Source organism: Ambystoma mexicanum, chromosome 6q, assembly GCF_040938575.1.
Source record: "Ambystoma mexicanum isolate Mex_15411 chromosome 6q, UKY_AmexF1_1, whole genome shotgun sequence".
NCBI classification, from domain to species: domain Eukaryota; kingdom Metazoa; phylum Chordata; class Amphibia; order Caudata; family Ambystomatidae; genus Ambystoma; species Ambystoma mexicanum.
This window is the reverse complement of record NC_090937.1, coordinates 680773066-680917244: the sequence shown is the minus strand read 5'-3', so window position 1 is coordinate 680917244 and position 144179 is coordinate 680773066.

The following is a 144179-nucleotide window of genomic DNA, read 5'->3' as shown; positions in this document are numbered from 1 at the left end:
CCTGTTGGATTCTTCCTAATGTCGGGAATAGATTGTCTAATGGTGTTCACTTTCTGTCTCGAGAACGAGACGTGAACTAATTGTGACACATAATGCGATAGAATATCCTGAGCTGGCGTACCTGCTACAGCATTAGCAGGAATCTCTACTTTTCAGACAAATGTCAGAGGAACCTCTCTCATAGACAACTCAGAAGTAGGCAACTCCGAACGCTTACTAAGCAAACAGAGCCAAATCGAGTGAAAAAGCAGCCGAAGAAGTGTCAAACGAAAAAGCTCTCTTGTAAATACTCAATAACTCTGCGGGACAACAAATCTTTCTTTTTACACACTCATCCTGTAGGTGTTCTACCATTACCTGTATCACTTTCCTCTGCATTTCTGGCGTATACTGACTATACGTGTCATATAATTCAACGGGAGTTATCGATGTGTCTGAGATCCATCTAATCGCGTCTTTCGTGCAAATCCGTGTTTCCTCAGTTATCGATTTACGACAAGGAAGGAACTGTTTTTGTACGAACATAGTATCCAAACTATCTCCATCTTCATCTTCATTCTGTAACCTTTCCAACTCCTTTCTATACTCAAGTACCCACTCAACATGCTCTTGCACATTCTCTGCAGTGTCTCTAAAAAATGCCAAAATATTTAGATGCCTCAATCCTTGTGGAAGATCTGTATCATTTAGTCTGTCCCACATTACACATAAATGAATCCCTAATCCCTCAATAAAAACGTTTTTCTCAGGAAAACTGTCTATATTAGAGAGTGTGGCAAAAACATAAGCTTGATCACCCTTCTCCATGCAATGCTCAGCCTAGGCAGTTAACGCACGCTTTTTCTCTAGTGACACAGTATTGCGATTGACGGCCCTCGATGGAGCAGGAGGAGGAATAACAGCAGGAAGAGGAACATACGGAGGTGGCGCAGTGGCACCAGGCCTTCGTTCATTTAACAATGTATCTGTCATGATCTCTGCTTCCAAAAGATCAGGACTTGCCCGACTCCCTTGGAAGCAGACCCATAACCCCGGTTCCGAGTGCCAGCCAGTCCCAATTGGGACCTTTTGGACCCTGTCCTGGCGCCAGTGGCACCAGGCTCATAAAGATGCCCAGTCCCAGCGCTGGAAGCGCCGGGCTCATAATGCTTGGGTGGACTTACCTGCAGCAGACCATGCTGCTTACTTACCTGCCAGTTGAACCCCTGATCCTCTTCTGTTTGGGACTACTTTTCCTGTTGGGTGGGGCAGGAGCCACTCCCTAGGTTCAGAACACTGGAACTCTTCTGGAAAGCAGGAACTCTTTTCTTACCTAGGCGTGGCTGTGGAAGGAGACACCTAAGCACTACAGGAGGCTATTTAAACCACACCCGATGGATGAATCTTGCTTTGCGCTATTCTGCATTCTCTGCAGCAGAACACTCATCGTGTCTTCTGCTTCTGATCCTGGGCCTAAGGGAACAAAGGCTTACCATCCTGGAATCCAGTCTTCAGCAGCACCTGTAAAGACAAAGAAAGAACAGCTTAGCACTACGGTCTTCAGTGTCAGCGCATCTCTTACCTGGTCCATCGGCTGTCACCAACGCCTCGCGCTGCATTCCGGCATCTGAAAGACAAAGGCTTACCTACTCTTCGCATGCTCCGGAGGTCTTTGCACTACATTCCGGCATCTGAAAGACAAAAGCTTACCAGCTCTTCGCACGCTCCGGAGGCCTTCGGCGCTGCATCCCGCATCTGAAAGACAAAAGAAGGTGCGTTTAAAGACATTGGGCAACTTTATTACTCAAGTACCATTACTCCTTCCCACGCCGAATCCAGTGGGTATTCCAGCACCCTTCAGCTTCTGTAAAGCTCCGAACTTGTACCTGCAAGATAAAAGGGACAGTTAGTGTGCATCGTGAAGCAGGCTACAAGCGCTTACTTACGTGCTTCCAGGCGCTTCTATTCCTCACGCGGGTTCGATCCTCAACTCTCATCAGCCCGCCATCCGCCATCGCCAGAACCCTGCAAAACAAGAGATATCATTACAAAAGACTTTTAAGACATTTGAAGTGCCCAGAACTTACCGTTCGTGCAGTTAACGACGGACAGCAGTCCTCTGAGGTCAAGAGGCCTGCACCCTTATCCAGTGAAGAAACTGGTTACGGCACCCTGCCCCGAGGCAGATGGAGAGCTCGGCGTTCACTTACCTAAGGTGAGGGTGTTAACCTTTGGGGTTCTACAGGAGAAGAGAAAGGGAAGAGGAGAGAGGCACCCAATAACCCAGTTCATTAATCCCATATTTTCTATCTGCAGACATCTTACTCTTCGAGTCAGACATACAGTGCACAGAGGTCCAGCCCAAAGAGCCAACCGTGTGTTACACATCACCTTTGAAGATACGGCATTCACCCAGTCAAGACCGGCGCCTCTGCGGGAATCAGGTGAGCGTTACAGAACGCAAAGCCTATCGCAAAACTCCCACCCAGGCGCTATGGAAACCTCGGATACCAACTAGCTAGCCCAGTTACTTGGGGAACTAAGAGCAGAAGTGCATGCAGCCCGTCAGGAAACGAATGCTCTAAGAAGGGAACTGATTATTTCCAAGGAGCGAACAGACGATCTCGCTAGACAATTGCTACAGTCACAAGCCGGACAAACTCCGTTACCCGCATCAGGGGCAAATCTTCCTTCAACATCCTCTACGAACCCAGTGCAGATCAACCTACCTGGGAATGTACCTCTGGCTCCGCCCGAACGATTTTCTGGTGACCCAAAGAGATTTGCAGTATTTATTAATCAGTGCCGGTTGGACTTCTTATGCCGGCCAGCAGCCTTTCCAACTGATCAAGCTAAGGTAGCTTTCGTGCTTTCGTACCTTAGTGGCAATGCGGCAGACTGGTCGATCCCTCTAGTTAATCAAGATGATCCGGTTCTCCATGATTTTCAAGCTTTTCAGCTCAGTATGGAAAAACTGTTTGCAAGACATTCACAGGGGCAGGCCTTAGACAATGAGCTCCTTTCATTGCGACAGGGTAATCAAGACCTTTTGGCTTATATTGCGTCTTTCAACAGACTGAAAGTGGAAACTCGATGGCCTGAGGACAAAAGGATTACGCTGTTTTATAGAGGTCTACGTGGAGAGCTCAAAGATGTGTTAGCCCAAGTAGTGAATCCCCCGCAAGACTGTTCGGACTATATTGACTTAGTCGTTCAAATTGACCACAGACTGCAGAACAGGAGGGCCGATCGTTCCAAGTTTGATGCTCGAGTATTTTCCAAACCACCAACTCCTACCAAAGGAGTAGACTCCGGGGAACCCATGCAAATAGGGGGCCTGAAAGGACCACTAACACAAAAGGAGCGGGAAAGGAGAAAACAGCTGCAATTATGCCTCTATCGCGGAAACTCGGGGCACTTTCTTCGAGACTGTCCGGTGAAACCAGCCAAGAAGGCAGTAGGAGCTGCAGTTACCAGGGTCACAAACTCTGTGCAGGGAAACGACCTCGCCCGACAAGAATAGATGTCCTCTTGCCGAGCGTTAAAACCAGTTCTGTGACCTTGCATTTCGTGATACCTATGGTCCTCATTAGCCCTGAACATCCGGATCGATTACATGCGATTGAAGCTTACGTCGACAGCGGTGCCATCGGCAATTATGTGGATCATGAAATGGTTTTGAGGATGAATCTGACTCTTTGTCCAAAGGCTGTAAAGGACGTCATTACTACGGTGGATGGTACGGCGATAGCCTCCGGACCAGTAACGCATACCACCCAAGAAGTGACGCTAGTAAGTCAAGATGGACACCATGAGAAGATCGTGTTCGATGTGATCAAGGCCCCTCAGTTCCAGATTATTCTAGGAATTCCTTGGTTAGAGAAGCACAATCCTCAGTTCGATTGGCGAGCAAGAACGGTTCAGTTTCCACAATGTGTCTCTACTTGTCACCCTCGACTTGGTGTTGCACTGGCAGCAATTTCCTCGGAGGCTCCTCAGTTTCCTCCTGAATACCTAGAATTCCAAGATGTTTTCCGGAAGGATCAGGCTAACTCTCTACCTCCTCATAGGTCTTATGACTGCCAGATAGACCTGATACCTGGATCTACTCCTCCTTGTAGTAGAATTTATGCCCTCACCGAGCCTGAGAATCTTCACCTCCGACAATACCTGGATCAATACCTAGCGAATGGGTTTATTCGTCCTTCCAAGTCCCCTGCTTCCTCAGCTTTGTTCTTCGTTCCAAAAAAAGAAGGGGACCTTAGAACTTGTATAGATTATCGCGCCCTGAACCAGATCACCGTTAAGAATAGATATCCGTTACCTTTGATCCCTGAACTCCTGGACCAAGTCAGAAAAGCATGCATATATACAAAGCTGGATCTTAGAGGAGCCTACCACTTGGTACGAGTAAAAGAGGGCGATGAATGGAAGACGGCCTTCTGCACCAAGTATGGGCTATTTGAATATCAGTTCATGCCCTTCGGACTTTGCAATGCCCCGGCCGCCTTTCAATATTTTATGAACGATGTCCTCAGAGAGCTCATAGATGTGTGTGTTGTTGTTTACATTGACGACATCCTCGTTTATTCTTCATCGGAAACTGAACATCGGAAACACGTGAAAATGGTCCTCGAGAGATTGCGTCAACACAAACTTTTCGCTAAGTTGGAAAAATGTGTTTTCAACGTGACTGAAGTTGAATTCTTGGGATTCATATTATCACCTAGCGGACTGCGTATGGATTTAAAGAAGGTCGATGCAATTCTCAAATGGCCATCGCCATCCTCCGTAAAAGGTTTTCAAAGCATGTTAGGCTTCGCTAACTTTTACCGCAGGTTTATCCCCGAATTCTCTCGAATAGTCCAGCCCATCACCGCCTTGTTAAAGAAAAACAAACGTTTTGAATGGTCTACCGAGGCGGAACAAGCTTTCCAGAATTTGAAGACTAGATTTATCTCTGCACCGATCTTAAAACATCCTCGCCCAGAACTCCCCTACATTGTTGAAACTGATGCTTCGAGCCTTGCCATGGGGGCAGTTCTATCACAAAAGGACCCAGTAACCAATCAGTTGCATCCTGTGGCATTTTGGTCCCGCAAATTCTCGCCTCCTGAAATCAATTACACTATTACTGATAAGGAACTTCTAGCTATCAAGTCCGCCTTTAAGGCTTGGCGGCATTATCTTCTGGGGGCCCGACACACCGTTACTGTGATTACAGATCACCGAAACCTGCAATATTTGAAAACCGCAAAAGCTCAATCCTCTAGGCAACTCCGTTGGGCACTATTCTTTGCCGAGTTTGACTTCATAATTACCTATCGGCCTGGTACAAAAAACGGTAAAGCTGATGCCCTTTCTCGGATGGGAGTGGAAGAACATTTGATCAATCCTAAACCTGTACCTATCATTCCCGAACAAAGAATTCTAGGTGTAATCGCCACACAATCCATAGAGGAAGTTAAGGATAAAGCCAGGCTACTGGTAACTCCAGCAGACATACAGAATTGGCATCTGCAGGGAAAGGACTTTACGGTGAAGGACAACCTATTATATTTCCAAGAACGGTTATACCTGCCCAGCATAGATTTACAGAAAAAGGTAATCTCTTGTTATCACGATTCTTTAATGGAAGGACATCCCGGTATGACCAAGACCTCGGAAAAGATCAAGCGCTACTTCTGGTGGCCGTCTTGGAAAAAAGATATCAGAGACTTTATAATGTCCTGTGGAGTATGCGCCCAAAACAAGAGTCAAAAGGAAAAACCAGCCGGCCTCTTACGCCCTATTGACATCCCGCCTCGCCCTTGGCATACGCTTTCTATGGACTTCATCACCGATCTACCTCCATGCTCCGGATACAATACGATCCTAGTAATCGTGGACCTATTCTCCAAGATGGCGCTTTTCATTCCACTCAAAGGCTTACCAACAGCAGCAACTCTGGCCCGAGAATTTCTCGAAAACATCGTCCGACTGCACGGTTTTCCTTCAGTTCTAATTTCGGATCGAGGTAGTTAATTTATTTCTCATTTTTGGCGAAGTTGCTGTCGGTCGGCTCAAATTGATGTGAGAATTTCGACCAGCCACCACCCTCAAACCGACGGACAAACCGAGAGGACCAATCAAACTCTGGAACAGTATTTGCGCTGCATGCTACAACAAACTGAAAAAACTTGGAAAGATATCCTTTGGATAGCCGAATATGCCTACAATAACTCTGTCCACTCGGGAACTGGGAAGACCCCGTTTTTTCTTTTATACGGTAGTCACCCTCGAACCTCGGAGTTGGATCCACTCCAAGATCTTGGAAGACCAGCAGTAGACCACCTGCATTCTACAATCACCCAAGCCTTTAAGGAAGCTGTTTCTCACCTTCAAAGGGCTAAAGAACAATACAAGAAAGGAGCAGACCAACATCGGAAGGAAGCCCCCCAATATCAAGTAGGAGATCAAGTCTGGTTATCCACCAAATATCTACCTCTAAAAGGACCACGCACATTCAACCCAAGATACCTTGGTCCCTATTCCATCACTACCATAGTAAATCCAGTAGCGGTCAAGTTGGACTTGCCCCCTCACATGAAGATACATCCGGTCTTCCACGTCTCTCTATTAAAACCCGTGCAACCTCAAACCCGACTAACTACATCTCCAAAACCTATTCTAGTTGATGGAGAACTCGAGTTTGACGTCGAAAGCATCCTGGATTCCAAGATCTCCAAATCTAAACTATTTTACCTGATTGACTGGAAAGGCTACGGTCCCCAAGAAAGATCCTGGGAACCTGCAGAATATGTCCACGCGCATCGTCTAATCAAAAGATTTCATCGAACATTTCCTAACACGCCCAAACCACCGGAGAAGCCCGGTTTGGGAGTGGCCTTGAGGGGGGGTGCTGTCATGATCTCTGCTTCCAAAAGATCAGGACTTGCCCGACTCCCTTGGAAGCAGACCCATAACCCCGGTTCCAAGTGCCAGCCAGTCCCAATTGGGACCTTTTGGACCCTGTCCTGGCGCCAGTGGCACCAGGCTCATAAAGATGCCCAGTCCCAGCGCTGGAAGCGCCGGGCTCATAATGCTTGGGTGGACTTACCTGCAGCAGACCATGCTGCTTACTTACCTGCCAGTTGAACCCCTGATCCTCTTCTGTTTGGGACTACTTTTCCTGTTGGGTGGGGCAGGAGCCACTCCCTAGGTTCAGAACACTGGAACTCTTCTGGAAAGCAGGAACTCTTTTCTTACCTAGGCGTGGCTGTGGAAGGAGACAACTAAGCACTACAGGAAACTATTTAAACCACACCCAATGGATGAATCTTGCTTTGCGTTATTCTGCATTCTCTGCAGCAGAACGCTCATCGTGTCTTCTGCTTCTGATCCTGGGCCTAAGGGAACAAAGGCTTACCATCCTGGAATCCAGTCTTCAGCAGCACCTGTAAAGACAAAGAAAGAACAGGTTAGCACTACGGTCTTCAGTGGCAGCGCATCTCTTACCTGGTCCATCGGCTGTCACCAACGCCTCGCGCTGCATTCCGGCATCTGAAAGACAAAGGCTTACCTACTCTTCGCATGCTCCGGAGGTCTTCGCACTGCATTCCGGCATCTGAAAGACAAAAGTTTACCAGCTCTTCGCACGCTCCGGAGGCCTTCGGCGCTGCATCCCGCATCTGAAAGACAAAAGAAGGTGCGTTTAAAGACATTGGGCAACTTTATTACTCACGTGCCATTACTCCTTCCCACGCCGAATCCAGTGGGTATTCCAGCACCCTTCAGCTTCTCTAAAGCTCCGAACTTGTACCTGCAAGATAAAAGGGACAGTTAGTGTGCATCGTGAAGCAGGCTACAAGCGCTTACTTACGTGCTTCCAGGCGCTTCTATTCCTCACGCGGGTTCGATCCTCAACTCTCATCAGCCCGCCATCCGCCATCGCCGGAACCCTGCAAAACAAGAGATATCATTACAAAAGACTTTTAAGACATGTGAAGTGCCCAGAACTTACCGTTCGTGCAGTTAACGACGGACAGCAGTCCTCTGAGGTCAAGAGGCCTGCACCCTTATCCAGTGAAGAAACTGGTTACGACACCCTGCCCCGAGGCAGATGGAGAGCTCGGCGTTCACTTACCTAAGGTGAGGGTGTTAACCTTTGGGGTTCTACAGGAGAAGAGAAAGGGAAGAGGAGAGAGGCACCCAATAACCCCAGTTCATTAATCCCATATTTTCTATCTGCAGACATCTTACTCTTCGAGTCAGACATACAGTGCACAGAGGTCCAGCCCAAAGAGCCAACCGTGTGTTACACATCACCTTTGAAGATACGGCATTCACCCAGTCAAGACCGGCGCCTCTGCGGGAATCAGGTGAGCGTTACAGTATCGATACATTCATCAGAAACATGAAAGTCTTTAGACGGATAGATCTTCTGGATTCCAAGTGAGAAAGCCCTATCCATATTCCTAGCTGACTCAGACTGTTTGTTTTGGTCATATAACAACGCTTTTTCGGCGTTCGTCTTATGACGGCGCGCATGTTTTTCTCTACTCTTGAGCTGCTGTAAAGCTTCTTTTTTCCAATTCTGTAATACGTCAAATACTGCATGTCTAGCCTTTTTCTTCAATAGTATAGATTCTAAGTATTCAATACGAGGGATTTCAAAACTGCCATTGATTGGCCACTGAAGTTCGGAAGCATGTCTAGTTTGTCTGTGCCAAATATCATTAAACACTATACTACCAATGCCGTGCTTACAGTAGATAGTAAATGTCGCAGACCCCTCCTGTGGCGCCGGACAGCTAAATTCCAAAGATTGTCTGTCTCTGTGGAATAACGCCCTGAAGCAGGCAGACAATTTCCCAGGCATGTCAGAATACTGGTGTTACCTGGTCAATAATTGTACTCGCGAGTGCAATATGCCAAAACAAATTATCAGGATACTTAAAAATCAGGTCACAACTCACCTGATCAAATCCTAAGGAGGTCCGATCGGATTTCAATGTTTTCTAACAAAGTTTACCTCGTGTTTGATGATTTCGGCAAATCTGCCCGCCTCGATATATGGACCCTCGTCAAGATGCCGACTCGGACCGCGTGCTCACCGTCCAGGGATCGGGCCGTGCAGCGCTACTGAGGTGTCGCTTTTCATTCAGGAAAGGGGTCCTCTTTACACCTTCCGATCCCGGTCCGATAGCCGCGTCAACCTTCAACGAGCTGGCATCAATCTTGAGGGTCCCTATTCGGGCGCCATCTGGGAAAGCAAAAAGAGTATATTGAGGCTGAGTACCCCAAAAAGAAATACACCAAACACGGGTTCAAAAGATGCACAGATCTTTAGTCTACAACTGAACAGTTTTCAAAGGACAAAGTAACAGATAGCTATCAGGCCCTCAGTACAACACAGCGAATACCAGCCGGTGTGTACAGTGAGTGGGACTGTACATCAGAATATTCTTACCTTTTATACAATTTTGTAACAAGATGTTCAGCCCCTCTATACGGTAATAATTCCCAATTTAGGGTTCGTGCCAAGTTCACCTCTGACTCGCCCAGCTATATGCATATGGATCACCTTCAGTTTACATGTTCAACAAGTCACAATAGCAACAGTATATTCTTGGATCTAACATAAGCCTTAGTACATATTTTAATACAATGTAGTTCAACAAGTGTTCACGTTTAGTATTTACACAACATTGTGCTTATTATATGTTCATGGATTAGTATAATTGACACAGGTAATCCTTTATCCATAGGTCAACGAAGGACAAGGTCTCAGTACATGACCCTAACATTTGGCCTACGGGCAGTTTAAGCATTACCATGCATACAGAGGTCAAGACGGCCATGTTCCTAACAGAAGAACACTGTCCACCATTTTAGAACACAGGGTGACTTTGGAGCGAGAATCAAAATGGCGGATTAACCTAAAATGGCAGCTAAATCGATCTAAGGTCAGAACTTTGCAATGCGGATTTCTTCGCAGAGCGACTGGGCTTAGGCCAATATATACAATAAAGGAGGCATGATATGATTTCCCGTTCAACAGGAGGGGTAGGTCCAAGTGCACCCAGTTGGTGGAAACTGGGGTAAGTCCAGAGAGAGCCACGCTCTTGTGTCATCAAGTGCAGTGATGGTGGAATGAGTGCAGGGCCCTGAGGTAAGTGCAAGAGAGGACTGGTGGGGGGCCTGGGACATGTAAGACTCTGAGGTACACCAGGCGGCCAGTCAGCCAGCTGTGAGAAGAGGAGGGTGAGAGGGGAGGAGCCGGGGGATAGCTTAGCAGGGTAGAGGGAGAGAGAAGGAAGAGGAAGATCTTGAGGAGTTGCTCGAACTTAAGATCATGCTCAAGATGGAGGCGGCAGGGAGGCTATTCCAGAAAGAGGCACCATCTGAGGATAAGGATCTGCCTCCAAATCTTTGCTTGGAGAACCGGCTCACTCGCAGAAGGTAGATGAGCAGAGGGCTCTGGACAGACAGTATTTAGGTAGGCAACATTGCAGATAGGTAGGTCCCATGCCCCTGAAAGCCTTGTGGACAATGCAGAGGGTCTTGCACTTGATCCTTGCAGCCACGTGGAACCAGTGAAGGGATTTCAGCACCCGAGAGATGCGGCCCTTGAACTTGAGGCCATGGATAAGTCTTGCGGTTCTGTTCTGGATGAGTTGCAGAGGGTGCAAGGCAGAAGCAGGGAGGTTGAGGAAGAGACTGTTGCACCCTAGCGGAAACGGTACAACCTGTTAAAATGTTACTCTTATGCGCTTAACCCTGTTATTTTATATGCATTGTATCACCCACTGTAAGTGACCACTGTTTTGCTATGTTAGCCTGTGTCAGGCATTGTAACTAAGTTTCGAGTCCTCTTGTACTGCTGCGCCCAGATGCCCACGGGCTCGGAGCGCATTACCAAATAAATAAACAAACAAACAAACAAAGCAGTAGTCCAGCCTAGCGAGAACAAGGGCTCTGGAGACAGTGAGCCGCTGGGGGAAAGTGAGAAATGGTAGATTACCTCCGAGAAGGTGTAGCTTATAGTTAGACTTTTTAGAGATGTCCGAAATGTGAGAAGTGGAGGAGAGAGTGGAGTCGAAGATGACCCCAAGGTTTTTTGCCTCGCAGGTAGGTGCAGGCCAGCCAGAGTGAGAGTGGGAATGTGGTATCGTCGCACACCAAGAAACGTCAACTCCTCACACTCTGCAGCTGCCATGACCTGGCCATGTCGTGTCCCACCACAGGCACCCTCTCCTCTGCTCGGTAAGCTGGATCTCATTCTCCTGGGGGAAAAAGTCCAGATCACCGCCGACAGTTGGTTTGTAGGTTCGCTGAGTATTCGACAGCTGGTAGTACACTCTGGTTCCATGAGCCTGTCTACGGCTCCAGATCTATTCAACAGACCAAATAGGTTGAAATCATCCACAGCCACTGGCATCCGGTTCCACTCGAGGACGTTTAAGTACTCTTCTCTCCAGATTGGAGACAGCACGTCTCGACTTCCCTGAGCTGCTGCACATCTTTGCAGCTGCTGGAATGAACTGCTCTTCCACTGTCTGCCTATGTCAAAAGGCCTCTAGTAATCGGCACCATTGTGTAAGGTGGTCATTGTGATGACAAGACTGTCTTTGAAGCACCAATCCCCAGAGGATCTCACAGGGTAACTTCCTGCTCCATTATGGAAGGTATTGATGCTCCACAGATGGATCAAACAGATGCTTCCTGGGCTGCACCAAACAGGGTTGTTTTGCGTACACCATTGTTAGATAATTAACAAACACCAGGCCCTGTCATGAATGAGTCACTGCCCAAAAAGATAACAATAATAAGTCTTCCAAAGCTTCTGGGTATCTTATTGCATAATCTCAGTAGCCACCATGTCATAAATAGACATGGCTTGGATTTAGACATTAATAACTGCCACCAGGCTACTAAGGTTCCCAATTTTAAATATTTTTAACCAGAGGTGCAGACGGTTAAAATGTCAACTCTGCCTATTGGAATTGTGCTCCTGCAGCTGTGTTCATGCATGCACATGTGGCCTTTGAAAATAGTAGGCTGCAACTGCCGGGCACCTGCTGGGGAGGTCTCGAGGTGATCACAGCAAGGCAAGGTATATATTTGCATTATATTTTTTGGCATAGCGAATTATGAAAGTGGGGTCTGATTAGCAGACAACAATTTCAGAAACCAAATTACCTCCATCATTTTCAATCTTTCTACCCATTGTTTTTTTTTTTAGATAAGAATAGAAGTGTCCCATCTCAACCCTCAAGTATGCAAACAAGGATATTGAACATGTTTTCACTTATGAATCATGTATCCATTTATTAAAATCGTGCATAAGAGGGAAAATGCCATTAACCCATTCGTTTTAATTAGAAGGTAAATTACTGTCTGTGCAGAATTTCCATGGCTTTTCCTGCGAGGTGTGTTTTGGATTTGTTTTCCTTCTGTTTTTAGAGGAGATTGGTGGAGTTATGTCAGTTGTAAAGCAGTTTTGAAAAGTAGACTATGTTCTGAATGACGTGCTAGTGGCGCCGGAAGGAGAATCCATGGATAGGGAGCGAAAATCATGGGAGGCATAAGGAGACAAACAAGGACTGTATAACAAGGAGGTCCAATTTCCTAGGGACGGGGGCACAAGGCCTGCACAGTTATATTGATTTCCAGTGACCTGACAGGTGAGAAGGAAGAAAATGGGAGAGGTAAGAAGATTCAGTTAAGAACCACCAATACCTGCACACTTACAATTATAATAGATGAAGGTAAAGTCATTGTGAGAAAACACAAGTTTGTGCTTGCAAGTTTAGTACAGTATAACTTAAATAACTGCTGTGTTCAATTAGAGCAATATATGTAGTCTACTAAAATGAGGGAGGTACACTGGAGTAGATCCAGTACTTTGTATAGCCTGATAAGATGTAATGATCTAAATGAATAAGTGCTCGCTCCCCAGGCCCAGGTGCTAGACAAAGAAACTGCCAGATCTCTTATAAAGTGGGGCTCTCTGCACACACGAGCAGTCCTAGCTACATAAGAATCGGCACGAGATATTGGATACAGTAATAGAAAAAGCCTCAAATGCGGTGTGGCAGCTGTCCAACCTGTTATAGGTGTTTTGCAATGTACTGTCTTTTTTGTTATGGTGTGTATTGTGACCAAAGAAAGCAGCATAGTGCAATGTCCATTATTTGCTCAAAAGGGGTTCTTGCTGAATCACTATAAGACATGTTTCACATTTAAAATTGCTGCCATTCCTATGTTCCCATAATGCTCTTGGCATTTATGCAAATCGGCAGGATTTGGTTTTATGAAGAAAAACGGTCTGTGTGGCCTGGCCTGGGGCAACACCCCTTGGCCCTGCCTCTCCTCCCCACTCCCCCGCTTCTCCAAGGAGGAGAGGGTACCCTTAGTACATGTGTTTTTCATTTCCAGCACAGATGGGACCACGATTGTGCAGAGGAACCTAGGAAGGAAGTGAGCCATACCAAAGTCTAGCTGCGAAGTGACCCGCGGGCAGGAAACAGAGATGCTGGATTGATGTGGCAATGATGAGAAGGGAAAAATAGAGAGATAAAGTTATCCCATCTAAGTCTTGCAAAAAGCCCCCCCCACCCCCCCACACCCATCCCCCCCCCCCCCCCCCCGACCCCCCACACCTCTCCCAGGAGCAGTGATCACACCACTGGGAGTTGTGCAGCAAGACAACTGATGTCTAGTGAATAAGGGCTGCAGATCATGTAAGGGGGGTGGGGGCAGGGATGATCAGAACCTCATAGAGTGGTGGGGGAAGAGGACATAGGCATGGGCGAGAGGAGTGCTAGCTAGGTTTGAGTATGATGATGGGCATTTAGCTAAGGTGTGAGTGTGAAAAACGAGACGAGAAGTTGAGCAAGAGCATAAAGGAAGGGTAAGGATGAGGTCAACGACGGCATTCGGGCCTTTCAACCTTTTCAAATGAAAGGTGACTCAAGCCTCAGGGAGAGGGGCAGAAACTGCCCCCATGTTGCCAGTTAGCAGTCTTGTAACATGACAATATACATATTTCTCTATTTTCGTTCTGGGGCTTCAAATATGTGCTTTGCAGCTCTCATATTACAAGTTGTGTTTCCTGGATCACTTTCGGCCGCCACTTCCCAACAGATATACAGTAGTGTTATCACCTCATTGCCTTTCAACACTGGTTCCTCCACATCAGCCACTTGCTACCAAAGAAGGATGTATATCTCTTCAGTGGGCAATTAGTGTTTGAGCTCCCTGCCAACTGGCCATCTCGAGATAATCTTTTTCACTACTGTAATGTGCACACCCCAGGGGTGCCTCAGACTATTTTCTGTCTAAGCAGTGTGGCCCTCAACCATCATCTTGATATGGGCCCTGACACATCTTCAGCCGGGCCTGGATGAAGTAGTAAAGGAACGTGAAGGGGGGAGCCAGGTATAGGAGTCCTCTGCCCATGGTTCACTACAACAGTGCAAAGATATCACCATTTCACAGGGCTACGAGAAAGGTCCTTGGAACTGATTTAAGAGATCACTGAGGGTCGCATTGTTCAAAAAGGCCTTCACACTCGTTTTCCACAGAAGCTCCCCCTACTTCTGCCCATGCCCTGCTATTTAAGCAAATGGTGTCCTGATTACCAGGGAGCTCCGCATTGACACTGTTTCTAGACATGCCCAGTCTTCTGTTGCACCTAGGATATATTTGATGGTTATTGGAGCGCCTGTTTCTTCAGCATGCACTGTACTTCATACACTTCATGCACTCCAAGCTCCCATATACCATGGCTCCTTTTTACCCTCTCACGCTATTCTCCCCGTCCCCCGGGGTCTTTGAAAGATGGGGGTTTTGAAAGATATGGGTTATTATATAGCAGGCCATAAAACAATACTATTAAAAAATACAACAATAAATACTGTGTCCCGAAGGCTTGCATGAGCACGGCGTTGTTCATGTTTCATTTACAGTGGATATTCTTTTTTGTCATCTATGTTTCTAACTGTGTTTAGTATCATTCAGTGAAATATCAGTAACTCGCATCGAATAATCCGTTCCTAAATTCAACATTTACCAGAATAAAAGCAAAAGGTGGTTTATTGTAAAGAAATGTTTTTACATGATGTCTCGATCTTTTTTATAACCACAAGATGGCAGTAGCGTCTCACAGTTCCTTGGTAAGAGTCAACGGCAGCTTTTTGTTTCTTTAAATTCATGTATTTTTAAAATCTTTTGAACTTCTCTGTTTCACTTCAGTATGGGGTGCAGATGATCATGTTTGCCACTTCACTCCCTTGTCCTTGATTTTGTAAAAAAAATAAAAATAAATGACACATGGGCCTTATTGCTGAATCAACAGAGCCGATAAACGTTTCATTCAAAAGAGATAAGCACAGTTCTGAGGGAAACCTTATAGCCAGAACATTGGGCAGCGCCAACTCACGGGAAATTGGGCATGAGTGATTGATCTGACAGGTTTTTCATCACCCTGCTTTTTTTTAGGTTTGTTAATGTGAGGTCTGCGCGCTCAAAGTGACAATAATTTATGTAGAAATACTCTGGAATTATGATAAAAGTTCAGCGTAAAGAATTGCACAGGGAAAGTGACAGAACAATGAGCAATACATACACTATAAATGAAGAAACTAAAAATAAATACAACTATTTATTGTATTTTCTGAAGGAGGGGATGGGATTCGATAAAAAATATTTGTATTGTGATTCAAAGATTTGTTTGCTAATTATTTAGTAGCTTGGGGACGGTGCCACTCAGTGCCACTCAGCGACGCTTCTTTTGCACAAGCGTGTTTCTGAACAACGCGTCCGTGCCATTACAGACATCATCACTAATCCATCCTACTCCTGATTAAAGAGATATGCTGTGTTATTTTTTCATTTGTAATGTTAATTTATCCAGTCTGTTTCTACAATATATGCTCATGCTTCGTTTTCTCTAGTTTCATTTTACTCTGTGTGTGTGCTCTTTGTGTGAACACAGTAAACCTGTTTGAATACAGCCTGCATCTTTCCTTCTGCAGTGTGGGTTTTCCCGCCCGTGAGAATGCTGTACATTTCTTCCACAGAGTGAGAGAGGGAAGAGATGCAGTTTGTGAACCGAGTGCAATTTAATTTGTTATGAACAAAATGATTTTTTTCACTCGTTAATTTTAAAACTGCTAAAAGTGGCCATTCAAAGCATTCAGTCACTAGAAATGTGGGTAATATGCGGCAGGTCTAGGGTAGATTGTCAGACTCGCTCTCTGGGTGTGGGGCAGGTACAGAGTGATGTTGCTCCCTGGGTCAGATGGAACACGTCAGGAGTGTGAGGCCCAGGGACTGAGCAGGAACTGGGCCCTCGTGGGCGAATTGAAGGATAAAAACGTCACTGCATGTTCAGTCGCATTCTGTTGCCCTTTCGCCATATTTGGTTGGCTGGGTGATGGCGTCTATTGGCAGCGGACATAGTGCTCCTCCTTCAGGTTTTGGTGGTAATTTGGTGGTAATTCTGCCGAATTACTGTCAAAATCAGTTACCGTAACCGCCACTTGCATTTACCACATAATTACAAGTGGTGCTAAGTCGGTGTTAGTGACCATTTTCAAAGTCCCTAGGACTCCATGGGGGTTTTAGTGGAATTACCGCGAGCAGTAATTCTGCTTTTATTTGCCATTAAAGTGGAGGATTGACCTCCAGCTGGAGTAAATCCTCCCTTTGAACGCCAAACTCAGCATTTGACAGAGCGGTAAAAATGGCGGTAATTTCTGTTACCGGACAAAACAATGGATGGTAACGGAATTACCACCAATGTTTTACTGCTCCGCCAAGCTCGCAATAAGTCCCAGTGTTTTGAATCTGGGCACAGAGATAGATTTGTATGCATGGTATTTAGAGAGTGCAAAACTCACTGGGGAGCAGTGGAGGGCTGAACATAGAGGACCCACCTAGGGAGTTACCGACAGCGTGCGGGACAACGGCGGCAGCTGGACTACACAGGGGGTGTATGAGCGGGAGATCAGGAAAGGAAGATGTGATGTTGAGTGTAGAGTTCAATGATTGTCGAGATGCCCTTTGAAGAGTAGGGTCTTCACATCCTTCCTGAAGGGTAGGGTGGGGGGTGGGGGGCAGTATTATGTGCAATGTTATTATATTCCAGATATGGGGTTGATAGACAGAAAAGGACTGGTTCCTGTTTTTTTTTACACTTTTAGAGTTCTTTGTTTCCAGTCTGGTTTCATCGTGGTTTACTGGTGATGGAGTGTTGCTCAGCAGATCCCTCCTCAATCACAACCCTTATATGAAAACTGGTGACGGCACTGGCAGGTGCTTTCAATTGACAACCCCACTGACCATTGATGTAAAGACACCTACTTGCCGAAACTTGGACAAGAGCTAATAATCTTGAGAAAGTAGATTGACTGTGTTGATCAACACAATGTCTGTTGGTTGAAGTCTAAAGTAGACTTGCCACATGTCATGACATTTGTATTTGTATTTATTTGCATTTATATAGCGGCTTAAACCAATGCGCTGAACGTAAGAACAAGCTCAGTACAATAAAAATGAAATTAGCATTTAAAACACAGCATATATCTGTGATTGCAGTGACCATCATTAACACGTCGAGAGGAGGTAGGTAGGATCTGAGAGAGACTCGAAAAGATAACTAGTGATTGAATGAAGAGAAAGTGGCAGAGTATTCCAGTGCAAGGGTGCGAAGAGAGCGAAGGAGCGAAAGCGAGATTGAGCACGGGGGGTGAGGGGGACGAGGAACTATGAGACGATAATGAGAGGGAGAATAGAATGCAATAAGAGAAGAAAGATAGGGAGGTGCAAGGCCATAGAAAGATTTGAAGACTAGACATAGAAAATTTAATTTTAAACATTGATGGAACGAGAACCATCCTAGATCAGTCAAAGAAGATGAGATAGAATCACGAGGAGCAAGCAAATAGAGAACACACATAGAAGCATTAAATACAGATTTCAACAGAGCTAGACGAGATAAAGGAAGTCCAAAGAGTGCCGAAGAACAGTAGAAATGCAGCAAGAAGATTAGAGCAGACACCATTAGTCGAGTAGCTTTACAAGTCATGAAAGGACGAGCTTTTAGAATATTGTACAGATGAAATCGACAGGAACGTGCAGCTAAGGAAACATGGTGACTGAAAGAAAGATCTGAATCAAGATAGAGACCAAGATTACGGGCCACGGGAGGTATAGCTAACCGTGAAGCAGGAAATTATATGAATGGAGGGGACGGAGAGGGAGAAATGGTAGTGGGAGGCAAGAAAATAACCTCAATTCTTGCAGCATTATGTACTAAAAAGTGGTCTGACATCCAAGACTGAATAGTAAGGAGACAGGCGCTAAGTTTATGGTAGATGTCAACAGTAAAGTGTGGAAAGGAAAAAAAAGAGCTGTGTGTCATCAGCGTAGAAGTGATGCAAGAAACCAAAGGAGGCAATAACCGCAGCCAACAGGGGGTGTAAAGTGAAAAATAAAAGGACCAAGGACAGAAACTTGAGGTACACCATATGTAAGTGGACACATTTTAGAAGAAGCCTCAGTCCAAGAGACTGAAAAAGTCCTCTGGGATAGATATGACTGAAACCAGGCTAAGGTAGAGCCAGAAAAGCCAAAACAGAAAAGAGCAGACAGTAAGAGTGTGTAATCAACAATGTTGAAAGCAGCAGAATCATCCAAGAAAATAAGAAAAGAAGACTGCTTAGCATGAAATGAAGAATGAAGAGTGTCCAAGACGGAGATAAGAGCAGTCTCGGTGGAATGCAGATTGAAAACAAGGAAGGATAAAATTATGAGAAACAAAAGTGGAAACCTGAGAATAGACAATACGTTCGAGAATTTTAGAAAGATAAGGTAAAAGTGAAATAGGACGGAAATTAGAGGCAGAAGATACATAAGCAGAAGGTTTTTTCAAGATTGGGATAACGGTAGAAGGCTTAAATGAGGATTTAAAAACAGAAGACGATAGATAGGAGTTAAACAGAATTGTAAGATACGGAACAGGTAGAAGATACATTTTAGGTGTAAGTGCAGATGGTATGAGATCAAGTGGGGAGGAGTTGGGGTGAGCCGAGCAAGGAGACGGAAGGTATCTTCATTAGTGATGGGAAAAAATACAGCAAAGATTTCCTTGGGAGATACCAAAGGTATGGAGGGGCTCAGAGAAGTAACCTGTGTGCAGGACAATTCAATAATAGATCAAAATGAACAGACCTTGCCAGTGAAATACAGTGCAAGATCTGTGGAAGTAAGGGTGGAGTTAGTTGAGGGATCTGGAGTAGGAGACAAAAGAAGGCGGGATAAAATTTGAAAAAGCCGTCTAGGAGGAGAGCACTGTGAGTTTAGGAGATCAGAACAGTAAGATTGTTTAGCAGAGTGAAGAGAATTATCATAGAGAGCATGGTAAAATGCATAAGAACTGTAGTTCCCTGCTGTCTTCGGTTTTAACTAGCATCTTTTTAAATGCCCAAGAACACGTTGCATCGCGCGAAATGGGGGGAAAGCCAAGGTTGAGGGGGTTTACGTGTGGGGTTAAAAGATGAAGAAGGGCAAAGTGAATCAAGGGATGTTGAAAGTAAAGAGGATAGATCAGAAGCAGCCTCATCCACTGCCATAGTGGAAAACGATGCTTGAGACACCAATTTGGAGGTTGCTGCTGGAGACAAAGAGTGTAGTATTGAATTTGCACAGATCGCAACGTAAGTAAGAGGGAGGGGTTGAGAGAGGCAAAGTGCGAGAAGAAAGATTGGGAGTAATAGAGAACAAGAGAAGATGATGGTCTGAAAGGTAGACCGGAAGAGAAGACACAGGAGATGTAGGAAGAGAGGAAGTAAGTATAAGATCTAGACATGAGATATGAGAGGGAGGTGTAGAAAGAGGACCTAGGTAATGAGGGCCAAGAATAGAAAGGAATGGGAGACCAGAGTGAGGGGTGGAGAGATGGAGATTAAAGTCACCAAGATCTATAAGTGGGGTAGAAGTGGGAAGCAAAAAATACAGCAATGCGTCGATGTTCTCTTAAGATGAGGCTACAGGACTAGGTGGCCGGTAAATCAATGAGAATGAAATTGAAGATCTCGAGGAGACAGCAGAAACATTGAAGGTGAGAATTTGAATGAGGCGAAGTGAAGTAGAGTCAAATTATGAGTAATAACAGAAAAAGACAAATGATATAAAAATCGATTGCCGCCCCCATGAGAAGAGATACGAGGGGTGTGGAAAAAAGATGTGGTAGAGGTAAACAGTAATGCAGGTGTGGTAGTATTGCAGGCAGAAATCCAAGTTTCAGTAATACAGAGGAATTGTAGGTTTAAATGTAAAAACTTGTCAAGTACAGTTGAAGATTTGTTGCATAGTGACCTAGCATTTCATAGTCCAAGATAAAGTGACGTAGCTTTATGGGCACAGAGAGGAGGGTGAGTCAGGTTGACAAGGTTACGTGTAGAAAATGCCTGAAATCTGCGCTAAAAGGTGGCATTGTGAGTGCTAGAATTGAGGCACCCAACAACATTGCTGTAATGATGTGTAGAACAGCGGACACAGATGACACACCAATTTGGCAGATCGATGGATGAACAGAGTGTGCTGGTAACATGGATTCAGGTAAAGTAGATAGTACTTGTGCTGCAGTTGATGGATTCATTTCTCAGACTGGTAGTGAATCCCGCATAGAAGCGGAAGCGCGGCCCTTCGTGGACAGCCGAAGAGAAGGGAAGTCTCGACTTTACCTGACTAAACCTAGGCTTTGCCCAGGCCGGAGATGATGTATCCTGTAGGGTTGTGTGGATTGGCTGAGACCGAATGTGGGCGGGGTCTCAAGCGTTGGCAATGAGAATGCTCGTCGATCCACTGGCGACAGCGGAGGAGCGGGTGGGTAAAGCAGCACACACAGCCACAAGGCTGCAGGTTATAATTAGCAGGCACACACCCTCACAACCAGGAGGCAACACAAAGCTGGAAACAATCCAAAGACAGACCGCCAAAGCAAGATGATGCAGGCGGACTCCGCAGACAGCAAAGTCTCGACTTGACCCGACTTCGCCTGGGCTTTGCCCAGGCTGGACACAATGTGTAGGCACACAACCTCACAACCAGGAGGGTTCACATTTTAAGAACATGCCCAAGAGTTTTCTTTGCATTCTGGGACTCTGTTTGTAATGTGAACATCAGGAGTACTGTTTGTTGCTGGACAAGCATTTCCAGCATGGGATACAGCATGTTGGCATCTACGGGACAGTAAGGTGTATGTTGTCAGTAAGCCTTGGTGAACGCCTCAAAAAATGACCCAAAGGGCCGCACAACATCTTTATGGAAATATTCCTCACTTCCACAGGAATGCAAAGGGTTTTTGGTGACAAACATGCAGCAGACCTCTGGGCCGTGTGCAGTGATTGGTCATAAAAGCATGCACAACATAGCTTTCGTTTAATGTTGGGTATATTTGTTGAGTTCGTCCAGGCAATCAGAGCCCTAGTATCTGCTAATGGAAGACTGGCACTGTATTTATGGAATATATCATTTCTTGTTCCTCTGTGGGTTTTGTTCGGCTTTTAGAGAATAATACACTGGGAAGCCTTCAAGGGTGGTTGGAGGGATTTTGAAGTTTAGAAGCAGTATTTGGATGAGTTATATCTGTGTGGTGTGGGGATTTAGTGTAGTTTATTGGAGTTCAGTGTTTTTTATGTAACAAATGAGTTGTGCCCTTTGTCTTAGTGCATATTGAGTGCATGATAGTGTGTTGTATGAGTTACCCTCTATAAATAAGAATAACTGTTTTACTTTTCCTCTTATTCCTTTCCACTTTTGGGCCCCTTCTAAAACTAAAAAAAAGTTTCCTAAACCTATCTCCCAATAATTCACAAAAATACAAAACATGTTTAGTCCCCAGTGTGCTTGTTTGTTTATTGTTTACTGTTACCAAGATATGTTCCTGTTGCCATCATTCCTACCCCCCCTTACCTCCACCCCTCTTGCCCTCCTTCCCTCTATTCTACCGTGCTCCCTGATTAGCGCTCCGTGGGTCACGAGACCCAGAGCAGCACACTTTTAAGGAGCTTCCCAGGGCAGCCAGCAAACTTCAGACGCAGTTTGCCTGGCGCCCTAAGGCCTTTCCCTGCTACCTCGTTGACAAATGAAACAATTTCTCCATCCATGTACATTTAATCTAATCTAATCATTGTGTCATCTACATGTCGAGATAGAACGAGTTGGTACCTCCATGACCACATTCTTTAACTCTGCTACCCATATATCAGCTTGCATAGCTAGACTAGCTCAATCTGTTCTGAAACACAGCTAGACATAGTCATTTTATGTATTACCTGCATATCAAGACAGATCACTGTGCCAACTGAATATCTACATAGGCCTTTTGTGTACCTACATGCCTTTGTGGGTGCTGTTTGTGCAAGCTTCATATCTAAATAGGCCTTTGTGTTACCTGCTTAGCCAGATCAACTTGTGTGTTACCTACACAGTGGGATACACACTATGGCCCTCATTACGACCCTGGCGGAATTCGGAAAACGATGGCGGAAATGCAATACCGCCATCGAATAGCGCTCGGTGCGACTATGACCCGTCACCGCAAAGTACGATGCCATTAGCGACACCGTAGTGAACGCCAACGCTAACTGCACCAAGCACGCGCGCGCGCGCCATGCCAAACCGTAAACACCACCATGGCGCAACGGTACGCCAATTCCGACCCCAGCGGACATGTACCTAACGCCATCAAGCATGGCGGAATGCACCATTCCGCCATGGTGAGAAGTACGGCATCGCGAATCAACCGTAAACGGCCCCACTGACTGCCCGTACACCGCTCCCTGCCCACAAAGTACAACTCCCCGTAGGTGCAACGAAGCCACAATGCAACCAGTGAAATGCACAAGTCACCCATGCATGCCAACGAACAAATGAACCTCAAGAGGGGCCAATGGGAGCTGCAGGGCACAGATGGCACGAATACAGAAGCCATCCCAATGGACATGACCACAGTCCCCCACCAAGAAACGCACACAAACACAGGCACCTGTGACCAGCAATATTCAGAAAATCACAACATTCCACCAGTCCACCTGGCTGACCGGCATCTGTCACACAAAACCCAATCCCCCGCCCCTGAGCATGACAACATTCAAACTGTCATATTGGCAGCCCCCATCCCTGACCTCACGGGTTTCGTAGGCAAACGCGCCCAGTACAGGACCACGCAACAAAACTCCGAAGCTGGAACCCAATGCAGATCCCCTCACAATACATCGCTCCCCAAATAGGAATATGCCACATCACTTGCAAAGAAGAACGCTACACGGCCCATATCAGAATAGAATTTTAATGCACATCAATATCACCAAGCCCATACAGCCATCAGGCCATGAACTCCAAAACACATTTCACCATTGTGGGCTGCATCCGCAAGAAATGACCAGCCACTACTTGTGTGACGCCCTGTTCCCTCATGGTACACAGAGCCACATTCACGTACGAAAAGGCAACATGGAAGCGCACAGAACCGCAGGGCCGTCCCAATGGGGAGGCACTAGTCCAGCTGAAAGGCCGAAATGTTGCTCCGAGCCACCAGTACTGCGTAAGGGCATGTGGCCCATTGGCGATCGTCCCATAAAATCGTAATGCTGCTCCACTGATTAACACGAAGCAGCAGGTGTCGGGAGTAAAACCCATCTGCAGGAGTGGCATACAGATGGCAGTGGCAAAAGGGGAGGAGATACCTGTCAACCAAAAGAAAAGAAAAAGAATAGAATGGCCATCAGAACTACATTCGAACAACTCACTTCAATGATCACACTAGATCCACAGCCATATGCATGCAAGCCCACTCCAAAGGATCATCACCACCCCAAAACCACTTGCGAATCATAACTATCTATATCGAGGTGAAAACACCATCACAAACGAGTGTACCTGTGCATGCGTCTGTGAAAACAGAATCCTTCAGATGGGATTGGTAACGTGCATGGACACAAGTGTCTGAAGGCGCGTCGAGACAGGGAGGGCTCAACAAGGCCAGATAGACGATGGTCCCACTATGGCAGCCCTGCATCACATAGCGCAGGGGGGGCGGACAGATCCCAAGAAGCCCTGTACATGGCAAACTCTGTATCAAATCACCTGCCCATGCATCCATTCATCATTCCCTCATCCTGTAATGAAAACGCCTGAATATTTACTCACATAACATTAGAAATATCCATTGAGTCTGTGCGTTATGCAGCCTGCAAAATCCACAGTGCCCCAGCACGTAATTCCAGTCTAGTGAAGTAACATGTATTTGGGAACGTCCTGCCTTATCGTCCACTACGCAATTGCGCATCCCATACTATTCATATCAATCATAGCATTCTCGCCATGGCCCCTGTCCCAAGGACATTGAACAATAGAACGTTATATTTGCAGTCAGACCTGTGGGCATCTCCTCGCCGCTAGCTGAAAACCGAAAGCGCCGCCCTTCGAATTCCTCATTTGCAACATCACGTCGAAGAGGCATCTGTGGCCGTTTGAAAACACTAATTAATCCATCGAGTGCGGCTGTGTGTGAAAATGGCAACTGCCTTCACCCACGAATGGGACGCCCCGCCCGTCGTTGCAACTCGGTACAGTGATGAATGAGGGCCCACCGTTACTCGAGTACTACGTTCCACTGACCCTTCACAACTCTGTTCGCGACTGCACAGATAGTATGTGAAACAATGGGACCACAGCAGAATGAACATATCAACCAATGTTACACGGCCATCGGGTACAAATACAAGATTGCAATAGCAAGATGCCATTCCACGAATTGCAGCGTTGTGCGCGGGACGTGCTCGGCCAAAGGGGAGAGCAGTTTGCACAGGTGGAATGAATCACCACAGGTGGAGGCCATTCAGCCTGGAAACACATAAATTGCACAGCCAGTCTCCTCCCACAACCACACCGAAATGCTACCGGCAGGACTCGCGATGTTGGCCCTGGGGGACCTGATAGCACTGCAAGTACTCCAACTCCAAGAAGAAGACGAACACCAACTACAACCGGCCGCACGGAGGAGACGCAGGAGGAGGAGGAGGCCAAGGCAGGGCCAGCAAGGGCCGCCAGCACAGCCACTACCACCACGCAGGCAGCCCGCAATCCCACGCCTCCGAGCACATCCGTTCAACCTCACTGATGAGCAGATCCACACCCTCTACCGTCTGGACCGGGACACCATAACCGCCATTGTGGACATGACACAGGCTGACCTTTTCAGCATGATAGATAGCCCAACCGCCATCCCACCCGTACTGAAGGTGGTGTCTGTACTCCACTTCCTGGCCACAGGCACCTACCAGCACACAGTCGGACAGTTGCATGGCATTTCTCAGCCACTGTTCTCACGGACACTATTGCAAGTGCTCGATGCCCTCCTGAAGCACGCAGACGACTACATCTCCCTACCACGCTCGGAGCTGGAAATTACCAACACAAAAGTGGGATTCCATGCACTTGCCGGCATACCGGGTTGCATTGGTGCCATCGACTGCACCCATGTGGAATTGGTCGTCCCACATGCCATGGAGGCCCAGTACCGCAACCGAAAACAATTTCATTCTCTGAATGTACAAATGGTGTGTGACTCCAACAGGATCATTACACATTGTTGTGCCCGATTCCCTGGATCAACCCATGATTCTATGGTCTTGAGGAACTCTACAATACCACGCTACATGGAGCGACACGCAGGGAACAGATCCTGGCTACTCGGTGAGTCTCATTTCATGCATGATGATGTGGGGTATGTGATTCGGCAATGACCTGGCAGGAAGGGGGCGGGGGGGGTGTGTGCGTACGTAGCAATGGCATTCCACATCATACGTTTATCGTCCACATACAGGTGATGCTGGATATCCACTGAAGAGATGGCTCCTCACACCAGTCCGGAACCCACGGGACCAGCATGAGGAGGACTACAACCATGCCCACTCACGTACCCGTGTAGTCATTGAACAGGCATTCGGCCTACTGAAGGGTCGTTTCCGCTGCCTCAGCAGGTCTGGCGGGGCACTCCTGTACCGCCATGTGAAGGTTGCAAAGATGGTGATGGCATGTGTCATGCTCCACAACATGTGCGTACGTAGAAATGTGCCCATGCCCCCTGACGCAGAACTGCAAGCACCTGAAGATGGTCATGATGAGGGTGGGGATGTGGCAGCACCTCAAGGAGTCTGCGAGGCACCGGAGGCCCGTGACATTCGTCAGCATCTCATTGATGTATGCTTCTAGCACTCACGCCTGGTGGCTGATACATGGACACGGGACTCGTGGCACTGTGTGTGTCTGGGACATGCACAATATGGACTGTACGCCTATGATGGCCTAGTACACAAAGATCAATGTCCACACATCTCATTGGTTGATCGTGCACTTTTTATGGCATATGTGATATCATGTTGTACACCCTATCGACCCGCCACCCAAGTGAGCCCAACACACCCCCTCTACCCTCCCACCTCCCCCCCGAACACCAGTGTCCAAAGATGCTCATCGTCAGTGGGCAGTCGCTATTGCAAGCCCCCTCTGCGGGTATCAGGGGCACCCCTGCCTGTGGAGCGCAGGTTCCTCCCAGATCTACGTTGGGGGCTGCCCTGGACGGAACTTGCAACGGATGATGTCTCTGCCTGCTCACGTCCATGCATGTCCCTAAGGGTTTACGAGAGCTCAGTGAGCACACGGCGCACTGCGGCAAGTTCGGCACATACGTCCTTGGACGTCGCATGCAGTTCCCCCCTCAGGCTCTCGGTGCTTCTCTCCATTTGGACTCTCAGGCTCTCGGTGCTACTCTCCATTTGTGCCCTTAGTGTCTCTGTACCTCTCTCCATTTCTGCCCTAAGTGTCTCAGTTGATGTTTCTATGTCTGCCTTAGTGCCCCCACATTCATCGGCATGGTCCTTGAGGAGCGTGGCCAGTTGCTGCTGTTGCACTATTAACTGGTCGAGGGACTGTTGCCTCTGCTGGGCCATGGCCATTTGCGGGGGTGTCACAGAGGGGCTGTTGTCCTCATGTTGCCCTGCCACAGGGCTTGTGGGGGATGGCCAGTCGTCGTCTTGTGGGTGCCCCTGCGTGGTATCCTCATGTAGTACGGGATGGGACAGACAGGGGGATTGGGACAGGTCATGGATGGATCTGACTTCGACATCCCCGTCTTCTGTGTCGGAGCATGCTGCCATCAATGGGGTGTCACCTATGGTGCTGCTGCCACCGGAGGCAGTGCCTTCTGTGGCATCCGTTGTGGGGACCTGTGGTGGTGGTGTTGTGGGCATGCTGGCTGCTGGGGTGCCTGTTGATGTTCCCTCCTCTGTGCTGCCACCTGATTTGTGCTGCTGCCGTGTCTTGATGCGTGCAGCTGAGGTGGAGGGTCTTTGGCCGTTGGTCTTGGCCCTCTTTGCAGGTGTGCTGGTAGGGGTGTCCTGCAGCTCGTCGTTTGGATCGGACCCTGTGGTGGAGTAAAGGAGGGCGAGGGTTATTGGTGGGTCTGTGGGAATTGGAATGGCATTGTATCACATGCATTGGGGTGGTACCTGAGGGTGATTTGGGTCGGGGCCTTGGAGGTGCTTCCATTTGTGTGTGGAGTGAGGGTGCAGTTGTTTGGCAGCCTGCAGTTAGGGTGTGCCTGCTGCACGTGTAGTGCGTGTTTTAGGGGTTTTTAATTATTTATGTATTTATTGTGGGTTTTAACGTGCGCTATCAGGACGATGTGTGTGGACGTTCTCCTGGACATGTGTTTCTGTTGCACTATGGGGACACATGGTGCTTCACATGGATGGACTTTGTGGTTTTGGCATTGTTTCATTAGGCCCACCTACCTGATTCTTCGGATGTCTGCACTCCTTTCTCCATCCCTCCGACTCCCTCTATGCTCTCCATTCCGATGGTGGAGGCACAGATTTCTTCCCAGGGGGTCAGCTTGATGGGTGATTCCGACCCTCCCCCGGTGGCTGTGGCAATGTTGCGGTTGGCAGAGAGTATGCTGCGGACGCGTATCCGCAGGTCGTCCCATCGCTTACGGCATTGCTGTGGGGTGCGGGGTGCGGTCCCCACCGCACTTACCCGCTGTGCCACCAGAGCCCATATGGCCTTCTTGTTTGCGAGTGCCGTCCTGGTCATTTGCGTGGAGAAGACGACGGCAGCATTCTCCTGGAGGGTCTCTGTTAGCACGGTGAGTTCCTCACGGGAGAAGTGGACCTGCCGCTTGCGGTCGCACGCTTTCTTCGCTACTTTTCCCATTTTTCTTGGTTTCGCTAGGGTGGATGACGGGTTGGGTTGTGTCTCAGGGTAGTGATTTTAGTGGTTGTGTGGTTTTAGTGGTTTTATAGGTGTACGGCGGGTTGTTTCCCGTTCCGGGCCCGTGTTTTAACTTCCGTTTCCGTATATTTCCGGTCACCGTACTTTACGGTAGGCGCACACTGCGGTGTCCGCTGTGATGGGTGGCGGTATTGCACCTAGGGCGCCGTACGGCGGCGGTGTGGGCCGTTTTGGGTTCATTTCCGCCATCGCGGACTTTGCACTTCCGCCATGCCGTGGTGCTCGTGCCCGATGGGTCGGAATGGGCCGCACTTTGCTCCTTCTTGCAATGGCGGAAACGCTATTTACGCTGTGGCGGTCCGGTCAGTCACTTTCCGCCAGGGTCGTAATGAGGGCCTTTGTGTTTACCTGCAAATCTAGATAGATTATTGGTTCACCGACATATTTATATATACCCACTGTGTCTCCTGCTTTTCTAGATGGCCACTTTGTATGTCCTGTATATCTAGATAGTCATTGTGTCACCTATATTTGTAGGTAGACCACTGTGTTAATTACAACTTGTGTTACCTACCTATCTAGCTAAACCCTTTTGTGTTGCATACGTACTGTGTGATAGAGACTGTTACCTGCATATCTATATAGGCCTTTGTGCTACTTGCATATCCAGATACAATGTATCATCTATATTTCTAGATCTGCCATTGTCACCTACATGTCGAGAGAGGCCCTGTTTGTGTTGCTTTCATTTCTAGACAGACAACTATGACAGCTACATAGGGAGATAGGCCTATAGTGTTTTCCATATTTCTAGATAGGCCCTTTGCGTATTATAATATCTGCATTGATTCATTGTGTCAGCTACATATCTACATAGGCCTTTGTGCTACCAGCATATCTAGAGGGGCCTTTGTGTTGCCTATATCTCGAGATATGCCATTTGTGTTTCCCAGACATCAAGGTAGACTCAGCTGGTACCTACATAGTGATATTGTTTAGTTATCTACATATCTTCCCACATAGCTAGACCAACTCTTTGTGATCCCATGCATAGCTAGACAGTCATTGTATTGCTTGCAGATCTAGGTAGACTCTCTGTGACTACATACATATCTGTATTTCCACATTGTGCTACATACATATATATATATACATTACCTCATTATATCTCCTCAATGTACATATTGCCACATTGCATCACCCTCATATTAACCACATATCCATTTTTGCCTCATAGTTTTAGCTAGATATGTACAACAAACGCTGTATATTTGCGCCTAGAAACACTTGTGTACAGGGGCATCATAAATGACTTATCATATCATACCTGCATACCTATATTGCTTCATTGCGGTACTTACAATTCTAGAAAAAATGGAAAACTAGAAAAACCTATAATTTTCTCATTTGATCGCCTGAAGTTCAGTTCACACCATCACACCCTGACCATTCACCCAGACTAACAACAAGCCTATTGGTTGGGAACATGAGCTCTTATTATCACATAGACACCTAAGCTGCACACCCTGCCTTTCCCTGGCATATTCAGACTATGTCAACACCACACTGCTCTACTTGCCAGCTATCCTCCCCTGGCAAATTTCAAATTCCCCAATATTTCCATTGAACTGATCTGTAATCAGAACAGCTTCAAAGAGTAACCACATCCCCAAGCACTGGGCTATTCCAGCTAAAACAACCCATTGCAGCCCCACCACCACTCTCAATGTTCGAAATCTCAAGGATATCAGAGTCAAAAAGGTATCGCACTCCTTCGCCACACCTTCCTTTCTATTTGATAATCCTAACCTACGTTTCACCGAGAACCAAACAATCTGCCAAGAAACTGTAAACAGAGGGAAACAACCCTAGTCACTCCATCAAACCAAACATCAAGAGACACTAAAGGAGCACCACTGCCTCACCTCAGAAGACCTCTAACAACAGTCATCTCCAAATTCCGCCTGAAGCACCCACCTGAACACAGAAAATATGATCAACCCACATGATCAAGAACAGAATCATTAAACAGAGAAACAGAAAACATTGATGTTGTTTCCGGGGAAGACACAGTTAACTATTCAGAGGCCGTGCCTCGTTACAGAGGCAGAGCCAATGAAGAGGAGATAGCACGCATGTGCAGGAAAGGGACTGCCGCTTTACACAGCAGTGCATAAGAGGACGTTAAATAAAGAAGACGTGTTTTCCCCTCAGCCCGTGTCCATGCTTTATTTGGTGTGCACTTCTCATGCTGCATGCACAATGCATACCCCTGGCCCCCAGCAAGCCAGGGAGACATGAAAACTGGTGACAAGGATGCAATGTGAAGCCTGCCTTTCCACCAAGTGCCTCCAGTGACCTTTCTTACAGGGTGAGCTCCAACCAATGCACCCAGTGACCCTCCTCATATGGTGAACTGCTGCACCGTAACCTGAATTCCTTGACAAACTCACTTAGGAGGCAGCCCGCGAATGTGATACCCCCAGAGATGAGACATCTGATGACGAAAGGCCCGGCACAGCTATATTTCGCCACCCATGTCCATTTGATATGGGGAACCAGCAAGCTCTGGGTCAAAGATGGGAACAATGGCTCAGGAGATTTAAAACTGACATGGCTGCACATGATGAGAGCGCTCCAGATAGGTTTACCAGGAAGCTGCTCCTTAACCTGGTAGGAGATGAAGAGGAGGACCTCATTCCCACTTTCCCACCTATAGAGGTAAAGATGAACAAGGGACTGAAGGAAGCGTTTAGCACATACTTTGTTCCCCAGAGAAATATCGACCATGAGAGGCACACGTTTAATACAGCCAGTCAAATGAATGGGGCGTCAAAGGCCACTTTTTCAACCAAGCTGCGCTAGCTACTAGCCTATTGCGAATTTCACAAGTTTACAAATGAAGAAGCTATCAAATTATGAATCATAGGAGGATGCCTCTCCTGCACATTCAGAAAGAAACTGCTCCGTGAACCGCTCACACGCGCCACCATCCTGCAAATTGTGTGAACAAAAGCCAGAGCAGATACCCAAGCAACACAAATATAGACTGGAAAGGGTTTGGTGAGAGAACAAGCATACCAAATCAGGCATGGTGGAAGGGTTTTGATGGGTGTAAATCCACCTTCACGAAGATATGGGACCATGGGAGGATGCTACCTGTGTGGCCTAACATTTCCGCATGATGAAAGGATAAAGTGCCCTGCATTTGGACAGAGGTGTGAACAGTGTGGGAGAAGAAATCACATGGCGATGATGTGCAACGTACCATCAAATCGCATCCAAGGAAGTAGCAGAAAGAAACCAACGAGACTATGCATCTATGATGACTGACGTGGTGAATGCCCCAGAAGGAGACATTAACGTTAAGGCAGTTCATCATCGACACTGGAGCCACATTAAATATCATGTGCATATCTGAATTCTTCAAGATGGTGCACCCTTCCACGTTGATGCCATCCATGCTCAAGGTATTTCAGTGGGCCGCAAAAGGACCTGTTTGAAATCTTGGAAAATTCACAATGGAGCTAAGCTACAAAGGGTGGCTTGCCGTGGTGGAAGTGCACATTCGTCAAGGAGAAGTACCGGGAAGCAATCTCCTGGGGAGACCAATGGCCGTAGGGAGTTGCTGCCATAACATATGCCATGAGAACTGAGGGGCCAATCCATGAGCAATTCCCAGAGCCATTTTTGAGGAATTGGTTGTTTGAGAGGGAAACCAGTGACTCTTCACATCGACCAGTCTGTTGTCCCGGTTGCCCAACATCCCAGAAGGATACCAATCCATTTGCAAACACAAGTGGAGGAGGAAATCAGGTGTCAAAATGTGTCTATGTGTCAACACGAGGCAATCAAACAAAGACACTGAGTGAGAGAGGCATCCAGGGATGCATCTGGAGGATATGATCAGTTTGCTAAATGGGGCCACAATATTCACCAAATTAGACCTACACAAAGGATATCAGCAGTTTTAGTTAAAGTGATGACATTTTGGTTTTTGGAAAGGACTGGAAGCAACATGATCAAGCTCTACACGAGGTGTGCACGGCATTGTCCCAAGCAGGGTTGATGTTAAACCCAGAGAAATGAGCATTTCGCAAAAGGAATCTCAAATTATTTGGACATGTGTTCTCATCTAGTGGAATACGCGCTGACCCAGGAAAGGTAGAGGCCATTACTAAGATCGCACCCCCACAGGACATAAGTGAGTTGCATTCATTCTTGGGCATGACCAGCTATTGCAGCCGGTACCTGAACAATTTTGCCAGCATCAGTGCCCTCCTGACAGAACTTACCAAACAGGGCAAGGAGTTTCGTTGGGATTGTCACTGTGAAGTGGTGTTCATGCACATGAAAAGAGGCATCATCAGCGGATTACATGGCCTATTTCGATCCGACGAAATGTACCGAGCTACCTGTTGATGCCACCCAAGTGGCGTTGAGCGCCATCATTGCCCATCCTACCCCAGGGTGAGACCGTCCACGAGTGATCATGGCATATGTCTCCCGGAGCCTCTCAGAAGTAGAACAAAGATAATCATAGCCAGAAAAAGAAGTATTCGGGGTAATATGGGCCTGTGAGCACTTTCAGATGCTCCTGCTGGGAAAGTCATTCACAATCATCACAGATCATCAGGCAATGACCACCATATATGGGAATCCAAATTGCAAGATGCCTCCCAGAATTGAGCGACGGGGATTACAACAGCAAGATTTCAATTTCTCAATAATCCACAAACCCAGGAGGGAATACAATCCAACGGGTTTCATGTTGAATCCCCCCTTCCGATGCACAGGGGTGAGACGTCAATTGCGGAAGAGTACATTAACTTTCTCACCCAGCAGGGACAGCCAGAGCCACTCACCATGAGTATGATATGGGAACGCACCCTCTCGGACAGAACACCACAGAAAGTGAGACAGCTCATCATATCAATGAGGTGGAGAGAATTGGACAGTGAAAGTCAAGGTGTGATCAAGTAAGACATGAAAGCTTTCAAAAATGTGAAGGAAGAACTGGCACTGACAGCTGAGGACATTATAATGAGAGATAATGGTCATACCAGCGGATCTATGGCAGCAAGTGGTGGACCTAGCAAACGAGGGTCCTCTGGGTATGGTTGCCATCTAGAGACTGATAAGGTACACCATGTGGTTTCCGGGGATCAATGCCATCATAGAGGACACAGTAAGAAAGCACCCCCTGTGTCTTTGCACAGATAAAATAAAGCCCCCAGAGCTGTTGAGGATGTCTGAAATGCTGGATGCCCCATGGACGTACCTGGCAGTTGTCTTTTCCGGACCCTTCGGATGTGGAAAACACTGGATGGTGATAATGGACGAATTTTCTTGGTTTCCTCTTGTACAAATGATCAGTTTTACCTCATCTAGCACCATCTTTTCCGAGCTGGACAACATGTTTTCTGCATGGGGTGTTCCCAAGTTTCTCAAGTCAGATAATGGACCGCCGTTCAGTAGTTTGGAATTTGCAAGGTTCATAGATAATATGAATATATCCAGCATCGGAAAATAACACCGCTCTGGCCTCAGACCAATGGAATGGTGGAGAGGTTCATGGGAAGTCTCAAGAAGGTACTACAGCAGAATGAACTGAGCAAGGTATTATTGAACCAAACAGTGTGCAGCATGCTCAGAGATTACATGCACTCACCTCATGGGACGACGGGGAAATGTCCCTCCGAGCTTGTGTTCCAGAGAAAAGAGTAGACCACACTTCCTGATCGGGAGGAGCCCTGAGAAAGTGACCTCTTGGCACTGTAGAAGGAAGACACGATCAATAAGCAGGAAATAAAAATGTATGCGGATGAAAAGGGAGAGGCCCGAGCATCCACGTTGCAGTCAGGAGACCAGGTGCTTGTGCGAGGCAGGCAAGGGAGAAAGTGCAAATCCAAGTTCGACCCAGCACAGGTTGTGTGATTATGCGAAATATGTCACAGTTCAAGTTATACTGTGAAGAAGAAGAGGAAGAGAAGGAACATGGGTGTGAAGTTGAAGAGGAGCAGGATGATCTGAGAGGAGAAGATGAAATGGGCACAAGGACAGATCCAGTACTGGAGATGCATGTAAGACCCCAGTGGTACATCAAGAGGTCAGTACAATTGATAGAAGAGATCTAAGAGGAACTGTGAGTAAAATGCATTGATTTACCACGAGGGGAAGATGTTGTGTATGAGGAGGACACAGCTAATTACTCGGAGGCCGAGTCTCATCACAGTGGTAGAGCCAACAAAGGAGGAGATAGCATGCATGCGCGGGAAAGGGACTGCTGCTTTACCTGGCAGTGCATAAGAGGAAGTTAAGTAAAGAAGACATGTTTTCCCTCTGCCCGTGTCCATGCATCATTTGGTGCACACTTCTCACACTGCATGCCCAACCCAAACCCCTGGCCCCAGCAAGCCAGGGAGACATGATAATCACCATTCTTACAGAGCCACATACACCTTCCCAAGTAACAAGCTAATCCAACAGAAGATATGAAGTGAAAGAAACTGCACTTTCTACACCATTCATATATAGAAAACCCATATCTCCCAAAATAAACCCACACAAAGGACAGAATGATAAGCCAGGCCTCAAAAAGTACTTTCTCAGCTTTTTCAAATTGGAAGGTCTTAACATGGAACACCAGAGGACTATTGAAAACAACCGACAAATCAGCCCATTTACCTTCAACCAACTGAACCTACCATGATATGGTGAGCACCAAATGCCTGACGATCAACTCATGCTCTATTCCAAAACACTCCTCTGATTTCTTTGCCTCCTCTGCGAGGATCAGATACACATACTCTTCATCACAGAAATCTAATGAACAATCTTCAGTTATCCACAAGAGTATCACCCTCGGCTTCCAGATTATATGCAGAAATCAGAGCCATGAAGAGGGGGTTGGATGGTGCTAGTAAACAGAGACTCAATCATAGTCTCCACTCCCACCTTCGACAAGATCCCAAGCTGCAAATCATTCACCTTCACCTTCTCTATCTCACATACCTCATCACTAGGCTTCCTTCACATGTGCAGACCACTTTCTTACAGCCCAAACTTCACAGCCAACTTTCCTGAAGAAGCTACAAATCTGTCACTGGATTGACAATTCATAACCATAGTCAGAGACGTCCATACTTGGCATGGGAAAAATGGACAATCCTTTCACAAAATCTCTCACAACAAACCTCATCGCACTAAACCTCAAACAAATGGTTAAGGTTCCCGCTCCCATTGCTGTGCACACCCTGGGTGCCATTTTCTGCAATGAAAATATAGTCACCATCTTTTCTCCAGTACACCTTCCGAGGGGAGGCCATCTATCCATGAAAGTCACAATATTCACAGAGGCACACCCTCTCACAGAACCACCTAACGAACCTCTGACCATAACCAGACCTTGGAAAGAAGCACAAATCAACCTTCTACAATAAAGACCAGAAGCCCACTGTCTGAACATCACTTCAGCTAAACCACCAACTGCACTGCATGAGAAACTCTACAACATCCATTACTGGATTATTTCTGCCTTGGACAGAATCAACCCAAAGAATCCTTCTGAAAAAACTTGTGAAATGGTTTACCCCTAATCTAAATTGCCTTGAAAATGTAAATTGCAAATTGGAAATCTTTAGGATCATTCAATAATTCAAACCTAAGTACAGCCCCCACTCTGCCAAAAGAAATTTGTGACCAGACTGATTCCCATTTCAATGATAAGATCCTCCAAAAGCAAGAACATCTGAACAATGAAGGACAATCACCCTCATACATTATCGATAAGGCATCCACCACACCACCAATTTCTGCCACCCTATCCTATTTCTGACTTTTCTCTATAAAACACCTCCTCACCACCATTAAAACCTGCAACTCAACAGGATCTCTGCAGGATCCATGCCTTCCCAACCTACACAAATCCACCAAAAAACATCCAGAACAGACACTTATATTCCGGTCCTTCTTCAATGAGTCCATCAGCACTGAGCAGTCCCCTCTCTACTGAAGACAGCCTGGCTCAGAACAGTGCTCGACAAATGCACTGCTCAACCTAATGGCCCTGCTAACTGCAGCCACATCTCAAACACCCCTCTCATTGAAAGACTGTTACAAAAATGCATATATTGCCAATTCCATGATTTAGTGTAAAGAAACAACCCCCGAGATGAGTCTCAGTGTGTATTTGGATATCTAGATGTACAGAATCAATGGTGTGTTCAATCTGTAAGACACTCAAAAACAATGCACACAATAACTCAGAAAGCATACTCCTACTCCTAGTCATCTCAGACGTTTTTGAAAATATTAGCCCCAAGTTCCTTCGAAAGAGACTGGAAGACATTGGAATTGAAGGAACTACTCTATGCTTGATCACCTCCTCCCTCACGGGAAGAACCAACATCATTATCATGACCCCCTTCAAATCAGAGCCTCACCCACTGATATGCAGGGTACCCTAAGGTTCCACACTATCAACTTTCCTTTTCAACGTCCACAAGTCACCCCTTCAGGACGTCATAAACCACTATGGAGTCACCTGGCACAACTACACAGAAGACACAAAAATAATTTACAAACTCCAGAACAATATGTTGTAAAAATAATACAATAGAAAAACGTGCTTCGCACAAGTGTATGCATGGTTGATAGAAACAGACTAAAACGTAACCTTTCTGAAACTGAACTGCTGCTCTGCAATCCATCTCCATCAATCACCAACTCTATCCTTCAGGCTGATGAGATGGGCCCATGATGACCAACCTCCCCCATGGTAAGAAATGTCAAAACTGCAATGGACAATGACTCACACTGGAACTGTAAGCAAGAGCCATTGTCAGAAACTTCTTTCTCAAACGCCACATTCCACTCTGCATCATACCGTTCCTTACATCCACTACAAAACCACGGCTGTGATATTGTCAGTACTCACAACACTGGACTATGGTCACAGCATCTACCTCGAATTGCTGGACTTCCTCGCAAGAACTCTACAAAAATGGGCAGCTTATAAAAAGTCTAAATCGAAAGCAGGGACCACCAATGTTACCACTAACCTGCTGATGGGTCCCCTGCAGGTGGAGGGGAGAAGGAAACAGTAAATGAGAGGCAAACTTCAGTGGCATAGCCCAAACAAAATTTGGGGGACCCCTGAGAGCCATGCTGAGGGGCAGGGCTGGACTGGGAACTAAAAGAGGCCCTGGAAATAATTACTGGGGACCAAAAGAGGCCCTGGAAATAAAGTTCAAAGTGGCCCCAAATGACACATTTTCAGCAAGCCCAATGCTTTTCCTATGAGAAAATTTGGAAATACCACAGAAAAGAGGCCCAGGGTGCAGAGGCCCACCGGGAAATCTCCAGAGTTCCGTATAGGCCAGTCCCTGCTGAGGGGGCTCCCCTGCACCCAGTGCAGAAACAAATCAGGGTGTTGCGCCATACTCTGGGCCGACCTATATTACCATGCTTGCACAATACACCCGAACATGTTGCTGCAGGGGTACGCTGCACACTGCACTAGGAGAAAGATATAAATATGTGTTTTAATGTATTATACAACACACTTTCTGAGAAAAATTAGCTAAAAAGCCAGAGCGTTTGCAATTGTTTTGTAAGATAACACCAATGCAAAATCCAATACATGGAAGTCACCAACAATGCACAAGAACATTAATGCTTTAATTAATGTTATGCTTTGCTATTAAAAATGCCATGCCACAATGAAAACATGTCCAACTGGCTGCACAATGTAGACCAGTCGAGACACGTAATAATATATTACAGTAAAGCATTCCCGGCCACTTTTAGACATAACTAGACTGGTTGCACCAAAATGCCAGGTGAAGCAATAACGCTTATCAGGGTTGTTTTATCACAGATGGCCAATACAATGCAACAGTAAGAAACAGCAAGACTGTCAGCACTCAAATGTCAGTCTAGTTGCACTTAGCAGGTCTGCTTTATTAGAGATGCCCAGTTAAAAATAAGTCAAGCCAAACAAGGAAATGACTAAACTGGCTCTGCCAAAATGCCTCTCTAGCCACTAATACTATATAACATGCCTGCTTAGCCTGGACATGGATGACCATTAGGATTTATTGCAAACTTCCCAGCCCACCCTACTCCCCCACATATCCCCTCTCCCTCCCACTGCCTACCGCAAACCTCAAAATACATCCACGTCCCTCTTCCTTGTTCCAGTGATTTCGTATGAGTCATCTGGGCTCATGGGTACATACTGGGACGAGGAAGAGAGGAACAAGTAGAAATAAGTATTACAAGTAACTAAGCCAGGTTTTACCTCCATGTTCCTCTACCTCATCCCAATACTTGTGTATGAGGCAAAGAGCAAAGTGCCTCATACACTAGTACTGGAACAAGGAAGAATAGGGATAGGAGTAATGAAGATTACCAATAGGTAATGAAGGCTAAAAACACAAGGATCATGCACACATGTTGGGCTATGTTGACTCGACCTGGCTGACCTAAATAAACTGTTGCCAGACCGAACAGGACACAGATGTTAATCGGCACCTGGGTTTCGCTGTTACAAAGGCCCGGCAATTACAAATGTAAAGCATTACACTGTTAGTGCCTGCAATCAAATGATTAATTAATTAGGCAATTGAAATTGTGATATGGGTTTAGTACTTGCATACTAGAGAAGTGATTTGAAGGGTAGAGAGGGGACAGGAGACCGCTCATTCTCACAGCAGTCCAAAAGTAGGTGGTTTCAGACTTAATGGAGAGAGTTAACTGCTTTTAACATTGAAGCTGCACTAGAATAGTTTCATTAGCATTCGTAAAGAAGTTAGATGCCCCCACATAAATACATTTGCCCCACCCCAACGCCTGTGAAGCTAGCGCCTTTCCTAACGTTTGACGGGTTAGCACGCTCCCAAAATGTAGGTGTTGTTGTGCCCCTGAACACAAGGACACACACCATTCACCATACACACACACACGCACACCCAGCCACCCATACATTTAACTATGTATCCTTTCACCATACAGGCACATCCAGGCATCCACCAAAACATTTAAGTGTCCACACTTTAAACATACAGGCACACCCAGGTAGCCACCCATACATTTAGGTGTGCACCCATTCACCATACAGGCACACAAAAGGCAGCCACCCATACATTTAATTGTGCATCCTTTCACCATACAGGCACACCCAGGCAACAACTTGTATATTTAGGTTTGCACCATTTCACCATACAGGCACAAACACACACACCCAGCCAACCATACATTTGTGTGCACCCTTTCACCATGCACTCACACAGGCACACCCGGGCAGCCACCATGCACTTACTCATTCATGCACATTGCATGATATACATATACAAACACACACTTGCATGCACGCACACACATTTAAACAATTTACAGTTTCTTACCTTTAATCCGTTGGTCCAACGAACAAGGCCTTCAGCTTGCTACGGCTTCCAGGAACACTTGTTCCCATCATCTGCAGAGTATCTTGAGGTCTTCATGTCATGGGGTAGAAGGGAGCACTATTACTCCAAAAAGAAAGTGTTTATTTTTGAAGTCACTCTGACTTTAAAAGAAATTATTTCCGTTAAAGGACTGAACCATAACGGAAATATTTTTTTTTTATGAACGCAGATTGACTTCAAAAAGAAACAATTGCTTTTTGAAGCCATAGGGCTCTTCACACCCCACGACATGCAGGCTTTCAGTCTGGAGTCTTCCATGTCATGAGTGGGGGCAGCCCTCGGAAATTCAAAAAGAAATAGTTTATTTTTGAAGTCACTCTGCCTTCAAGCTTTTGGCAGGTGTCAGTGATGCACTTCCCTTTGGTGCCATCATTTGTGAACTTTACATGCCAGTCTACTGTTCTTCCTGATGTCTGCATTCCTCCTTCAGTTTTTCAGAAAGTGTATCGTAGATTCATCCTGGACGAATCACCAGAAATGTGGATGATTGACTTTGTGTGGGAAAGTCTATCATGGCCTAGTTGTAAGTTGAAGGAAGATTGTTTTTACTGGCTCCAGTACAGTAACTATGTTAATCTCTTCATTTTAAAATCTATTATTTACCCTGTTGCCTACTCTCCAGTACACTGTGACTAGCGTATCCACATGCAACTTCTCTGCCCCTCCTCCAAAGATGTTAAACCCTTTTCTATTGGTGTCAATTGCTGCCTCAGGCGCAGGTGACCTTAAATTAACCATTTAATACACTGAATGTGCAGTTCATAAATCTTCAAGAACATTAGATAGCTGGGCCATAGGTGGACATAGTGTTAGATCACCTTCCTGGGAATCACAAGAATATGGATGACCCTCTATTAGCCAACAAGTAAGACCAACTTTGCTCCCACAGGATGATCTCCTTTTCTTTTTCTTTGAGCAACTCGGTGCAGTCTGATTTGGATATTTTGAAAATGTTTTTTTTGATGTATTCCTTTGGTAATGGCCAGCCATGTATGTGTTCCTAGTCACATGGCTAGGGTGTGCCCAGCCACTGCTCTTCAGGGGAAGCATATTATCTTTCTATGAGTCAAATGTCCAAGCCCACCAGACCTAACCTGGAACATGGAGGGAAGAATAGGCCGTGCGGCTATTTCTCATCCACCCTCGATCCTGATGCATGCGCTTTGCCGAGATGTTTGAGAGCTGTTGCTGCTGCTTCTGCGTCTGTAAAATAGAGTGAGGGGATGGTCCTGGGTCATGCGTTAACCCTAATGGTACCTCACTCTGTAGAGATTTTATTGAATAGAACTCAAACGCAACACCTCACTTCTGCACGATTGACAAGATACAAACTGATGTTGTTTGCTCCCCACATTCAAATTCAGAGGTGTTGTGTATTAAATCCGGCTGAACTTTTACCTGTCCCGCAAGATACTGTTGATGGTGACGAAACGTCACACGATTGCCTTTATGCGACAGAACAAGAGACTAAAGGTAGAAACGATCTGAAAGACACGCCTTTGAATAGCCCACAAGGAGAGCTATTTTGTGATGGCTCTTGTTTTAAACTTCCGAATGGTACATCCACAGCTGCTTATGCCGTCACTACTTTAAGCATGATTGTGGAAACCAAAAGAATTATGCATAATTCCGCGCTGGCCACAGAAATTATAGCGTTAACTCGAGCTTGTGAACTTTCTGAAGGGCTTACAGTAAATATATATGCCGATAGTCAGTATGCTTTTGGGGTGGTTCACAACTTCGGTAGACTTTGGAAAGAACGAGGTTTTTTGACGTCACATGGCACGAAAATTCAGCATGGCACTTTAATAGTGCGATTACTTTCAGCGCTCGCACTCCCTGTTCAGTTAGCTATTATAAAATGTGCAGCACATCAAAAGATTACAGATGATATAGGGAAAGGGAATGCTTTCGGTGATCAGATAGCTAAGCAAACTGCCACTGATTTTTGTTCAGAAATGTATGCTGTAAGAGAAACTGTAAATATTTGCACTTTTGGTGAAAGTATCGATTCTGTAAAAGACATTCAAGCAGATGCTACTATAGAGGAAACCAAGAAATGGGTCGAGGGTGCAGGAAGATTGGATGATGATGGGTGTTGGGTGGACACTGTTGAAGGAAAATGGTTACTCCCTCACGCCTACATTACAATGATGGTCATTATGGCTCATGGTCCGACACATGTCTGTGCGCGTAAATTGACTAAAATGCTACACAGTGTATGGGCCAATGATAAGATTTTCAAAACTGCGGAGCGCTTCGTCCAAGGATGCATGGTCTGCTTGCAGCACAATGTAGGAAAAGGTACCTCGACTCCTAGAGGAAGTTTCGCTCCACCTTCTGTTCCATTTGAGGTTATTCACTTTGATTTTATTGAAATGGAACGTTGCAATAATCTTAAATATGTGTTGGTTGTCATTTGTGCTTTTAGTAAGTGGGTTGAGGCTTTCCCTGTTAGAGATGCAACAGCCATAACTACGGCAAAAACTCAGTTGAAAGAGTTTTTTCCTAGGTTCGGGCTGCCTAGAGTCATCTGGTCGGATAATGGGCCACACTTTATCGCTGCTGTAATCCTACAAATATGCAAAGGATTACAGATTGATAACGGTTCCATTCGGCCAGACATGCCCAAAGTGCCGGATTAGTGGAAAGGCATAACGGCATTATAAAGAACAAGCTCGCTAAGACGTGTGCTGGCACCAAGTTAAAATGGCCGGATGCCTTACCAATCGTGTTGCTGTCGATGAGAACAACCCCTCAAACTAAGACTGGGCTCTCTCCCTTTGAGGTGGTAATGGGGGGACCTGCTAATATTTGGGGTATGCCAAAAAAATGCTCGTTGCGGGATATAGAGAATGTGCTTCTTTCAGATTACTGTAACCAGTTGACTAAACTTTTGTTTTCAATTTATCACCAGGTGCGAGAGGCATTACCTGTACGTTACGAGGGTCCTGGTCACAGTCTACGACTGGGGGACTGGATCCTCATGAAAGTTTTCAAGTGGTCGGCTTGCCTTGCACCTCGGTGGAGGGGTCCCTACCATGTCCTGCTAGTCACCCAGACTGCTGTGCGGGTAGCGGGTCGTAAGAACTGGATCCACGCAACGCACACCAAACGGATCCCGCAGCCCGTGCCATACGATACAGAAGACACAGAATCCCTTTCCACTGCTGTAACCAACGTGCCCGAAACAGCAACAATAGACACAAGAGTATCGGAGACCGTTCCAGAATTCGCAAGGCCAGACAAAACGGCCATCTTGTCTCCGCACTCTCCAACGGTGGTACTTCCGGATCAATCATTTTCTGATCAAATTTCTGTTCACTCGCCACCTCCAGTGGGAAGTGACGACATATTGCTATCTGATCCTTCGGCACCAGAAATTGTGAAATATAATTTACGTCCAAGGAAATAGACGTACAGCACGGTTTGACTGTGCGATTGAGGAAATCATTTGAGGACTTGCCTTTTGGCCCGACTGTATGGAAGGATTCTGTTGGCTAAGGGTTTTGGGAAAGACATTAAGAAGACGCGCGACTGGAGTCTCCTGCAAACGAACAATTGGTGTTTTTTTGATTGAAGACTACGATGCCCCCGCTACCGCTCGTACCGAACTTTTAGCTAAATATATGACTAGCAGAGACAATGATCAAGCATCTAATGGGACCCCCAAAGTGTATTGTTGCCTTTTTGTAATAATAACTAGGTTTTTAGTAACTATTGGTTTTGGGTTATGGTATCTGGAGGAAGCATATCCGCTAGAGGACTTTTTACCTGTTGAAAATGTATCTGTTTTCCCCACTCCTTCCGTGCAATTGCATACCTTATCGCCTAGAGATTCTTCGCATAGACAGAACTATCAGAATAATACTCTTTTGTTAATAATGAATGCCACTCATGCAATTTTAAATAGGACCAATTGCTGGATCTGTTCACATCTACCGCAACATGAGGATAAGGGGCTAGGTTGGTATATTCATCCTTTACCCTTGACAACTGCGTGTTATGCTTCTCTTAGAGCACTATTCTTTGGCCGATGGAATGACAACATCTCAGGGAACTTTGATGGTACAAATTTGAATAGTTTTGAAAAACATGTCTTGATGCCCCTGGGATGCTCGCTTTTTGCAAATATGAGTAAACCAAACGTTGCTTCTGTTAGGCCCTATGATAGATTGTCTCGTCCTTTTCAGTGTTTGATCTCTTTCAAAATGGCTCCTATAGGCAATAAGGATGCCACGCCTCCATCTTATTCTGTTAACCATAGCCCCGATTCAGTATCCTTCTGCATACAGAGGAATGGAACACGGTCAATGGGTAATTTTAGAAAATGCGCCAACGTTGCAAATTTGACTAGTGAGAACAGACCTCTGTACGTAGGCGGACATGTCTATATTGTTTGCGGTAATGTGGCATTTCCATGGTTGCCCAGGGATTGGCAAGGAACCTGCTATTTAGGGATTCTATTACCTGGGGTATTTATTGCCAGTACTGCAGAAATTTCGAAGACTCGTCCACGACGAGGTGTGAAAGGGAATACTCCAGCGCAAACTCTGGGAGACATCATGAAATCTTTTGTGCCATTTTTTGGGCAAATTACGAATTCAGAAGATATCAGGGGACAAGCGAGAGTATTGGAGAGAACCATCAACCGGACCACTGACATACTCTATAATATGATGTTAGAACAGAAAGCGATAAGATTAGTAGCTCTTCAGAACCGGATGGCATTAGATGTCATTCTGGCTGAGCGTGGAGGAGTATGTAAATTAGTGGGGTCCGCTTTCTGCGTTTACGTACCAGACTCCTCTCCAACGATCTTTAGGGCTATCCAAAATCTGCATGTTCTTAGTTCGGAAGTACATGTTCCTGAGGGAACCTGGGAACTTAGTACATGGTTTTGGGACCTCCTACGGTCGTGTGGATGGAAGTTGTTTTTGGCCCTGCTGATTATCTTGGGTAGTTTTCTGTTCCTTTGTTGTTGTATACAGTGTCTCCCTGGTATATGTTCAGTATTAGGGGGGTGCTGCGCACAAGCAACAAGTGTATTAGGGCATAAAATATATGCCCAAGATAAGGTTTTCAAGGAGTATGTGCTGAGAGAAACTCTAGTGTCTGATCTAATGCCAATAGATATGTCTGACAATGATCCGGGTGTATAGACGTTGAAATGTGGAGTTAGTCGCAAAGTGATCGAAGGTAGTTTAGCGCTTGGCATAGGCCAAAAAGAGGGTTTGTTAGAACTGATATAATATTGCTTCGTCCTCGTTTTATATGTTGGCCTATGCCCAGTCGCTTTGCGAGGAAATCCGTATTGCAAGGTCGTGACCTCAAGTGAATCAAGCCTCCATTTTAGGTTAAAGCTGCCATTTTAGTTTATCATACAAAGTCACCCTGTGGCCTAAAATGGCCGTCTTGTGTTCTCTTGTTCTTGCTTTAACCTCTTCAACCTCTGTAGGAGAGTTAATGTCCACCCTGCCTTCAGGCTACATGTTAGGGTCATGTAGACCTTGTCCTTTGTTGACCTCGGGATCAGGGGATTACTTGAATCGGCGATGTTAACCTACAAGTATACAAGAACAATAACGCTATCTAAACACGATATGTGAAACATTTGTTTGATCTGTATTAAAGCAATGTGTAAAGAGTGTAAAGTTAAACCTAGAGAATAATAGTGTTTGTTAGTGAATGTATTAAAAAGTAAACCGCATGCACGAGATATGTAAATTAGGAACGAACCTGGCGTGACCCTAGCCCAGTACATGATTAACTTGTAAGAGGCTGGACATTGTTATAACTAAACTGTATAAATACGCTGATGTCCAGCTTGCAAATCCTGTTCACTGCTCACATTGAACCCTGCTGGTGGTCTCTGTGATGTACTGACGGCAAAATAGCTATTTGTGTACTTTATTTGTAAACTGTACAGAATTGCAATAAAGATTCTGGGAATCTTTACAAGCCCTTGTCGGTGTATTTCTCTTTGCATGGTGTAAAATCCTTAATATTTTCTGATTTCACAAACCACCTGAACCTTCCACCCAGTGGGACATGGTTTGATATTCTACATTCCTGATCCCCTCAAGCCTCCTGACAACTTGATACCATTCATGTGGAAGAGGTGCAGAAGAGAAATGTGTGGAATAGCCAAGGCAGTCGCAAGAAAGATCATTGCCACAGTGAAGAGTTGATGCTGTGAGTGTGCTGCAATGGACTTGCATAATCACAGCCACTTTGCAGGTGCTCACTTTGCCTTCATGAAAAAAATAAAACAGAGAATACATTGGGTACTGGTGGAGGGATCGAACAAACCATGGGAATTGAACGTATTAATATGGTACTTTTTGTATAGATACTTCGTACCAGGCATGGTATGGGGATAACTTACCCTAACCAATTCAAGCAACTCAGACACTGATTGGCCAATGGAGGCAGAAGGGATGAATTACTAGAACACACATGGGAAATTGAAGAGACTATGATTGTTCTTGAAACTTTGGCAACCTTACAAAATGTTTGGGCTTAAGAATCAACCAAATTTTTCAAATTCTGTCACAAATAGTTCATAAATTACAGACTTCCAAATTCAAAATTCATTTTACACAATAATAAGATACAAAGTAGATATTAAAACCAAGTAAACAAAGAATATTCCTTATACATAATACAGATACAAGTGTATCATTTTGTAAATGTACATAGTAAAACAGAGATCCGAGGATCACTGAACATATTAATATATATTGCACGTATGGATATTTTTAAGAGGGTTCACAGAACATTTCTTACTTCTTATTCTCAAAATACTTCAGGAGGTCCAGCATGTCAAGCATTCTTATTATTACACCAAATATCTTTAGGGTCGACATATACGTTTACATTAAAAACATCCCAGATATTTATTACGGATCTCCGTCAAGTTCATGCAGTCAACCAATATATCTCTCAGCATCTGAACTGAGCCCTCAGAATTACAATAATGACAGATACCCAATTTGGGGTCCACTGTAGCGGCACAAGCTCTGAGGACTTCACCTGACGGTAGTAAATTGAGGCAAAGCCTTAAGAAATGAGTACGATATTGAGGGTTAGTAGAACATTTGAGATAGCATGGTAGGGAGCCTTGGGGTTTGTGTACCTGCAAAAAGATGGAATGTAGGTCATACTTTCTAGTTTGGTCGATAGTGTCTATCCAATTCATCTCTTTGAGAGACTTCTTTACTCTCAGAGGATTAGTATTGAAGTCCAGGATAGTACTACCACACCTAGTTAAAACAGTTTCTGTAGATTCTTTCAGGTGTATCAAGAGGTTTTGTGGTTTGCCCAGAATCGATTGCATTAGGAAACAGTTAGTTAGGCCTTGAAAAAGCCCGTACATGGGAGGAACTGTTGGCCAGGCAGTTGACAGATGATTGAAAAATGTTCATTTGTTACAGCACTTGTGCTCAATTAATTTAGTTTTTTTTGTTTGTGCAACGGATGCCTAATAGGATATTTTATTCTGGAATTGAGACAGACAATAACTTCTAGGATGTCACTCTTGTAATCAATATTCACAAGAAACATTTATGTTGTGAGTAATCTATATAAATAAATCTGCAAACTTGTGGGTTTGTGGCTTCACGTATGTTACCTATACAATTCCACCAATTTGCACCAAATTGTGCACAGTCACCCATTAGGACCCTGCGGACATTACTGGCTACATGATATCTGGACACCACACCCTTTGCCCCAGATTTCAGCATAAAAGTGAAAAGTTGTGGGTTTGTGGCTCCACATATGTTCCCTAAACAATTCCACACCATTTCCCGAATCTGCAACTAATTTTGAACAGTCACCTGTTGGGTCCCTCCGTTGGGAACCTCCGGACATTACTGGCTACATGACATCTCGACACTCCACCCCTTGTGCCGGATTTCAGCAAAACTGAAAATGTGGGTGTGGGTTTATGGGTTTGTTGCTTACGTATGTTCCCTATACAAATCCAAACTGTTTCACCAATCTGCAACAAATGAAGCACAGTTCCCTCTTAGGGCTCTCTAGAAATTACTGGCTACAAGACATTTGGCCACCCCACCCCTTTCCCTGGATTTCAACATAAGTTAAAATGTGTTTGTGGGTTCATTCTTCCTTATACAGTTACACACCATTTCACCAATCTGCACCAAATTTTGCAGTTACCTGTAGCTATGAGGCAATGAAAGCCCGGGCAATGCCAGGTATGTCGGCTAGTGAAATTATATTTGTTTAAAACATATTTTTGAGTGAACTGAGCACTGTATACATGTCTAAATAAAAAAGAAAAATGTGAATAAAAGAACAATAGCCAATTGGGAATTATTGTTTACTGGTGGAGAGGTACTTGACTTAATTGTGGCCCTATTTGCATTATACCACTTTTCTTTAAAATACAAGTATTGTGCTGTCAGATATATTCAATGTCAGGTCGCAAGTCAGATCTCCTTTTTCAATGTCCCTGTCTGGTCCACTACACTACCAATGTTTCGTTTATGAAGACTGAACAAGTTTGCATAAGTTTAAATGCAACACAGTACTTCTTTTTTTATTGTAATTTGACAAAATTGCCTTTAACAAGCAGAAATAGAATACGTATAAAAGGATTATAAAATGAATCCCACAATAATTGACAATAAAAAACAACCCATCAAACAAACAAAACTAACAGATTATTTACAAATGTATCACAATTTCATCAATACAATAAAAAAGTGTTATACTATTTATACTCTTCCGATAAAAAGAAGAAAGAACCATGAAACATCATAAGACCAGTAACTGTAACCTTTACAAAAACATGGGGTTATAAAGTGCTTAGACTAAGATCATCTCTTAGTTTCAAGGAGTTTAAAAAACGTACCACTGCAAGAACCGTTGACGTGGTTCTGCCTGCCAAACATTCATTCCACAGAATCTCTCTTGCCAAAGACTTCACCATACACCAGATATCATCTTTGAGATGGAATGTCATGCCTACACTCCAGGATAATAGATGTTGCGAGGGGCAGGGTATATCATGACAGAAAGGACACTTTAAGTGTCTTTATCATCATAAATGGTGGTGTGATATTGAGGCATGATGCTTTTACGCCTCCATATAACACTCTGTCCAATTTTCCTGCTGTTCCATGGCATATGAGGGAAGCAAAGCAGAGTTTGCATCTCCGCTTTGCTTTCCTTCTCAGTTGTGGAAGAGCCTTTGGTTTTACCCTGCATGAAACTTTCATGCAGGCGTAAAACCGAAGGAATCCAATGGAATACATCTTGCATTTGAACCTGGTAAAAAAGCAGGCAATTCCATTGGAATCCATTATAAAATCCTGCCTGCAAAGCGTCATTTGCAGGCAGCATTTTATTTCTCACAATGTGGAGAGTAAAAGTGAATAGTAAGTAAAGGCAATTTCACCTTGATTTAGCTCATCACTCTTGCACACAACTTTGTGAGTTTTGAATGTTAGATGCAGGAGACCTCACAGCTAATGTTGACATTCCCTTGTATGCAATATGCATTTTTTTAGAAAATTACCCTTATTGGGTGTGCGGGTGCCAGTTGCGTTCACATATGTTGATGACAAGATTATATATGGTTACTAGTCTACCTATCAAATGAGAATGATCCAAATACTTCAAAAAGCAACAACAAAACTGTCATCACATCAAGACAATGGGCCTCATCACGAGTTTGGCGGTAACCCTTAAATCCGACGGTCGCGCTATTACCGCCGGATTTAAGGGTCCGCCAAAGCTCTGAGCTGGGGGGAAATCCGCTGAAAATTCGCGCTATTACCGCCGGCGTTCCCGAATGGGCTCAGTGGGGAATGGGGAATTCCATTACCGCCAAACCCGTTATCCGGCGCTAATAGCACCGGGGGGGTTGGCGGTAGGGCTAATTACCATTACCACCCAACTCGTGATGAGGCCCAATATGTTTGAAATATGTAGGTGGTGCATATCTTGTGATGTACCTTTTTCAATATTTTCAGTAAGCTGTGCCAAAAAGGTGCAAGAGGAACTTAAGCCAATAAAAACATTTTCAGAAAAAAGATGTGCATTTTTCCTCTTGCATCTGTATGATGACCTTTCTATGTAGTACTATCTGCTTTTTAGTCAGCTGTGCAGCCACTAATGCAGCACATGCTTCTTCTCTGATGCCTGACTTGTCTCTCTTCTATCATTTTCAAGAAAGAATAATAGATGTGTGGTGGTTAATGTTTGCAAGGAGAATGCTGGTAGATTTCTTGCCGATCTTTCTGGCCTCTATGACACCATTGAGCATGGCAGAGCTGAAAACGTAATTGCTGTTTCTATCAGCAGCTAAAAGTCACCGAGCCTGGGAATTTTGTCTGAACTGAGCCGCTGTTGGTATGATGGTATTTGTCAATCTGTATTTCTAAGCAAACCATATTTAACATCAGCACAGCAGCAGCCCCCAAGAAAGCTTAGACAAGCAGGTCTTAGCCATAGGACCCCCTTGTGGAGATGCCACCGATGAACTGTGATCTGCTACATCTTCTATGGAGATCCACCACACTAGGCTGCTTGATATCTGTGAAGACAAAAGCATTGGAAGAGAAACTTCAATAAGAACAGTTCTGCTGGTGAGAAGCTTGAAAATCATTTTGAAGACATCAAACATACAACCCTTGTTGAGCAAGGGGCACTCCGAGAATGAATGCGTGACATGCGCTTCTGGCCTGGTAGGCAGATGTCAACACTGTGGATGGACTAAGCTTTTTTCATCAGGAACAATTTCTAGAGTAACCATCATGCTCTGGACATCTATGGTTGCTCGATGTGAGTTTGAACTTATTGACCATCTGTGTCACACTATCACTGGGGGCAGTTTCCTGCATCTGTGACTGCTGTCCTCAGGAAATGTTGGTCTTTTACCATTTGTAGAATCTTTTAGACAGGATCCTCTTTAATGGTTTTCTTTTTAGGTGGCCTAATTTTGTCTTGGAAATATTCATTATGTTGCTTAACTTTCACCTGAACGTCTTTTGGGACATCTATTCATTTTCTCACTTTTTAAGGTTTCTTTGCCCTGGTTTCTTACTATTGTATCCTGGTAACTGATTCTTCATCGTGTCATTTACTGTACCTTCGCATTAATTTTGTAACGTGCCTTGGCATAAGGCGGTATAGAGCTTAATAAAACAAGCTAAACAAATGTAGGTGAATGGTTGACCTTTTTATTTTCCGATCATTCCCATTGCATACTTATCACTTCCGGGTATGAATTTTCTGATGAAATAATGAATAGTGTGACAGAGTCATGTGAGCGCGACGGCAACGTTGGCCGTCGCGCATGCGCATTGAAATAAATGGGCAGACCCGATTGGCTCAGAGCTCGCCGGGAACCCGTACCGATCAGACCTGTGTCCCTCGTATGATTGCAGGTATGGGAGGGAAGAATCTGATCACGGGGCGGCCCGGGGGCATATGGACCATCATAACACTGGTGATGAAGACACTACTGGGCAGGGTGGGCTTATTTCTGATGCCGAGATCAGCGTCCAGAGCATCGCTCTGACACCTGCCAGAAGAGTTTCCCGGGAGACGACCTACCAACCGCCATTTTGAGTTTTAGATGGTCGCGGCCTCACACATGGGGTGCTCGTGCGCCATCAATTTCAATTTTTTGAGCCTTCCAAGGCTAAACTCCTACAAAAAGCGACTGGTGTCACCAGGAAGGCTCTGTGGAGGGCACTTGTTTCTTTATCTCTCTCCAAAAAAAAAACCTTTTGGAACACTTTGAAAATGAATGGACGTTGTGTGGGCACAACCTGACTGTGTTTTCTGCATCCTTGGTACAGGGAAATGTTGCCTTCCTCCCCTCTCTGCCACCAATGACAAGGAAGAATGACATCCTGCACTGAGCCTAACTAGAGCAGCCATTGCAAGGCCCACTGTGATCCCAGGAAGCCATCGCCTCTGCGGACTTGCGGCCTTCACGAATGTGATAGGTGCCTGTGCAGTCCGCAGTCATGAGTGACCCTGCAGCTGACACTCAATGGGCCAATGCACCACCACAGGTCAGGAGATCACCCAGACCACATGGCATGCTGGCTCCCATGCCAGAATTTGATATGTCTGGCCCACCGTTGAAATTGGGCCCGTGGATCAAGAAGCTGGAAATGTATTTCAAGGCCATGGGAGAGATGGAAGATGAGGCCAATGTAGCGACGCTGCTGTACGCTGCAGGATCTGAAGTGCACTGCATCTTCAAGTCTCTGAACACCACTGCTGACTCATATCAGGCTGTGATGGACACACTCAAGGAACAGTTCCTACCTCTTGCGAATTAGCACTTTGAACGCTTCGTAATGTGTGACGAGAAGCAGCATGAGGATGAGTCGTTAGACCAATTCTGTGGTAGACTTCGTCACCTGGCCAGTGCCTGCCATTGGAAAAATGAGGAGGGGATGATCCATAACCAGATTATTCAGGGTTGCAGCTCAGGGAAGCTGCGGCAACAGATACTCTGACAACCAGGACTCACGCTAACTCAGATCCTCAACATGGGAAACTCCTATGAATTGGCCGACAGCCACGCCACCAGGATGGACGCTGCAGTCAAGTCGGTGAAGAGTGAAGGGGTGTGTGTGATCGGACAGACAGCCACCGCCAGTCCATCACGCCCACAGTGGTCCCTGAAAAAGACTGACACACCACAGCCCTTTCCAAGACCTCCCACACTCCAAAGACTGTCCAGCGAAAGGGAGGGTGTATGGGCACTGTGGGATGGCAGGACACTTCGCCAGAATGTGCCGGGTTGCAACCCCAGCTGCTATCCCAAGAGGTCTGAGCAGAGCTAGCAACGTGGGACAGCACAAGCAAAGAAATGTATCCATGGTGGAACAGGAGTTCCAGGAAGTGGAAATTGCAGAGGAAGAGGAGGAAGATGAAGAAGTGTTCCACATATCGAACATTGACTCATTGACAAAGATTTGTGAGACCCCAACTCCTGTGCTAATTGACACAGGCGCATCAGTATGTGTGCTGGTGACAAAGCATTATGAGTCACTCCCAGGACCATCAGCGCTGGGAGAAACAAAGGCAAAGATCTACTCATTTGGAGGAGCGCAACCACTGCCCCTCAGAGGAGTATTCGTGGTGCAAGTCGCTCATCCCAACAACACTATTCAGCAAGATTCTTCGTAACAGATGTTAGCCCGCACTCTCTCCTGAGTTGTGCCGCATCTGAGGCGTTAGATATTTCATTGCACTTTCAGTGTATGAAGCGGACATCAAAGACATCATCAACAGATTTGCAGACAGTTTTCATGGAGTAGTGAAGTTAAAAGGGGAGCCTATCAAATTGCAAATTGACAAGTCGGTATGCCCCACAGCTATGTAGCACAGGCGCATACCCTTCTGCCTACGGGCACAAATGGAGAAGGAGCTACAAACACTGGTGGACTCAGACATTATTGAGAAAATTGATGGCCCAAACCCGTGGGTGTCCCCTATCGTTTTGGTGGCTAAACCCAAGCAGCCGGGTACCGTACGCATCTGAGTGGACATGAGGCTACCCAACCACTCATAAAAAGGGAACGTCACCTCACGCCAACGCTAGATGACATAGTGGATGAGCTACAGGGGGCTAAGGTTTTCTCAAAGTTTGATTTGTGTTCTGGTTATCACCAACTGGAATTGCACCCAGACTCCCGCTATATAACTACCTTTACAACACGCAACGGCCTATACTGATATAAATGCTTGAGTTTTGGGATCTCCTCAGTGGCAGAGGTTTTCCAAAACATCATCAGAGGTGCCCTCGCTGGCCTAGAAGGGGTAATCAATCTAAGTGACGATATATTGGTATACGCAGCATTTGAGACAGAACACATGACCTGGCTGCAAAAGGCTTTGGAGAAAATTCAAGACTTAGGTCTAACTCTACACCGCGAGAAATGTGAGTTTCTCAAAGAAAGCATAGAATTCTTTGGGTTTATTTTCCAATCCAACAGAATTTCTCCAGACCCAAGTAAAGTCAAGGATATCAATGACGCGAGGCCGCCGGAGAACCTCTCAGAGGTGGGAAACTTCCTATTGATGGTAACATATTGTGGGAGGTTCATCCAGAATCTGGCCTCTCTCTCAAACCTCTTCGGGCACTCACGAAAAAAGACACTGCCTGGACCTAGTCTACTCTCGAACAGACAGCCTTTGACACCATTAATGCTGCCCTGACAGGAGATGAGACTATGTTGTTCTTCAACCCTGGAAAAGAGTCAGAGCTGGTCGTAGATGCCAGCCCGGTGGGTCTGGGAGCTGTATTGCTCCAACCTGATCCACAAGGACACATGAGACCCATTGCATATGCCAGTAAGGCATTGACAGAGACTGAACAGAGATACTCTCAAATAGAAAGGGAGGCGCTGGCCATACTTTGGGCCAGCAGATATTTTCAGCAAACCAGTATCCGTCATCACTGACCATAAGCCCCTGATCCCCATCCTTACGAGGTCATCCTCCGAACCACCACCGAGGATTGAGAGGTGAATGCTTTCCCTCATAGAATGCGGGGTGAAATAGCAGTACAGACCGGGAACCCATAACCTGGCAGACTACCTATCGTGTCATCCCAGGGGTGGCAGCAGCCAAGATTCGAATTCGGTGGGGTACTGTGAAGACTATGTTCGCCAAATGATCGATGCTGATGAATGCTTCCAATTCATTCAGAATGCCGTTGACAGTGGTGACTGGAAGTCAACTCTTTCAGACATGTCCTCTAGGGATAAGGACACTCAGCGCGAGATACAGTCACTGTGACGAGCCCGACACGAGCTGTCGAGGTCGGACGGAGGCCTGCTACTTCGTGGGAGGCAAATTGTAATACCTCAAAAGCTGATTGGGTGGGTGCTGGAACTAGCCCACAGCAGCCATCAAGGCACCACAAAGACCAAAGCAAGGCGGAGATCCAAGGTGTGGTTCGCGGAACTAGAGGGAAGAGTGGATGACTATATATGCCAGTGTGTCTGGTGCGAAGCAGCCACCCCTGTGAACAAGGAGCCGTGCATTGAGTCAATGGAACATAGAGGAGGAAGCCCATGGGCCACGGTGCATGCAGACTTTGGGTCGATGGGGAGGGGGATGTACTTCTTAGTTCTCATCGACCAATGGTCACGCTATCCAGAGGTGGAGATTGTGGAGTCAATGTCAAGTGATCAAATTATACAAGTGATGGAAAAGATATACGCGACCAATGGACTCCCTTGAGTCGTGTGCTCGGACAACAGACCACCATTTCAAGGCAGACAATTTGCAGAGTCCATGAATGACTACGGCATCACACACCGGAAGGTAACCCCAGCCTGGCCAAGAGCCAACGGGGAGGTGGATCGCTTCATGTGCATGCTCAATAAGATATTTCGGATCTCACAAAGTCAAGGAGGTGAACTAAAGAGAAATTTATGTCAATTCCTCTGTGAGTATCGATTGACTCCTCATCAGTCTACAGGGGTGCCTCCAACAGAGGCCCTGCTCAACAGATTCACGCAAGGGCTGATTCCAGAGACTGACAGCCGACCACCGTGCATCATTGATGATCAAAAGACACTCGAAGGCTAACGGGTGCACAATGAGAAGGAAAACGCCTCGCACAGTTTGAAACCTGCCGACATTGAAGTAGGTGACACCGTCCTAGTTAGGAACCGACACCCGTAAGGGAAGCTACTACTAGCCTACTCCCATGGGAGTAACCCATGTCAACGGGTCCACGGTGACGGCGGCCGGCCGACCGACGGGGGACATTCACAAGAAACTCATGTTTCTTTAAAAAGTTTGCTGCAAGGGAACAACAGCAAGAGCCTGCTGTTGCAGTGTCTCTGGCTCGAGCAACGTCAAGTGGGCCGACACTCGAAGAAGATACGGGAGACCCCGAACTGGAAGGACATAGCCCCGAGCGAGAGGTATCCCCGCCAAGAGGGCCGGAGATGTCTGGCCAAGTTCAAGGACTACATTATGGACCTGAGTTAAAGCGAGCCAAAGGTATCTGCCCACGTTTGGCTGCAACACAGTTTTGTCTTAACATGCACCTGTTTATGTCACGTTGACATCAAGTTAATGGTAATATTTAGTAAATTGTTTTGTCATGAAAAAGGAGGCATGTGACAGAGTCACCGAGCGTGACTGCACCGTTGGCCGTCGTGCATGCGCATTGAAATAAATGGGCAGACCCGAAGGGCTCAGAGCTTGCCAGGAACCTGTACTGATCAGACCTGTGTCCCACGTATGATTGAAGGTACGGGAGGGAAGGGCCTGATCACGGGCAGCGCGTGGGCATATGGAACATCACAACAAATAGCACAGTTAGTACAAAATGTGCTGTTACCACACGGTTTTACTGAGCACCTGGGCTATAATTATATATAAGAGAAAATGCAAGTGGTTATTTGTGTAGCATTACTGCGTAGTGTACAAGCATCAAACTAGTTTCCTGCAAGGAGCAGACTTTCCCCACTAAATGACCATCACTCAAATGCTGGTGCATAAAGTGGTTGGATCCCATAGGGAGCTCCAGCATTTATGTCGGCATCAAAATCTATGCCGGCTCAAATGCTGGAGCATTTGTACCCAGAGAGGAAGGAAGCAGAAACACAAGTTGCGTTCCACCCCTCCTCACCGCCATACAAATTATTTGAATTGGGGCGTGATGTTAATGAAAGGCGTTAAAGCCATGTTCAAGGCTTGTACGCCTTCTATTAACGTTCCACCCATATGGAATGCAAAATCCTGTCTCTAACTTGTACAGACATCAACTGTCCTTCAGAACACGCACCTCAAAAAACCTGTCTTCTCCCCTCCGAATGAATCCATTAATGCATACATAAAACACACGAAATTAATCAATAACGTCAAAAAGGGCCTGAGGATGTCGTCTTGTGGAGACTAATTCCATTTTATGTCTGGATTCCTCACTGGGGGAAATAATACTGAGGTAGAAACGATAACTGGGGCCAAAGGTACGGTTTGGAGCATGCTCTAACCATGGCAAGCTCCCAAACAGAGCCAGCCTTAGGGGGGGCGAGCCGGGCGACCGCCCAGGGCGCCACGCCCCCCAGGGCACCATATGCCCCCATCACACCAGCTCGGGGGTGTCTTTCCAGGGCTCCCCCGAGCTGGCGTAATGGCAGAAGGCGTGGCAGGCGCCTCATTGTCATTGAATGAACCTGGGGTGGTGGGGTCATTCAATGACAATGGGGTGTTAACGCGCGCCCAATTCACACCATTACCTCCTCGCCGAGCGAGGAGATTTAAAAAAAGAAAAAAAAAAGTGGCCCCTCCTGGCCCTGCCCCCTGTTAACCAGGGGCGCCGGAGAGCGAGGGGGGGCGCCATTTCGCCCAGGGCGCTGCTGCCCTTAAGGCTGGCGTACCATTTAACACATATTTTTGGGATACTTTGAGGAAATCTTTCAATATTCTATCAAGCGTTAGAAGAGAGTGAGGGCAAACATTACTGCGCGTTTAATGGCGGTTCGCCGGGCTCTGGCTGGGGCATACTTGGGTAATATCCAGATGCAATCTGGTCTCTTTTTACATTTGGGAACCATTGGTTTCCATCAAGCAAACCCCGTGTTTCAATGTGACAAGAATAACGAAGACTAAGCACCCGCCTGGCGTTTCATGGTTTGGAAAGGGACATTTCCAACCAAGCGTGGTCGGACGCTAACTTGAACACGCTGCGGAGCTGCATGACGTCACGCTCAAATAGTAATGGCTAATGTCACGCTCCCTTGATCAGCGTCCCTTGCGTAGCGCGCTGAAATTCTGCAGCTGAATGGAGGTAATTTACAAGGTGGGTGCTAATCTGGTTCATGTTTGCTCTTTTTCTAAATGTTGACATTAAAATAATACGAATTGCGCAGCCTGCTACTATTAAGCCTTGACAGCTCATCCTATTGCGAATTAGTACAAAATCTAAAACAGGTTCGAACTTGTAAAAATGTACTTCGGTTATAGAAACTTGCAAGGCAAAATCGTTCTAATGCTTAGCTAAGTAACCTCATCTCTGGTTCGTATTAAAAATGCATTTGATCTGTGAAATTTGGTTTGTGTAATCACATATACGGTCTCAGGCAGAACATTTCTACATTCATGCCATGTTCATATGAAGTACTATGCACAAGTGGATGGAAGATTGCAGTAGCAGGTTGACATATATGTATATAACCAGGGTGACCAGATTTAAAATGTAAAAAACCTGGACAGGGCAACTAACATAAAAGTAGGACTACCGCTTGAAAGTGGCTGTCAAGGCACTACACTTCAGTAGCGTTTGGAGGAGGAGGGGGTTTAAGTTGTTCAACGAAAGACATATAATTTATAACAAACGAACACTATCTTAATTTGTAAAATGCAGCATTTCTTCTGTGCGAGGTTGTGAATTCCTGCCTGCCAGCTATGAAGACCTACTACAAAAAACCGGGACAACTGCAGTTTCCAATGGGGACATAATCTTGAGAAAGGGGGACAGAGCACCAAATACCGGGACTGTCCGGACAAAACCGGGACTTTCCTCACCCTAACATAACTCATATTATATGGGCAGCTATTGACTATGGGGATATATTTCACCTACAGATTTGATTGACATAGGTTACCAAAGCAAAGCTTGAGCTCTCTATCGTGCTGCTCAGAAACCCAAGGTGAAATGCACCCCATAGTTGAAAGTAGCTCATCTATATTTGTATGTTCTTTATGGTTGACAGAGAGCCTTTTTTTCAACCCCCTGGCCTGTCCCATATGGTCCAGCATTACAGAGGGTGTAGAGTGGAGGCGTGCAAGAAAACGGTGGTAAAGTCACGGTAATACTTACATTGACACTTTAATGCCCATGTCTTAAATGACTACATTCCAGGTTTGAGGGAAATATGGAGGAAATAATACCTCCAGCACTTTCTGCAGGTTTATCCTCCACGTTGCCTACATAAATGGAAGATAACTGCAGGGGGAATTACCGCTGGTGGTAAATCCTCAGAATTCTTAATGCAGTTCTGGAGATCCACACTGCATTCCGTCACTTGTAATAAGGTTTACCATGATTGTGAGCAGTGGAAACGGTAAAGAAATTTGGCAGTATTGTGAACAGGGAATACCGCCAAATGTGTAATGAGGCCCAAAGTCTCTACTCCACTCACCCTGAAGCACCCTGCTGAAGCCAGCCATTATATATTTCTTTATGACCTATGAACATAAATGTTCCAAGTACAGTACAAAACCAGATCCATAATACAGCAACAACAACTGCTGAAATGGTTAGGCAGAGCGGTGTGAGCTCTGATTGGTTGGCATGCACATGTTGGCCCATAAGGCTGTGCTGGTATGATGCAGGGCTCTGTCTAGGGCACAAGTACAGTCAGTTGTCAACTTTGTGGCATCAAGAAAAGTGGGCTTTACCATTTGAGAATCAGACAGTGGTGGGTCACCACCATGGGCTGAGGAAGTGCTCTCCCGTCGCCTGATTGGCTTGCAGCACAGCCCACCTGTGTCCTTTATTTGCATGGGGGACTTTGCTGTCTGTCTCGGTGAAGGGACATGTCCTCTCTCTATCCATTTAGTTGTTTTTTTGAAAGAGGCTCCCTTTGGGCTCTGCAAGAGTACTGCATCAATCATTAAAGGGCACCAGGGTGTTGGGAGTCCAGCACTGCCACATCTCATGATTGTTCTAACAGCGTAGACAGTACTCTCCTGTCAGTCAGCGTGTTCACGTGGTGAGGGTGTGTGGGCCATCCGGTCCGCCCTAGTGGCGCATGCTGAGGGTACAAGGAGGTAAGGTAAGGCTATTTTATTCATGAAATGTGTGTATGTATGCGCACATGGACGATGGTGTGTTTGTTTTATGTATGTGTGCATCCAAGGAGGATTTTGAAAGATGTACGTATGCACAGGTGAAAGTGTCGCATGAGAGTGTGTGTGTATGTGTGCATAGGAGGAGTGGGGCCACATAATTTAGGGGTAGGTGCTGCTGGGGGTATTGAATTATTTTTCGCTTCATCCTTGATGCACAGTAAACATATTTTACTGTGTATCGGGGTAAAGCAAATATGATAAGTGGAATGGTTGGCCTACACTAGTGGTTTCAGTCTGCATATATTTTGTTGGTATGGCATGACATGTTTTAATTGGCATCAAGAGTAAAACAAACATTATAAGAGTTATTAAGTGACTAGACCGGCATACCTTAAAAGTGCCATTCTGCATACAGTTTCTTAATGGGGCATGGTATTTCTTACAGGGCATCAAGGTAAAGCAAACACAATAAATGTTTTTACATGGCTAAACTAGCCTACATTAGTAGTGCCAGTCTACCTATCCTTTATTAATGGGACATGGCATTGTGTACTTGGTATCAAGGTTAAATCAATCATGATAAGCGTTATTACCTGGCTAGAATGGTTTACAGTAGCAGTGCAAGTCTACATTTTCTTTCTTAATGGGGCATGATATTATTTACTTGGCATCAAGGTTAAAGCAAACATGATGAGTGTTATTAGATGTCAATTGTATCTATTTATTTATTTTTACATTCATAGCAGTGCTCTAAACCCATAGGCATCAAGGCACTATTTACAGAAAAGTCATAACACAGGAGAATGTGTGAGCAGTAATAGGACATAAGAGAATGAATGTCTGCATGTGGTCAATGGCAAATATTTGATGGGTCCCTGTGTGAAAATCCAGATTTTCTGCTGCTTACGGAAGGTCCAATAAGAGATGGTGATAGCTTGGCAATTAGAGATGGTGGTAGCTCGTTCCAGCATTTCACTGCAATGACATGGAATCTGGTTCTCCCACCTCTGGTGCGTCTGAATCCTGGGGTGATGAGTCGGTGTGTGTATTGTGATCATGGTGGTCTCAGAGCTTGGGCTTTAGATTGCATTACTTGTCTGCATTACTAGTGTCAGTCCGCATATACTTTCTTTAAGGCCATGGCATTGTTTACTTGGCATCAATAGTAAAGCAAACATTATAAGCATTATTACGTGTCAAGACTGGCCTAAATAAGTATTCCCAGTCTGCATACACATTCTTAATGGGGCATGACATTTGTTTCTTGGCATCAAGGGTAACACAAACTTTATGAATGTTATTACATGGCTAGACTTGCCTCCGTTAGTAGTGACAGTCTGTATTTCCCTTCTTAATGGACATGGTATTTCTTGGGATCAAGGGTAAATCAAACATGATAAATATTATGACATGGCTAGACGGGCCTACATGAGTTGTGCCATCCACATTTACTTTCTTACTGTAGTGTGGCTTTTTGTACTGGGCATGAAGGGTAAAGCAAACATGTTACATCTTATTACTTGGCCAGAGTAGCCTTCATTAGTGGTGCTTAGACATTTATTTACTGTGGCATGGTGTTTTTATACTGGGCAACAAGGGGTAAAGCAAACTTGATGATTGTTATTATGTGGCTAGACCACCAACCTACGTTGGTAGCTCCAGTCTGGCCATATATTCTTACTGTGTCATGGCATTTTTGTAGTGGGCATTAAAGATAAAAGCGAACATAGTAAGTGTTATTGCATGGCTAGAATGGCCTACATTAGCAGTGACATTCTGAAATTACTTTCTTAATGGGCATGGCATTTTCTACTTGCCAATCTGCTTTATATTTTTTTGTCAACATTGTATTGCTTTTTGATTAGTATAATAAATGAACAATATGAACAGGGAAACACATACAACTACTAATCCCAAAACTACATCATTACTAACCCTACCCTCCTTTCAATCTGCCCCCCCGCCCCACCCTGATCCAATGAAAAAGTGAAGAAGAAAATAACCATGTTTTCATAAACACTGTTCTTAAGTAGCTTAGAGGAGAATGCATATGTGGTATCTAGGAGCATTGGCTCATTAGAAAGTTCAATTATACAATTTCCTCCTGCTATGTTAATGTCACAGATCTACTGATATCCAGAAGATCCAAATCTTAAGGCCAGTTCTTCTCGAGCCCTAAGAAGTACAATCCTTCACAAGAGTGTCCTCTTGCAGAACAAATAGGTTTAGTGCTGATAATAGTGGGCCCCACTTCTCAGTGAAGGAGGAGTGATCTTCAGTTAGCCCTGTGGACAGTGTTTCCATTGCCAACACGTTCCAAAGTTTATTCCACCATAAATTAATGTTCAGGGAGTCACATTCCTTTCATCTTGAATGTTCAACCAATTTAGCTGCAAGCAGAATTGTAGTAATACATCTCTCCTTATTAGGGAAAAAGAGCTAGAACATGTCTTCTGAAGCTTAGTACCCAAAAGTATCAATCCTGGATCGAATGGAAAAGATTGTTCTTTTAACCTAAAAGCTTGTTTACATCCCTGAAACTATTTTATTTCTTGATTTTTGAAAAGGTCTGAGATAAACCAGTTTTTTCCTTCTACGCTTGGAAGGTACCAGGGGAAAGTGCTTGAGTAAAATCGGGGTTGTCGTGAATCCTGGTAAGTGGTGATGGGAAAGACCTGAGCTACCATGGGGATGCCAACTTATCCCATGTTAGTAGAGCTGCCCTAGTGACTGGGTTGATATAGGGGGAGTGAGGCCTTGACTGCTTAGGGAGCAATGTAGCTCGCCATAGTCGGATGACTCATACTGCTGTTTCCATACACCACCACTGCCTATAGGAGTCAACCTGGCACCACTCTTAAAATTCAGAGTCGTGCTACTTGGTAATATGTTTGTAGGTCAGGGCATTGTAACACTCCTTTACCTGATGGAGCACAGAGGATGTGTCTCGACATCCTGCTCTTTTTACCTTTCCATATGAAATGAGTGATGTCTTTTGTAGATTCTTTAACTTGTGGCTGGGGAAATGTTTTGGAAAAGCATGAAACAGGTAAAGGGGTCGAGGTAATATATTCGTTTTAATTGTGTTCATTCTGCCAAACCGGGAAAGGTTACTTTGTTTCTACCTCTAATCTGGGCAGAAACCTCTGGTCAATTGATGCCATAGAGCTTATTGATGTTTGCTCTAAGTTTTACGCCTCAGTATTTAATATGCTTTTGTGCCTGTTGAAAGGGAAATACATTCTGCAGGGTTGTTTTCAACCCTGGGGGGTGGTCAAGTTTAAAGCCTTGGGTTTTGAGTAGTCAATACGGAAGCCGGAGCCTGTTTGATCTGAGTGGGTGAGTTGCGGCAGCACCTGTTTCAATCTCATTGCTAAGATATTTGCATACATTTTCTCATTTGAGTTTGATAAGGCAATGGGATGGTATGACACAGAGAGTTCCAGGTCTTTCCCTGTCTTAGGTATGACTTAATTGTTGCTTGACTTATCGTTTAAGTGATCGCACCTGAGGCGAGGAAGGAATTGAATAGTGTGACCATGGGTTTCAGCAGGTCCTTAATAGAATCTTTATAAAAATTGCCAGTTAGACCATCAGGGCACATAGCTTTGCTAACTCGCAAGGCTTGTATGGCTCTTATGACCTCTTCTGTTATTGGGCTATCTAGTCTGTCTCTGTGTTCTTCAATGTTTTGTGTCATTGAGGCTTCATTAATATATTGGAGGCTCTGAGTTCCCTCATGCATATCCGTAGTGTCTAGTTTCTCATAGAGTATCCGAAACATTTCCAGAAATATTTTCTTGTCATAGACATGTGACTTATGCTCCTTCATTATAGAGTTAATGTGCGCATGCATCTGTTCTAGTCTTAGTGCATGAGCCAGCATTTTATATGATTTGTTTGCCTTTTCATAGAAGGTGCACATCAGATTTATCAATTATCGTTCCGCTCTATTATTCGCTAGAATATTCAGTTGGCCTCTTATTGTCCTTAACCTCCTAAGGGTTCTAATAGCTCCAGAGCTTTTATATTGTGTCTCTAGGGCCCTAAACCTGGTCAACAGTTTCGCGTTTTGCAGTTTTCTAATGTTAGCCAACTGGGATCCCAAATCCAAAACAATAGCTCCTGATTACTGCTTTAAAAAAGTCCCAAGTGTTATTAAAGGAAGCGCCACTTGGGGTATTATTGTTGAAAAACTCCTTGATTTCCGTTGCACATTCTGCTCTAATCAAAGGGTCTGTATGAAGGTGCCTAGGGAGGGACCAGGTTTGTGGTGCCTGTGTTTGGTCATCCAAGTTTATTTTTGGACTAACTAGGCCATGATCTGAACTTTTGATACATCACAGAGATACCTCCGATATTGCATATTGCAGTGAGAGTGAGGCAAATATGTAATCTATTCTAGTGTATACCCTGTGAATGTGCGAGAAAAAGTCCTTCTCTGACATGTGAGTGGCCTCCAGGTGTCAGCCTAAGTTCGACAGTTCTTTTTTAAGCTCTTTAGACGCTCAGACCCCCTGTGATTGGGAACCCCTAAAGTGGTCAAGATCTCTGTCCATTAGTAAATTAATGTCACCCCATTAATAATGTCTCCACTTGTGAGCCGTGAGATTGAGGGTATGATTTCTAGAAGAAATTTGTTCTGTTTCCTATTTTGGGTCAATACTGATGCCAAAGTGATTGATTTGGAGACAAATTATGCCTGCTGCATTTATGTATTTGCCCATCGGGTCTACCAGTTTGTTAACTATTTCCAGTGTGAGATGTCTTCTACAAAGGATCGCCACTCCTGTTATTTTTGTCTGAGCTGTGGCTCATAGCTGCATTGGGAAGTCTCTTTTTGTCAATCTATGCAGATTTTTACTTAGTAAATGCTTCTCCTGAATCAGGGTGATGCTGGTATCCAGGAATTTTTTGGGCAAATGTAGGAATCTTTTTCTCGTGGTACCCTCTTCATTAACCCATACTAAAAACATGGCCCAACCCCCACCCCTCTTCCCCAAATGTTTCCTCTCATCTATATTACATTCCACTACTGATGAGTAGCTGAACCCTCCCCATCGGGGTGAGGTTCTGAGCCAGGACAGTAGATTCCAGGGCCATAGAGCATGGTGGCATTACATTGCAGAATGTTATTTAGAACAAATTTCTAGATGAACAACTTCCAAAAAGCATCAGGCAAAAAAGGTATATAACTTTTGACCGTATGACATTGTGACTTTTAAGATATCCCTGCATATAAGGAGACGAAGGTCGTGTCCTATTGTCTTCATGTCTTTAGAAGTGACAAATGTTCATATTAACGCAGCTGAGTTATCTTAAAAGGCACAAAGCAAAGTGGTTTGTGATCCTTATCCTCGCTCAACCAAGAGTGATGCTGGGCCAAAAAGGTGTCATGTCTCCTACGACTCTGAGAGGGTTTGTAATGGTGTTTCGTTTTATTAGATGCCATAGTCCAGAGGCTTTTATTAAGGGTTGCAGGTTTCTTGCACTGTGTTGATACCTGCTTTTGATGAAGTTCCAATTTCAGGAGCTTGCATCCTTGTTCCAGGTGACAGATCTCTTGAGCGTGGTTGTCCTATTTAAATTGCATGCTTGTGGGGAAAGGTCACTTACAGCTGATTTATCTTGGTTGAATTTGTCTGTAATTGGCCTCAATTGGAGATGCTTTGCAGAGTGACAATTGTCAGGTCTTGGAAGAGATGCATTTTACACACCCTAAAGTCAATCTAATTTCTTTCTCTTGCCGCACACAGATGTTTTTCTTTGAAAGTATAATTATGCAGCTTGAATCCTATGTCCTGTGGTTTATCTCTGCTTTGCTGAAGTCTGCTTGGGCCGCTCTATCAATTTCCGTACTATTTGTAGGTTCTGCTGGGAGCAGCATAATAACAAAGAGGTTCTACAGGGGCTCCTCTAGACTTGAGCCCTCAGTTCCCCCCTTCAAAAATCTTAGGTGGATGTTGCTGTGATGAGATCTATTTTTAAGATCATTGAGGATCTAGCTTGGTGGGGGCTGCCTGCAGGGATTCCATTCCTTCTGTCTTTGCTGAAGCTTGAGACGTTCATCCATTGACTGATTGTTCCATTTCATTGTCAGGTGTTCAGCTCTGTGTGCAACTCTGAGACATTCTTCACAATCTCAGACCTGAGGACGGCCATCTCATGCAATAAGTTGTCCTGAAAATGTTGTATACCGGACATAACGTTTTTTCTTAGTGAAGGCAATTGAGGTGCTTCTTGCAGCCAGCCAGTTGTTTTTCTGCCATGCTTTCCTGACCTCTTAGTTGTTTCCGGATGTGGACAAACTTCTTGATACTTTCCTTGTGCACCTTGCACAGAGTTATATGCGGTCTTCCAAAATAGATGGTCTAAGATTGCATAAGCTACCTAAGGGTATCACCATGTTTATGTGCGGGTGGGGAGGTGTTAGAATTCTGTTGCACTCCAATGTTTACCTTCTCAAATCTCTTCTGCAACTTTATTTGATTTGCATATTTATCTGGGATTACAGCTCATCATGTGGAAATATCCCCTGCTGTGATGTGATATGTGATATGTCATTTATAACGTGCCTATACACAAGTATTTCAAGGCTCAACAAGGGAGGGAAGACAGAGCGAAGACAAGATAAACAATCTTACTGGGCTTTGGGTCATTCGGATCATGCAAATGTGACAGCTCAAAATGCAGGGGAAGGGAGAGGGAGAAGAGCAGGGAGAGGGAGGGGTGAAGTGCAGTCACGGCAGCCTTGATATGAGTAAGTGCAACAAGGGCAGCACGGCTCTGGGAAAGTGCAATGTGGCAGGGGACTGTAGAGCTTATAGTTACAGCCCCTAAGTGCACGGTAGGCCAGGAGGAAGTGCATGAGATACTGATCATAGAGGAACCTGGTACCCTGTGAGACTCTGAGGGTGGCCAGCAACATAGCACACAGGTGGGTCAGCAGGGGAGGGAGAGAGATAGCAGAGGAGAAAAGGAAAGTCTTAAGCTGCTTCCAGAGCTTCAGGTGGCCCGGCTCAAGTTTGAGAGGGGCAGGGTGTCCATTCCAGAGGGAGGCATCTGCAGAGGAGAGAGATATACCCCCCACTCTCTGTGTGGAGAAGTGTCTGACCTTTAGAGTTAGAGGTAGCTGAGTAAAGAGCTCGGGAAGGAAGGTCATTTGGAAGGAAGGGTTGGGTGTAGTGGGGGCTCTGGCCACAGAAAGCCTTATGGACGATGCAGAGGGTCTTGAACTTGATCCTTGCAGCCTCTGGGAGCCAGTGTAGAGATTTCAGGACTGGAGAGATACAGTTCCTGGGCTTGAGGCCAAGGATAAGACTTGCAGTCCTGTTCTGAATTAGTTGAAGAGCTTGGAGAGTAGATGAAGTCAGATTGAGAAAGAGACTGTTGCAGTAGTTCAGCCTAGAGAACCAGGGCTCTGGAGACAGTGAGCTTCTGGGGGGAAGTGAGAAAGGGAAGAATACCTCTAAGAAGATGCAGTTGGCAGAAGGCCTTCTTGGCAAGGCCTGTGATGTGAGGAGAGAAGGAAAGAGTAGAGTAGAAGATGACATCAAGGTTTTCTGCCTCACAGGAAGATGAAGGAAGAGGGCCCAGGAGGGTGGCCACAGTGAGAGAGGGAAAGTAGGAGCAAGGGTCCAAATAGAAGGATCTCAGTCTTACTGACAATACAGCAGAGATCGCTGGAGGTGCACCACTCCTGAATTGCAGATAGAAAGTCAGGAAAGAGCGAGGGAGGAGAGGAGGCCAAGGGGAGCCTGAAAGAGAGCAGTGTGTCATCTGCATAACACTGAAAGTTATAGGAGAAGGTAGAGATCAGGTGTGCCAAAGGGGCCAAGTAGACATTAAAGAGCCAGGGTGAGAGGATAGAGCCCTGGGGAACACCACATGTGGAGGTGGTAAAGAGAAAGGATCCAAGTTGGACTTTGGAGGGATGGTCCAGAGGGAAGAAGGTTAATCACTCCAGGGCCTGATCCGTGATGCTCAGGTTCTCGCGGTGTCGACATTGTCAAAAGCATAGGAAAGGTCAAGGAGGATGAGTGCAGACAGAATGCTGGAGTCAAGATTAGAGAGCAGATCATCACAGGTGTTCAGGAGAGAGGTTTCCATGCCTCTGGCTGCTCTGAAGCCAGACTGATGGTCATGTAGACAACCAACAGATTTAGTGCGCAGAGTAAGCTGGGAGATGGCCAGATTTTCAAGGAGTTTGCCCAGGAAATTAGTGATACAGCTCAGGCATTATTTTGCCAGGCAGGTATGATCGTCAGAAAGCTTTTGAAGGAGTGGGTGCACAAGGGCATGCTTGAGGACAGAGAGAAAAGATCCAGTGGGGAAAGAGTATTTGCAGAAATCAGCCAATGCACTGGAGCAAGGGTGTCAATGTTGTCCCTGATGGTTCTGGAGGAGCAGGGAAGCACCTGTTTGGATGACACTTTCATAGATAGAACTTGTCTAGAAATGTTGACAGGTGTTGTCGGAGAGAAAGTGGAGAAACGAGGAGGAGTTGGTGAGGCGGCCAGAGGGGGGCCGAGAGAGGTAGAGGGAGAGGAGGAGAGCAAGGACTGGATGTCCTAAGTTTTAGTCGTGAAATGAGAAGCCAGAGCCATACAGAGGGTCTGGGAGGGGACAGGAGAGGTGGAGACTGCAGAAGGATTGTCCAGCTCCTTTCAGATTTTAAAGAGTTTTGCTGTGTTGTTAGAGGCCACAGAGATGCAGGCATGGATGTGGACTCTCTTCCTGGACAGGACAGAAAGTCAGTATTGCCTTTGGAGCAGGCGGCAGGCCAGTTAGTCAGAGGGTACGCCAGAAGCCCTCTACTTCCTTCGAGCCACCAAGGTCAGAGTCAGACCAACAGTTGCACTTGGAGGTGGGATTCAGCCGGTTTCCCATGATAGGTGCAAAGATGTCCATAGTGTTAGAGATAGCAAGATGAAGGAGAGGGCTGTGTCAGAGTGTGAGTCAGCCGGAGGAGTAGGGGGATCAGAGATAGTAGAGGCAAAGGCATCCACTGACGAACACTTCATCACTTCATGGGCCGAATGACCGAGAAGGTAGGTGGCAGTGCTGCGACTGGATTAGCCTGAGGGCCAGAGAGTTTCCAATGAGATTAGAGGAGAAAGAGGTATGTCCAAGAGAGAGGAGTGGTGAGAGGGTTAGAGAGGGGGATGTCTGAGGAGATGAAAACATACAAGGTGTGTCCGGCAGGGTGTCTCAGACCAAAGGGTCGAATGGAGAGAGAGAGAGAGAGAGAGAGAGAGAGAGAGAGAGAGGGAGTTGTAGAGGTTGGGGAAGATCCCAGAGAAGGGATTAGCACCATCCAGGTGGATGTCAAGTTCTCAGGGAAGGAGAAGATGAGAGGTAGAGGCAATGAGAGAAGAGGATAGGTTGGCCTACTCTGAGAGGAACAGGGCAAACTGGCCTGCAGATGGTGGCCTGTAGATGGTGGCCACAGTCAGAGAGAGGCCAGCAGAAGAGAACCTGCAGACCAGGCATTCAAAGGAGGAGTGGGCCTGCATAGAAGCAGGGATCTAGTCCTGAAAGATCAGGGCAACTCTACCTCTGGGTCAGTTACTTCTGGGCTCAGAGTGGATCTTGTAGCCTTCAGGGAGGAGAGTTTCAAAACTCATCACAGTGCTGGCCATGATTCACGACTTGGTGAGAGCGAAGACATCCTGGTCAAGTTCTTTGAGGAGGTGTCAGATTAGTGTTTTAAAGCAGAGCGAGAGTTGAGAGTAGCGATGTGGAGCAGGTTGCCACATTTGAAAGACTTCCTGGGTGGGGTACAGACTTGAAGTACACCTAGCAGAAGCGGTAAAGGGGCCCATGATTGGGCAGAAGTCAATGAAGGAGGTGGCATAGTAGGCAGAGAGGAGGAAGAAGGTGCCAGGGAGGCAGCGGAAGAAGGAGATGGCAGAGGAGCCAGAGAGGTGCTAGCAGGAGTAGTGGGAGAAGGAAGGAAGTTGATAAGATGCAGGGGATGTTTATCAAAGAGGAGGAGATTGGGCTGAGGACCCTGGACCAAGATGGTGCCATTTAGATAGACATTAAGGATGGTCTTTGAGGAGTGGAAGGAGGCCAAGAGGACCTCCCATCGAGTACCACCATTAATGGGAGAGGAAGAGATAGGAGAGAGAGCTGACACCATATGATGTGTCTGTAGGTTTGGAGAGGGAACGACAAAGAGGATGTTGGTGTTGTTTTAAATCTGTCTACCTCAGTCCAAAAATCCCCATAGAATATCTAGTTTCGGGATGAACAATCTTCTCTAATTGCAGGAAACAAGTAAGATTTGGTGCACTCACCCCTGTTCATTATTTTAATTAACTGATCATGCTAAGGTTGTTTTCTGTATGTAGATTGTGGCAGGTTGTAATCCTAACTATTTGGCTGTAGTGAGGTGAGTTCCTTGTGGTGTTACTGCCAGTGATAGATCTTATCCAGGCTGGAAATCAGTTTATAATGGCATTTCACTTGTTTGTGTTGTTACTCCAAAGGTTCGGTGACAGCCACCAACAGGCCTGTATGCCACCTACCCAACATTCATCTTGCTCCTCTGTCAGCTGGCAGAGCAGCTACCCACTCGCTGCAGCAATCAATTGATGGGACTTAATGCCCCAGGCCTACCAACAGCCCTGGACCACTGTCCCTTGCCAGCTTTGCATGATGCCACTACCATGGATCTGCCTGAGGGCGATACACAGGTTCGTAGCCGTGGGGCTCTTCACGCTTCTCGTCTACTGATATGGTAGGTTAATTATAATGCGCTTAATACCCATAGCTTTCTAAGCGCAGACCCGGGGATCAAACCTGTGGTGCTCTGGGTCTGCAAGCTTCGGTTTTCAGACTAGAATGCGCCAAGGGAAAAACTCACTGCGTATTTTGAATGTGCCCTTCCAGCAGTCTGCTGGTCAATCCGCATGAGGTATTCGCTGTGGCAGCACATTTGCTTCCTCTGTCTTCTTGGTGGGGAACATGATCTTCCCACCCGACCTCTGGTAGTTTAGACACTGCAGGTCATAGAACTGCTCTGTGTGCAGGGAAGGCTCTCACAAGCTGCTGCCACTCAGAGCCCTATAGAGGCGTGTATGTCCCCTTTGCCACCTTGGCTCCTCCCCCTTCCTTTATTTTCTTAATGGGCATGGAATTCTTTTTAAGGGTAAAGCAAATACGATATGTTTTATTATGTGGCTAGACTGTTCCACATTAGTTGTGCTAATCTGCATATAGTTACTTACTGTGGCATGATATTTTTACTAGGCATCAAAGATGAAGCAAAGATGATGAGTGTTGTTAAGTCGCTAGACTGGCCTACATTGGTGGCTCCAGTTTGGCGATATATTCTTAGTGTCTAATGGCATTTTTGTACTGGGCATTATAGGTAAAATCAAACATAAGTGGCATTATGTGGTACACTGCCTTCCATTGGTACCGCCATCCTGAATATACTTTCTTTCTGTGGTGTGGCATTCTTTACCGGCTGCGAGTAGATATATGGTAATACTCGCATAAGTTGGTGCAGCCTGTATGGACAAATCTGTGCACAGACAACGTTAACATGCTTTTATACTGGCATATGTTGTGGCCAAAGGCATCATGAAAATGAGATGGAAAATGCAGCTGTACACTGTTAATGACTTGCATCTATTGGGCTTTTTGATGTGCTACCATAGAAAACCAATAGAAATTCTCCCCAAAAAATGCTGTCAAATTCACCATTTAAACCCCACATTTAAAAATTGTTCTTGGGGAGAACCTCCTTGTAAAGACTGGAGGGGGGTCTGTGCTTCCGCTCTCTATATGGTAGAGAGGCACAGAGGACCCCAGCCAAGATTCTCTATTGTGGTAGCAATGGACGAGCAATCAAGGCCTAGCTTCTCAGGAGGCGATGCAGGATGGTTCTTAAGTACAGTGTAGTCCCCAAGCACCCAAAAAGGAATGTCTGCACACTGTATCGGTTAGAACACAGTCTTTATATAATTAATATTCAAGGTTATATAAACTATCACAATAACTCACTTTGTGCTCAGAAAATCAACAATGGTAAATATATACAGTTCTACAGTGGTACCAAAAATATTATCAGAACTCATTAAAGTGCATCAACTATACTGTCAAAATGTCACACAGATCAATAAAGAGGAAACCAGCAGTAGAGAGAGGAAGGAAAGCAAGACGGTTGAACAATTGGCAGAATACTGGTCGCTACCGTTAAACACAGCTCTGTATGGAGATCCCCCCCACCTGGGATGTGTCACAAGCCCAGTCCATATATTGTTCTACGATTCTTATTTCCCTCTACAATAGTTCTACATCCCCAATGTACCTGGAATTGTAGCGTTCGTCGTCGGGGAATCAATGGCCCTTTTTCGAACTTCCGATGGAGAACAGCGTGAACTGCAGCGGTGAAGGGCAGCTTCTTTCCTAGCGGTGCTCGTCGACGACGGAACGTTGGCGTCCTGCAAGGAGGAGGCGTGCAATGATACTTATGGACCGCAAAGAGATGATGAAGAACTGTGGCCCAGCAAGGGCATCGTGTCGTCGGTGTCTCTATGGACTTTAGGTGGCGGGAAACCCACCAGCGGATGCTGCTCGGCGCGTCAATGGTCGGGCCTTCTCCAGCGGGATAAAGCGGGCGGCGATGCAGACGAGAGCGTCCTTGGCTCAAATTATGTTCTTAGGCAAACGGGAGCGACGGCAGTCATCGACAGTGGCGGACAACAGTCTGGGCGCTTCTCTTTGAGATTCCGCGGCAGTCCCCGTCTCCGGTCGGCAGCCTGTCGTAGGTCTGTCTACCAGGGAGCTTTGGTAAATATCAGCTGGTGCACGTTGGTCCCTCATAGCTCGGGAAGAGGGCGCTTTACCAGGTCCTCTCTGGGTCAGTCCTTGGAGACACAGCAGCTTTCAGATTGTGAAGGAGAGCAACAGCATTTCCTCTCTTCCAGCAGGGCTTCAAGGTTAAGCTTCAGTTTCAACTCCAGTTTGTCTTCAGCTTCTGAACACGAATTCTAGCAGTGAGAGGCCCCCAGATATACTAGTTGATCTCCCATTCATTCTGCTGGGTCACACTCAGGCAACCAATCGGTCAGAAGGGCATTCATGCAGGCAGGCATCCAATCAGGTGCATAGTGCATTCAGGCCATTCACTCCTCTCCAGACACTCACAACAAGTTATGTGTATTGGGACAAGTACCCAGCCATTCAACACTCCACACTGCATTCATACCATTTTCAGGCAGGGCTGTCTCCGTCATTGTGTCAAACACCAGATACTAGACACCCACAACAGAGAATGCATACCCACAACATACAGTCATTGGGAAGGCTCCAGCCAGTCTTGTCAGCACTTCACAACAACACTATATATGGAACTTCCACCCAACAGCTGGTCAGGGGAAGGGACAGAGTCAGGGCTTCCCAGGACTTTGGAAAAACAAGGTAACAGGCAATAGAAAGCAAGAGGCCACAGAGGCCATCTTGTTTCCTATCAGGAATCAACTGATTCCAATGGCAAGGCCTGGGTATCCCAAAATGGAGGATACTCAGAGCCCCTGTCAAATTCCGCATGGAGCTGCCACCGGCCCATACCCTGCTCTGTGGGCCACACACAGGTGCCCAAAAACATACACTAGGGGCACAGGGTTGTACCCCCACCCATGGGTGTCATAAGGGTATCCCATGGGTCTGTACACCAAACCAAAAGAGAGAGCTGCACCGCCACGAGTCCCACATGAACTCCTGCACGGAAAACACGACAGAAAACATGATAAAAGGCAGTAAAGGACAGGGATACAGAGGCCCTGTCCCTCCGATGCAGTTCCAGCATCACAGTCGCCCCACCCAGACTGAGGTTAGGCTGCCTAATCTCCCACGAGATAGACACCCTCATGCAGACGGTCAACATACCTTCGGGAAAGGCCATCTGCAGTATTATGACTCTTCCCTGGTCTGTGCTCAATGGTGAAGTCTAGCCCTTGCAGGCTAATGGACCACCTGAGCAGTTTCGGGTTTTCACCCTTCATCTGCATAAGCCACTTCAGGGGCTTATGATCGGTTTGGACTTTGAAGGTAGAACTGGTAAGGTAGGGTCTAAAATGCCTAAGGCTCCAAACTATACTAAAACATTCCTTTTCAACAGTAGCCCACCTAAGTTCTCTACCCTTGAGTTGTCTACTGATGAATATGATAGGATGTTCCCTTCCTTTGTGATCTAACTGGGACAAGACAGCTCCAATTCCGGTGTCACATGCGTCAGTTTGAACGATAAAGGGCTTGCTGTATTCAGGCGCACACAACACTGGTGCCCTACAACGACTTTCTTTCAAGCCATCAAAGGCCCTCTGACAGTCACCAGTCCAATTAACCTTACTAGGCTGTTTGGGTGAAGTCAGAGCTGTCAGGGGTGCAGCTATGGTTCCATAGTGTGTCATGAAATGTACGATAGTACCCAGTGAGGCCCAAAAAGGCTCTCACCTGGGTTTGAGTAGTGGGAGTCTCCCAGTCACGTACATCCTGTACCTTACTGGGGAGACGTTGGATTTGACCCCCTCCTACCTCATGACCAAGATACGTGACTTTCCCCTGAGCTATCTGGCACTTGGTGGCCTTGATGGTGAGGTTAGCCCTTTTCAAGGCCTGGAACACCTTATCAGGTGTGTCAAATGCTCTTCCCAGGTGGAACTGTAGACAGCAATGTCGTCTAGGTAGGCCACACAAAAGGCCTCCAGCGCACTGAGCGCATGATTGACCAATCTCTGGAAGGTGGCAGGGGCATTCTATAACCCAAAAGGCATGACCCTAAACTGGTAGAGTCCATCTGGTGTTGAGAACGAGTTTTTTCCTTGGCATGGTCCGTCAGAGCTATTTGCCAATAGCCTGAAGTAAGGTCAAAGGTACTCACAAATTTGGCAGCACCTATGGTGTCCACAAGCGCATCAGCCCTGGGCAATGGGTGCGCATCAGTTTTGGTGACAGCATTGACTCCTCGATAGTCCACACAGAACCTCCAATCCTTGGTACCTGCCTGGGAACTTGCCTTGGGGACAAGGACCACTGGACTGGACCAGGGACTGGTTGAGGGTTGAATAACACCCAGATCCAACATCTTGGCGCACTCAGCCTGGATGTGGTTCTTAACGGTATCTGACATACGGTTGCACCTGCTTTTGACAGGCACACTGTCACCAGTGTCAATTTCGTGCCTACACCACGGTGTAAGGCCTGGTGTCAGTGAAAACAGAGAGGCATACTGCCGGAGCAAAGCTCTGCAGGCCTTCTGCTGCTCTGTCATCAGATCGGGAGAGAGATGTACTCCCTCCACTGAGCCATCCTGAGGGTTGCTGTGCAGCAAATCAGGAAGGGGCTCGCTCCCATCCTCTTCTTGCTCTGAAGCTAGCAAGAGACATGATACATCGGCTCGCCAGTGGAAAGGCTTGAGCCTGTTAACATGGAATACCTGAGGGGCTACCCCCGAGGCTCCCATGTCGACCAGATAATTGACCTCGCCCATCTTGGAGATTATCCTGAAGGGTCCAGTCCATTTATCTGCCAAAGCTCTAGGCTTGGTAGGCTCCATCACAAGGATTTCCTGTCTCGGAGTCCAATTCCACTAGCAAGTTTTTAAGGTCATGCCAGTACTTATTTCATTCCTGGCTGGCCTTGAGATTTGCTGTTGCTTGACCCATCATCTGTGTCATCCTCTGTCTGAGGCCTAACACATAGCCCCCCACTTGCTTGGTGGGACCTCGAGGGGTGGCCTCCAAACTTTCTCTGATTAAGGCAAGGGGCCCCCTCACATGATTTCCAAAGAGTAACTCAAAGGGGCTGAAACCAACACCCTCTTGAGGTACCTCTCTGTAAGCAAACAGCAGGCATGGCAGGAGGAGATCCCATTTCCTCCTTAGGGGCTCTTCCAAAGCGCCTAGCATGCCCTTGAGAGTTTTATTAAATCTCTCAACCAGACCATTGGTCTGGGGATGGTAAGAGGTGGAGAACTTGTAGGTTACCCAGCACTCTTTCCACATGGTTTTCATGTAACTAGACCGAAGTTGGATCCTCTGTCAGAGACAACCTCCTTAGGGAATCCAACACAGGTAAAAATGCCCAGGATAGCCCTGACAACCGCCTTGGCAGTTACAGTCTGCAGGGGTATAGCCTCGGGGTACCTGGTGGCATGATCTACCAAGAACAGGATGAACTGATGTCCACCTGAAGTGGGAGGGTCAAGGGGACCGACAATGTCGATGCCCACCCTCTCAAATGGTGTGCCAACCACTGGCAATGGTTGCAGTGGGGCAATGACACTGCCTCCAGACTTGCCAGACAACTGACAAGTTGGGCAGGTCCTGCAGTGGGACTCCACCTCTACTCCCATCCGTGGCCAGTAGAAATGGGCAGAGAGCCTCTGCTTGGTCTTCTTGGTCCCAAGATGACCAGCCAAGGGCACTTCATGCGCCAAGTGCAGCAGGAAGGGCCTGTTAACCTGGGGTACCACCAACCTCTTGAGGGCACCAGGTTCAGGCTTAGTGGGCTCACTAACAAGGAGCTCACCCTCCCAATATATTTGGAATGTCCTAGGCACTTCTCCTTGTGCCTGGGACAGGGCCTGTTTCCTCAGACCCTCGAGAGTGTGGCACTCTCTCTGTCCCTTACAGAAGTCTGCCCAGGAGGGTCCCCCTTCAGCTAACAAGCATTGAAGGTCGGGATGATCTTCCGGGTTGAGAACCTCTCCCACAGGAGAGTCTTCTGGCTCTTCTCCCACAGGAGTTGAGACAGGGTTTACCACTGGATCCAGCCCGTCCGGAGCATGGATCCCAATGGGTGCTATCGGAACAGCAGGAAGTGCAGGGGCTCCCTCCACAGAGGCGGCCTTCTTACTCTTCCATTTCCTTCGTGCCTTGGGTTTTCCCGTCCGCGGGGGTACTGGGCTTGCAGCCGGACTGTATGTGACCTGCGATCGGGTGACCGCCACAGCAGCCATGGGTAGACCATCCGTGATCATCCCCAACTCAACCAAATCGTTTCTCAACAAAATGTTTGCAGGCACGTTGTCCTGAACCAGGACCTCAAGCTTCGCTGTCTTGTCTCCAATCGTAATGTTGACTAAGGCTACAGGCGATAATTTGGGAGGCCCACCAGCTAACCTGGTGTTTCTCAGAGGAGCACCTACATAGTCCTCTTGCTTGAACAGGGTCCTGTCCACCACTGTCCTGCTTGCCCCAGTGTCTCTCAAACCCCTAGAAGGCTGGCCATTCAAGAGGACCCTTTTCAAAAACCTACGGGTGTTCTGTGGGATAGTCGCCAGTACTTCTGCGTACTGGTTCCAAACCCCAAGGGACACTAAGGAGATCTCTACTGGAGAACCAAAGGTGATTCCTGTAGAGGAGGGGAGGACAGTAGCCTCCACCTCAGACATGGGCTAAGGGTAGGTCAGGCTGACAGCCTGTACTCCAAGGCCTTACCTTTACACTTGGAGTCACCCTTCTTGTGATCCAGAGCCCCACATTCCCAATAGGTGCCAGGAATGCGGGGTAAGGTACTGGAGCCACTGGGAGCCTGCTTTGCAGCAGGTGGACCACTACTCTTATTCCCAACCACAGATGACGTATCCCCACTAGATTTTTGGGTCTTAGGAGAGGAAGGTTTTGGTTTACCCGACTGTGACTGCTTTTGGGACTCCTCAGCTTTCTGAGAGGTCCCCTTTTCTTTGTCCTTGTCCTTCCCACTGGAGTCCTTAAGGGACACCCGGTGGGAGACCCACTTGTCAGCCAACCTTGCCAGCTTAAAGGGATCCAAAATGTTCTGATCAGCAACATACTGACACAGCGCTGGTGAACAGGCTTCAGAAAAATGCTCAAAAAACAAAAGGTGAGACAATTCAACAAACGTTTTCACTTTGTAACCATCAATCCACCCCGTCATGTTCATGTTTGCAGCACTCACCCAGTCAACCCAAGACACATTCTCTCTTTTCTTAAATTCCCTGAACCTTTTAAGGTGTTGGATAGGTGTCTTGCCAAACTTGGCAATCAAAGCAGACTTCATGCACTCATACTGACCCCTTTTTTCCACACTCAGTATACAGTCATATCCAGTCTGAGGCACTCTGCTTAACAAACACTTAGCCTAATCTATCATATCAACATCATGAATTGCACAAGCCATTTCAAACGCTTCAATCCATTGGAGGATATCTGCACCCTCCACAAACACACCAACCAAATCTTTCATAAACTTGGTGGCTGGGGACCTGACACTCATAACTGGTTTGGCTGAAGTCTCCACTCGAGCTTTCTCTAACTGGATTCGCTGACATTCAGTGTCCTTGTCTTTGAGTTCAAGATCCTTATTCTTGAGTTCCACTTACTGTGGCAACTCCTCTTTCTTAAGCTCAGCATCTATTTCCAACTTGCGATATTCAAAGGCCAATTTCATCCTTAATAACTCAAGCTCCAAGGAGGTGCTGGGGTTTGGAACAGAGGCAGCAGGAATGGTGGCATTCCCAGAATCAGATTCGGCGACAACCCTCGGGGTAAAGTCCTCATTGGTTGCATCCTCCCCCTTCAAGAGTTTCACAATCAGTCTGGTAGTCCAACAGAGTAGATATCAGCTCAGCCCTAGACTTATCCACAAAGTCTAACTCCCTGGCTTCACAAGCACTCTGGAGAGCCTCTAAGCTCATCCCAGTCAATTTACCATTCGCAATAGATTCCATTGCTTGTAATGCAGTTATCTTGTACACATCTAAACCTCAATTTAACAAAGTCCAGATATCCTTTGTAAGTGGCACGGTTATGCACTGATTCTTAAAACCATAAGCATCCGACTGCTGCCACCAGTGTAAAGACTGGAGGGGGGTCTGTACTTCCGCTCTCTATATGGTAGAGGAGAGGCACAGAGGACCCCAGCCAAGATTCTCTATTGTGGTAGCAATGGACGAGCAATCAAAGCCTAGTTTCTCAGGAGGTGATGCAGGCTGGTTCTTAAGTACAGTGTAGTCCCCAAGCACCCACAAAGGAATGTCCACACACTGTATCGGTTAAAACACAGTCTTTATATAATTAATATTCAAGGTTATGTATACTATTACAATAACTCACTTTGTGCTCAGAAAATCAACAATGGTAAATATATACAGTTCTACAGTGGGACCACAAATATTATCAGATCTCATTAAAGTGCATCAACTATACAGTTAAAATGCCACACAGATCAATAAAGAGGAAACCAGCAGTAGAGAGAGGAAGGAAAGCAAGACGGTTAAACAATTGGCAGAATACTGGTCGCTACCGTTAAACACTGCTCTGTATGGAGATCCCCCCACCTGGCAACCTGTAAAGTAAAGATGTATCACAAGCCCAGTCCATATATTATTCTACGAGTCTTATTTCCCTCTACAATAGTTCTACAGCCCCAATGCACATGGAATTGTAGCGTTCGTCGTCGGGGAATCGACAGCCCTTCTTGAGTGCCCTCCCTTTAAGGCAGGAGTCACGGGTCGTCGAACGTCCGACGGAGAACAGGGTGAACTACAGCGATGAAGTGGCAGCTTCTTTCCTAGCGGTGTTCGTCGACGATGGAGCGTTGGCGTCCTGCAAGGAGGAGGCGTGCGGGGCACCTTGGTGACAATAGTTCTGGACCGCAAAGAGATGATGAAGAACTGTCGCCCAGCAAGGGTGTCGAGTCGTCAGCGTCTCTGTGGTCTTTAGGTGGCGGTAAACCCACCGGCGGATGCTCCTCGGTGCGTCGACGGTCAGGCCTTCTCCAGCGGGATAAAGCGGGTCGGTGATGCAGAGTGTCCTTGGCTCAAATTAAGTTCTTAGGCAAACGGGAGCATGGCGGCTCCAGTCGGCGACGGCGGTCGTCGACAGTGGCGGACAACAGTCCGGGTGCTTCTCTTTGGGATTCCGTGGCAGTCCCTGTCTCCGGTCGGCAGCCTGTCGTAGGTCTGCCTACCAGGGAGCTTTGGCAAAGATCAGCTGGTGGACGATGGTCCCTCATAGCTTGGCTCAGTCCTTGGAGACACAGCAGCTTTCAGATTGTGAAGGAGAGCAACAGCATTTCTTCTCTTCCAGCAGGGCTTCAAGGTTAAGCTTCAGTTTCAACTCCAGTTACTCTTCAGCTTCTGAACACGAATTGTAGCAGTGAGAGGCCCCCAGATATACAAATTGATCTCCCATTCATTCTGCTGGGTCACAGTCAGGCAACCAATCGGTCAGAAGGGCATTCATGCAGGCAGGCAACCAATCAGGTGCATAGTGCATTCAGGCCATTCACTCCTCTCCAGACACTCACAACAAGTTATGTGTATTGGGACAAGTACCCGGCCATTCAACACTCCACACTGCATTCATACCAGTTTTGGGCAGGGCTGTCTCAGTCATTATGTCAAACACCAGATACCAGACACCCACAACACAGAATGCGTACCCATAACATACAGTCATTGGGAAGGCTCCAACCAGTCTGGTCAGCACTTCACAACAACACCATATATGGAACTTCCACCCAACAGCCGGTCAGGGGGAAGGGACAAAGTCAGGCCTTCCCAGGACTTTGGGAAAACAAGGTAACAGGCAATAGAAAGCAAGAGGCAACAGGGGCCATCTTGTTTCCTATCAGGAATCAACTGATTCCAATGGCAGGGCCTAGGTATCTCAAAATGGAGGATACTAAGAGCACCTGTAAAATTCAGCATGGAGCTGCCACCAGCCCATACCCTGCTCTGTGGGCCACACACACATGCCCAAAAACATACACTAGGGGCCCAGGTTTGTACCCCCACCCATGGGTGCCATAACGGTATCCCATGGGTCTGTACACCAAACCAAAAGAGAGAGCTGCACCGCCAGGAGTCCCTCATGAACTCCTGCATGGAAAACACGACAGAACACATGATAAAAGGCAGTAAAGGACAAGGATACGGAGGCCCTGTCCCTCCGATGCATTTCCAGCATCACACTCCTGCCCTCCCTTCGGATGGTTCAGTCTCCCTTCCTGCACCCCTGTTTACTGGATTGGTGCCTCTCTGCTGAAAAGCCCTCCTGCAGAACCATTCAAGTGTGATGGATGTCTTGTCGCTAAACAGCATGTCTTTGAAGTTCTTGCCTATCTCATTCCCCTATTTTTGTACAACACTGCTTTATGTTACAGATCATGGTTTTAGATACACTAATAGGGAATAAGCTGAAAATAGGAAGGCAATGGAATCAAAGTGTCAGTTGGTTACACATGGTTGATCCTTTGAAGAAGTATTGTACTACGACTCACTTATGGTGGTTCTACTTGTGTTGTTTTAGCACTTTGTATGTGTTTTATGTACTATGATCATTTTTATGATTGCGTTTTTTATAAAAAAATATATGTGAATTGATGATTAATAAAATTTGTGATAATCTTGGAAATGTTCCATTTGATGTGAGGAGAGTGAAGAGTGACACTTGAATAACAAACAGGATTTCTTTTTGTATATAAAAGTGATATCATTTGACCCCACTCTGAACTGAAATCACAGGAACCGATGGAACATCACCGTTCTCCTCTTGACAAAACAGGAAGTGGCATCATATAGCGTTGTTCATAAGTACACTACGAAAAATATGGTTACGATAATACTGCAATGTGATACACATTTCATACAAGAATGGATCACCATATTTATTGTTAATATCAGTGTGTATAGGACCATATTACACAAATTACTGTGAATCCAAGCAGACGTCTAAGGCCAAAAGATAACGATGTGTTTTTATATGGCACTTTCGCTCAAGCACTTTATTTAGAACAACTATACATACAATATCACCCCATCTGTGCTGGTACTTATTTATCAACCTCAGAAGGATGAAAGGCTCAGAGGGCCTTGCCGGGTTTCGAACCTGCAAACTGCAGTTCACAGACACACATCGCAGCGGGGAGAGATCAACCCACTGAGCTATCTTACCAGCTAGAGCTATCTTACCGGTTATAGTAAAATTAGCAATTACATGTCTGAATGTTATCAAAGTCAGAAAGCAAATTACACTCTATAGTGGATACCTTTAAACTTGTACGTGAAATTTAACAGCAGGCCAGTCCATCGGCAGGTCTGGAGTAAAGTTGGCCACATGCATGCCTGAGTGGATCTACTTTTCAGACTTCAGAGGTTGGCAAAATACATATCATTGGGAAGGTTCATAACAGTGTAACAAAGAATTTACAGTAGCGCAGGGAAAGCAGCCCACTCGCACCTCATCCTGTACTCTGAGCACTCATTACCTCATACATGCAAACAAACATCCTGAACAGCATGTCATGGAGATAGGAAAGCTAGACACATTGCAAGAAAGCATTAATTGTGGCACAATGAAATCAAGGGCCACTTTATGTACTGTGGTCAAACATTTCTACCCTGTACACACACTTTTAGGCACAAGGATTCTGTCCAGTGACCGAGGACACCAAGATGGAATGTCTTGTGATGATAATAATAGAGATAACGGCAGAAAAAAACATGCCTTAACTGTAACTTGCGAAAAGCAAAATACATAGTCCGAAATGGCTGCTTATTCTACTCTAAATGCTTTTTGGAAGTTTGTGTCTGCATTCTGAATATGAGGTATTTAAGAACAGACTAAATCTGTGACTCGTCCCTTGAAGTGTGCCTGAAATAAACCTTTAAGAAGTCTAGCAATTATTGTATAAAATTCCAGAAGGACACATTATTTGTTATTCCTATTTTTTCTTATTTAAGGTCAATGCTCAAAGTGTTATACTTGTGGAACCCCCCCCGTTTTTTTAAGAGGCCTGAACAAGAAAGCCAGCTGCTCCAGAAACAAAGAGCCACATGGCGCTGGCCACAGCCCAGGAGCTTCCATTAAAAAAAAGAAAATGGAGTGCAAGGGTGACCACAGGGGTAGCAAGGGCTCAGAGTTTGCAGGTATGACCACTGGTGACCCCCAAATGACGTCCCTGCATCTCACACTGTTCAACCTGTGCACAGATTGTGTTTCAGGAACCTTTTGTGCGATCTCATGGCGCTTGTTCAAACTTCCATGAGGCATGAGAGCTGTGACAGGGAAATCTCATTGGTGTTTGATGGGTTCACAGAAGCGAGAGCAGGCGAAAGAAGACACCCTGAGGGAAGACACCCTGAGGGAAGACATCTTTGGGGAAACATTGGACAGTGCCATAAAACTCCATGGGGTAGAGGAAAGACTAGTAAACATGCCCAGATGACTTGAGAGTGGACAGGAACATGTATGGCGCATGAAAGAACTAGCAAACTGGTTTATATGACGGCAGCTTTTGAGTTACATCAGATCGTGGTCAGAGAACCAGGGGAGGTCTACCAGCTGAACAAAGAGAACACAGCAACGACTACTGTGAGGTGTCACAATATCAGGTAAAGACAGTGTATGGCATGTATATGGGCAAAGGATAGGGGAAACAAACCATAAAAAAATACTTCTGTAATAACTGGAGGTGGATTACAGACCTTCCGTTGCATACCATCAATTCACTTATGGTTGAAAGTGTTCTGTGTGGGCACTTCAGCCCCCCCTTTTGTTGACTATAGCCCTGTAGGACTTGGCTAGTATGGGCTAAATGCTTGTCACATAATGGACCCTAGAAATAAAGATGCAGATAGCAGCTTAATAAATCTAGTTTGTTTTATTTATTTGGTGTGTTCATATGTGTTGTGTTGGAGCATGGGGCTGGATGGAATGTTTAATAGAGAAAAGGAAGGAAAATAAAGGAATATAACTCCCCTGCCTAAGAATGAGCTGGGAAGGGGAGAAAGGAATATTGAGAAGAGTCTGAAAATAAAAGAAAGAAATGTTAGAAAAGGACAGTTGAAAAAGAGTAAAAACGGGAGAAGCAGAGAAGAGAAGGTGAGAGACTTACCTGGTGTGGCTGCCTTGAGCAGCTCCTCAGGCTTCTGGGCATGGCTGGGGCACTGGGGAGCCCTCCAGAGAGTGCACCAGAAACCAAGCTTCTTATGCCAGGGGCAGCTCCACTGCCCCGGGGCCATGGTGGATGTCAGCCCATCCAGTGGCCAGGCTGGACAGCATGCAGCATCATCGAGGGCCTGTGCAGCATGCACGGTGCTGCCCTGGATAAAAAGGAACAGCCCAGCCCGGGCCCCATGAGGGGAGTGGCCCGGACAAGGCTGCCTGGCCGTGAGTACTGTTGACATGTCTCGTTGCCAGCGAGAGAGCCACCTTTGAAAAGTCTTCCCACACTAAGTATGTCGGGCATGGCCCGGGAGATAAAGTGCTGTGAACGGCGGAGCGATGAAAAGGCCCTTGGCTGGTATCGCTGGCCAGCCCAGATGAAGAAATGAGAAATGATGAGAAAGTCCTGGGGTGCTCCTTTGCCCAGATCTGGTGTTGGAAATCCTTGGGATGCCTAGTAGGGCAGCCTGGGTGAAGGCCATCATGCCTCTGCATCTAACAACACCACGCTGAGGGTGCCGGCCAAGAAGCCCAGCAGACTTTGGGTAATGGCAGTGAACATTGACGGCCTCTCAGTTGCTATCTGCACAACTGATTTCAAGATGGCTGCCAGCATGTGGCGGTGAGTGTGTGGCAGCATCACCACTGCACAGGAGATGCTGCCTGAAGCAGTGATGATGTGGCAGGCCATGCGGGATGACATGGGGCAGCTCCCATGCTAATGGGTCTGCCCTGTAGATTTTACAGATAGCCGCAAGCATGACAGTGATTTCAGATAGGCAGCCCCAGCCAACAGTGCCACCCAGGATATTTAAATATATAGGCACACCACAAAGATCAACCGAGGCAGCTGGGCTGCGGCAGAGATGGGCAGACCTCCATGCTTGTAGAGGGTTGCTCAGGACAATTAAGGAAGCACTGGGTGCCTGATGGCCACCCTAAAGAATGCAGAGGGGCCAGGCCCCCACCTACCCTTAGGAGACAGTCCCCCATGCAACTTTATAACCATCTCCTGAACCGCCCTGAAGTGAGCCCTTCAGAGCCAACAAGGACAGACGCATGAATGTACTTTGAAGGGGATGACTGACTGCAGCAGTCACCCCATTTGGATATAGCGTTATATATTGTATGTGTATTTATATGTATACGTTTAATAATTAGATGTCAAGTAGGGAAAGGTAAAAGGAGGGTTATATTGAGGTGGAATGTTTTGTAGGATTAAAGTTAAGTAGGGGTAGGATGATAAGTATATGTAATGATATTAAGTAGGAAAAAGGGGGTGTAGAGGGGAGGTACTCTGGCGTGAGGTAGCGGGATAGGTTGGCGGCCTACCTGAGGCTGCCTAGCTTGATGGGACGACTAACAGAGGCCATCCACTGGTCTCACGCTCCATGTGGGTGGTACCTGAGAGTAGGTAACGGGTCTGTTACGTCAGGTTCACCATTGGGTCCCTGCAAGCCCTCCAAGGAAGGGTGAGCTGATGCAGCAGGCCCCCATTTAGTTGGAGATCATGCCATGGGAATCCTATGGAATAATAAAAGGAGGAAGTATTGAAGGTTAGGTGATTACATAAATAAAGAGGGGTCTCCATTGGGTTCCCTATAAAATTCACTCTGGAGTCTGTGTCAGTTAGTCTAAGAACTCAGGGTGTAGCCCAGCTCCTGTTATCAGCTATTTTATTTTGAGGCACAGCGGCCCTTCCTACCGAGTGGGCCTGGGGGTTGGGGGTGGTGGTTCCCATGGGGACTGTCCCTGGTTTTAGATAAGGGAGGTGCACAACCTTGCTTTAATCATGGCTGTGAAAAAGGGGCTACACGATCACCACAATGTTTTTTGTGGAACAGTATGAATCTGGGGTTCACTGACTTCCTGGAGTTGAGTGGGCCATTTCTCTGCTCAGTGAGGTTCACATACACATACAAGGTAGCCATATTTGCATGGACAGGGGGAATGGATGTGCGTGAGGAGAGGGCATGCATGTGAGAAGGCTAGTATGGGGGGCACCCGTTACAAATTTAGAAATCAGGAGAAGCATTGGATGTAGGAAAGCCCTTCATGCTACCGAGAGCAAAAGGGGGCCCTGATTAAAGTGCGATTAGGAGACTGGGAGGGAGTTTGCAGTGGGGCCACCCCATTAGGTAGGAGGGGACAAAGGAAGGGCAGTTCAGATGAAAATACATGAAACATCAGAAGGAAGTGAAACTGTAGTAAAAAAAAAAAACAGATACAACTCAGTATTTTCAGAGCCATTTCTAAGCTAAGTGAGGAGCTTGTGAAATGAAGTTATTAGCAGTGAAACGTGGATATCCACCCACTCATCAGTTCTTAATGGGACATTCTCTAGTAAAAGCCTTCCATTTTACAGACTCTTTCCGATGTAGCTCACACCTACTCATATCATATGCATAAACCATATATTGTGTGGTGCGCCCGTCTTCTGAGAATTGCAATTACCAATCTGTAATATGCCTGCTATTGCTATGGCGCCTGCTTTCGTTGGCGTAGTTGTTCATGGTATGCTCTTCTGCTTCTTTAAGACTTTGCATGTGCAGTGGCATTGCGTTTAATCTTCCAACTAGGTCAGTCCACTTCATCACTTTCCTCAGCAGGTGCAATTGCTGCTACGTCAGAGGCTGGAATTGTTAACAGTACAAGTACGGTTGGATCCTTATTGTCAGCGGTTCCCATGTCTTACTCCCGTCCAGCTTAATGACACACATACTCTTTTTTTTTATTGCCTGGAGACTTTTTTTGCACTATAAAAAGCACTGTCTGAAGAAAAACATCCTGCAGAGTTTAGCAGCTGCTCTCTGGGTGTGAAAGAGACACATTGAGCCTGACACCCAGGGCGCCTTTTGCAAAGAGGGTGAAACAAATGACGTCAAGGTGTTTCTGGAGAGGAAATACAGTTCCGACTGTGCATTGTTTTTAGGCACAAAAAGGACGCTTGAAGAAAAGAAAGTTGAACAAAGCTGCAACGAATTTACGCACATTGAACAACAGAAGAATAACACAAATGGTTGACTGGCTCAGACTGATGAAGGGAAACAAGTACAGTGCGTGAATAGGCCGGCTTGTGTTCAGATCACAGTATGCTGCTACAAAGAGTGTGCTTCTATAAATACAAGTGTTTTATAATAATTCAGGGTTTTCGTATTTCGTGTAAAACGAACACACCATATTCATGCTGCGTAGAGAGATTAAATATGTTTTAGGTTCTAGTCAGTACTGCAAATGGATGCACTCGCACACTTGGGGACCACACACGCATAGCAGATGGGAAGCCACGACGGCTACTTGTCCACATAAGCCCAACTTAAGACTAAACAATATGCACCACAATTGTGGTAGTGGTGACTCTGCATGTAAGCACTCTGGAGGCACCACCTTTAATGTCCAAGCCCCCCTGTTGTGGAAGCACCTTCCATGTCATATACGTATGATTGATTGAAAGCCTAGCCCTTTTAAAAAAATAAATAAAAACCCTTCTCTTCAATAGAACCCTGACTGATCTGTGCTCTTTCCGCCTTGACCTTGCTGATTCCTGATTTCTTTGTTTGTCCTTGTCCTTATTTCCATGTTGCACTCCGAGGCCTACGGGCGTGTGGTGCCTTTAAAAATTGAAATAAATAAATAAATAAGAATAATACACTGCACAAAAATGGGTAAACGGTAATGCATGGTATTTCCCAATTTGATCGATTTTAATTGATCAAATGATACATCTTGAAGAATTCGGCCAGTACCATTCGATCAATTAAAATCCAATCAATTAAAATCGATAAAATTGGGTAATCACTACCGAACATGGGGAGCGGGGTTGCAGGGATTTCCCCCACTCCCCATGTTCTTTAGTGATAGCCTTGGTGGGTACCGGGGGTGTCTTCTGCTTCCTGTGGATTGGAGTTGGGGGACGGGGAACAAAAAAAGAGAAAAGGGGACACTGCGGTGTCGGATCTGACCCGCGTAATAGGGACGGAACTGACACCGCAGGGCCAGAAGCAAGCAGACATGGAAAATATAAGTGGGGTGGGGTGGTGATGTATTGGGGCAGTAGGGAGGCATACATTTGTGGAATTTGGCTGCAGCAAAATTGGTTGCGTAGCGAAATTAACTACGGTCAATTCCACAGTGACCAATTCTGCCATGGCCAAATCACACAAATCCTAATGCTTCTGCGCCCACAAAAACAGCACTGTGAAAAAAGACACTGACGGCCCTATTCTGAGCGCGGCAAAAACTGAAGTGGAAAGACAACATTTCTTAGTGTCCAGCACCACCATTCTGAGGTGAGTGGCAGCATTGGAGGGGGACTGTTGTGCTTTGGGGCTCATTCTGAGTCTGGTGGTATCTTGGTGATCATTAATAAAGGATTTATGCTTCCAGTATTTGTTGCAGCAAGCTGGAGTACACCTTTAATATAAATAAATATTTATTTTATTCATATACAAAATACACATACTTTCCTAAAATGTTTTGTTTTTCAAAATAAACAGAAACCACAATTTTCCCCATTACACCCATGAACATCTTCACCTTTTAAAAAAAAAAAAAATGGATCACCACTTAATAGAATTTCATAGAGGAAACGTTTAAGAACCACCATAATAGCTCCTTCATATCATGGGGTCCTTGGAAATCTGGGTGGTAGCTCCCTCATTAGGTAGTGCTTATTCCAGGAGCCTTTTTTTGGTTATCTCAGTGGAAATACCACTGAGATACCACCAAACAAAAGTACCATTCCCACCATTTGGTCCAGAGGTATTGCAACCTGTGATATTACCTCTGGCGGTAATACCGCTGGATTACAAGTGGCTGTTTGGCAGTGTAAATCTCCATTTTATGGAGTCCATATGGGATTTTGGGCGGAATTACTTCTGGTATAATTACTGCTAATGCTGGAGGAAACTCCTCCACTTTACCTCCAAAAAACTGAAGAATTATCACCCGGTAATTCCGCCAATGCGTAGTTTTGGCAGTGCAGGAAAAATGGAGGAAGCGGAATTACATCCACTTTTTTCCCGTTCTGCCAAACACATTTCAAAAGGATTTCTGCAACTTTTCTTATTTGGTACAGTTACGCTGAGTCTGCGGTGGGTAAGAAAAGTGGTGTGCCATCCAGGTAAATGCATAGCTTTTAAAGGCAAAACTTGTGTGGAAATGTTAATGACACCTTACAGTTGCTGTGTTTTAACTCCTTATTTCATGTTAAAAAAAGAAGGGCTGTGCAAAGGCGAATGCCCTCACAATGTCTGCCCTGAATTAATGATGGTCACTAAGGGCCATTATCAGGCCGTAAATCAGGCACATGCAAAAGCTGAGGCTTTGATGCCTGATCGTCATATTCTTATTTTAACAGACTGGTTCTTTTTAGAAAAGTATTGCTCCTCCATGGAACAACGACTTTCTTTTATTGCATACACCTCATAATCCAGCCCTGAATCATATTGTCTGTGTCACAGACCCCCATTTACACCAAATAAGGAATGGAAAGGGGCATGTAGACATTCCATTTGTGCATCAGACCGATCGACCATTTCATTGCATCTCTCGAATGCACCTGGCACATAAGCACAAACTATATTTGGTTCCAGAACTTACGACGAACACCGACCGGCACACTGAACATCGAAATTGGGCATTTGATTGAGGACGTTTCCCGGCTTAATAGAAGAAGTGTGACACATAAGCCACAAGCCACAGGAAGAACACATGAATGTTTAACTGAGAGGGTCACATTTCCAACACAGCAATAAACGTATTGCAACAAAATGCTTTTGAAATGTCAAGTTACTTACTTTATGTGGCGAGCAATGTTCTCACTTCAGCCTTTGATTTCGTGGATCACACATTACTGTGGAAACTAGTCTACAGATGGGGCATCCCTGGGAGATTGCTCAATATATTGATTACCCTCCACAGGTATACTACAATCCAGGTACGGTCAAATATGTCAGGCAATGTAACTAGGGAGATAAATACAACACTGGGATTTAGGCAGGAGTGTGGGGTGCAATCAAAGGCCCCATATCAAAGGTCACTTTCACATGAAAAACAGGATCTTTCTACACTGACACAAAAACTTCTTTGCAAGTGTGTTTGCAAGTGAAAACTGAAGGGCCATGTGAACAATTCCTACCTTGTCGTTACCAAAGGAATAGCAACATTTTAATTCACAAAGCAAGAAAAAAATGAAAGGTCCCTTTCACATGTAAAACAGGATTTTTAAACACTGACACAGAAATGGCTGTGCATGTGTGTTTGCCATTTAAATGTGAAAAATGTACCCCTGCTAAAAAAAAAAAAAATGTCAGGGAAAAGAAAGACATGTGTCCTCATTATTAGTGTTCCAGCACCGTTGTTTCTAGCACAGAACACTACGACGCCGCAGGCGTCAGACCTGGCAGGTGGAATGGCACTGGCAGGTGGAACGGCACCCGCACGTGCAGTTTCAAGGAAGCACCGGCACTGTAATTAACGGTGCTGCTGCTTCTGTGTTCCCCATTCCCATTGAGTCCTACAGTACTCAATGGGAATGGAGAATTACAAAATTAGCGGCACCTGACTTCCCGGCCGCCGGGCTCGGAATATCCCGGTGGCAATGGGAAGTCAGGTGCCAGTAATTCATTATGGGTCTGGAAGCAACCTGCCAGTTTTACCAGCACGGTTACCACCAGTAATTTATATTATGTTTCACATAAAAAATACCAGCAGGCATTTGAAAAGAAAATCCCCTTTTGTTTCCAGGAAAAAGTTTCTGTAGGTCAGAGGCAAACCCTTTTGCTGGCTGTGGGACACATGTCACAAAGAACTCCCCTACTGGATGGTTTACATCCCCCCAGCTATTTTACAACTGCAATAAATATGGCTTGCATGGAATGTGTTGTCCCTGAAGGCTAGGCTTTGTGCAAAGACAAATAGTCCTCACTGGTGCATATCCGGAATGTAGAAGAAAGGTGTGAAGATGGGGTACAATTAAGAAGAGCAGAACTTTGAAAGAAATAAGAGAAATGGATGCCTTCTAGATTGAAATAGTGGTCCCCTCCAAATAAGAGGACAAACATTGTGATGTCACAGGGGCATTACTGGCTCATTATCTACAAAGGGGGATCTCTGTGCAGCGAATGCATCCCCTACTGATGAGCTCTAACCAACTTAAAATGACCAACTTGAAAGAGATTAATAAAACTGCATCAGAGAGACAAATGGCTAGATGAAGCTGAGCTCCCATTTGCTGAACATACAGATTCATAATTAATGTAAAGGACTATTTTAACTTAGGGCTTTTTCTCATCAATCATAAGTCAGATTGTCTTTCTTCAGGTGTCAATTGTTAAGTCATTTCCAGGCAATGTTGGTGATATAAAATGCATCCCCCTGCGACTCAGGGAACTGTCATGGCCATCTAAAATGGGTTTCTAGCTGATCTGAAAATGTTCCAAATTTCAGAGTTGGTGAATATGTGGTTGGTGAAACTAGGAATAGGGGGAATAAATTGCATTTTTCGAACGATTACGCGTTCTGTGAAAAAGGTGGAAAATTGTCCCAAGGCCATGCAAAATGATGCAGACCTGGCTGTCTTATTTAATTTCCCATGATTAGCTGAATCAGAAAATATACATTATGTCAGTTGCGAGTAAAAATATGAAGTTTTGCCACATAACTAGATTTTTGCCAACATTTGATATAAGAACAAATGGGGATTGCAAATGGAGCTGCCATCTCTACTCCAGACTCTTAAACCAATCCGTACAGATGGGCTGGATTTGGGAGGAGAGAGAAGGTTCTCCCCCAAGATTGTAAGCTTCATTGCGTCATTGCAGCTATATAAGGGGGAATGCTCTAGGAGGCCGGGGCAGAGCTTCTGAAACTTACCATCAAAGGAGAGCTGCAAAAACTCACAATCTGACAGCAACAAGGAAACAACTGAAGAGATTGCAGAAATTACATTTGGGTGGAGCTGTCTATTGGAGCTGTCTGTTGCTAAGAAGGCCAAAAAAGCTGACTGGACCATATGGTGGAGAGCTGGGGACCATCCTGGGGAGAGGAGTGACCAGATTCCTGTGCAATCCTTCCAGAGGGCCCTGACATGCAGCTTGTTTTCCTGAAATTTAAACAAAGGCTTTCTATGTAAGTAGAACTGAGACCTGTGGAACCAAATGGTGTAGGAGTCTGCTTGCCTTAAATCTTTTCCCTTTATTGTGGGTGTGGGGGGGGGTGTAAAACTGTGTAGATCCATATCCTAGTTAACTACAAATATTATTTTAATTCCCTTTGGCAGAACACTACAGGATGATTTTTGTTCAAACTTGAAATGAACAAAGCTCACTTCTCAGTGTGCGCTAAAAAAGATAGCCTACAATTTAATTGGGTAATCCTTTGTGTCACCTTGACCCCAACTTCTTTAAGGAAGAGGGGTGTCTTTATTCTTAAATCAGTTCAATCATTTTGTCCAACTTCCCCTGACACAGGCCTTTAAGTGGAGGGGGGGTCTGAAATGCAAAATTCCCAAATCATTCCAATTTTTCGGTTTGACTTCTTCAACAAACACTAAAGTAGGGGGGTCTAAAAACAAATTGCTATTCACCATGTGTTTGTTTTAAACCAAAGGTTTGGGTGGAATCATAATTGCCATATGCATTGGCCCAAATTTGCAAAACTAAACTTCTAGCCCTTAAGTGCACAGGAAAATCGAAATTGCACAGGACTAGATCTATAAATTGTGTTCACCGACCAGTGCTAATTATTCCTTGAATTGAAATTGAGATCAAGTATTGTGATTCATGTTTTTTTCTTAGCTAATTTGTATAGTTAATCTGTGTAACAAGAAGTTAATGGTGAGCCACAAAGAAGGTGGTGTGTGTAGTTTGTGTGATTATTCATTACATCTAATTGAAAAATAATATATATCTGTTATCTCAAAACCCTGGCCTGGTTCTTGGCTTAGTGTGGCACAGGGGTAGAAAGCATTGGTGATATTATATGTTCTTCAGACAGGGCTAAGCAAACTCAATATTAAAGAAATAACTGTATTTGGTGTGATTTCTTAACTGGGGGGAGAAGGTCCTTCCTATGTTAATATTGGTCCTCAATAGATATTGTTACAGGGATTTCTCCTTGTGCCACACCTGTTTAATGTATATATATATATATATATATATATATATGTATATATATATATATATATATATATATATATATATATATATATATATATATATATATATATCAGACGTGTTTGACACTTAGAAGGTGCTAGATCAATACCACCACTCCTCTGACATCATAGGGTAGGTGCCCTGGCATTTGCTGATTATATGATTTTCAACATAACTGCTATTGGTCTTTCCAGGTCCTTGGCTGCATTGGGAAAATAGAGAGAGGATGATGGATTGAGAATAAATATGCACAACTCATCAGCTATGGTTTGTAGTAAGGGGAACGGGACCTGTACGTATAAATGGTATTTGGGTGTTGTAACAATGATTATAGAAGACAATATTGTATATTTGGGTTTCCCATTTTATCCATCAAGGAAGCCGGCAAGATTATTGAGAGACTAAACGGTACATTTGTTCAATTGGCCACCCAAATGCATAAGATATATGTATTGTGCTTCTACATTGTGTCCCCTTTAAAAAAACTATTATAAGGGTAAAATTATTCCCTTATTATATGGCCTCGAAGTACTGTGAATTCCCCCCAAAAAATTCCTTTGATAGAATGGAGGGATTTATATGGAAGCGTTGTCTCTGGCTTTCCGGATCCTTATGAATAGTCTTGGTGAGAAGTGAACTTGGGCTGCAATCATTGGATTCAATTCTTACTGATACGAAACAAATGTTATTTAATAAGATACTGTACCCAATCAAGCAGTCTCCATGTGAGGACTTGTGGAATATCTGCTTAGCTGGTACATCAGGAGTGCTGAATAAAATGTATTCTGAATTCCTAGCAATTTTGGTAAAGATATTTACTACTCATGATGAATTGATATCCAACACGAACATGAAAAAAACTAAAGTTAAACTGTGGGATTGGTGTAATCAATCTGACGGAATACAAAAATATAAGGGATATGATCATTATAAATATGCAAAGAAGCAACTCACCAAATTGCCAGGATACCTATTGTTGTTCCTAGATCGCAGGATTAGAATGACATATCTTCAATTTAGGTTCAACATTTTGAGTACCCGTGATGTGATTAGACCTCGGCGTGAAGATCGAAATTGTCATCTTTGAAAAGCTAAGGACGAGTCATGGAAAAAAATGATTTTAGAGTGTCAAGGAACCAGAGTTCAAATAGACTGATGGTTGCAAAGATATGTACTAGAAACATTAGCGGATTGTGCAGAAATGCTATGGGTTTTATTGTTTTATGGTAGTAAAACACAATTATTGCTCTTGTTCATTTTATTAAGAAGGTATAGCAGCACCTTGGTGAGCATTGTATTGAAGGGTTTTAGATTTTCTATTATGCACATTTCCCACCATGCACACGACCAAATTCCAGAAGAAAGAATAATAGCTGTTAAATGGAATGTGTCTTAGGTTTTATGTAGGTATGAAGTTTCACTTGGCTTATAGATACATTTGGAATGATGATTTTAAGGCTGTGGGTGAATGAATGCATTTTTCTTTTTTTCATGTAAAATGATTAATTGTACTGTATTTAAATGCGTGTAAACAATTTAAAACATCTGAAAGAAAAGGTGCTGGAACAGGACACATGAATGTTTAAATGAGAGGGTCACGTTTCCAACACAACCACTAACCCTGCCCGGACACTAACAGATCTGTGACATCAAATACTTGTACATTCCTACCGTATCTGCAACATCCTAGGCATTGAACATTGTCACCTCATCCTGCACCACAAAACGGGCAATAGTCGCACATGAAGTGCCACAATATGCTTTTGCCATCTCGTGTGTCATTCTCACACATAGCACCAGTTATTTGATGCATATTGCCAGAGGTGATATGAATGCCAGCATTGAAAGGCTAGATCCACCCATGCAAATGGAACCCAACATGGCTATGTCAATAGACAATATTGAAATGCGATCCTGATCCCTGTTAGAACACTTACTCTGCCATTTGTCGTATTTCTCCATTTCGCAAATGCATGGAACGCAGACATCTGGAAGGACAACTGATTTGAATCAACATCAAAACAGCGGAAAACAGAATAAATATGTGCACAATAGGAACATAACTAATCTCACGAAGGCAGGTATGGCAAAACTGGGCCACCAGTGACAAGGAGCACCAGCCCCATAATGAACAGGCTGTTCAGTGCCTATCCAAACAATTCTCCTAGATAGCCTTCCCCAGAGTCTCAAAAATATGTGCATTCCTATAAGATGTGCGATAGTGCACAGATGCGGCTGCACCATATACATCTCATTGCTGCATGAATACACAGAAAAACACCCCAAAATGAACCTCTTAAAGCAATGCACAAAAAGTAACGCATATGTAGTGCAAATAATTTGGCAATTAAAGGTACATGCACATATTACAAGCGTTTGTCACATGCGCCTAGATGAAACTCAGATGCACTAACGCGAAGGACATTGCCTAAAAAAGTGAGCATTGTGTCAGAGGCATCAAAACTGTAAGCAGCGACCCTATAAAAAAAGGAAATCCAGGAAGCATCCTCCAAATATCAATCAGCGTTTGAACTGGGGAAAAAAGATCGACAAGCACCACCATGCCAAATGACTCACTCAGGAGTAGCTGGGTCACAAAGACACTGGTCCTCATTACAAGTGTGGCTGTCCGGAACTACCGGAGCTGGTCTGCCTCAATACGAATTGTGGTGCCGGAAACACTGTGACCACAAGCAAGACCTATGGTGCCACCATTGCCGGCAGCACCGTGACCACGAACAGCGATCGTAACCAGAGCCCGTGCCTGAAACACTGGCACAGTGGTTGTACAGGCACAGTCTGAGTACTCCCAACTCGGAAACACCGGCATAAAAATGTTGGTGCCACTGTGATCACTGCACCGAAAACACCGGCATCGCGGATCAGGTGGAAAGCAGTCTCATGAGTGCAACAGCAGGCCACAGGTCGCCATAATCAGCACAGCTGCACACCAGCACTGAGAATGCTCAAAAGGACCACACACCTCCCAAGCAACCATGCTGGCAGCTGCAGTAGAAATTATGGATCTGGGGGCCCTGCATGCAGGGCTCCAAAATGAGCATGATTTGGAAAAGGCAGAGTGGAAGAGGAGGGGGCGGAGGCGCAGGAGGAGAAGGAGGAGGAGGAGGATGGTGGCCATGCCCTTGAACAATGGGCAGCAGGTAGCACCCCTCCAGCAGCCATCCACACCCTGCTTAAGGGCCACACCGTGGAATCTGAATGCTGCACAGATCCACACCCTGTATTGGCTGGACAGGGAGACCATTAAACACATTGTTGATTTGATCCATGATGACATCTGCAGCCTAACACCAGGACTGCAATACTCCCCTTGCTCAAGGTAGTATCAGTGCTGCATTTCTTGGCCATTGGCACCTTTCAGTACAACGTGGTAGAGCTGCACGTGTCATCCCAACCCTGCTTCTCCAGGGTGCTACTCGAGGTCCGGGGTGCACTCCTGTGGCACGTATCAGACCACACAGCAGTCCCCAGAGCACCTGCCCAGGTGAATGCCACCAAAGTGGTTTTCCCCGCCCTGGCAGGCATGCTCAACATCATTGGTGTCTTGGACTGCACACATGCTGAGATTGTCAGGATCGGTGGGTGGAAAGTGTGGAATTACTGGCGGCATTAATGCAATTCTGGGTAGCGCTCTAGTCCTCATCCAACATGGCGGTCTGCACTATAACTTCCGGCTCCTCCCCTTCTGCCGGTGCGTTGTATCTGTTTTCCTCTTGCTACTTCGCTCGCACTCCGGTGCTACTCTTGTGCATTTTTCTTGTGATTACTCCATAGTATTCCGGCCCCCTCCTCCTGGGGGCCATCTATCTTGGTATCTGTGTTTTCAATTTCTTCTTTGCTTTTTGTACGGACTCCTGCCTGTTTAACTGCTACCCTTTTTCTGGTTGCCTTCTGTTGCTATTCTTTCATCCTCCTTGCTAGCATTCACGGCGCCTTGCCATACTAACCCTGCCGCTTTTATTTAACATGCGAACGGCAGTGTTTCTTTTCTGTACGCGAACAGCTCTCGCGACTTACATTTCATTTTCCTACTTGCTCCCGGCGACTAGCCAGTCCTACTTAACTTAGTATTCTTTCGGTATTAGGGGATTCTTTACCACAGTTTATACTTTATTTACATTTCCTGTCCGCTCCAGTACTTTTCCCCTGAATTTCGGTTCAGAATATTCTTCTGTGTAATTGAGCCATTCACATCTTGCAGTATGAGATTCATTACTAGATTTTGGTCTTTGGAAACACCTTGTACTTTCCTCTGCAGAACCAGGGTTTTTTCTGCCTTCCGGCTTTTTCCCTGGGGCGAGGCTGGCCCTCCTGGGGGCCTCCCTGGGCAGTTTCTCATCTCTGTCACGGTGGCCTCTGGAGGGGCCAGACCTTTTTTACACGAAAGAAAGGGTCGGAAACTAAGCGATAACCAACTCAAGGAGAGGAAGAAGGACAATAAGAAGCCTGAAACTGTACTTAAGGATCGTTCCTCTGAGGACTCAGGTGAGGAGAAGGGGGAGTTTGAACCTGAACCTGACAGCATACAACGCCCTACTCACACTATGGCATCATTGGAGCAATACCAAGAACTGTTTGCTGCAATGCAGAATTTAACTGTGGAGGTTCAAGCCCTGAGAACGGAGAATATTGCACTCCGACAACAGGTAGTTTTACGTCGGGATGATCATGGGGACTTGCCCACTATGCCACTCTCTTTCGGCAAGTACAACGGGGACCCTGGAGGTCTTAAGGATTTTTTAGATGCATGTAAGGTGTACTTTGCCTTCAGGACCCATGCTTATGAAACGGCCAGATCAAGGGTCGGTTTCATCATCGCAAACCTTTCCGGAAACGCATTATCCTGGGTCACACCGTTGGTTACTAATAACGACCCGTCCCTAAATGATTATGACCATTTTGTTGAACTATTCAAGGAAAGGTTTGACAGACCGGAAGTTTTCTACTCCTCCTTGGAAGCCATTCTGGATGTTTGTCAAGGCAACTCTGATCTTCAAACCTACGTTTCCCGCTTCCAGAGATTAGCAGCTAAGGCTGACTGGCCAGATTCAGCCCAACAGACCATTTTCAGACGAGGTCTTCACGACGAAATTAAGGATGAGCTTGCTAGAGTTGCCAGACCAGCATCCTTCCGAGATTTGGTAACATTGTCTCTCCAGATAGAATTTCGCCTACAGGAAAGACGACAAGAAAGAAGACGAACCAGAGGAACTCCTCAGACCATGAGTCTCCCTTCCCCTTCTCCTCAAGCAAGACCCTCAGCCTTGGCAGAAGAACCCATGCAGATAGGAGCCACTCGAGGTCCCCTGACTCCAGACGAGCGAAGAAGACGACGGGACACAGGATTGTGTATGTACTGTGGGTCTTCCAAACATTTTCTGAGAGACTGCCCGGAGGTACCCCCTCGACGGAAGGGAAACTTCAGCCCCCGCTCTGCTGCAAGGGAAGTGTCGGGGGACTTGACAAATACCCTTGCAACAACTCAAGAACCCTAGATAACACGGAAGAGAACAGTCTGATGGTATTCAAGGTGAAGCTGTGGCTGTCTAATTCTGCCCCCACAGAGGTATTAGCCATGTTGGATTGCGGAGCAGCGGGCAATTTCCTGGACCTTAGATGGGCTAAGGAACACCAGGTGGCTACCAGACTCAAGTCAACTCCCATTTCTGTAGAAGGGGTTGACGGCAGGCCTTTATCATCTGGACCCATCACCTCAGAGACTTTCCCGCTGAAGATGGAGATGGGCCACCATAAAGAGATCTTGGTGTTTGATCAGATCAGAGCCGCTCATTTTCCTGTGGTTATAGGGATCCCGTGGTTAAGAAGGCATAACCCGCACATTAACTGGACAGACAATAAGGTGAGCTTTGATTCACTGTTTTGTAAGACCAACTGTATGGACCTCCCTACTACCCTAACCACCAATACTAGATTGGAAGAAGGAAGATCTACCCACAATTCCATGATCATTTCTTCTGTCCCTCTTCAATATCAGGCGTTTTCTGAAGTATTCCTGGATACCATACCCAAGATTCTGCCTCCTCATAGGGCAGAGGATTGCTGCATCGACTTGATACCAGAAGCCATAGTTCCTTTTGGACGCATGTATCCGTTATCGCTTCTGGAACGGAATGCTCTTAGGGAATACTTGAATGCTAATCTACAGAATGGCCTTATCCGAGAATCAAAGTCTTCTTGTGGGGCTTCGTTATTCTTTATCCCTAAGAAGGATTCTGTAGAGTTACGTCCTTGTATAGACTATCGAGGCTTGAATAAGGTTACCATCCGTGATAGATATCCCATGCCACTTATAAAGGATATATTAGAAGCTGTACAAGGAGCGGTCTATTTCACTAAGCTCGACCTAAGAGGAGCCTATCACCTATTGCGGATAAGACAAGGAGACGAGTGGAAGACGGCATTCCGCACCCCATTTGGTCTATATGAATATAGGGTCATGCCATTTGGCCTTGTAAATGCTCCAGCGATATTCCAAAGATACATGGATAAGGTGTTTTCCGATATGTTGTTCATAACAGTGGTGGTTTACCTTGATGACATCTTGATATTTTCCAAGACGCTTTCAGAACACAGAAGACTTGTTGTACAGGTGTTGCAGCGCCTTAAGTTCCATCAGCTGCTTGTCAAACCGGAAAAGTGCCAATTTGAAGCTACATCAGTATCCTACTTAGGATTCATCCTATCTAAGGAGGGTATAGAGATGGACCCAATCAAGATCAAGGCTATCAAAAGCTGGAAGGAACCTACCAATATAAGGGAGCTACAGAGTTTCCTGGGTTTAGCAAACTTTTATCGGAGATTTATATCCAATTTTTCTAATACTGTGCTTCCACTTACCTCTCTGTTGAAGAAGGGTGTAAGGTTCATCTTTGATGAGCAACCCAGAAGAGCCTTTATAACACTCCAGGAATGCTTTTCTAAGGCACCTATACTTGTACAGCCAGATCCAACTAAACCATACATTTTGGAAACGGATGCTTCCATAGGTGCAGTCGGGGCTATCCTACTACAGAAGTCAGAGGACGACGTGGAACATCCTGTGGCCTATTTTTCAAAGACCCTTACGACTAGTGAGCGCAACTATTAAGTACTGGAAAGGGAACTTTTGGCAATCAAGTAAGCCTGTCAAGAGTGGCGTCATCTGTTGCAAGGGGCCGCTCGCAGCTTTGACATCAGAACTGACCATCGTAACCTTAGGGTCTTACAACAAATGGAATGCACCAATGCCCGCCATGCCAGGTGGGCCTATTTCTTCCTGCAATATGATTTTAACATCACCTACATTCCGGGTACAGAAAATTTGAAGGCGGATGCCTTGTCTCGTAGTCTAGGGGAAGGCTCTGGAACCTATAGGGGACACAAATTGGTCTTCCCAGGGCTTAGGATTGTTGCATCCACTCTATCCTTTCTTCAAGATTTGATACCTCAATATCAAACAGGCTCGGATCCTCCGTCCTCTGTCATCCAAGGCAAGGATGGGTTATATTATCATGGTGATGCCTTGTTCATTCCCACCAAGAAGCTTCAGACTCTAGTCCTGTCCTGGTGCCACGACTCCCCTTTAATAGGACACCCAGGAGTCAGGAAGACTTATAACTTGCTACGCAGGGGCTTTTGGTGGCCTACTCTGCGGAACGACGTTTGCCAATATGTTTCTACCTGTTCGGTTTGTGCCTCCCACAAACATCGAACAGGAAGACCGCTAGGCCTACTACAGCAAGACTCCTTACCTGAACGTCCCTGGGAACATATTTCCACTGATTTTATCGTGGATCTCCCTCCCTCGGATGACATGTCTGTGATCATGGTAACGGTCGATTCCTTCAGTAAGTTGGCTCACTTCTCCGCTTTCAAGCATGTTCCATCAGCCTCAGAGACAGCAGCGGTATTCCTCCGGGATATAGTCCGCTTACATGGGTTGCCTCGGACTGTGGTTTCAGATCGAGGACCTCAATTTACTTCGAAATTTTGGGCTTCTCTTTGCCAGTCACTGGGAATTCACAGGGCTCTTTCTTCGGGTTACCATCCTCAGAGTAACGGACAAACCGAGAGATTGAATGCCAATCTGGAACAGTATATAAGATGTTTTTGTAGTCCTCAGCAGGAGAATTGGTATCGCTTCCTTCCACAAGCAGAGTTCGCCTACAACAATGCCATTCATACGTCCATCCAGATGAGTCCTTTTTTTTGTACCTTTGGGTATAATCCCCAACATTTGCCCTGGCTCAGTACCCCTTCCACCAAGATTCCTGCTGTGGACGGGGTTCTGAAGGACTTACAGGAGGTACACGTACTTGCCCAAAGGGCACACCTGGTCAGTCAACAGGCTCAAAAGAAATGGGCAGACAAGAGTAGAAGCCCCAACCCTACTTGGCAGGTGGGTCAATTGGTCTGGTTGTCTACCCGTTTCCTGCCCAGGTGGGTCCATTCTGGAAAATGTTCCCCCCGATTCCTCGGACCTTTCCCCATTGTCCAACGGATTAATCCTGTTGCTTTTAAGATCAAACTCCCTGATTACCTCAAGAAGGTACATCCGGTCTTCCATGTCTCCTTACTCAAGGAATACAAGGAAGATCCTTTCCAAAGACCAGTCCACAGGGTACGTGCTCAAGTTAAACCAACACCTGAAGAATATGAAGTGGCCTATTTGGTTGATTCCCGGTACCGCCGGGGTAGGTTACAATACCTAGTGCATTGGAAGGGATATCCGTTGGATGAGAGATCCTGGGAACCAGTGAGCCATATTCATGCTCCCCGATTGGTTAAGAGATTTCACCACTTCCACCCGGGCAAACCAGGGGGACCCCCGAGGAGAAGGGGGTATACTGTCAGGATCGGTGGGTGGAAAGTGTGGAATTACTGGCGGCATTAATGCAATTCTGGGTAGCGCTCTAGTCCTCATCCAACATGGCGGTCTGCACTATAACTTCCGGCTCCTCCCCTTCTGCCGGTGCGTTGTATCTGTTTTCCTCTTGCTACTTCGCTCGCACTCCGGTGCTACTCTTGTGCATTTTTCTTGTGATTACTCCATAGTATTCCGGCCCCCTCCTCCTGGGGGCCATCTATCTTGGTATCTGTGTTTTCAATTTCTTCTTTGCTTTTTGTACGGACTCCTGCCTGTTTAACTGCTACCCTTTTTCTGGTTGCCTTCTGTTGCTATTATTTCATCCTCCTTGCTAGCATTCACGGCGCCTTGCCATACTAACCCTGCCGCTTTTATTTAACATGCGAACGGCAGTGTTTCTTTTCTGTACGCGAACAGCTCTCGCGACTTACATTTCATATTCCTACTTGCTCCCGGCGACTAGCCGGTCCTACTTAACTTAGTATTCTTTCGGTATTAGGGGATTCTTTACCACAGTTTATACTTTATTTACATTTCTGTCCGCTCCAGTACTTTTCCCCTGAATTTCGGTTCAGAATATTCTTCTGTGTAATTGAGCCATTCACATCTTGCAGTACGAGATTCATTACTAGATTTTGGTCTTTGGAAACACCTTGTTCTTTCCTCTGCAGAACCAGGGTTTTTTCTGCCTTCCGGCTTTTTCCCTGGGGCGAGGCTGGCCCTCCTGGGGGCCTCCCTGGGCAGTTTCTCATCTCTGTCACGGTGGCCTCTGGAGGGGCCAGACCTTATTTACATGAAAGAAAGGGTCGGAAACTAAGGGATAACCAACTCAAGGAGAGGAAGAAGGACAATAAGAAGCCTGAAACTGTACTTAAGGATCGTTCCTCTGAGGCCTCAGGTGAGGAGAAGGGGGAGTTTGAACCTGAACCTGACAGAGATGGTGGCCAGACATGTAAATGAGGTGGTCTACCGCAACCTCAAACTGTACCACTGCCTGAATGTGCAGGTTGTATGTGATGCAGACCTCCTCATCACTCACTGCAGCACAAGTTTCCAGGGTTTCATGCACAATTCCGTGGTGCTGCACAACTACATGCTCCCAGGGTACATGGCACAAAACAGTGGAGAGCAGACCTGGCTGTTGGGTGAGTCAAAGTACCATAGCATGTGCACTGTGGAAAGGAGGAGGGCATATCTGGTATGTAGTACATGGGAAAATGGAGCACATCCTGTCACAATTTGTGCACAGATAGACAGGCACATATTGCCTGAAGTTGTCTCAGGAAGATAGCTCAGGGGCAACACACTTGCCTTGGAAGCAAGACGACATTGGGCAACACAGGTTTGATCCCCGGGTCCGCGCTTAGAAAGCTCTGGGTATTAAGCACGTTATAAATAACCAATCGATCAATCAATCACATCATATGCATTACAGGTACCAGAATGCATTTCACCGATGCCATCCACCCCAGCATCTACACACTGTGCACATCCCCCACCAACTTCACGAAAGCCATGTAAGACTAATGTAACTTCCCCCCAATCACTGTACCCCACAGCATGTAGCCAGATCACCTGCCTGTTAAAAGGGCACATACCCATGTACATATGACATGAAGCATAACAATTTTTCCAGGAAAAAGAGCTGGAAAATGTTGGTACAGATACTGGTCTCCATAAAAAATCCACATATTGTTTGCTGATACAGGCACAAAGTGCAGGAGTTAGAGTATTTGAGAATAGAGCAATCCACAATTTAGAACAGCTAGCAAAATGGTCTGAAGACACACCTACCTTGAACAATACTAGCAACAAAGAAAAGACGGCCATGAAAAATCCCTTGGACAACCGGGCTATTGTATTTCGCAGAGCCAATAAGTGAGGAGCTATCATCATACAAGATTGAGAAGCTTACGTAAGGCAGTATGACAAACAGCTTTCAGATTTAAGCTGTTATGAATGTTTGACCAACGACCCCACTGCAAGACTACAGAAAACTATCCCCAACAAAATTGAAAGAGCCAAAAATAGGGGCTGGGTGTCTTTGAAGAAGCCAAATTTCTGTCCATGGACAAATTGAAAATACCACAATTATATACATTGCCAAAGATCCACAAATCTCTTCGGGATCCCCCTGGTTGACACATAGTATCAGGTGTAAATTCAGTTTTAGAACCACTGTCCCGTTTTTTGGATGCTTTTTTATAGCCTTTAGTATGTAAGATGTCATCATACGTACAAGACACCACATAAATCAAAGAGAGGAGGGGATGAATTTTGACTGGGTCTGCATGTAGTAACCCTGTATACAAGTATTCATCAGGGGGTGTCAATAGAGATGCTAGAAGAAAAATTACTACAAGAACAAACAGTCACTACAACACCAGTCCCTTCATCTTGTGGTGTGCCAAAATGACACTTACCGAAAGCTATTTCCACTTCAATGGAGGATTCTATCGGCAGGTACACGGGAAAGCCATGGGGGCAACTCTAGCACTTAGTGTAGCTAACCTCTACATGGAAGCATTTGAAATAAACAAGATCTACATTGAGAACAATCCATACTTAAAACACATACGAGCGTTGAGACGCTATATAGATGACATCTTGATCATATGGAAGGGAAGTGCATCAGAAGTGCAATTCTTCTGTGAACGGATTAACCAACAAGATATATATCTGAAATTCACGTCTAACACCATCAAAGACGAATTGAATGTTTGGGATATCACCATTCCAGTGGAGGAAGAAAACAAAAACGCTTTTTGTGAGGCATTTCCATAAAGCGACCAATCGTAATTCACTAGTGCACTATTACAGATTCCATCCGCACCACATGAGACACAATCTCCCATTAGGCCCATGTTTATGCTTAAGAAGAAATAGCACTAAGAAAAAAGACAAAGAAGAAGCTGGAGAATAAAGCAGAAGGACACACTATCGAGGTTACCTGACAAAACTAACATCGCAAGTGCTAAAACGAGCCAGGAAAATTAACCGAGATTCACTCATGGAGTATAAAGAACAACAAACCAAGAATAGAGAAGATAAACTGGTTTCCGTCAACACATACAGCCATCTGTCGAACCCCATTAAAAAGATAATTACCAAAAATTGGAACATCTTAGCAGAAGGCGCCAAATCACTAAGGAAACCAATAGTGGCATTTAAAAGAAGTACACATCTGAAAGATAAGCGAACATGCAACGACATAAGCTTGAAACTACTGGCACAAAAGATACTGCCAGAGAAATGGGGCATGCCTGAACTAACTGGACACTACCAATGTGGGATGTCATCCTGCTGTTAATTCACCAACAAAAGTACATACAGAGATTGATATTGGCTTACCAAAATCATGGAAACAAAGTTTACAAACTGTAATTCCACCATGGTCATATTTGGGATCTGGTGTCCCCGTAACAAACTATACATTGGGAAAACAGAGAGAAAAATCAAAACAAGGATAATTGAACATCAATTTTGCCTAATAAATTGGACTCCCAATGCTCCACTAGTTGGCCATTGGATTGAATTAATACATTAACCAGAAAAATTGAGGTGGATAGTATTATTCAAAGTCAGGACAGGGACAGATACAAACCTTGATAAAAGGACGTTTTTGAGAAAGGAACAACAACTCATTTACCTAACTAAAAGTGTAGAAAATTAATTCTAGGGAAATCATGATGACTATATGTTCGCTCGAGCTATGAATACATAACTATTAGACTTGACGCACTTTGAATCATTATCATGTTACAGGTTGATACCCTTGTCAAGGTTCTGCAGATTAAGGGGTCTATGCTACAACCTGCAACGAAATGCTGTCACCCAAAGTCCTGTGGATTCTTTGATCTCCATGACAACAACAGACACAATGACTGCTTTAACTAAAAGCCTATGATATCATATGATATGGCATTTGTAACGCGCCTATACACACGTGTTTCAAGATGCAACGAGGCAAGGGAGGGGGAATAGAGGGAAGACAGACAATGATCTTACTAGGTCAGGTGTCATTCAGATCGAGCAAGTGCAGGGGAAGGGGAAAAAGAAAAGTGCGGTTGGGAGGCTGAGGGGAAAGTGCAGTACATGGGATAATAAATAACAAGATAAATAAAGAACGGCCAGCTGGTGGCAAGTGCAGGGTGACTTCAGACATAGGTGCTGGAGGGGGGACTGTAGGGACACAGAAAAAAGTCCCCAGGTGCAGGGGTTGCCTGGGAGGCAGTGCAGGCATGCAAAGGCAGGGCTTGGCCCGAGATCAGGTGGGTGGCCAGGTAACCAGTGCAGTCTCAGTATCAGCTAGAACTTCAGCAGGAGAGAAGGGGAGAGAAAGCAGAAGCAAAGAGGAAGATTTTTAGGTGCTTCCGGAACCAAAGATGTTTCTCCCCAAGTTTAAGGGAGACAGGGAGGCTGTTCCAGAGGGAGGCCCCAGCTGAGGAAAGAGATCTACCACCAACTCGTTGCTTGGAGAAGCGACTGACCCTGAGGGAGTTGGAGGCAGCTGAGCGAAGAGCACGAGAAGGAAGATGTTTAGGGAGAGAGAGTTGAAGGTATTGAGGCCCTGTCCCTCAGAAGGCCTTGTGGACAATGCAGAGGGTTTTGAACTTACATATATCCTATAAACATATATCACATTAATGGTGATAAAAAAAAGGACTGGCACAGAATCAATTTTAGTCAGGAAGTATAACACTGATATCCATTTGAAAAACAGTAAAAGGAATAATCTTTCTAAATGAAGTCAGTCATACCAGATGGGTACCATGAATACGTTACCTCGCTGCCTGGAGCAATACTGAATACAGTCGAGATTGTTGAATTGCACGGTTAGTGGGGACTTCATCTTTTAGGATTAGCAAGCATGCACTATATGAAAAAGGCAACCCTGTAACTTTTGAAAAACATTTGTTTATAGACACAGATTTTTGTCAAGACCCGTGTGGAACACAACCGCCATGGATTGTGGGCCCCCACCAGACAACTAAAAGGGGATCTGACACGAGACATTATGGCACAAAATGGAGTCAGCGCCACAGCAGATGCCATCTCGGGTAATACACGCTTTGTCCGACATACAGATCTGTAACACAGCGGCAGTTACTTGGCATGATGTGAGCACTACAGCCATCCACATTAGGTTTTCCTTTTTGTGTTTATGTTGCTGGCTGTAGACTTAGACAGGGCACGCTGGACTGAAACAAATGCCAACCATATATTCAGATGACTGCTGTCGGTTGATGCAAATGTTAACATTTACACAAGCATTACGACGGTAGTTTGGTAAGTCTGCAATGCAGCTGTTTTGCTGCATCATTCCGTGAAGTCATGTATCCTAAGCTTAATAGGGATACTTTTTCTCAGATTCTCGATAGTTGGTTGAGTGTGTTTGTAAGACACCTGCATTAAACACTGTAAATCACCAGCTACCATCAATTTTATTTTATTTTATTTCTTTATTTTCATATTTGTAAAGTGCCACATGCCCCTAGGCCTCAGAGCGCACAAATAACATAACAAGACAAGACAACAAAGAGCAAAAGAACAGAATCTTAGCCAGAGTAAACAACAATAGAGAATGATGGGATTAGTCTGGGCTAAGGTTGAAGAGATGAGTTTTAATTGTTTTCTTGAAGGAAATGAGATTGCATGCTAGGCGCATAGAGGGAGGCAGGAAGAGAATTCCACAGAAGTGATGCCTGCACATCAAAGCTGGTCCCACCAAGGTGGGCCAATTTGAATCTAGGTTGCAAAAAAGTAGCGACCATAGAGGAACAAAGGCTCCTAGTGCTGAGATTAGGCTTAACACGATTTGACAGATAAACCGGGCATGAATGAGAGAAGAATTTAAAAGCCAGTGTTAGAATTTTTTGAGTAATCCTTTGCTTAATAGGAAGCCAATGCAGTGCTTTCCTGGAAACAGAATCATGTGCGTGATGAGAGAGACCTAAAGTCGCTCGGAACTCATTATATTGGGTAACCTGCAGAGCCCGAATGTTAAGGGCAGTAGTGCCTGCCAACAAGCTGTTGTAATAGTCAAGTCTCAAATTAACGAGAGCAGTGGATAACAAGGCACAATTTTCAGCAGTGATGAAAGACAAATGTAATGTATGCGTTTGGTGATCAGACCACATGTGGAGCTGATGTAAGACACAAGAGGCCTCAATGATAGTTCCTTGTCAAGAACTACTCCCAGAGTTTTAACTTTCTTAGAGATGGAAATAATATTGCCCGCAATTCGAAAGTTGGAATACTCAGGCACCAGCTTACTCAGATCTGCTTTAGAAGCAACATTCAAAAGTTCAGTGTTTTTACAGTTAAGTGCTAATGAGTTACAATCCATCCTGTCCTGGATGGCATTGTAGATGATATTTATGGCACAAAGATCTTGCTCATAATGCCTACTGAGCTAAAGAACAACCTGAGTGTCATCGGTGTAGTTGGTATACCGGACACCCAGGGTGTCAAACAGGTCGAGCAAGGGCCGGATGTATATATTAAATAGAAGTGGAGACAAACAGGAACCCTGAGGGACACCACATGTTTGGAAGACAAGTGAGGAGTGATTGTCCCAGCGAAACCTGGACAGTCTGAGGTCCTAATATATGTGATTTCAACCCAGCACTTCACCTAAGTCAATGCCTAGCGTGGGATGCACAATTAAAACCCTTAATTATATATTTTTTGTCTATAGGTTCTTTGATTTCTGAAAGATGTACCCTTATATCACGCCCCTCTCTTTGAATCCCCCCAGGAAGCAGGCTGTTTTGCAAAGTTAAAAGATTTATTTTATGGATTTGCACAATATATATATATATATCACACTATTTAATATTTATCCAAGGATCACTAATGGGGTGATGTTACAATCAACAATCTCTGTAATCAGAAGGAGTATGGATAAGAAAAATAATGCAGCATAGAATAATATTTTGTGTGAGTTCAGTCAAATGGAATGTCACTCTTTCCCCCTGCACACTACTCAATCCCCCCAATATGCAAGATAAAGAGATGGAATGAGAGAAAACAGGTTTCAGGAATACACACTCAACAAAACAGTCTCAATCCAAATTTCCCCCAGCAAACTCAGAGAGAAACAGGAATGATTGCAAACGGGTCAAATGCTTTTGAATGTGGCTTTGAATGAATGGTTAAAAACACTGAAAAATTGATTTAATTCACTAAATTGGATTCAAAACTAGTGGGAGCCGCTTTGTATGGTATCAGATAAACACTAGCAATGATTATTGAGTCACTAGCAGATTGAACACTTATTCTGAGGTCGGATGCAAAGAACAGCTGTTTTACACGTGATGAAATTGAGCCAAACGAAACATGTACGGCAAACTTGTCTGCGCAGCCGGAAGCGCGATTGCGGAAAAAGTATAAGAATGCGTTTTTTGATTTGTTGGAAAGCTGAGGATGTTAGCTTCAATTCGACACTTAAATCTCATTTCTAGCATACATGGTACGGAAGTTACAGAGGTTTTAGGAGAGGTCGGTTTTTCTCAGAAAGAGTCAACATTTTCAAATGAAAGATGCGCTTTTGAATCTACACACAAATGTTCTTTACGCTAGGGAGTCTATGAAGCCACAAGCTACACGACAGCACAGCCACCAGTCCAGCGACGTCTCTGGATGGTTTCTACCTGCCGAGACGCTTGTCTTTCTTAAGCAAATATATTAGCGCAAAGATGATTTTAACGCTTCCATTACCAAAGGACTATAGGGATGAGAGAAAGATTCAGGAAAGACAAAAGATTTTCCACAATGGAGTTCTGGATATAATATAAGGGTTTTGATAGGATTACTTATGGATAGATATTGGCTAGGGACAATTATATGCTATAGATACTCACTACTCCTGTTTGCAATGGACCTGTAGGGATCTGGTCAAAGATTTCTGGACTGGAATTCTGCTAGCCCACCGGACGGGATTCAGGGCACTCTGGTTCTGGACTCAGCATGGCACTCTGGACACTGCATGGCACTCTGGACTGGATCTGATGGGTAGGTTCTGGTTCACAGTTATCTGGTTACAGCTCTGCTCTACTGGTTTGGATCTCTGGATTCTAGCAACAATTCTTAGCAAGAAAGCAGAAACAGCACAGCCAGGCTGTTCTTTTTGGTGCCCCTTGGAGATCTGGGGTAAAATCTGATTTCAGGATTTTGAAAGGCCAGCTAAGAAGGGTTCAGCTTTGGAATTGTGCCTCTCTGCTTTCAAAGTTCTGGAGCCTTTGATATGGATTTTTCTTGCAAAGTGCTTCGCCAGCAATCAGTTGATGGGTGAATGTCTGTCTGTCTAGGTCCTAAGTTATCTCTATTTATGTATTTCAAAAAGGGGAGGGTAGGCTGAGTTATACTAGGCACACCCTCTAGGAATCCTATTGGTTAGGGTCTGTCCTCTCCCCTGATTTGAGAAGGAAATCTGGTGTCCTGGTGATGCTGTACTTACAATCCAGGGAGGACCTCCTCTTTGTTTCTGCACAGTAAATCTATTTTTCATATAAAGCATATTTACAATATTAACAACTTACTAGCAATAACATGTTTACATCACAGATTTAGGGGAGCAAGTATCCGTCCGAGTCCCATCTTAGTGAGAGCTTTGGTTCTGATTTGATAGTTTTTCACGCTTTTGGTTGGCTACCCAATGTCAGATTTGTCCACCTTTTTATACATATATGCGCATGACATCTGGGCATAATCATGTGAAGTTTCATATTTCTAGCATCATCACAATTGCTACAAAATCACAATTTCTGTAGTCATGTCCCTGAACATAGCACAGAGTTCTGAGTACTTTCAAAACGTGACCAGGATTTTCATGTTAACAGCACTATATTTTACAGATTTTTGCAATTTTGCACAGTTCTATGTCAGTCTTTTAAAAACATATACTTTCTTGTGGTTTAAAGATACACATATCTGTCTGTCCCGCCCCCAAAGTGTTGGTGTTCCAAGAGCAATCCAGGCCTCTCTTTCTGCTGGCGGGGTTTTTGTTGACACTTGAATGTGCATACCCTTTCAATCCAGGAAGTCTATTGTCTATCCCCAGAGAAGCAGAGCAAAATCCCCTCCCCTTTTCATTAGCATCTGACTGAGAGTACCTGAGGCAGAGAGCAAAAGGAAGGCACCTTTGTTTGGGGCACGCTGTGGAATTTGCCTTTGAAGTTCTGTGGCTGGCATCAGAGGTTACTTCAACACACTTTGTTTAAAATTGTCTTTGCTAAAATAAACTTTACATTTTCAAAAATAGACACACAGATCTCTAATTCCAGTCTTTTTACAACATAGAGGTTGAATAGTGGCAACTTTTATTTCTTTTCCACAATTTGATTTTAATGTACAAGTTTAAACTCCCAGTGTAAGTAAATGACACCTTTGATACAGGCGGCCAGCAGTATTGCGCCCATATCTGACAGATTTTCCCAGGCAAGCACCTTTTTAATGTGGATATTCTTGTGATGAAATCTGCTTCTCCTGACATTGTGTGCCTAGGTCGATTCTTTAAATATGGTGATGGTTAACACCCAGCAAGGATGTTGGATCATTTCTGATATTTGGGAACCATTATTTTGCAATTTCAACAGCCAAGGAAAAATGGATTTTAGAGCACTTCTGGGATTCCTTGTAATGAAGCACTGCCTTTTCAGTTCCATTTCTCTCTGTGGGCAGCCCAATGACAGGTATTGGCAGTGTGGTCTCCTGTTCTACCACTGACACAGGCAAAGGAGATTGGCAGCCAACTTTTCTCGTTTTACTGTGCAATTTTCAGAGGTTTCAGCACGCACCAGGCTTTTTGTGCCCATTCTGTTGGTTCTGGTGAAAACAGCACCCAGTGATGTCGCAGGGCAGAGCCTAGTGGGTCAATACATCCCACACTAAGAAGGACAATATCCAATTGGATGCAGAAGTAGAACAGTGGGTGACTGCCCTGGGCCTAGTCACTAGTAGAGCGTGGTCTACTAGATCGAAGGCTGCAGAGAGGTCCAGAAGCATCAGCAGGGCAGGATGACCTTTGTCTGCCATACCAGCCAAGGTGGACTTAAGGTCAAGCATGAAGGTTCCTGTCCTCTGCTGTGCCCTGTAGCCAGACTGTAGCAGGCCCAAGATGTTATGTTCCTCAATATGTTTTTGAAATTGAAGATATGCCAATTTATGTAAGACTTTAAGGATAAATGGCACATTATAGATGAACCTGTAGTTATCACCAACTGATGCATCTAGATTGGCCTTTTTAAGCTAAGGCGTGACCCAAGCGACCTTGAGGGAAGATGGAACTACACCCTCATCAAATGAGAGGTTGATAAGTTTTGTCAGCCAAGGTACCAAGAGTTCGAAGGAGTCTTTAATGATGTAAGTGGGACAATCATCCCCGGGGCAAGAGGTGGATTTTAGATCTTGAATGGTCTTGCACACTTGTTCTTCAGAGTAGTGGCAAAAAGAAAAGCCTGGGATGTTATTGGCATTTCCAGCAGGCTTATGCAGAATTTCTTACAAAATATCAGGTTCACAGGAATTTGAATGTTCCTGATGGTTTCTTTGCGAGAAGCCATTTTAGACATGAAACCATTATGAATCTCTTGACTCCAGGCAGAGTCTTTAACTAGGTTGCTGTTGGTGGGAGAACAGTCCTGGAATTCAGCCAACATTTTAAAGAGTTCCCCTACATTCAAATGGGCCTTTATATTTCTCTTAATATAGTATGTGGCTTTGGAAGAGATGATCAAAGGTTTACATTTCCGAACAGATTGTTTATATGGCACAAGGCTTGATTCATTGGGATTTTTCCGCCAAGCTCTCTCTAAGGCTCTTTTGACTTGCCTGGCAGCGATGATGTCCTCAGAAAACCAGGTGTTCTTATGCATTTCAGATTTGATTATTTTCACTTTCAGTGGCACTAGGTGAGAAGATAAATGTTCCACAAGAGAGGACAAGTCCGAGAAGCTAGCCAGAGAGGTAGCCAGAGGCTGTACTCATGAGGACATTAAAGCAGAAAAGTTGGCAGCAGTGATGTTTATAAAGTTGCGAGTTAGTTTGCAAATATGAGGCAAAGAACACAGTTTAGATCAAGGGGATGGTAAGGAAATGATTGCTTGAATCAGAGCATGATCAGACCATGCACATAGGACTACATTTAGGCGAGGAACTTCAAGATTTTGGTAAATTACCCAGTCTAATGTGTGCCCACTTTTTTGAGTGGGTAGTTTGGTGTAGGTTACTCTGATAAACAAGGCATATTTGTTAAAATCGGTAAAGGAATCATTAGCAGAAACCAATGGTTTGATTTGATTTTAGGTGATCCTGCATAATGTATGCACAAATCTTCTTTTGAAGTAACCTGATCTATCTTCCCAATGCCAGAGGCACCACAGCCTTTTGCCATGTGTGACAGAGCATGTCTTTGTTAGAGTTCAGCTTTTTGGACTAAAATTGTTACAAATTAAATGTAACTGCACAGATTACAGTAATTAGTCTGTGTCGAAGATATTAGTTATTTTTTTGGACATATGGTAGGCTAAAACCAATGTTCATTGTGTTTCTGGAGTGAACATGGGTCCAGTGAGAGTGTTTGTATCTTCATGCAATATTATGAGGACAAGGGAGCGTATTAAATAAGAAGCCAAAAAGAAGTTCCTTTTATGAATTTTGCACTTTGTATTGTTGTAATTTGCACAGAAAAGACAGTTACCCCTTGAAGAATTTCCTTAAATGCCATTATAACATCAGATATGGAGGAAAGAAATATGTTGGGGATTGTTTGTGTAGTGAAATAAGGATGAATGGGTGAGGATGAGTCTCTGAGGAATGATTGAGATGTGTTAACTTCTACACAGTATTGCACAGCACGTAGCACTTTCTCATTCATATGCGTGTGTTATAATTGTGACTGGCTTTTTGTAGAGTGTGGTTTTTCATAGTGTTTTATTTAAGTGAATAAAAATAAAAGATGTATTTTTCAAAATAATCAGGATTGTCATTGGCTGCTAATTTCAATCTGCACAGGATGACCATTACTTTCTGGTCAACCATTAATCACTCTAAGTAGGGACTGGTACCCTCTTGAAAAATACGTAACCCACAAGCATTTGTTGTCTAATATAAAGGTTCACAACCTAACTGAGGGTCTGCTTGTCGCAGTTGGTTTCTTCTAGCCCTTGCGCCTCCCTCTTCGTAGTTTTGCATAACAATGTTGGAATATAGATGAACGAATTGGGTGAGATGACTAATGTGTGACATGTAAACAGAACCAGAAGTGGCACACACAATTGACAAGGTATAAGCTGGTGTAGCCATAGGGTCAATGGGCAAGTTGGTTTTGAAATGACGAGGGAACTCTGTACACAAGCACCCCCCCAACCCCCTGGCCTTGATTGCATCTTGATTAAGACTTTCTGTTCATGGTATATATTAGCTGCCATTTCCGTCTGTATTCATACATATTTATTTCTGGGCCTTTCATTCTGTATTAATACATATTTCTCTGGTGTCGTATAAAAAGACAATTCACAACCAGTATTATTCTGCTTTCATCACAATTTAAAAATCCATCTATTAAAGCATGGAAGCAGACATATAGGAAAGAAATGCTAGCTTCATTCTTTCCAAAACAACAAACGATTGCTCCTGTGACTTCTGCTGTTTTAAGATATATGCTGTTAGCAATTAAATGACCTTCAATGCAATTTCCATACAACTATTACACTTTCCATGTTGCCAATCTGCAATGAAATTGGTCTGCGATGTATGAGTGAAATCATAGAAAACCAGACAGAGAGACCTGTTTTACCCTTATTTCCCATTAACATAAATAAATACAGACTGTAAGCAGGTTGATTTCCATCTGTATGAATGTTTAAAAATCATTAAAAATGGGAAACTGGAAGCCTTAAACATAATGCACCACCGGATACTAGGGTCATCTGTGCAATTCACTACGTCGTGTGCCAATCCCATGTGACACAGACCAACATACAAACCCTTGTGTCCCTCCCATGCAGGTGATGCAGTATACTCCTTGATGCCATGGCTGATGATCCCCGTCAAGCAACCGCAAAAACAGCACAAGCATGCCTAGAGCCGTTCACACATCCGAACACGGTTCACCATAGAACACACTTTTGGACTACTGAAGGCAACGTTCTGCTGCCTGAGAAAATCTGGGGGTGCACTCATGTACAGCCCTGTGAAGGTTTGCAAGATAGTCCTGGCCTGTGCCATGTTACATAACATGTGCATCAGGTGCAACATTCCCCTTCCCCCAGACATGGACATGCACCCAGCGGAGGCTGAGGATGACACTGACAGCAAGGATGAATACCATTGCCCCATCGCAGAGATGCCATGTATGGATGTGATGCATGCTATGAACTGATCACCAACTATTTTTGAGCACATCACACATGCACATGGCATAGGCCATCAACCACAATCTATACCGTACACCAAATAAATTACACACTCATGAAAAATGAATGTCCAGTCATAATTTCAATGCAACACCCATTGTATTGATATGTGTGATTAGAAATAATAGGTGGACCAACACCCCCTCCCCAATTATCCCTGCCCACACATCCTCCCCAACTATACCTCTTCACACCCCCTCCCCAACTATCTCTACCCGCACTGTGGGATGTGTTGACCCACTCTGCTATCTAGGGTGCGAGAAACAGTAAAATGGTGGCAAAACCTTTGTGCGTGCCAAAGCCTCCAAAACCACGTTTTTTTTCAACACACAAAAAGATGGATGCACAACCTGCCACCCATGGTATATGTGTGGTGGAACAGAGCACACACTGCAGAAAAAGGGCCAGTGGGCTCCATGACAAGTAAACATAGAGTGCAGAAGGAGAAGCAGCGCTTTGCAAGTGAAACTCCAAAATTTGTCTGTAAATGACATTTACTTTGCTGCTGAAACTTCAAAATGCCTGTACATAACAATTTCCAACACTCAAAATATTGCTTGGCGCTAAAATTCATTTAATCTAATGAAGCACTGTGAATTTACAAGGTCCTAAAATGTTAAGAGCAAAACACCTTCTCAGCAAAACTGGCTTTCCTGTGAATGACAACTCCTGTCAAAAAATCTTTTTGCAGCCATCTGGGCTACCTGTGAGTGACAGCCCCTGTCTAATGGGCTCTCCTGATTAAACTTTCAAGTGGTCTAAACTAAGGGTCTGCCGGATTAGCAAATATAAAAGGACTGTTGCTGAACATAACACAGATCTCAGTTGTTTTGATCCCACAAGTTTAAATCTAGAATGTCAATTATATATGTTATCTGATGCAACAAGTTTGTGTTATGCTGGATTCCAGGTCAAGAAATTAAGAATTAACCTAGGATGGCTGGGCCTGTAAGGGGTTGCCAAACAGGTTTCCATGCAAGGGGAGGGCATTGCTCTCAGCAGATGCTCACTGACACATGATAATTGTGGGGTATGTCAGACTTGTGTCTGCTGCCAGGGACTGAACAATTGCAGATTCTCCAGGCCAGGAAATGGACGTGTGAAGAGGCCATAAACTAGGCTTGCAGAAGGAAATCCCAAAGGTGGGGGCTGCTCCTTGCCTCCCGAGACAGACAAAAGTCTGACCATTTGCTGCTAAAGAATATGTAATTAACATTTTTTAGAGATTTATAACTCGCTATCAGAAGCGGTGAAAAATATAAAACAGGCAAATTTGTTAATCTAATTTTTGGCCCTATATTTGAAAATTTGGTGGAACTGTGTAGCATATTCTGAACAGGAATGGCAATATATGTCATTTTATGTGAACTTTATTTATGCTAGAATTGCTAAACTTTGCACACACATTCCAATGGTAAAGGTGCATATTTGTGGAAATTTGGAGACATTTTGGAAAATGGTTTCATGGCAAAACTGACAAAATGCTGCAGAAAGGCGCAACAAAGTCTCACAGTTGTGGGATTTTGATGAACAGATACTCCATAAAATATGTAATCCTTTTATGTGATTTTCGTGGTGCTTACACATGGGTAAATATGTATTTAGGACAACATTTGATTTTGATACTAGTGGCTAGGGGAGGTTTCTAAGTATTGTAAAAATCAAACCATAAACCTGACATCATCTGTCTTTGATCCAATCACCCGTATGCAAGGCTCTGATCCAATCCCATTTCACAGGGGCAGGTTTAGTTAAGTGGCTCATACACCCATTTGGTGATGTCACTGGACAGGATAAATAAGGATCACTGACAACACATAGAGACTCTCTCTTCTGATTCCAGCGAAGCACTTTGATCCAGCATTCAACATCCAGCCTTCAAGATCCTTCTACATCCAGATGCCAACCACCAGGCCAAGCAGTAGCTGAACCATTTTCGGCTAGGCCTCAATCCTCACAACCCAGTGAAGCGCTATGGTAGGGGGAAGCGTCCTGAAATTATCTGGCTTGCTCCCATAAATGCTTGCCTGCTGAACTCGCCATCCCGCTGATCTGAAATATCCTGAAAAGAGAAGGGCAGATCCCGTGCAGTTCCGGTGACCGGCCTAGTTGTTGTGCTGTCCTTCCCTGATCGACCTGATACAATTAACCAGAACTTTGACGGTCCAAAAAGCTTAAATCCCATTGGAATGTGAGCATTAACAGGACGCTAGAGAGCTATTGTATATCTTGCCTTATCTTGTTCCACCCTAATCTCTGAGCTATCCATAATTTCATAATCAGTAACAGTGTCAACATATTTAGTGCTATCCTATCCTGTCTATTTGCTAAAGCGTAATTTTCATAGTCATTTTTATTTGTGTAACTCTTATCCATAAATCCCACTTTGAGTGCTGGGACTGGTTCCACCGGGGAAGGCGCAGGTGATCAGTTACTGAAGTCAAGCATCAGTCTCAGAGCTTACTTCGTCCCAACCTGGTTGTCTAGTTTGAACGCTCTAGTCTTGAGTAAAAGCATAATCCGTATTTTCTGGTTTTAAACTGAAGTTCTTGTCCAAATTCGCGTTTTTATTTTCTAAAAACACCTCGCACTAAAACGTCCATAACTCTTTCAATTTTATAGATAGAAATGAAATTTCAACTCTCACTTGTACCTAAGACCCCTAGCTACATCCACAACTGCATTGCGAAACAGTGTATTTGACACGTTTTTATCAAAAATCGCAAAGTGAAATTTTGCAGCAAATTTACATTTTGCAAAAGTTTTACACGTGTGAATTGCCTTTAAATTATTTCCCACTTTGCCTTTGAGAGTCCAATTGTTTTCTTTTGAGTAAATCATTGCTTTTGATTGCTTGCATCTGTTCAAAGCGGCTCCCATAGAATTGTATAATAATATAAGTATTTTTGAACACATTTGCTCAGCCAGTTTCAAAGCCATTCTGATAGTTGAAAAGTCAAATCCGTTTTTCTCTTTTGTTTAAGGGGGGAAGGTGAGAGCGATATTCTGTTTGGTCTGTATTATTCCTGAGTACCTGCTCTCTCCTCACATCTCTTTAAATTGCCTATTGGTCGGTTGAGGGGTGTTGCAGGGGGAACCTCTAACCACAGTGCTATCTGTTCCAAACCAACCCAAAAGTATTCTTTTCTTTGCTGCATTCTTTTTGTGTTCATAACCTGATTCCCAGTGAATTAAAGATATTATTCATTGTTCTTGTCACCCCATTGGTGATTGTTGTTACCTATTAAAATATATTGTGATTTAAAATTCTAAATAAATAAATAAATATTTACCGTTACAAACTAGCCTGATTCCTGGTTCAGTGTGACCAGGGGGGTATTTTGAGAAGGGTGTGATATGAGTGGTATATCATTCAGAATATTGAACTTATAGACACAAATAAATAATGGCTTCATTTGCACACTACATGCTAGGCGAGACTTGGGTGTGTGCCTGATTGAAATCTCTTACAGCACCCCCTCCCCAACTATCCCTCCATGATGTCTCAGCCCAAGACCCACCCATGGAACATGTTAGTCCTTGGCCTATTTACGGACCTGCTTTCCAGCTGGGCTGCCCTTGTGTCATGTGCCTGACAGGCACATCAACCACCGCCATAGGTTGCCACAGAAAGAACTGGTGGGCAAGGAGCTTGTGGATGGCATGTGTGAAGGGTCACTGGCCCATCGATCCAGGGCCACCTACAGGGACATTGCCATTGATTCTGCCGTTACCCTCACAGACCCTTCTGGACATGAGGACAATAGCAGATGTAGCATGTCCAAGGGCACGTGCAGTGTGTCGCCCAGTGGCCTGCACACTTTCCCACATCAGCTGGGCCTCAGTGTGTAACAGGGCTGCCTCCCCACGTATCAGACAGGACTCCTCAAGGTGCTGCTGCGCCTTGGCATTTAATCCCTCCTGCCGTTCCTCGATGCAGCACAGATGGCCATCCATGTCCCTGACACTGGGGAAGGGCAGGCATGGGGGGGCTTGAGATGTGTAAGGGGCTGAAATCAGGCCGCTCATAGGTGGTATGGTTGGTGGTGTCCCCTTTGGTCTCTCCTGCATCGTCGGCAGCCTCCTTTCTGCTGGAGTCATGGACATGTGAATGTGGCTGCTTGGTCAGGGTAGTGTCTATCCTCCTGCTGTTGGAGTGGCAGTTGTGACAGGCACAGTGGTTGCTGCAGTGTCCTCAGTGGTTCTGGTGGTCTGTGGAGTTGCCCACTGTCTGCGTCTGGTGCCCCTTGAGGGCCTGGTTGCACTTCATCGCTGTCAGATGATGTGCCTGAAGGTGGAAGAAAGTCATAACGTTAGGGACCAGTGTGGGTTCAAGATGCACTAATACATGCAATGTGTTGGTTGTGAGGTGTGCTGTAGAGGTACATGCTGTGGGACATGGCATGGTGCACGCATGCTTTGGTTGTGAGGACTCAGCTGAAGGTTGTGGGATATTGGTACATGATACACTGCTCTACTGGGACTATTGGTGTGGTGTCCTCACATTTGTGGATGATGGTGGTATGGGGCTCTGTTGGCTCTGTTGGAATGTGGGGTGTTGGGATGTGGAGGAGGGATCATGGGGGTTGGATGGGGCAAGGCTTGGCCTGATGGCTAACCCAGTTGCAGGGCCAGTATGTGTATTGGGGGTCTTTGGAGGTGTGGCAGGGACGTGGGGGACACGTGTCATTGCCATGTATGGGAGGGTGGCCATGTGTGGGTGTAGCTTAGGGATGACATTGTTGTGTCTTGGTGGCACAACAGTCACACATGCAATATGATGTGGCAGGGTGCTGTGTATCTGTGTGGGGTAAAATGCTTCTACACTTGGCTGTACAGGGTGCCTCTGCAGTGTTCAACATGTATTACAGGCATGGGTCATTGTGAGCAGGCCAGGGTGTATGGCCATGACAGCGCACTGTGTGTTGGTTCAGGTGTGGGTGTGTGTGTCTGCAGGGTGTATTCTGGGGGATGGGGATGGTGCAATTCTCATCTCAGTGATGTGGTGGTATGATGGTGGGGGCAGGGTGGACAGGGGATTTGTTCAGTATTTGGGGTACATGTACTCAATAGCCACATCGGTTGTCCCGGCTCCAGCCTCTGCAACTTCAACCCCTTCTATGGACTCCATGTGCAGCAAACTTATGGACTTCTCCTCCCAGGGCATGAGTCGGATTGGCGAGGAGGGTCCACCACCTGTAGCCATGCTATGTCTGTGCTGTGCTGACACTGAGGTTCCGGACCCTTAGGCGGAAGTCATCCCACTTCTTGTGGCAATCCCTGACTGTGCATGGGGTTGTCCCCACTGCTGACACCTTCTATGCCACTTCTTCCCATATGGATTTTTCCGCTGCTGTGTTTGGCGGTGCTGGTCTGTTGAGAACAACTCCCCTGCTTGCAGGACAATGGTCTCTGCAAGCATGTGCAGCTCTGCCTCAGAGAAGTGTGGCTTGTGGTGTCAGGTTTCACAGATGCAAGTTGACATGGTCCACTATGGGTGTCTGCAGTTAGGAGGGGTGGATGTCAACTGGATGCTGCAGATTGCAATGGATTGTGTTTTTATGATGGCCGCCGGACTGTTTCCTGTTCCAGTGATCACTTTATTTCCAGTCACGGTAATTCCGGTGCTGTTATTTCTGGTGCCGCTGGCTCTGGCATTGTGATGCCAAATCCAGGAGCAACGGCACCGGGGGTGATGGTGCAGTCACTTTTTCCATGATGCCAGTGCCACCATTTCCGGCATGCCTAAATTCATGTGCCTGACAACCCGTGATCGTACGTTATTTCCTGCATCACAGGTTGCTGGAAACAGTGGGACTGGCATTAAGGAAACTATGATTTCTTACCGCCCTACCTGTTATGAGGCCCACTGTCTACAACTAGCCTTTCACTAAACAACACCCTTTAAGCAGAACTTACCAGAAATGTGAATGCCACTGAAATAACGGTATGCACCAACAAAGAAGTCAAAAAGCGGCGGGTGACATAAGGAGGCAGGCAAAAGAAAAGTTGGTATACCACTGCAACCATGTCAGTGCCACAGGTGAGCCCCATCAGTCGAGTACAACCACACACCAGTAGAGGAGGCAGTAGTTGCCATTCTGTGGACCAACGCAGTGGAGGGTATGTCTGGATCTGCCACTGCAACATTACAGTGCTCTGTCTATTGCAAATGTGATTGGTGTTGAAAGGCAGTGGGCAGAGGAGTGAGTAGAGAAATGGTGTGGCACACGAGGATAGCACAGCGGCAGCGTGCGCGTCTTGGAAGCAAGACGACACAAAGCAACAACAGGTTCGATCCCCGGGTCCGCGCTTAGAAACCTCCGAGTGTTTAAGCGCGTTATAAATACGTAACTAAGACAAAAAAAAAACCCCAAAAAAAATCTAATCTTCATCTGTGTTTCCTCTGTAACAGCGCCTCGATGCCTCATGGGCTGCAAGTGCGCTTAACAAATGCAAATAAAATAAAAAAAAAATAAAAATAAAATATGTGGAACACAGTATGCATTGTAGAATGTAGTTACCCAATATCCTAGTTGACATAGGTATGAATGTCTACCCATCCATGATAACATCTAATCATGTACATCATGATAGTTCAGGTATCATCCAGAAAACATGTAAGGACACATGAATCAAAATAGTAACATGGAAATAGATGCATGTGATCCTGGCCTGTTTTTGCTGTTAGAGTGTCAAGATAGTATGTCCACTGGTTAAGGGATTCAATTTCCACACTATTTGGTAGCCAATTTTGGCCAAGGACAGGAATGACATTTTGGCTAAATATGTTTCTAGCAGTCTAGCAGTTGCCTCCAAAAATAAAACTTTATCCGTTTCCCTTGGATGGAGACGGTGAGCCAAAGGAAGTGGTTGGTACAACTCTGGTATCCCATGGTGAGGCGAGTGTGAAGACTTGAAGTGGTGCTGCAGGAACAACAGAGGCTTTGGAATAATACATCACCAATACACCACCCAGCCCTCCTACCACTCTTCTACAGAAAGTCTTAGCACCCACATGACCCTGGAGGATTACATGCAAGAACAGGCCATGCACACCACCATACACCTCCTTTGAGGAGGAGATGCAACAGCATCAAGTTACAGTGTGCACCTAGGTCACTTCCATGAGAAGGACCCTGCGTGAAATCCTCTTTGGAATCTCCAGGTACAGGACTAAGTGAAGAGACACTATGCACCAGAATCTCAGGTAACCTTCGAAGAACTGATGGCAGCCTGGGAGGTGATCAGGGCAATGCCAGAGGATGACACGGCAATCTAGGAGGAGCACAAGACACATTCGGAAAAATCCTCGTTAAGATTGCATTCATGCCTCTTATTTGGGCAACATTCTGAGAGCATAGCATTGGTAGAGGGAGAGTCCAAGAAAAGGAAACTCCATCCCTGAGAAAGAGCCAGCACAAAACACACAAGTAACATCATGAGACATGGTACAATGTCTTCATTTCGCTTCATGTTTTATTTGGGGCATTGTTATTTTGTTTGGTTTCTTATACAAATCTACTGTCTGACGTTAAAACCAATATATTATGTTTCATTGTGCATCAAAGTTGTGTGTCACATTTGTTATGTGTCCAGTGTGATGGCATCTTGAAGCAGGACAGAAACAACATATTCAAATTAGCACTCAAAGTAGAGTTATTTAACTTAAAAGGCAGGGTGGAGTAAGGCCTAACTTGCACTATCTTAAGGTGGGGTGCTCTACATAAAGAAAACTAAGGATATTCTGTGTCAGGATGTTAAACTTAAGTCTCTGCCTGTGTCCAAAACCTATTCTTGCCCTCACAACTAACTGTATACAATGTGTGGGTATCTCAGTCTCAAAAGAATAGTGTTCAAAAGAAAGTTCAGAGCTTCTTCCCGCTCTTGGCTTAGGATCAGGTTCTCCTTCCCCAAGTTCATTATAGTTCTCAAAGTATTGGGATTCTCTTCCCCAAGAGTTCAAACCTTCTTCCTTCCAAAATAACACAGCTCCTTGACACACCCCGCAATTATGCTTCTTATCTTCAGTTTCTTTGTTAAAAATAAATGTAGCAACACATAAGCTTGACTTCAAACATGCTTTCTTTGGCTTTCCAAATATCAATGCAGTTCAGTTTCTTTAATTTCAGTTTCTTAGACAAAGATGTAGCAAACAAAGATGTAGCAATACATAAACTGGACTTCAAATATGCTTTCATTGGCTTTTTCCAAATAAGGCCCTCGGTCTAGGCGCAGTTGTCAGACCACAGGTTCCACTCATTACAGGTCACGCAACCAATGCCCTGTCTTCCTGCTTTCATCAACACTTAGTCATTGATTCCATTTGACAGTGATACTTAGTGGATTCCTCAGTGACACTGGCTACAGACACTGTCTGGGACTGCTTTAGCCACCATGCACTTTATTGTTCTTGATTGTATTTCTCTGGTTCTTGCCAACACAACTTTGGCTCTTGCCAACACAACTCATGTGCTTGCCAACAGAAGTCTCTCTCAGTTTGCTATGCCCGGGCCCCTCTGGACTTTGGACCACTTTTATGTTTTTCTCTTTGTCCCTCCTTAGAACTCTCTTGATTTTGCCTTTACTTGTTTCCTTTGTTTCACACACTGTACCCCTTGACTCTTGTTTCATTCACTACTTTGCTTTCACTCCGGCATTCACAAGTGTTTCCAATGCTTTTTACTCTGTGCGGTATTCACAATTACGTCCCATACCTTTTTACTCTGTGCAATATTCACAATTGCTTTAAATTGAATTTTTACTCTGTTTGGTATTCACAAGTGCCTTCAATCAGTTGCACTTCATTCAATATTTCAATAATAATTGTGCTGGCATTCAACAGTACTTTTAATCATGTTGCTCTCCACTCGGCAGTTGCAAAGGACTCTCTTAAACTTTACCGGAGTGCCCCGGTCAGAGTGTATATTCGCTTTACACTCACCGGTCGCAGCAGCGTTCTTCCTCCTGGTGTCCTTTGCTTCCGCTGCTTCCCGGCTTCTCCCGACTGCGCCTTCCTCTCACGGTCTGTACCACTCATACTGCCTGCTTTCCTGACTTCTCTCAACAGTGTCTGCAGTCTCAGGGAGCTCTACTGCTTCACCCCACCAGCCAACTTCAGCGGATGGCAGGCCCTCTGGACCCTAGCACAACCACGGCTATGGCGTCCTCTTCTCCTGCACAGCATTGCTCCAGCCTTCTGGGTCTCCAGCTTCCTTTCCTTCAGCATGTTCCGCTTCCCTCTGAATGGTGGGCATTTTTATATTGTTCAGATGTGTTAAGTGACCCCAGGTGTGGGTTGTTGAGTTCTCTTGCCTGACATTGGAGGACTCCATTATGCAGTCATGCCTGGCTGTTTCTCTGGAATGCCTCCATAATCCTCTTCCTCGTCTCAGTACCAGAGTGCTGTTTGAACTTGTCTGATTTAATAAACAAAGCTTTTTCATCTCTGTTTTGTCTTGGGTGTATGTGTGTGTCCATAAAATGAGGGTGTTTCATAGTTGGGCTCTTCCTCATCCCAGTACTAAGATGTTGTTTTTGTGGAACAGATTGAAAGGAGGATAAGGGAAGGGGGTTGACAATATCCCACAAAGGCTTTAGGGATAGGGGGCTCACTGTGAAAGGGAAAGGGGGATACAGTGTCTCATCTAAGGACATCCCCTCCCCATTATCCAATTTCCCTTCTCACAGGTGATCCTCCCTTGCATATCTACCCCCAGGGTCGGGATCCAAAAGCAACAGCCACCTGAGAGGAGGAATCTGAGGAAAAAGAATTGAGGACACTCGGGTTGCTCACACCAGTTAGTCCATTAGCAGGGTGTTAGTTACCCTGTTCATGACATACCTGGTTCTATGCCAATTGGTGTAAAGAGGCTAATACGTGGTGTATCAGTTGGTTCATCAGCACATTGGGATTTGTAAATTCTACCAAAAGTGTTTTCCAACTATGTTTCCAATTGAGTCATCACTTGTTTCCACCTAGGTTAGTTCTGTGTCCAATGTTGTCACCACAATGCACTGACCACTGGATTGGAAGGCGTCCTACATCTGAACTGAGCCTGGAATATAATATATGCATGGAACAAGTCTAAGGATAGTTGCATGTCAGATAAAGTCACTGGTCAGATTTTGGATCTACAAGTGAAAGTTGCTAAAAAAAGACATGTATAGGGCTGCCTGCTGACGACCGCCCTCTCCAAAGCTACTCTCTATGTTTCCATTTTTCTCTTCTACTCATTTGAAGGAACCCGTAGGCCTCATTCCTGCTCTGCGGCTACCTTAGTCACTCCTCTGCACCCCAAATTACACTTTCCTGTTCTTCCTAGCAGCACTTACCTAGTTCCCGTCTCCCTGATGATATGGGACTCTGCATTCCACTCGGGGAAGAGTATTGCCCAGGCACTACTGTGCATGGGTCTTTTTCCAGAGCTCTTGTGAGCATTGCGCTTTCTCCTAGCTGACTGCAAACTGCAATCACATATTTGACCTCAAAAGCCTGGCAGCAAGACTAGAATTGTTAAATGGCACTGCTATGCAATCACCGTCAAGATTCATTCTCATTCTCCCAGCCCAAATAGTCTTCTTACTATATGGATCTTCGTGACCTCAAAAGCCTGGCAGCAAGACTAGAATTGTTAAATGTCACCGCTATGCAGTCACCACCAAGATTAATTCTCATTCTCCCAACCCAAGTAGTCTTCCTACTGCAAGGATCTTCTGAGGGTTCTGTACAGCTCACACCCAACTTACTAATAAGGTATACTGGCCCTCATTACACGTTTGGTGGTATCTTGGTGGTAAATCCGCTGCGATACCAACAAACAGATTTGCCATTACCACTACTTCGTCCGGTGGAATTACTACTGGAGTAGTGGTAGGTGGTGTTAGGACTCCATGGGATTTTGGCAGTATTTCCACCGGCACTAATTCCGCCAGCAGGTAATTCTGCCGATCATGTTTTTTTCTGTAAAGCGGTGGAATCCCCTCCAGCATTTTGCTGGAGCATTTTCTTCCACCTTACCTCCGAACCTGTAGTTCAGTGTTGTGGTAATGCAGAGGTAATGCAGTGGTAAAACACATAATGAGACCAGCATTTTACGGCCTATGTAGCCCAGTACAAAACATATTTGATTCGCAGACACTTTGCCTCTTTCTTTCTTTTGTTTTCACATTAGATATGTTGGGGCTCATTACAACCCTGGCGGAATGGGTTTAACGGCGCCAGTAAAGGTGCCGGCGCCGTTAAACCCATTCCACCCTATTACGAGGACCCCTTGCGGGACCCGGTCTGGATGGTCAGACCAGACGTCCTTTGCGGGTCCCTCGAGGGGACTAGTATGTTAACAACGGGCCCTTGTTAACCTGCTCCCCATTCCCATTGAGCCCTATGGGGGTTCAAATGGGAATGGGGATAGTCCGGGTCTGGGTTCCCTGAATGGGGAAATACCGGGCCCTCCATAGTCGGAATGGCCCGGTATTTCCCCATTCAGGGACCACGGACCCAGACCCGAGTTTGGAGCAGCCAAACTCGTAATGAGGCCTGTTGTCTCCCACATCCTCCAAAGCCTTCAAGGTTACCATTCCCTTCTAGGCAGTCTCTGCCCCCGGTTTTGTACTGAGCCCATCATCCTTGTTGACCTCCGACGTTCTAGTAATGGCGTGATGTTATGTCATTTTGTATTTATAGACTGTATTATAGCACAGTGTGATTTACTTGGATTTCAGTAGACTCATGTCTGAAACATCTGAATCAATGGATTCATGATGACGGCTTAATTTCAAGACACAGTCCTTTGCATGTCCATTACCATCAGCAATACAATACCAGGATGAATTTAACTGTGGAGTTGTGATATGCTCAGTGCGGATACATCTGGGCCCGTTATTGGCTGTGTGGCTGGTTGAAATGGTGAATGATGGCTGGTTGGCTTTAGGTGATGTTGAACAAGTGAAATAAAAAGGAATTAGCCGTTATTTTCTTTTTTCCCATCGAACTGTAAGCAACTTCTGTGCTTTAACTGTCTATATACATAACAATAAACAAGTAGAATGCAATTAAATAGGGTTTATAGTTGTAGCTTGAACAAGGGAACTGCATTCCATGACACGTTAGGAGGATTAAGGCAGAAATGCAGAAACGAAAGTTTTGACATTAGCAAGAGAGATGAGCTGGAGGGGGTGTTTGCTGTAGAATACTAATGGTATGATGTTACATACATTTACGTTGCATGTATTTCAGGTTTCAAAGTCACATATGACTCATGCAAGGTTTAAGAAGCAATGTCCATGATTCATACAAAGGTATTTTCAAATGTCATGTGGTGTAATCCACAGCCTGTGCATCTATGTGAAGCTGCTGAATGTGTATTATGACAAAGTCCCCTGCCTATGCCATGGGGTGATGTTTGGAGTAGCCAGGGACAACAGGTGTCACCAGCCATGTGATGCTGGGCATGGCAGGATCCCCTGGCCAACCCCATCAAACCTTAGTTATGGGCGGAGACTTGTTACATGAGCTCGAATCCATGCTCCTAGCCCTTTAAGCAAGCCATATGATGGGCAGCGGGCTGCAGGTCTCACCGAGAGGTATGGATATAATATATCAAATTCCTGAAATGTCCAGAAAATAGTTAAGTCACTTTTCTATTCATACAGGAATGCTAAGCCTTGTGCTTAGTTTATCATAAGCATGGTGAGAGTATCCTACACAAGTGGATGTGAGGGATTCCGTTTAGGCGGTGGGTGGAACAGAACAGTTGAAAACAGCAAAGAAAAAGCCACACCTGAATGCACGGGTAATTGTGTGCTTGGAAAACCTCTTGCCCAGGCCCAGTTCACAGGCTCTCTAAAGAGAGAGTGAGAGCATGGGGAGGACTGTTCTGCTTGCTCAGCTCCCTCTCATACATGCATCGGTAGAGAAATTAAGACGGTACCAGCCTGACAGGGGTCCTTAGTAAGTGGACCCTTGGAGTGGGGAGGCCAGGCCCGTAGAGCAATGGTAAATTGGAAACAAATCCATGACAAAGCAAAGTGTAACCAATCTGATCAGTTTAAATTATGAGTTGGTTCAGGAGAGTCTGGGTGTTTGGAGACAGAGAAGCACGCTTGGAGATGGTCAGAGGGTGAATCTGGCAGGGAGGGAGAGAGAGACAAAGAATCACATGCAAGAGGCAGGAGATTTAAGAGACAGAAGAAACAAGGAAGAAGGTGAGAGGAATGCAGCGATTGTTGTAGGAGGAAAGGAGGAGAGCCAGAGAGAAATGATGGGAGATGACCATGAAGTTGGATAGGAGGAGGAGTAACAGAGAAACATGGTTTGAGTTGATTTTAGCAGAGATAGAGTGACGCTGTAAGGTCATTGGAGTAGATATCAACGAGGGAGAGGAGAGGCAGAGGAATTTAGTAGAGTTGATAAAGTGAAATCTGAGCCCGGGCAGGTTGTAGAAATTAGCAGGTGGCAGGCAGTCTATGAGGTGCAATTGAAGCATAAAATAGTGAGAAGAGGATTAGGAGAATTTCTCTTATGTTTAAGCATGTGGTCAGACATCGAAGAAAAAAGGGAAAGTGTAATGGTTGGTGGTAGAGCCAAGAGTAGCAGGCCTGCAGACTTTGTGAATGTGTGTCCTCTGCAGCTGAAATGGGGGGATTCGAGAGGTTGCGCCCCGCTGTTCACCCCCAGCATGAATACAAAGGCAACAGCTTATCCACATCTTGCGACTGAAAGAGATGGTCTACCAAGAAAAGCCAACAGCATTGAAGGTCATAAAAACAGGAAGATCAAGAAATACGTGTGTTGATACTTACCTTTAGAGATATATGGTTGCACCCTGAGACATTGTGTTATTCCTCAGAGATATTGGATGAACCACAGAGATTCCTGATGAACCACAAATCACTTTAGAGCCGCATTATGTTGAACTAAAACACTTATCTAAACACAGAGACTTTAGGGGGTTTGTTAGGAAACCAAGGCGGGCTCGGTTTTCTGGTCATTTGCCTCGCTCCCAGAAATCACCATCTGTTACACTTGCCTTGCGTTTCTCTCATTTCACACGGAAACGGCTGCTGTTTAAAAACGGCAGCACTACTCCAACGCGCTATAGATCTTTTCGGGTGCGTTGGGGGTTGCCTTGGAAACGCTGCCATTCCATGTTTCCTAGGTCACATGTGCGATCACTTTAGAGCCGTTTTTGTTTGGTCACGCGGGGTCTTCCATTAATTCATAGGCTCCTCCCACGGCTCGCTTGCTGCTTCTGAATTTAGTTTCTGCAGCAATATTAATTGTTACACTAACCTGTGTATTTTGATCTTTGCTCCGTTCTATGGATTCCCCTTGTCTAGCCCTTGTCTGCCTTGGAAAGATCCTCTCTGTTGCCGGACTTCGGACGTTTTTGACCTGTTTTGCTTTACGATTTCATCTTTGTCATTTTGCCCGCACGTTGCTGGTTATCACGGAATGTCCTGTGCCTAGCCATATCCCAGTGATTCTGTTTTGTGTGCTTGTCCGTATGCATCCAAACCTTGTTTCACAACGCTACTAGTTCCCCGCTTGGATATTCTTTGAGTCTCTCGCCAGCATGCCTGCCCTCTTTCATTCTCTCCTTAAATTACAAGTACTGTACCTTTTTCTTCCTTCTTGCAGCGCCTGACACCATTCAACATTGGATACAGTGTTCCGGACTAGAGACTGACTTTGGGAACACTACTAGGTGTCCTTGTGCCGGCTGGTCTTAGGTCCTGGAACTTGTTTGGGAGAGACTGCTTTGTGGAATTATCAGGCGTCCTATTGCCGGCAGGTTCAGGCTGAGTGGCTGGATTTTAATTTTCTGGATTCTTCGTGACTTCCATGTTTCCTACTACTGCTCTGCTCTGCTCTGCTGGTAAGACATTTAGTACACTATAGCACATTTGTACACCCTGTCAAAAAGGAAAAACAATGTACAATGAAAAGATATACACATTTAGGTACAAAGCATCCAGACCAACACAAAAAACAATTGGACAGATGGCCTGACTTCATGATTATTGTGGTATTTCTGTTGTCCTTGCTCACAGGATAACGTCCACCTTGCCTAAGAACAGAAACTCTGCTGTTATCTTTGACCTACCTGTTGGCTAAGGTGTTCTTGCTAACATTTGTTTACCATTGAGTTTACTATTGTTCTCTTGTGGAATAACTTTGTTTTCCCTTGCAGGTCAGTGGTATCTTGTGGCGTTATCTATCTTTGGGTCAACAGACTCCTCAGGCAGTCTTTACGTACTCCTGAGGAGTACATTGGCAGAAATAACTCATCGGCTACACAATGGGTTCAACTGCCTGAGCAGAACTACTCACTGGAAAGCACAGGGTAGTTCTCACAGGGTTAACCTTCAAAGGTAAAACATTTGAGTTAACTTTATAAGTCTGGCTGATCCCACAACTATTCCTAGTAAACCTACTTAAGATATGATATGTTTTCATGTCAGTGGTATACAAGCAATTTGGCTTCGTGACAGCACACACTTCCTTACATTAGGTGCTAAGACATTGGTTGAGGGGTGATGGCTACTGAGATGAAAACCAGCAGGGCATTACTATCAATTGGGTCGCTTACACCACTGCTGTCATCAGGAACAACACCTACCTCCAGCACCACTGCTGTGGGTTGCACTTTCACCACTTCTGCCATCATCACTGCTGCTGGCATCTTTTTCAGGATGGTATGGCATAGAAGAAAGAAGAACAGACAACAACACAAGACCATCCAATATTCGTAGCGTTCATATTGACAATGGTAGCATAAGCTAAAGCAAATTGGGGGTGAGGAGTGTGTGAAGCACTCCATAACCTGTGCCAGGTTCGTCTATACATGTTTGTGTTTGTAAAAGTGCTCAAGGTGCAGCCCACACCACTGAGACATTGCATGCTTATCTCTTGTGGTTGCTGCTATTTGGTGTTCAGTTTCTTGGGTGGGTGGTACACCTGTCAAATCATCCCTGTTATTCCCCTTATATATTCCCAATTGTCTCTACAAAAAGCTGGTGACACTCACCAATGGTCAAATTGTGGTGTTGCCTACAAAATAGAGTGTCCATGAACACGTTTTATTTCTTAGCTCTTGAATGTATACGTTTCCTGACTTATAATAGACAAAGGATGGTATGCTTACCCTTGTAGTAAGTTCTGTCATGACCTTCTGGTCAGGTATTCGATTCCAGTTGTGTTGGGTGTTATCAATAATGTGATCTCGTTGCTCAGCTAAATCCTGTAAAAGTCATTATGTCATGAGCATCCAACTGCTCTTATTAAGCACTACATAAATAACACAGACTGTTGCCGTGGTTCCCCTTTTGGGTGGATATGCTATCATTAAAGTCCTGAAAAGTGATTGTGGGCAGTGCCTGTAATTGATGGATTTGTTAGGTGCGGCCGCTGTATTTGCTGGTTTGCCAATCCCCATTCATTCTCTTGAGTTGCTGGTCAGATTAATATATAAATGCGTGCCTATTGCATATACCAATATAAGTTTGTTTCTCATAATGCAGAGATAGATAGGTGTGCATATTGCTTGTCTCCATGCTCACGCTGTTTTGTTTAGCGGATGAAGCTAGCTTAGTGCGGCTAGTAACTCTCCTACTATCGAATACAAGATGCTGAAATTACTAATTCTATTGCCCTGTTCCCAATCAAAAAAGTTCTTGAACTCATCCTTGCCTTATTGGAAGTCTTCTGAGCACCAAATAGCAGCAATCTCAAGACATAACCACACAATGTCTCAATGGTGTGGGCTGAACTATAAGCACAATGTACACCGGAATGCCGGCTTGCGTTAGCGCATACTGCATACATACTGCATACATACTACACTGACTCTCTCCTTATATCACTGGTGATGAGGACAAGCAAAAACAGAACCTTTGCGGCGGCTTACGAGTGCACTTCTTGGCGCACCGACGGATCAAGCAAGTAGCTACGGATGATCCGGAAGCACCCTTCGCTGCAGGGGAGCACGGTGGCTGCTGTAAAGGACAGAGAGTGCCTGCAGTGTGCGTCCAGGTGCAGGAGAAAAGAAAAACGACACTGGCACAGCCTGGTATAGGGTGCTGAACGGCCAGACTAAAAAGCTTGAGGAAAGGACCTAGCTGCGTCTACACGCCGGTAACCACCCTGTGTTGCTGGGCAATGACTGCACTCCCTACGGCAGCAGCAGCATTGGGAGAACAATGAAAAGGAGATCAAGCACAGGAGGTGGAGGAGATCAAGCACATCAGGCGGGGCAAGTCAAACCAGAGAAACGGCCCAGCAGGTGTTTTTGTTTTATTCAGAGGCAATTCACTTGTATTGCACAAGTTTTTGGCTAAGGAGACATTTTTCATTCTAAGCTGCTTAGCATCACTGGGAAAGATTCCTGCGGACCTAGTGTGGTTGTTGCAGGCGTATGGAGATACTGACAGGATATATCCATAGTGGAAGAGGAGTCTACATGCTCTACTGACATTTAAGGGTGCACCAAGTGCCAGCAAATGGCACAGGGGTGGCACAGACATATTCCACACCATAGTGAGGGAGTAACAGGCATATTGGACTGGTAGAGTACATGGTCAGCATGCAGTATAGCAATGCCAGGCCCCTCCAGCCCTTTGATGTCCCCAGGTGAACCGCCTGTTCCATGGGACGTATGAGTGGATGGTTTCAAGGTATGCATGAGAGCGGCTGGGGGAATGAAGTACAGTGACGATGAGAAGGAGGCTGCACTATTGAATTGCATAGGGACTGAGGGGTTCAGAATTGTCAGACATCTTCCAGGAGAGGAGTGTATCTGTCGGGTGGCGGAGAAGGGGAGATTGTGTTCAGTGCATATGAAACAGCTCTTAAAAAGTTGGAAGGGTGGTTTGGAAAGAGAGCCAACGTGGTACTCGAGCGGTACCATTTTTTCTCCAGAGCACAAGGAGTTGGGGAAGGCATTGACGCGTATGTCATGCACTGCAGATGCTCATGGCTACATGTAGGTTCATGGGTATGCTGGACAAGTACATTAGGGAAAGAAATCATGAAGAAGACCAGAAATTCCAAAGTCAGGGAGAGACTGTGGATAGAAAGAGATCCACCACTAGACAATGTGATAGAGATTGCAAGAGCTACAGAGGAGTCACATGCCAGCGTCCAAGCGGTGACTGAGAAAATGGACAAGCATGGCAAAGGAGAGTTGATTCAAGTGATATTGCCATTATTTAATAAGGCACCAGTGATCTCAAGAAGAAGCTAGAGAAATCCGATCGGCAGTCCAGGAGACCTTGCAGGGTGAACTATGGTGGTGGGATGAGGGAGGCATGTAAAAGGTGTGGTTGGTCCAGTCACCATACTGGGTCCAAGGAATGTCCTGCCTGGACTATGAACTGCAGGCGGTGTAAAGGTAGAGGACACTATGCCAGGATGTGCAGAGCTAATAAGGATGAGGGCAATGTACAAGGAAGACAGAATGTCAGGATGATAGAACCGGAAGGCGGTCCAGAGTATTCTGGAACTCTTGACTGCAGTGGGATGAAAGATGGGGTGATATTACATGTCAGTGGGGATGCCAAAAAGGGACCATGGGACACATTGAATGTGAATGGCATGTCTGGAAAAGTTGGTGGATTCTGGCTCCCCGTATACCATGATTTCACCCGAGGTGTACAGGGAAAAATTTGGGAAGGAAGTGTCTGATCTCAGGCCTCCAGACATTAGTCCTAGTGCATATGGCCAAGCACCTATAAAGGTTCTGGGCTACAAGCGGGTGCAGATCGAGTTCAAGGGGCGTAGCACACAAGGCAAGCTGTATGTAGCACACAAAGGGGCCCATGTGTTGGGATGGGATGTTCAGGCTGCGCTTGACATTGAAATGCGCCCTGGGAAGAGTGTGCCTGTGTTGAGTGTCGAGGAAGGGTCAGATGAGGTCACGTCAGAGCAGTATCTGCGCAAAAGGTATCCTGCGGTATTTGCGGAGTGTCTGGGGATAGTGCAGGGATTCTCTCACCAAATTGTACTGAAGAGAGGGGCGGTGCCGAAAGTACACGACGTAAGGGGGGTTTCTGTTTGGGCCAGGGACGGTTTGAAATCTGAATTGGCGAGGTTAAAATTGGCAGCCTTATAGAGGAGATTGACAGTTCCGAGAGGTTATCTCCAGAGGTATTGTCTCGGAAAACAGGATGGGGGTTGAGGATGTGACTAGATCTTAGAGAACTAAATGCTAGTGTTTGGGTAGATCACCATCCTAGCATCAATGAGTTGCTTTTGACAATGGAACACGCAGAGTGGTTCTCTACTTTTGACTTGTCATCAGCATATCACCAAATCGATTTGCATGTGGATTTGCGTTCATTGACCTAATTTGTGACACTGTTTGGAGTGTTAGGTTTTGTCGCATGCCGTTCAGTTTGGCTTCAGCGTCAGCAGCCTTTCAGCGTTTTATGCAAGAGTTGTTTGGGGGTGTACCAGGGGTGAGTTACTTCCAAGATGACATTTTGGTGTGGGGTAGGAGCAAAAAGGAGCATAGCGAGAGGGTGCATCAGGTTATGCGCATACTGCAGCGGAGTGGGTTGACGGTAAAGTTATCCAAGTGTCAGGTGGGGGTGCCCAGTGTGACTTATTTGGGGCGGACAGCATAAAGCCTAGAGAGGAACTGGTGAGGTTAGGAGGGAGGCTCCTTCCCCTATTAACAAGGAACAACTCAGGTCGTTTTTGGGCATGATGGATTACTATGAGTACTATGTCAAGTTTATACCGTCATATGCGGAGAAGACGGTGTGTATGCAGGCTATGTTAAAGAAAAATGCCAGGTTTGAATGGTCCTGGGAATGTCAGGACGAATTTGTGAAATTGAAGGAGGATGTGGACGGGGCTCCTCTTTGATGTCATTTGACCCAAAAAACAAGACAGTACTTACAGTGGAGGCCAGCGATGAAGGCGTAGGGGCAGTTTTAGAGCAGTGGCATGATGGTATATGTAAGCCAATTGCCTTTGCATCTAGAGCGCTTAGGAATGCTGGGAGGCGGAATGCGGTTAAAGAGACAGAGGCAATTGCTGCAGTGTGGGCCTCAAAGCACTTCAGGACTTTTCTATGGGGAATTCCGTATGTTATCAGGACAGACCACAAGCCTTTGGTGTATGTGCTCACATCCAAAGGGGTGGTATCGGTGTGTCTCCAAGAATAGCGAGGTGGATGGTGGATCTGTAAGAGTTTAATTTTAGGGTGGAGTACCTTCCAGGCAAAAGGAATGTGGTGGCAGACTGTTTGTCGTGGTTGCCTGTGGAGGTAGCGGAGGTGGTGGAGGAATGTGATGTGGGCGCTCGGGTGGCATGCGTACTTCCCGCGGTGGATAAGAATCAGTGGGAGATAGAATGAGCCAAGGATGCTGAACTTGCTTGGGTTAGGAAAGGTCTGCGGGAAGGTTGGGAGGCAGTTAACAATAGGATGCAAGGCAAAGGGTACATGCAGGTTTTGAGTGAGTTGACGGAGGCAGCTGGTGCCTCCCATGAGTATGAGAACTAGGTTGGTGAAACTGGCGTATGAAGGGCATTTAGTTAGGTCTTTCACCAAAAGGAGGTTGTGTGAGGCATATTGGTGGGCAGCCATGGATGAGGACGTGGGAGTGGTAGTGAAGGAGTGTGTGGCCTGTGCTTTGAGTGATAAGAGTAGGTTGGTGCGTTCGCAACCAGTGTATCCCATGGACGTGCCCAACGAGGTGTGGTCCAATGTGGCTTTGGACGTCATGGGCCCCATGGAGTGTTTGCAGAGTGGTTTGAGGTTTATGGTGGTGCTGGTGGATTATACTTTGCGGTGGGTGGAGGCTGCCACGTTTGAGAACGTAACTACTGACAGAGTTATTGGGTTCCTCAAGAGGATATTTCGATAGGGAAGGGGTGCCAGTGAGCATAGTTACGGACAATGGGGTGCAATTTGTGTCCCAACAAATGAAAGTCTTTTTAAGAAACTATTGCATTAGACATCATAGAACTGCATTGCACAATCTGTGTGCAAATGGATTGGTGGTAAAAATGAATAGTTTTGTCAAGGGTGCCTTCAGCTGGCCATAGCCAATAGGTTGCCGTGGCAGGAGGTGTTATCAGAGGTGTTGTCGGAATATAGGAGGACTTCTTTGGTCATAACTGGTAGAACTCCATCTGAACTGATGAAGGGCAGGAAGGCTGGGTCTAAGCTGAGAACAGCTGCCCTAGGTGGGGGTGTGGTGACAGAGGTGAATATGTCTGAGGTATTGCAGAGAGTGCGGTCTCATCAAGATCGCATGAGGGCGCAGCAGCATGGGAGAAGGGCCAACAGGGTTGAAGTTGGCATTCGGGTCTGTGTGAAAAATCCCAGGTTTGTTCCCAAGGGGAGTAGTGTCTTTATGTCCCCTCGCTTTGTGGTAAGGGTGGGGACAGGTTATGCAGTTCTTGATGATGGGACAAGGTGGAGTAAGAGAATGATTGTCGTGCTAAGCTGTATTGCAGTACCATCGGCTCAGCGGGATTCTGAGTTGGAGGGTGCTTTATGTGATTTTTCTGTGGAACAGCAGGTGTGCAGGTCTGGAGGTGGTGATAGCAAGGTGCCTATGGGAAGCGGTCAGGAAGTTGGTGTGAATGTGGCATCAGGGGAGAGTGTAGCCCGTGCCTTGGCTGTGAGTGGGGGGCGTCCATCATGGCTTTGTGGGCCTCCAGTCAGAATGACAGATTATGTAAGGTAGTGGGTGAACTGTGCTCAGGGTATTTTTTTACTGCGAGCATGTGTATTGTTCTGTGCATGAGATTTGAGTTTTTTCATAAGTCCATGCACAGTTATTGTTTTCTTTCTTTGTTCTTTTTGTTTTCTTTCATGGTTTCTTTTGCTAGATTTTCAACCTTTTTGAGAGTGATTCCTTGTTGTTGAGTTCATGAAATGTTTAATGCCTAGTGCCACATTCTTGTTATGTTCTTTCATTGGTTGTGCCAAGGCGGGGGGATGTGTCATAGTATACACTTGAATGCCGGCTCACGTTAGCGCGTAGCTGGCATTCCAGGTGCATGAGGAAAAGGATGTTGGTGAAGGCTGTGTGGCGGTGTGGCCACAGGGTCTGTTTGTCTAATAAAGACTTACTTCTTCTACAACGACTCTCACACTTTTACAAAAACAAGCATGTATAGACAGACCTGGCACAGGTTATGGAGTACTTCACACACTCCTCACCCCCAATTTGCTTTAGTTGATGCTTTGATCATTGTCAATATGAACGCTACTAATATTGAATGGTCTTGTGTTTTCATCTGTTCTTCTTTCTTCTATGCCATACCATCCTGCCCTAAAAATGATTAATTTGGTATGTAAATGTATTTTTATCTTTGCATTGTAAACAACTATATAACTTGTTTGTTGTACAATACTGCAAAAAATAACAGCCTTGAAAATGACTAAGGCCCTCATTATGACCCAGCCGGTAACCGGAAAACGATGCCGGTAAATGAATACCGGCATCGTTTTCCGCTAGGTCCGATTATGACCCGCGAAAGTGCCATTAGCGACATCGTAGTTTACGGTGCCGCTAACAGCACCAAGGTCGCGCGCGCGCAACCCTCCATGCCGTAAATACCGGCATGGTGCAAAGCTACGCAGATCACAAACCAAGCGGACATGCCCCTAACGCCATCGCCAAGGCCGTTAAGTACCTTACCGCCATGGCGCTAATTCCGCCATCGGGAACCAACCGTAAATGGCCATGTGCAGTGTTCCCAGCTGCCACAGGTGCACAGAATCAGCACAGGTGGAGGCAATACAGACTCTCCCAGTGCAAAAAGAGCACACCCCACCCCTACCAGCCCCAGTCACACTCCACAATGATACCAATAGGACTAGCAATGTTGGGGCTGGAGGACCTGATAGCAATGCGAGTGCTACAACTGCAACAACAACAACAACAACAACAACAACAGGCTGCACAGAGGAGACACAGGAGGAGAAGGAGGGCAAGGCAGGTCCAGCAAGCCCCACCAGCACAGCCAGTGGCACCACGCAGGGAGCCTCCAATCCCACGCATCAGAGCCAGTACATTCAACCTCACCGCAGAGCAGATCCACACCCTGTACCGACTGGACCGGGACACCATCACCAACATTGTGCACATGATACACAACAACATTGTCAGCATGATAGAAACACCCACCGCCATCCCGCCCCTACTGAAGCTAGTGTCCGTGCTCCACTTCCTGGCCACAGGCACCTACCAGCACACAGTGGGCCACTTGCATGGCATATCCCAACCATTATTCTCACGTACACTGATCCAAGTGCTCGATGCCCTTCTCAAGCACACAGATGACCACATCTCATTGCCACGGTCTGCCCAGGAGATTGCCAACACCAAAGTGGGTTTCCATGCACTAGCTCGCATACCTGGTTGCATTGGTGCCATCGACTGCACCCATGTTGAATTGGTGGTGCCACATGCCATGGAGTTACCATACCGCAACCGTAAACTATTTCACTCAATCAACGTGCAAATGGTCTGCGACTCCAACAGGATCTTCACACATTGTTGTACCCGATTCCCCGGATCAACCCATGATTCAATGGTCCTTCGGAACTCCACAATACCATGCTACATGGAGCGACATGCAGGCCCAAGATCCTGCCTACTCAGTGAGTCTAATGTCATGAGCATGGAAATGCGAAGTGTGTAGGTGATCGACGTACCAATGCATATTTCACCTGGCAGAAAGGGGGGGGGGGGAATGATGCATACGACACATGGCTGCGACTAGCAGTAGCCAGATCATACCCTGAGGCAACACTCACGTCATCTGACAACTGTATACATGATGCCTGATCTAATCAGCCCTAACATGTGAATGAAAGTGTACCCCAACCATGACACAGCCATCTGCAAGTGCATTGTACAAAATGTGACCACATTGACTCCAAAGGAACGCACCTACATGCACGTCACCAAACACCATCTACTGAAAGCCTGTCCCCCATAACTGCGCACAAAGGAGGCACATGTCGGACAGGAACATCAATGCACCACTACACAGACAGCAAGACACACAAACTGTCCCCATTGACACCAGTATTGTTACCTGGGGCCATAATGAGCCAGACAGCAATGTTGCAATCATGTGAGCTTTGACCTCACAGGACACGTGCCAGGTCACATAAAATAACGGCCTGAACGGACACAGTGGATGGGCACTCACAAGGCAATTGTCACCCTTGCATTGTGTCTTGGCTTGCAAAACAGTACATGAGAGCCATGAACATATACCGGTTGCATAGTGTGAATCCATTAGCACAACTAAATTTGGTGCAAAGTAACAGTTGAATGCAAGGCATGGTGGCGCGTCATGTTCAGAAAGCAATCTCATTCCTGACACATACATTGTTGCCCATTTACAGGTGATGCAGGTTATCCCCTGAAGAGGTGGCTCCTTACACCAGTCCGGAACCCACAGAACCAGCATGAGGAGGACTTCAACCGTGCCCATGCACGTACCCGTGTGGTGATAGAGCAGGCCTTTGGCCTACTGAAGGCACGTTTCCGCTGCCTCAGCAGGTCTGGCGGGGCACTCCTGTACCGCCATGAGAAGGTTGCGAAGATCGTCATGGCATGTGACATGCTACACAATATGTGCGTCAGACGTAACGTGCCTCTGCCCCCTGACGCAGAACTGCAACCACCTGATGATGAGGATGATGAGGGTGGGGATGGGGCAGCACCTCAAGGAGGCAGCGATGCACAGGAGGGGCGTGAAATGCGTCAGAATCTCATTGACCAATACTTCTAGCACACGCAGTGTGTGCGTGTAACATGTGGACGGCACTTGGGGCACTGTGTGTGTCTGGTATATGCACACTGTAGACTGTACAACAATAAAGCACACATACACAATGAGCAATGTCCACACATTTGGTTTGTGATAAACGAAAAAGTGTATTGTGCTTCTGAAAAGGTATGACTCACCCAATCCCCCCTCCCCTTCCCCTGAACACCCCAACACACCCAATCCCCGCTTCCCCTCCCCCCTGAACACCCCAACACACCCAATCCCCCCACCCCCTCCCCCCTGAACACCCCAACACACCCAATCCCCCTCCCCCTCCCCCCTGAACACCCCAACACACCCAATCCCCCCTCCCCCCAGAAATCCCTGCAAAGGAGTGCCAGTGCCCGTGGTGAAGTGGGTAATGTTTCAGTGGTCCACTGGGCGGGCACTATTGCCAGCCCCCTGTCCCGGAACCTGGGGCCCCCCTGCCTGTACTCCTCCGGGTCCTGGATGACCTGCGGACGGGGCTGGATGGGGCCGAACTTGCAGCTGAGGAGGTACCGGCCTGCTCGGTACGCCGTGTGTCCATGATTGTCCGTATCAGTTCACTAATCATATTCCGCACTGCGGCTAGTTCTGTGCATATGTTCGTGCTTGCTGATTGGATGGCTGCCTTGATGCTCTCAGCACACCTCTCCATGCCTGAACTGGCACCTCCACAATCAGCAACATGCTGCGTTAAGAGTGACGCCAGTTGTTCTTGCCTCGCTGATATTTGGTCCAGCACCTGCCTGAAATCAGGCCCAATGGAGGTTGCAATTGCAGGTCCAATAGGACTACTCCCCTCTTCCCCTACTCCCATTGGGCTTGGAGTGGCTGGCCATGAATCTCCAGGGGATTGCCCCTGTGTGTCCTGTCCATGCAGGCTACATGGGGACAGGTGTGGGGAGGAAAGTTGGGTGTTGGGGGGACCTTCCATGTCATCATCCACATTCGCCACATCGCTGTCAGAACAGGCTGCGATGGCTGCAGTCTCCCCGACTGTACTGCTCCCCTGCAGGGTGTGGGTCTTCTGCTGATGTGTTGCGTTTGCCATATGGGGCGACATTGTGATTCCCATGTAAGTGTGATTCAGGGTGTTTTGCAAGGCTGAATTGGAGGCACCTACCTGTGTCTCCTGATGTCGGGGCTCCTCTCTCCATTCCGCCGACACCCTCAATGCACTCTATGCCGATCAATGAGGCACATGTCTCCTCCCATGGCTGCATCTTCAGTGGGGAGTCTGCTCCACCGCCAGTTGCCAGTCCCAGGTTGCGGTTTGCTGACAGTATGCCCCTGACTCGGAGCTGGAGGTCATCCCACCTTTTGCGGCACTGTCTGGCGGTGCGTGGGGTGGTACCTACGGCACTGACGCGTTGTTCCACGAGTTCCCATACTGCTTTTTTCCGGGCTATGGCTGGTGTCGTCATCTCTGATGAGAAGATGATGTCTGCCTTTTCCTGCAGCGTTTCTGCCAGCATAATTAGTTCTTCGCGACTGAAGCGGTCCTGCCGCTGCCCGTCACAGGCTTTTTTAACAACTTTTGGCATGGTTAGGTGAGGAAATGGGTGGGTAATGGGATTCACAGGGTTTCAGGGTCGAATGTAGTGTGGTTCGGTAGGATGACAATGGATTGTGTTTTTAAAGATGGCCGCTGTGCTCTTTCCCGTTCCGCCGCGATGACGCTACTTCCGGTTCCGCTTATTTACGGTGCCCGCTAATTACGGTGCCCGCTAATTACGGGGCCCGTTGATTACGGTCGGCGCAATGATGGGTGGCAGTAGCTCACCCTGCGCGGCGTTCAATGCCGGTAAGGGCTGTTTATGCCATGGCGTAGTTTACATTACCGCCATGGCGTAATGCTCGTGCGCGATGGGTCGGAATATGGCGCTCTTTTACGCCATCGGTCCATGGCGTAGACGATGATTACGCCATGGCGGTAATGTCGCATACTTACCGCCAGGGTCGTAATGAGGGCCTTAAGTGTCGAAACCTGTATCGGCTGTAGCAAGAAAATAAATTCAGCACAACAACATTTTAATTACTTTTTAGACGTATATACTATCAAATAGACTAACAAGGAACACTGTGCACATTTTCTTACACAGGCATAGCATGAATTACCAGCACAAGCAATCAATCTTATGTGAAATAGTGTCTGTGTTATATGTGAGTGCAGGGTGTGTGGAGTGAGACTGTGCCTTCCCCTATGTTGCAAAGATACAGGGCCTCATTACACGGTAGGCGGAGGACCAAGGTGCTATTAGCACCTTTGTCCATGCCGGTAAAATACCGGCACCGCCTTGGAGGAAAGGGGAATTACTGCCCTACTCCAAGGTTGGCGGGGTGGTAATTCCCCCTTCCCCCATTGCCCTTCCCCATTCCCATTTTTGCCCCATAGGTCTCTAGGGGAATGGGGAAGGCGCTAATTACGGTGCCGCAAATTGCGGTACCGTAATTAGCAGCCTGGTCCCTTTGTGGGTCGGTTTTTAACGCCTGCTAAACAGCAGGCGTTAAAGTACCAACCCGCAAAGGGACCTCGTAGTAAGGCGGTAAGGGTTTACCGGTACCGGTGCCCTTACCGGTACCGGTAAACCCTTACCGCACTACGTGTAACGAGGCCCACAGTGTGTGAGGGGAGACATGGATTAGCTGTACGAACAACAATGTCTACTTCCTGTGTTCCATCTATGCACAAGAAGCAGTGCTAAGTTTCAGAGGAAATCTAAGTGCTAGATGAATGCATAATACTCATCCTCTGAGAGTTTCCTAGAGTGAGAGAATGTCATCCCTAGTTCCTTCTAGTGCAAAAACAAGGTCCTCATTTCATGGGCATATTTAATTATTTGTATTCTGAACATATATTGAGTGTGCACCTCATCACTGCCAATATTTGAAGCAATTTAAAACAACATGTACAACATTACAACAATGATCATTAAAAGAAAAGGCATTCCACAGGGTTTGAAATTGACAAGAGCTGGGAGCTATTTGACTCTTGTTTATAGCTTAGAAGAGCCTTGTTAGCTTGACATCAGTGTTACGGTCTACATCAGATTTACCCCCTTATCAATTCCAGTGCTTTTATTTACAGGCCCAATACATAGAACTGCTGATCTTAAGAAGCATGCTTGCTCCAAAAGTGTGAATAAACTAATATCTGTAATCATGTTCAAAAATAGGAGTGAAAAGATTTCAATATCAATAAGCGAACACCCCTGTTGGTCTATAAATTTATTTCCCAGTACAATCACTGTTCAGAGTCCACATTCGGTTTAACACAACCAGGCCACCATTATCAAACCTATTATTTGATCGGACCAAACAAGACCAACAATTTTACAGTCAAAATCACCACAGAGTGTCATTATGGAAGATCTATGTATATCCATCTCACAAAATGTACTGACAGATTAGTCATAATATATTTCTTCTTACTTGCGACAGGAGTGAAACACCACTTTAATAATGCCAATGTTGCTCTCCTAGCATATGAAATTCCACCAGTTGCACATAATAAGTGTTAAAACATACACAGAAACAAACCACTCCAATGAATCCATAATACATAGTCCACCCAGGTTCCTAAATGTTTTCAGAGAATTAGCTTCATGATAAACAGATAAACAGAGATGTATATGCCCATATGGATCGGTTCTTGGGACGATGCTTCCTGTAAACATATTCTCAAATCAAAATGTTCTATTTTCAGGCTTAAGCCCACACTATTCCAAGATAAGCCCACACTATTCCAAGATAAGGGTTCAACCATTGAGAACTTTGTTGGGTTTATCACTTCCATGTGAGCTTGAGAAATTATCCACAATATGCACATTATTACAAACCATGTAGTCTTTTTTATGTGCTTAGTGTAGAATTGCAGAAGCACAGGCAGTATGTCAGTGAAAAGTTGCATTCACAAACTAACACTTACAAATGACTCCTTTGCCATCTTATGTGCAAGTCCCCACTTTGAGCCAGATTACCAGTTGTTTTGTACAGCGGGAGAATATTGTACAGTTGTTGTTTTGTTTATGTAAATAGTACCCTATGTTCCAGTACACTCTACAGAATGTTCTAATGGGCTACAATGGAATACATGTTACCGGACATAGCTTGACATAGCTTGCGGGCATGGGCTTATGCACCTGCGGAATATGGTTTAATATTGATAAACATTCTGGGGAAATATGGAAAACAAAAATTTTGGAAGCTATATAAAGGGAGATTCCATGAGAGGTGACACAGAGCTGTTCTAGAATCATCACAAGATGCTGTTGAAGTGAGGTGGAGCTGAGGCCCTAATCAAGCTGGATAACCTTCTCTATTCTGGCCTATGGAGGAGGGGGTCATTTCTGCTACTTTTCTGATCTGGAATTTATGGTGCCTTAAAATAGATTTTTTGTTAGACTTTTGATCGCAGAGGCTCTGAAAGCTTATC